The following is a 111,624-nucleotide window of genomic DNA, read 5'->3' on the forward strand; positions in this document are numbered from 1 at the left end:
AGAGCAGCAAGTAGGTTTTTCAGGGACAGAATCCCAGCTCAGGTAGACAGCACAAATGCCACTGAAGTCAGAAACATTGCTGTATTTAAGCCAGCTAAAATTCTGTCCCTAGTAAGTATTTCAAAATGCCTTATAATTCAATAAAAGCTTTACATTTCTCTTTCTGGAGTACTGACTGCTGGCTCAAGAATTTCCTTGTAAAAGTATTAAACTGAATTGCAGTTCACTACTTTATGACTCAGAGTAAACAATGAATGATGCTCCTTTCTTCCTTCCATTTGTTGTGACCCCTTAAAAATGGTTTATTCTGCTAAGAAGTAATTTTTCTAATAGTACCTAGAGTGGATGTTTGCTTCCTGTATTTTATAAACTTAAACCTTTGCATTTGGTTAGTCTTAGCTGAACATTTTTGTATCTATTTATAAAACTTTATTCTAAAACTTTCAAATGCTTTAAACCCAAGCAATTTCATAGTATTACCACAGAGTTCAGAGACTGCCAGTGAATGAAGTTGGGAAGAGCTGCAAAAGAGGCAGCCTTAGGCTTGGGGTGATGGACAATCCTGACACTCGGCTTCTCTGAGAGTTCAGCTCCCACTGAACACTGCACAGTGCCCAGGAGCACAGTGATCTGAAAAACTTGTAAATACCCTGAAGAAATACCAGTTGTCCTGTTTCACAGATTAGGAACTGAAGCCCACAGCTAAAGTAACACATTCAATATCCCAATATTCAAAAATGAAGTTAGTTAATTCTGTATTTCCCTGGCTAATGATCCAAGTAGTTGACATTCCTTTAGCTCTGCTCTCTCTCATACATAAAGAAAAAAAATTGTGTCTCTCACATAACTGAGTATCTTGGATCTGATGTAGTATATGATACTGGTAAGATTAACACACACGATTTTACCATTGCAGAAGCTGACAGTCCCATTCCTTACCCAGCTGGCAGAAGATGTGAACTGGGAAAGGGGATTTTCTTTGCAATTTTCTTGCATTGAGTATTGTTCCAGAGTAGTAAGAGATACTCTATTCTCTCCACAGAAATCTCACCCTGTTAAATTGATCTTGTGACAGACAAATCCACATTTCAGCTACATCAGTGGGAAGTGCTGTGAGCAGGGCAATGCCCTTGAGAGGAGAGCATTTCTTAGTTCATGGGATGATGAAACACACGTGAACTCGCCATGCTCCAGTCAGCTTCTGAGCAATTTCTCTGCCCCTCGGTCTGATGTTGCACTGCCTCAGTACCGCTTACTTCTCTCTTAGGAAAGAAATCACTGCTACTTCAAAAAAAAAAAAAAAAAAAAGCAGAAGGGTTTCAGTGGAGCAGACATAGAAGAGCAGGTGCTAACCCCAAAACTTCAGAGGCACCATTGACATATACTTCAACAATTACACTTTAAACTGTTTCTAAATCCACAAAAACTTTTGTGTACATCCATATAAAACAGTTTATGTTGCTCAAGCACCAGTTTCCATTTCGATTAATGAAGAAATAAAAACGAAAACTACCTCCAGACAACCAGAACACAAGTGAGCAAACCTCCCAAATGTGCCTTAATAAAGTTTCTTACTCTCCCCTCCTGCCTGCTCAAGTTCACTTGTTTTACATGAGTGCATGAAGTCACCAAAATGCAGATTAATTTCAAAGTTTCCTGGCTTTTTTTTTTTTTCTTTTTTTAATGCCTGTGAGGACGGAGAGTCAGACTAACAAACTCACCAGGAAAGGTTAAAGTGCCCAAAGCAAAAATTCCCAGAACTTTCTCCCCTCCCTTCCTTCTTCCCTCCGTCCCCGCCTCCCTCCCCTCCCACAGCCCTCCCGCCTCCCCCAAGCCAGCGTTACCCAATTTCTACACAAACACGCACTTTCTGTAAGCATCACCTTCGAGCACCTCTGGCCTTCTGTCCGATCACATCTTGGTTTAGGGGAGCAGAGGCGAAGAGCTACTACTGAGGGGTTCTGCAAGGTAATCAACTTGTTGGATTTTTGCTTTTTGCTTGTAATGCCTAACTAATGGTTAAGTAGATGGACCAAGAAAAACTCCTGGAAAACTGCCTTGCTGGAATTTGTTGAAGTAGAAAAGCTTACTTTTCTACAATACAAAAATACAAATTCAGAAATAGATATAAAAACACTTTGGCTTGCTTGCTTCCTGCAGGGAAACAGAAGTAGTTTTTGAGATCAAGATCTAATTTAAAAAATATAATCACTAGAATTTCTTTAAGTCATGGGTGCCAGTTGTATGTGCTTAAATACACGTATGCATTCTGATTTTCAGTTCATCACATTAGGCAGGTTTAGCAAGCAGCAGTCCCCCGGGACTGCTCCAGCTGTTTCACTCAGCTCCCCACCGGCTGTGTCTATCTTTTTCTCCAGCCATACTGCTGCAAAACGCCCTGAATTCTTTGTACCTTCCTGTATCTTTTGCAGGCTCGAAATTGCCAAGATGTTTCAGATTCTTTCTCTGGTCATCGGGCTCACCCTGTCTGCCTCTGGTGTCATGACAGACAAAGAAACTGACCCACGCCAGGAGTCATTGAATGAAATACAGAAACAAGTGAACGACCTCTGGCAGAATTTGCTCTACCCGGTAACACGTGGTAACGACACTGATGGAATGATTTACGCCACTTGTGAAATGAAGCCCAGCTCCAAAATAGATGCTGACAAGCCACAAGTGACTGGACATGTCTTATTCAGGCAGAGTTACTCATATGGAAGACTGGAAGCCTTATTTTACTTGGATGGGTTTCCACTGGATAACAATCAATCCAGCAGAGCTATTCACATCCACGAGCTTGGAGACCTCAGCAATGGCTGTGATTCTACAGGGGGACACTATAACCCTTTCAGAGTGAATCATCCTCGTCACCCAGGAGATTTTGGCAACTTTCTTCCTAAAGAAGGCAAAATCAGAAAATACAAAACAAACCTCTTTGCCACAATCTTTGGTCCATATTCCATCATGGGCAGATCTGTTGTAATCCACGAGCAGGAAGATGACATGGGCAAAGGCAATAATAAGGCCAGTTTGGAAAATGGAAATGCTGGGAAACGTCTGGCTTGCTGTGTGATTGGGATAAGCAACAAGACCTTGTGGGAAGAGAAACTGCCTGAGGTTACGGACAAGAAGAAGCGAGGGCTCAACAGAAGAACATACAGCCAGGCTTAGGTGAAGTCCAAAATGCCAGCTACAGCCTGGGCAGCACAAAGCAACTCAGGCTGTGCTGTTGCCCACTAAGATATATGGCTAAAGGATTCCTATTTGCTTGCTCCTCTATGAAATGTATATCACTTTTGCAGAGCTTCCTTTATGTAAGCCCATCAATAAAACCAGCATCAGCTCAACATTGTGAGTGTTTTCTTGAAGGAAAAAGATTCCCTTTTATGTAGTTTGGAAGTTGAATGCATGTAAGCAAGAGTGCAGATGGATAGGGTGTGTGGGCTAAAGAATCTGTGCACTGCAAGGGTCATTTAAGGGATTGTTAGATAGCAAAGGAAGAAAGTAAGAATTTGCCTCTCATTAGACACTCTTCTGTAGTTAGGTGCCAACTTGAAATCAGAAAGGTCTCTATGCTGTTAACAGTGTGGGTGTTGCGTTGCAAGACCTTGGTAGTGGACTTCCCCTAGAAATAAAGGAAAGTACAGAAATTTCTGTGTTGAACTTCAGATCCATTATGTTATTCTGCTTCTGTAAGTCTCCAGTCTGTGCCTGTTAGTAACAAAGTTATATACAAAAGTTATAATGCTGCTTAGACAATGATGATAAAGTTAGCAGATCAGGGAGAAATACTATTTTCAAAGCAAAAAAATACTGAGTGTGTTACTCCATACAAAACTGTAGGAACAAAGTTTGGGCTGGGAGAAGTGAAAGTGAAAGGATTTAAGTAAGGTAATTCTCAGACTTAAAACTTTCACTTAGTAAGGCTTTACTTTTTAAATTTAACGCAACTCAGAATATTAAAACATCACCCCATGGCTATCATTCATCTAATACTAAGAAGATAAAAGGAAACAAGCAGGTAGAACAAGTGTATCAGTGAATGTTTTTATTAAAGATGACAAAATTTATTAATATAGTTTAACCACGTTCTGCTGTTAATCCAGGCAGCAACAAAAGACTAGTTTGCAAATAAATTAAACTGCATAATTTAGAAAGTAAACTACAAAACAGAAGCTGGTAAACAAAGTGCTATCTTTTAGAAATGTAGCAGATTTTCAACTTAATCTCAGTTAAGATTTTGAAATACATTCCTGAGCTCATAGGGATTAAATAAATTCCACTGTCTTTATTATACAAATTCACATATGTTTAAAAATAGGCTCACTTAGAAAAGAAGCAGCATTCTAAAAGATGCTTCTTAATCTGTCATTTTCACACACTTATTTTACAAATTCAGTGAACATTATTTTTCTAATAACCACATTATCTAACTTTCAAATGAAATCCTTCCCACAGATAATGCATGACTTCACCTTTAGGTATGACAGCCTCCTTAAAATCAGTTTGTGAAATGCAGCTTCTCCATACTCCTGCCACAAAATTCCCTTCCTAGTTTGCTTCCCCAAAGCCCAACACCAAAAGGGCTTACATGTCTGGTTGTGATTTCTGCACTTTTAAAGTAGTACAAAAAGGGAACACAGGTCTTAAGAAACAAAAACCAAAACCAACCCCTCCAAATCTAAGGTACAGTTGAGTCCACAAAAAAACACTAGTTAATTTTGCTGGGGAAAAAAAATCATTGTTATATTAGCACAACAATATAAATTAAAGCAATATCTGAGGAAGATACTGATAAGAATATTTAATTATTTATCACTTACTGCAGCAACTATGTCTCACTTTTACATGTAGCCTTGCTTTGAAGTCTTGTGTTCCTGGGAGAAAGCTAAAAATGTAGCTAGAATACACATTTGCTAGAAAAGAAAGGAGAGGGCCAGTATTGCAGCAGTGGCATCACACTGGAAATGAGGTTTTCAGAGATCTATGTATCTTGCTGGAATTTAGTGATTGCAAAGACTTAAAAATTTCTTCTAGGAGGGAGAATGGTGTGAGGACAATTACCAAGTTTCCCTAATTGGTGGGTTGTACATCAATATGCTCTCATAGAAAAGACTACCAAAAAGAATCAGCAAATGAGGCACTAAAAAGCTGTTGATCCAGCACTGCTTCAGCCTTACACCAAGCTCTTAATTAACTAATAGCATTAACTGGCTGTAAGCAAAATGCTCATTCTCACATCTCTGGGTCAGGAAAGACACAGGGCAGGGAAATAGTAAGACTCTAAATGTTTCTGAGTTCAACACATGAAATCTTGACCTTCTTATTTGCTTGTCTCAGTTCTGACTGCATTGATATTTAGCTCTTGTGCAGGATCAGTCTGTGAAGGATGGAAAAAATATATCTCAAAATGCTACTTCATGTGACATTCAGGCATTAGAGGAAAAAATCTTGCAAATTCTCCTGGAGATTTTAGTTTCTACAGCTATTTTTCTTCTGACTATCACAAAAATGAGTCAGTTACAATTACTGGGAACATCTTAACACTCTTTCAAACACTTAAACTCTTGGGTTTTTTTCAGGTAATGAGGAATTTTAATGGTGAGCAAGATAACAAAATAAAGCCTTTTTACTGCTTCATGTCCCTAATATGCTTAACTATTTATATAATTTTTGTTCCTAAGGACTGCTACTTAACATCAATGGAATGTTGCAATGTCCAATTACCCTTAAAGACAAAGTACACATATTTGAGGTATGGCTTTGTATCCTGCAGACAGACACTGAAAGGGTTACACAAATGCACCTGCTAGGGAAAACACATGAGAACAGAGACAAGCCACATTTTTCACCTTCCAACTATCACTCCTTATATTTATACTTAATAATTTACATACAGCCTTTCTTCTGCTGAATACAAACCATTCATGGGCTCTGACACCTTGATTATGGCAGCACCTGCTACCTCATCTTACACATACAGAAGAGTTTGTCAGTACTGCTAATATAAACTCTCTTTATTCAGTAGCTGACAAGTGGGCTGTAAAAAACTTGCAGCTGGCAGTTATTTGTCAAAGAAGTACCCAGACTGGGAGGGATTTTCCTTTTTATTAGTAGTATTTTATTAAATTTGCTTTAATTCTTTCTGATTGGTTTCAAGTTTTAGGAATACGAAATGAACATTTACGGACAATTAGGTCCCAAGCCAGCAGAAAAATTGCCTTGATGGCTGCTGGCCCTCAGAAGTTCCACAGCTGCAGAGACTATTCCTTATGCTACAAACAGGAGAGGAAAGACCTGCCTCCCTTTCCTCAACAGCTGCTAACTTCAATGTTAAGCATTCCCTCGTTGCTGCCTTCCTAGAAGCAGAGTGGCATGGCTCCAGCATCAGGACCAAGCTAGGGAATGACACAGCAGCTCCCTTTCCCCCAGTTATTATAGGAACATTTTTCTATGATTAAACCTCTTCAAGAGAAGACGTTTAAAAAAAGTGGCAACAATGCAAATAATCCTTCTATCATACCATAGACTGGTGAAATGAGGAGGGAAGCAAGAGTGAGTTAGCCTTAATTTCAAGTAATAAGAAAATAAAAAAGACACAAAATTCCTTTAGAAAGGAGAGGACAGATGGAGTAGGCTGAAACCTATCACCCATTAACTAAGCCCAAGGGCCCGCTCCAGCTCCTGTAAGTAGAGGAATGCAATTCCAGAAACTGACAGCCAAGTAGCCGGACAGGACATCACTGGTTCTCCTCTTGCTGTTTTCTTTGCTTTAGAACAGCATTGCTGTTTCTTACAGTAAGACTTCTCTGACGCTGTTTCCTTTGGAGCTTCATTAAATTGGGCTCTCAGTATCTGGTGAAATAACTTGCTTCATTTTCATGAGATGATCTGGGAGAGGAAAGGAAAAATTGTGTACAGTTGACAAAATACAAAGGTATAAAGGTTTGTAATGAGAACTATATACATGCAGGGATGGTTTTCAGAAACTTCCTGTATGGCAGTAGTGATCTTATGCTGCAGATGTACTGACAGTCACTGTACGTAAAGAGAAGCAGAACACAGTCTGAGAAAGAAGCAAAAGCTCACAACCTTAAGATGCTTCTCAATTTATCACTCCAAGTTTTTCATCCTTGAGAGACATTCTCAACATTAAAATACAGTCCAGCACTAGGGACCATACATGTTTCAGGAGCCTAGTGATAACAAGATAAATCATTATCACTGGTCTCTTTCCTACACTAATATAAATTACATCAATCTATATAGAAACTTCAAATCATTACAAAAAACCAACATGACTAAACCTCATCACTAATTCTTTCCCTTAGGTAATTTACAGTTTTGGTACACTACAGCCAGAACTAACAGAAAAACATCTTTTTTAAAGAATTATTAACAGTTCAGTACAAAATAATCAACCCTACAGCATGATATTTTACTGATCATATCTACAACAGCACAGACACTGCACAAAGATTACAGTGAGATGCTTGAGGGCCTAGATTTCATACCTCAAGCCAAACTGTTATCCAAATATTCACGGTTTTCAGCAGCATTAGATGGTTGCTTGTTTTCAGAGTCAGAGAGCTCCTCAAAGCTGTTATTTGTGTCTGCAGTTTTAACACTGAGCTCTCCATGCCTTCCAGCATCCTCAGTATGCACCACATGCATGGTGCTGCTGTTTTGATCCTCTCTTTCATTTGGAATTTCACAATCTCTCTCTAAGGTTTTGCCATTGTCTTTCAGGGCCTCAGTTTCACCTGTTCGTTCATTCTCAGAGTTTGAGGGATCTGTGGGGTCAGATGGATCAGGGCTGGAAAGTGGGAACTCTGCCTCTGATGAATCATTAAGCTCTGCTTCAACTCCCACTTTCTCCTCCCCCACAGGAGCGCCTCCTCTTTTCCCTTCCAGTTCTGCAACTGTCAGTTTAATTATCTGGCTTCCAAGCTTGTTTATGTCTTCTTCTTCAGAAGGTAGCTGGGGTAATGAAGGGTAAAAATGTTTATTTTGGATTCTGTTATTTAAGTTTGTTCCCTCTGGAGCCAGAGACTCACTTGCAACAGCATCAGTTTCATCACGTTCTCCCTTCCTTTCTGCTGAAAGAGAAATGGAACAGCAAGATATTCATGTCATTTGGAGGAATTTGTTATATATCTGATCTGAAGAATATTACTACCAGTGCTGGACCACAGAGATGTTTATCTCAGTAAGGAATTTTTAACAGTGCTTCCCTATCCCTCCCAGGTCTATTTCTTAGACAATAAACAATCAACACTAAGTTTCTTGCTGGACCTGGCCCTGTTTTGGAACCTCTCTTTCCCTATACCAACAATTCTAAAAGTCAGACAGTACCATACTGTAGAACAGCAAGGTCAGAAAAACATTTTAGAGGAGTATCACCTGCAAGCAAGGCACTTAACTATGGAAATTTTTGGCACAGTTTACCATTAATCCCCCCATCACAATCAGTTTCAGGGGTTAACACAAGCTCAATTTATTTGGAACTTTTAATAGGTTTTCATCCAATAATGAAGTTTGTTATTGGTCCTGCAACATTTTTCCAAACATAAAAGATTATTTTGATTAGGGTAACAGCATAAAACAAAACAGCAGCAGAAGAATTTTAAGTATAACATTATACTAAAAGTCAACACTGAAAAAAGAGTCAAAATAGAGGAAAAAAAAATCAATGTGCAAACAAACAATCAATGGGCCCATTAAAGGACAGGAAGCCTCATTAAAAATAAGCTTGCGAAGTAAAGTAAGAAAAATTAGGAAATGCCAAAAATAAGTCTGCCTTGAGAGTTTAAAATTACTCTTGTTGTACAGATGCATTACATTTTAGTATTTAAGAATTTACTCCATTTCTCTCACAGGAATCCTGGTCCACACAAGAATGAGACTGCCTGGCTGCAGAGGACCAGCCTACTGTCTCTATCATACCTGCCTCATTTAGAATTTGGGAGCTACTGAGTGAATGAGTCCAGGCTTGGCATGAGGGGAACAGCCACTCTTAACTGCCATCAACAAAGCTAGGAATGCAACTCTTAAGAGCTGGAAATTAAGTCTGTGGAAAAGGCATGGATAAATTAACTTTCAAAAGGTGATCACCCACTGATCTAAGCCTCATTATCTGAGAAGTCAGCTGGAAAACTAGGAGCTTGATGTGCAGTACTGCTCTGCTTACACTCTACATCAAAGTGCTCCAAATGAGCCAAAATGTATGTAACTCAAACTAGCACTCAAAATTAGCAGGGACTTTACCTTCTTTGCATGCCTCAGTTTCCTCCCTCTTACAGTACAATAACACCAACCTATCACCTTGCTGCAATCTTCTGAAGATAAATTGTCTCAAAGCTGTATCACCAGAGGAAAAGTTCATAGAAAAACAGCACTGTTTCCTTCAGGGAATGCCTGAAATAGCATGCAGGCAGTACAGCAGGGACAAGGCATTCAACAATGGAGGGGAAAAACCCCAAGTAGCTGTTCATTAGCAGCTGTGATGCTCAGGTACAATCCATCCCATGACACTATCCATCCTGTGCATTGGATGAAGTGAGATTTCGTGGCACAAGACAGGCTTTAATTCATGTAACTGTCCTCTGTCATGTGTTAACACAGGAGCCGCACGGTAGATCCTACAGACAGCCACCTTAACTTCATCAGCTTAAATGAAACAATGATAGCAAGTGCAGATTAAAGAAGGCTTTGATGAGACCAGGGTAAGCAGACTGACTGGATAAAAAAAGCCTGCAAAAGCCCTCTGATTATCTACAGATCTAGCTAGAGCTACACTTGATGCATTATAAAAAGTTCTGACGAAGAATAAGTGTTCAAAAGCTAAGAAGATTTCTTGAGTCAAACAGCACCAAATATCCATGCTACTCTTTAAAAGACCATAACTGGCCAATGTGACGTGACATCTAATATATAACGAAAAGTAAGAATTTAATTGCTATTGTGATTATCACCTGTTTTCTCTCAACTGATCATTCAATGAATAGGAAAATAAGAGTGGTTTTGTTTTTATTTCAGTAATACTTTAACCAAGAGCACACTTGTTTGATGAATGATGGTGGATGAACACACTCCTGTGTTCTTCCCAGTTGTCAAGGTCCCCCAGATTTTGGAGGTACATGGTATAGATGAAAAATTGCAATATGCACCAAGTTCCTAAACTTCAAAGTAGAGTTGTACAAAACCTACCCAGGTATCATTCCCATAGAGATACTGACTGCAGAGGAGTTGTGTGACTCCAAACACGATGATATGCCCCACAGTGAAAACACACTGCTTCCTTTTTAGGCTTTGAAAGAAAAATGGCAGCCCCAAACATCCTTCAGAAAAAGCATCTGGAGCAGCAGAACAGGTTATTGTTGCATCACGTACTGTAGAAACTATGGTGTCCCCTGCACAGCTGGTTGTACATATATACTCATTTATGTCACCAAAAAAGTTGGCTCAGTTTAGTTATCACAGAGGTAACTTTTGTCTCAGTTCTCACTGCAGGTTATCAGCTATACTGGGACATAGGTAAGGGAAAACCCAAGCTGTTTGTGTAGGCAGAACAGTAATTTCTTAACCTGCTCCATTTAATGACAGAATTTCTATGATTAACCTTGGTTCTCATTATGATCATGGGATGGAGAGGAGAAAAGAAGGAGATGACCTACTGGGAGCTGATTCTTCATATGACTGCCACAGGTCTAATCCTGGTTTGTCCTTTCCTATCCAAAGCTGTTTACTTCTGCTCTTCTCTTCCCCTGCCTATCTTTCTGTTCCTGCTCCATATCCCCTTGTTTATCCAGTCCCTATACTCACTGTGCCCATTTCTCATCCACCTTTCAATATTTTTAATCACATCTTGCTTTCACTTCCAGCATTCTGATTCCTCACTCCTGTGCTCTGACTTCTGCTCAGCCACATGCAAGTCCCTCCTCACTCAGACTTCCATTGACTCTGTCAAACTCCATCTACTCCAGTCTTCCCACCACTCGAGAGTCCTGATCTCGGCCTTTCTTGACGCTCTGCTCCAGGTTTCTTTTCCTCTCTAAGTTTACTTTATTTCAAAGGAATGGTGCATACAGAATTTTACCAGCACTGGTGGCACAAAGTAAGCTCAACAGAATAACTTGTTTGTTTCTAGCAGATGAGATTTGTGAGTGAATCATGTAGAATGAGGTAGAAACTCCAGATTGCTTCCTCAGTCCTTTTCCCTAGATTTCAAATTCCTATAATTGTAGATACAGGAATATTTGCATATTGAAAAAGAACCAACCCAAATTCAAATATACAAAAGACAAAAAAAGCCCCTCAAAATTCCCACGTGGTCATCAGTATTTCGACAAATAATTTTTTTTTTTTGTGCTATCTTAAAAAAAATCAGCTGACGTAGAAAACACAACATGGAAAGCTTCAGCCCAGAGTTAAGGTTTGTCAGTGTTACAAAGCAACAGCAAGAGGGTCTGATGAGATGTGACAGGCAGATCAGACTTGCCTGTCTGATCAGCCTGTAATCACAAATGTAATATCAGCCTCACCTAGGACAAATATGGAAAGAAAAGAGCATAATGCCACCAAGTAAATATTTTCAGTAACTGCAGATTTAATTAAAAATCAACAATTAAGTAGGTAAAAGAATGAATATTGATGAGTTATTATTACTCACCAGAGAAACCATTCATTACAGTTTCACTTCTTATTTTTAGCAAAAATATCAGCTGATCAAGATTATAAAAAGAGATCAGCCTTGCTGTCACATTTTATCACATAATGACATGGGCTATAAAGTCAAAATTAAGCCACAATCCATTTAGTTTCAGGACTAAAAAATAAATTGTTTATGATGCTTCATGGTTAGCTGAGAAAGATCTGGGCACATCATAATGTTATGCCCATTAAAGACTTTATCCAAATGCCAATAAGCAAATATAATAATCCATCTCCCATCCATTATGAAAAACTAAGGAAAAACAAATCAAGGTTATCAGCAACTCTCAAATAAAGTGAAGCTTGACTTTGGAGAGAAGTTAAAGCTTGCTATTGGAGAAGGATTTTTAACAAAACACATGTAAGACTATGAAAAAAGCAGTCAATTTCTCTAGGAAAATAAGCTGGGTATTTCAATTTACCATGTGCAATCAGGAAGCCATTCATCTAGATATCATCTATAATGCAGGAAAGTGCTAAACCAGTTCCACAGACTGCTTCCTACTGTGCATTTTAACTGAGGGGAAAAGTGCAGGAATCAGTTAACTTCAACACAAATGGCATGAATAACTTTACACAGTGTCACATTATCTGACAGGAAAATTCTTTGAGGTGTAAGACCTGATCCCTAGCCTTAGCAATCCATTAAATAGTGACTTTTCAGTTGTTCCTTTGCTATTTGTACTGGGACAATCTGTCTGTTTTACTTGTGGATGATGTATTCAATCTCTTTGATCACTGAAACTTTGCCTTCTGCTATTCCAGCGTGAAAATTTACCACATTTTATTTGGAAAGACATGAGTGCTCAGCTCTCATCATGTTCTTCCGTCCCAGGTGCTCACCTTGTACTTCAGTTCTCTGAGGGTTATCAGCAAACGTTAACAACGGTGACCTGGACCGCTGTATCACAGGCAGGGCGGGGTCACTGAATGTTATCGTATCCTTCCCACCTGGAACAATCACAGTGTTAGAACTGCTGCTCCACCAATTACAACCACTGTGCTTCAATGATGTTTCCTATAAATTTTTAACACTGATATTGAAAAGTACAGAACAGGAAAAGCATCTCAAATTATTCTTTCACAGCATGGAAAAAAAATTCTCTGTAGTGGAGCCACAATATGCAAGGCAAAGGCAGAAAAGATGTATGTTTTTATCTGCAGTACTGAGTAAAGGCCGGATTTTGAAAGACCAGGTGCTGTATGCAGCAAATTGAATTACCAATTAGAATTCAATTAAAAATAGTAATAATCAGATCATACCAAAGTAATGGATCACTTGCATGCCATTACCAGCAAGTGTTCAGCACTGACTCTTTACACTCTATTATTCTGTTTTCATGTGATACAAGCAGGTTCATCATTATGTAGCTTTATGCTTCAGATTTAGATATTACCCTGCAATGCTTCCTTAAAAAAACCTAAAAACTTCCCATAATTAAGAACCAAGGAAGCAAACAAGTACACGTTACTGGGGAACAGGAGGGATTTTAATCTGAAAATTCCCAAAACATTTCTGAGCATTTTAGTTTTATCCAAATGGAAAAAGGCAATTTTCCAGCTCTTTTGCAGACAAAACAGTGCAAGAAACCCTTCATCTGAGGACTCTGCTGTAGATACTTAGTCTTTACATATTTTAGCAATGCAGAAAGCAACACCTGCAGATCCTTGAGGAAGTCCTCCACTATTCAGGATGCTCATGTTTTTAGTGACTGACACCACCTTAAACCTAGAGGGGAAACGGCAGGAAATGTGCAAGATCAGCTAAGCGTGGTGTTTGTGTGGCCTCCAGAACAAGTGCCAACTGATAAGTAATGGCTGGGGAGGCAGCAGGATACTGCTCTATTTATCTCCATGAGAACCGACATTTATGTAACAGCCACTTCGCCCCTCTAAATCTGTTAGTACGTTTCACCTTAAGGCAACATCCTAAATCTAATCACCCATCCAAGACAAAGACTTTCAAGAGAACACCAGGTGAGGAAATACCTGGAATAAATCCAGCGCTGAGAAAGTTCTGGTTCATACTAAGGAATAATGAAAGTCAAGCGGTTCCTGTGGAGTCTAACTGGACCACTCCAATCCCTAATTCCTTTTAAGGGCACTGGATGCAAACACCTTGATCCTGAAGGTAGTAATAATCTTCTTATACCCTTACCATGTCAGGCAATACACTATAGCAATATGAATGTAATTGATGCTTTTGAAGCATGGATCTTGTGGAAATTTGATCTCCCTGTTAAGTATGCATCAGAATTCTGCCTTCGCCAGACTCAGTAATAAAAACCAGCATTAACTAACAGCAAAGAGGACAACCCTCCCACTGTAAGACAAAATTAATTAAAACCATAAAAAATGCGAAACAAATCAAATCAATATTTCAAAATGCAAAAGCTCCTAGATGAATGTACTTTCCTGTAACAGTGAAGGAATTTTGTGTTGGAAGAACCAAATCATACAGGGAACTTGTGGTATGAAAATACCCAACAGATATTCACACAGTCAGAAGCAGCAACATATCCAAAAAGCTACAAAAGAATCCAATGGAAGAAGTAAAAAGATGATGAATAAAAAAATTGGTAGCGGTTTTAATATGAAAGTAGAAAGCAGAAGCTTTTAAATTTATTTAATAAAAAAGTAAAGCCTGAGCTGAAGTCCCTGAAGATTGCAAGACAAGCTTCACAAAAGATACTTCTTGACTTTCCAGCCAGCATTTATACAGTAAACACATTTACTTTCCCATTTTTCTCTGAAAACCAGCCTGGCTACAGAAAATAAAGCTAAGCTCAGTATACATACATCTTAACAATAGATGTGACCCAAAGAGTCTGATGAATATTTATTTATTAACAGCAATTCACATCCATCCATGAAGGAGGCACATAGGAGTACTGCCGCACTACATTCTGTGAATCATGATCTGAAGTTGGATTACACACAAAGAATTTCAACTGGCTGCTGTGTGAGCTCAATTTCATAACTTATATAGCTTCATGTTCCTCTAATGAATTTTTCAAGGACTATAGTGAAAAGTATACAGATCTCAAAATACATATAAGTTTTCAGTAATAGTAAATTTTTCATTTTCTGCTCCAGGGTTGGGTATTTTCTTATAACCTCTGCTGCACGCTATGCCACTGTAACTGGCTACAGCCACAGCAGCTGCAGGGCCCTTTAATTTTACCCTGCCTCTGCTCTGCACTGATTACTGCAGGGCAAGAGGCAGCATCAAAACTCTCTTATCATCCCACACAGAAGAAGGCTGAGTCATGGTTGGCTCTTTCTTAGACTTTTGTTCATTGGAAATCTGGAATTTTCAGGAAATGATTGATTTTAAAAGATACAGAATTACCTATCTGAATGTCTAGTGACATCAGATTGCCAAAAGAATAAAATGGTGTTTATTATGTACTGTTATTGAATACATTTAACTTATTTGTGTGTATATTTCAACCACTGTGCATATTTCAACCAATGTAGCCAGGACAAAGCAAATAATTAAATGCTTCCGTGAACATCACATTCTCTACTTCCTTCTTAAGGGAAGCAGGATTACGAAAAGAAAATTAAAGCCAAATCTATGCCCAAAGATGCTTTCTTCTGGGCAATGAAAAAAAAAACTCACACGAGATTCACCTAACTAGAGCCCATTATCTAAGCAGGGCAATATAAAGTCTGGTAGGCAGAACTTCCACAGGGAATGAAATTTTACCTTCTCAAAAATTACATATGTACTTCCTATGGATTAGCTTCCGCATAGTTCATTCATGGCTTTCTCAAAAAGCAGATGACAAATATGTCACCTAACAAAAAACCAGAGGTATTCAAGATCTTTCTTCAATAGGATTAAGTAGATGAACAGCATTTAGAAGACATTATTATCATGGTGATAGTGTATGTTATATAAACAATGATGACTAAGCAGGAACATTAACTTCAGATTAAAATCCTGCAATTTGTAATATGCATTTCTTTTAGTGCTAGAATGAACATCAGCTTCTATCTGCACTTTTTTTTTTCCAGTGACAAAAAATTCCACTCACAACCAAATAATATTCTTTCATTCTGAATTTAAGACTAAATGAGATACTCTCCATGTTCTGCTCCTCACCCAAGCCAACATTCAGCTGTGGAATCCATTGTGGTATTCCCACATTAATTGTTATACACTGCTGTTTCATGGAGCAGAAGCATTACATGCTCTGAAAACTGGTGACCCACCAGGTGTTGCAATGCTCTTTTTGACCACCTCAGGATTAGAGTGTACTTGGAAACAAAAGTGCACTCCTGATTTAAAAGGGAAGCAAAAAATCTACAAAGCCTCAGGGCTCAACACAACTCACAATCTAGTATAAAATTTCTTTAAAAGCATTTAAGATAATCCTTTCTTACTATTTTCCATAAGACAAATGAACTTTCATGTAGAGCAGCCTCTATTTCTCCTGTGGTCATCTAACTCAACTGACTGAACATCTTCATCTGCTGGATATAAAAATGTTCAGATAACATTTCCATTTATTTACATGCAATGACAATATTTAACTGCTAGGATCAGTTACTAAAAAAATATGTTAAGCAGAACCTACTCCCAAATCCCACTGAGACATTGTAGCTCAGGCCTTCAGGCAGCAAAAGAAAGGAAGGAAAGAGACAGTTGTTATTGTATAAACATAAATTTGATGCTTTACCTACATAGATCACTACCGTGCAAGAAGTTCCCACTTCCATTTTTTAAAATACATTTTACAAACATGCGAAGTGCTGCATTTATTAGTATAAAAATTTTATGGAACACTAGTTTTGAAAAACAAAACAATACAAACAAACCCCTACAGTACCTTGAACTGCTGAGTTTGAGAGATATGTTTGTAGTAATGTACTAAACTGCATTAGCAAGGTCTTAGACAAGCATTTCACCTTCACTTCTTGGAGAATGCAGGGAAGCACAAATGCACTAAGTACACTACATGTGTTAGGTGACTAACTGTGGAGAAATCCATGGAAACAGATTTGGACCTCCAGTTCTGGAAAGAGTCAAGCAGGACTGTGAAAGCCCAAATAGGCAAGCTGAAGCAGAAACACACCACATCAGCCCAAACACCTGAACAGCACAGGTTTGTTACAAGGGCTCTTCAGCTTTGTCAAATGTTTTCTTCTAGATGTATAGGTTAGACAGAAAAAACAGAGCCAAAAAAATGGAAGCCTAAACCACTCTTTCCCACTCTTACTAGCACTGATAGGAATCTGTAAACAACAAAGCCTAATGATGCAAATACCACCAACAAAGTAGCATAATTTACAGTGGTTACAGAAGACACAATTAGGTGCAATGGGAAGAAAAGAAGCAAGAAAGTAAATGTAAATTAAATATTGCACATTTTCCTAACAACAATGTCTATTAGGAAGCAGATTAATCTCCCATTACTTGAGTAATTTAAAACCAAATACAATACTTAAAGCACTATAGGGAATAAGCCTGTTCTGGAGAGATGGACTAGAAAATTTAGGACCATTTACATTTCCAATTTCTAGGAGTTTATGATACTACAGAAAAGCATTTAAAAACAGCAGAAAACAAAATCCATGGTTAAAAGAAGTACAAAATTAATACATAAAATTGGTTGAAAAACAATGACCAATGACTTGTGCATTATTTTATGCAATGTTTAAATAAAATAGTTCACTTTTTTTTTGCCCACTGTCTATGGAAATAATTTGATTATTTCAATATTTAAACCTTTTTTTAGCACTTTTTGTATTATTTTCAATACATATTTGACTTAAGAGTTTACAAAGTCTAGTGATTTTTGCTTTCCACTTAACATTTATTAGACATTTCTAATTTTGCAAACGTACTGAATAGAATATTCACAAGGTAACTGTCATTAAAAAAAATAATGGCCAAACTTCTCTTAAATGCAAACATACCATTGAAAATTAAATAATGCAAGCTATTTGCTTGAAATCTTACTAACCTGGAAGACTCCATAAGCCAGCGATTTCCAAAGTTCTTAATTTCTTTTCTAGTTCTGCCACTCGATTACCTAGAATTCTTTGGAAGAAGAATAGGTGTTTTACCAAGGTAACCTAAGCCCAATTACTTACATGACTACAGATGAATTTTTAAATTGCTGCTTAACTAGTGCAATGAACATGTATACAGTCATCTCTTTTCACCAACAGCAATGGACAATCTCTCCCAGAGTTAAAAGAAAATGAAATATATTTGTCTAATCGATACCAAGCTTTTAAAAAAGCAAAAGGCCAAGGATGTACAGGACATTCAATCTGCAGCAAAGAAAAAGAAAAGCAACTCACAATATTTCTATCTTCTTGCCGGCAAATATCACTTTATTTTCTTTATAGTTACAAAAGCTACATATTTTCCTTATAGCTATAACAAGAAGGTAAAAGCTACACAGACAAAATATGGAAAACTCAAGACAGCATCTAGATTGAAGTTCCAAGACACACATTTTTGTTAGTCTTTAATTCAGAGAATTTTCTCTATCACTAAGATTGCTTAAAATGGCAAGGAATATTTTTTCTATTACACCTTTTTTTTGTTTTGTTTTTTTTTTTTAGCATTGAACTGCTTTCTACTTTACTAAAAATCTTCAAGCTCTTTTGTGCCTTTATCACCCACTCAGTATTCACTGTATTTCTCGGGTGGTGTCTTCTTTTGTATCTGACTTCATACACAAATACTATTTGCAGTTAGCACTCCTGCAGGATTTAACTTTTAGTCTTAATTCTCTCCCCAGATCAAATGAGAGATTTCTATCTTGAAAAGAAGGCTCATTTCGTCAATGAATTTTTGCAAGTGTTTCTCAGGCACAGCAAGTCTGCTGGAGTCGAAATCTTTAAATAAATCCCAAACAATACTCACTAGACTGAGACAAGGCAGCAATCCTAAACATGACAGCAGAGATTATGGAGAGCAAGTTTTACTCATCAAATTACAGCAACAGGATAAATCAGTTAAATCTGAACTGAATGCTGAGAAGCAGCATATCCCACCCCAGTAAGGCAATAGTATCTTCCTGTGTATACCAGAGCTGTGTAGTACTGCACTGAGAGCTCCTCAGCAAGGGCTTTATGTGCAGACATTTGAGCACACTGGGAATGTCATTACTGACAAGATGGCAGATTCTGGGAAGGACATGAAGAATAGCACACCCAGCAAATATCAAAGGGGCTAGAAGAAAAATTGATTAACAATGACTAAGCATTTTTGAAATCTCTACTATGAGGGCTTTGCAGTGACACAATAAAACCTCTAAGTATTTTAAAGATTGCAAAAATATAATGAGAGACAATGTAAAACAGAAAGAGAAAGCTTATAACAAATATCAAAGAAAACACTGAGAGGTACAGGGGGGTGTGTCAATTAAAAAGAACAGTCCATCACATTCAAAAGCAGAGGAGAAAAGACAAAGCAGTTAAATTTATTTCCCCATTGAAACTCAGTATTTCAGTAGGTTAAAAAGATTATGATGGATTTTCTGCTGTCTTCTCCAATTAAAAGCAAAATTATTCAGGTTTAGACTTCACTTTCAGAATGCTTCCATCTGGTATGAGAAACTCAGCCTTAATAGCACTATTTTTATAACCCTGACATCCAGCAGTTGGGCTTTGCAATACCACACAACAGCTGACAGCAAAAGGCATGGAGCAGCTTTTAGGAAACTCAACCTTGCACACTTGGGAGCCCATTCCCACCTTCCTGCCTGAGGCCTCACCAAGGGTCAGCTAAAGAACGTGTCTGGGAGTTCCCCAGGCTTAGAGAGGAACAGAGACATGATCTAAGACTTCTTCCACATCATGTTAGTTCTGGCAGGGAACTGACAAAACAATGTTGATTTGGCTAAAGATTGTCACCATAAAGGAGTCAAAAGTTCAACACGTCTAATCCTTCTTATTTTCATAAGTAGTTCACCACTAGTTCCAGGGCAGAAAACCGGGAAAAGATGCTGCCCTCCCTGCCAATTAGCCATACCACATACATCTCAATCCTCTGTAAGAAGTTATTGCTACTGCTCTTGTTAGTCAGGTAACAACAGCAAAGTCACTTTTCTCTTGCTTCTCCTAAATTTTATAATTTATTTATCAGCTGTACCACACTAATTCTAATGGAAGACAATATATCTTGATAATACGTACTGAATCCTCTGAAGAGGCACTGAGGGTTTTTTTAACCTTTGTTGCAGGCTCTCATATAGAAAGGATCATTTTGTTTCTCAGAACAATGCTTGGCAACAGCAGAAGACAATAGTTAACCCCACTCCCTTCATTCAGGAAGAGACCAAAATACATTCAGTAATCAGTATCATTCTAGTTTGCTTAAAAAAACACATTATCCCAAGACAGGTATGGGAGAAATAAAACCTAAATAAAGCTGCAAGTTCTTATAGAAATAGATTTTTGAAAGATAAATGTGTAAGGTATTCTGAACTCAACGTGGTTTATCACATTTCTTCCTTTCCCCTGAGACCTCCAGATAATTTGCTGTGGGAAGACTGAGCTTGGTGGTCTGGGTAGGCCTACCTGAGTGAGTATTTTTAAAGAGGCTGCATGGGTTGGTAGCATCCAATTCCCTAATCTCTTTCTTTATCTCTAGACACAGTGAACCAGATCCTTCAACTAAAACAGAAGGATTATGTCACAGACACAGGTGATAGCTATTTCCACTGTTCCCTGGTCCTGCACCTAATGCAATAAGGGAGTTGGTATAAACTTCCCTCCAGGAAAACGTTTTACAGAAATCTGTTGTTTGTGCAACAAAAGCAATGCTCCCACCTGACTTCAGAAGCCTCCTTCTGGCTCTCTCATGCTTTCCAACATACATGGCCATGATCTGAAGGGAGCTGTGGTGATTTACAGCACCTGAGCTCCCTTCACCTGACTTCAATTTAGCTCTTGCTGCAGAAGACATACACCCTCATACAGATACCATCACCTAAATGCCTGTAAATAGGTTTGTCACAGTCCCGTATCTGGCTCTGCACCTCCCATGGAAACATGTGCTCAAGTTACAGGCTGACACAATCCTTTTTGTAATTTTGGACATGACTGAACTTGCCCAATTTAGAAATGTTATAATTAGTGCAATATATCTAACCACCACAGCAGCTTTTACGCTGATCCAGCTTGCACAAGTGCTGGCAATTTCAGGAACAAATTGCACTAAAAAGAGCATCTAATAAATAGTTTATTGCTGGTAGAATAAAAAAGGATGTTTATCCATTTGCTAAGTGGAGTTAGGACAATTTGGTTTTGCATTTATGGAACTGCTTAATCTTGCAACACACTACTGCATAGAGAATTAATTTACAACTGCCTTTTCAAATTAAGCTAATGGGCTTGTGAAGAAAAACACAGGACATTACTTGAACTTAGCATTAGTAGCTACCAACCACCTTGGAAAAACAATCTGGTTTTTTCCACAACAACTTCATTTTTTTCTGAAAACTGGGGATACAAAATAAAGGCTAGATTTAGCCTACTTGTCCCTAGGCACATACTCCCACAGTTCCTTCCATCATGCCACATCTTTAGAAGAGTGGCAATAATAGCAGCGTGTCTTCTCCGAGAACAAGTGGCAATGGATTTTTTTAAAAACAGTGTAAGAACAGAAAGTAAACTTCAACAGAACATCCACACTCCAATCTACACTAAAAAATCCACCATCTTGTTATTGCTTCAGTTATTCAGAAAGCAAATCTACCATTCTGCTATTGTAAACTTATACACCCAACTCTCAATAGGCAAGCTACCAAAGAGGTCTAGACCTTAGAGTAGGTCAACTGTGTGGGGGAAAGTTCATGTGGTCTGAAAAATCTCATTTACTGATAGTGAGAGAATCACTACTAGGTCATTCACCCATCAAATATCAAATGCAGAATTTCCTCCACATAATGAAAAAAACACCCCAAAATCTCATGTTCTTTATCCAATAAATCTCACTTTCTTCAAATGACAATCTTAAGGAGTAAATACGTCCTCCAAACATGCTCTTTGCACAGTCAAAGACTGCTACCTTGTAATTTATGTCAAACTTTTTTGTCACTACAATTCTCTCTAGCCTCACATCCTTCTCAACTTCCTATTTTGAACGAAGAAATGTCTTCAACAAAAGAATGCATCTTCTACTAGTACCAGTTTATGACCCTGTCTGTCTAACTTGTGCAGTGATCATACACTCACATCCAACCTTCCCCAACAGGTGGGCAGTTTCCTTCCCATTTTCACAAGTCAACAGACTTTTAACTTTTTACATGGCAAATAAGTGTCCTAATCCATTTTCATCTCAAATAAAGGATGTTTTTCCTAGGTGTCCTACCTGCATTTCCCTTCTTCACATTGAATTTTTATGTCTTAGGTGTTTCCACTTGTAGTGGTTCCCATTCCTCCTAGCTCCTTAATAGCTTCTTTAACCCACCTAAAGTCAAAAGTGACAAAAAGAATGAGAATACTACAAAGGAATGTTTTTGAGGCTCTTCACTTAACTTCATCAGGATTTATCTGTATTTTTTTTCCCCTGAACCATCCTGAACTGAATATAACACTACAGATCTGAGAACACTCCTGACCCTGGACTGATATAGACTGCCACTTCCCTCTAAGACCTGATCTTCTGTTGGCTATAGAATAGTAGTTTGCATTTATCCAATCTATACACTGATGGCTATATGTGGCCAGTGGGGCACACAGACATAAGGATCATATCTCCTCGTGTGTGTTATCTCAAGACAAACCATACTCAGTAGTTGAAAGCAGAAAGTGTAGTATCAGAAAGCAATCATTGCAATAATAATTGAGAGATGCAGGAGACTGCATATCACCAATGAGAAATACAAAACTAAGAAAGAACTTTGCAAAAGAAGAAAAATATGCAAAATAAAACACTGGGTAGTGATACAGTATCAGGATATTAAAGGCAAAGATCTGTTACACCTGGAACAACAAAAGTTGTTCTCTGGATGTTTTCCTTCTGTTGTTACATTAGCAGTAAGAAGGGGGTAAGCAGGTGTTAGCCCTTCCTTAGCACTGCTCTGTGCAGCAACTCCTCTTGCATCACAGGACAAGAACTGACTGAGCTGCCATCAGTTAGATCTGGGCTACATTTTCATCTCTTTAGTCTCCTTTTAGCTGATTACTCATTTGATGTCTCAAAAGTATTACAAGTGGCTATTAACTGCTCCTCCACTTTTGTTGCCACATCACTCAGAATTATGCAATGGAGTCTGCCTAGTATCTAAGTTATCAATTTTCAAAGTGAATCATCCATTCTAGTGTAATACAGTTTACTTCGGTACTACTTCTTTTCAGAAAAGATGTCTTGCTGTTGCTGGCATCTGGTCCTGATGTGCTTTTGAGAAGCCTGAATAACCTCTGATTACCAGCAGCAACTCAGGGTTAAAAAAAAAAAAACAACAAAACAAAAAACCCACCAACAAAAAAGAGAGGGGGTGAAATTGAGCACAAAATCAAGGAACACTTCCTAGCTCTGATTTTTATACACTGTATAAGGACAATAATATCAGAATGTCACAAAATGTGGCAAAAAAAATTTATATTCTGCCATGATCAGAACTGTACAAGCCACAAAGAATTCTCCTGATGAGCAGAACAGCTAAGAGTAAACAAATTCTCTTTTAAAGTTCAGTTCAGATTTTTTTAAAAAACCCATATAGTAGCAACTGAACTGTGTTTACCCCCTTCAACTTTTGGCAAAGTAACTATAGGAGCAACAGGTATCATCTGTATGACACTGGCCTCTGAGCAGTTGTCAAATGTTACAATAACCCTTTAAGATTCTTTTCTAGGAGCAACACTTACTAACACCATCAGAGCTTATTAAAATATTCCAACATTTACAAGCAATTACCACATATCTTCTCTCCAGTTCAAGGGTGTCCTTCCTCCCAGAAGCTTTTCTTTAGCTGATCCTACAGACTTCCTGCTAGAAGTCTGCTTTGAGTTATTACAGTTTGTAAAAACATGAGCAGCAAACCTAGCAGAGGCAGACAGGTCTCTATCAATCTCAGAATTTAAGATGAAAATATAATTTTTCTCAAATCACAAATATGGTCTTAAAACTAAAGAATGCACCACTCAACCATGATGATTAATTTTCTGTGAAAATGAATCTTCCTTCCCATTTCCCTTAATATTTCCCCAAACTAACTTTCCCATATATTGATATTTTACTTAAAAGTTACACCACCTACTTGTTAGTTTGTCTTTGGTGTTGTATGACCATGTTTTTTTCATGGATGGTTTCCAGTAATGCAGTGGCCAGTGATTTGAGATCTGAAATGGATTGTGGTGTGGCTGGTAGGCTACATCCATGATCCTCCGACAACAACTCTTGGACTATAATGTTAAAAACACAAATGAGTTTTGGCTTCTCATGCACAGAAAGTCAACACAAACATTTACTTAGCATTAAGGAACTATTCCAATTACTTCAATGAATACATATATTTTTCCTTCAATTAAAAAAAAAAAAGCCAAAAGATCAGAACTGTAATTTCTAGCTGGCATAAATATGGTGGCTTTCCAAGTTGATTGTTATTCACAGCAATAGCCAGAAGAAGTATATGCAGACACATCTTACATTAACCCGATTCTGCTTTTGGAAAATTCTTTGTGTTCAGAAGGATACAAAATAATTATTCTACAGGCATACGCCTCCAAGGAATATTTTATATTAATTTTTAGAACCATTATATCCTTCAGATTATTTAAGACTGGTGTGAAAATACAGTCACCCATGAACTCTTCCTCTGCAACACAGAGCCTGTACCTTCAAGCCAAATCAGGAAGTTCACTAGTATCATTAAAATCTGTAACTAGAATCTGGCTCTGCTTCTTTACATAAATACAAATATATATATATATATATATGTATGCAAGCATATGGAGAAGAGGAGAAAAGAGAATTCAAAACCAGAAAAATGAGTTTCAACTTTCCATGACACTACTGATCTCATGTGTGTGTACGAATATACCTACATTTAAACAATAGGGTGGCAAGGTATATTTTTTGCTTCAAAGAATTTTCTCGTTCCCTTTCTTTCCTATCTTGATATTTTCTTTGAAACAGGGAAAAGAGATTATTTTGCTCCCCATGAAGAAACATGGGACACAAAGCTTCCAACAACAGTAGCAGAAAACCTTAGTGCACCTCCCCAACCATCCAGTCTACTTTTCATTGGAATGTGAATTGTGACTGTCATTGTTAGCAGAGCAAAGAGATGAATAAAGAAGTGATTTTTCAGGGTCTAGAGAGTAAAGAAATATTTAATAAAACTAATGGGGGAGAGAATGAATGACAAAGGAATTAACAAAAGAAGAAGCAGTAATCCAGAGGCAAATTTTATATTGTAAAGTCAACTGAGAAGAGGACAGAATTAGCACATAGTAATAAACAGGGAATAGGAAGAGAGCTTTTGGCTTGGTTGGCAAGGAAAGGGTTACTGAAATTAAGAGGTTAGATGAAAGGAATTCAATGAGATATGCTATACCATGCTGCATTTATGCAATACCTTGCTTTGCAGAAAGGACTCCAGTGAGAGCACTGCTACTGGATCTACTATGAGTCTTTGAATTTTTTCGTCTCTCTAGTGCATTCTAGGGAAACAACAAATACCTTATTTAGAAAAACAGTAGCCAACAAATCCTGTCATTAGGAGGAAAGAATCTGGAACTTTGGATTTTGATCTCAGAGCAACTCTGCAAGGCCTAGACCTTACACCTATAATAAAGTATGGGGGTGTAACTCTCAAAGATTATTATTCTCCAGCCTAAAGTCTTTGGAATGTTACAAAGACTCATCTGTCTCACCGTAATCACTTTACTGCAGTCTCTCCCACCCACTCCCCCCAATGTATATTTAAGACTTGGCTATTTTTTAATAATCTACTGACTGCCAGTAAAGATACTGCAGTATCCTGTAGACAACATCAACTGGAAACAAAGGCAGACTTTTCCCAGCGTTTCTTTGGATAGGTTTCAAAGGGAAAGTTCCATTTCCTCTATCAGAGTTTCTATAAGCCCTTTTAGTACCAAATACTGACTTCCAGGAATTAGAAGCAGAATGGTCCTGCTACACAAGTCCAGATATTTCACTTATAGTTCTGTGAAACCGACTGGACCACCAAGATGCTCAGTTCTCACCAATAAACTCACACTCCAAGAGACTCAAGCTGCAAGCAGGAACAGACACTAAAATGAAGTTGGTACTTTGAGGAGCTTTGCTCAGGCACAAAAAACAATCAGGGCTGTGACTACTTTATAGTGAATGAAGAAGTATTATTGACAATCCCAAGATTACCCTTCTCATGATCTGACAAGCAGTCCTTCCCTCCCACTCCCTAAAATCACTTGCAGAAGGAAATAAGAGTGCACAACTTCTGGGAAGGGCAAAAATCAGTCCTGAAGATTTTATGTAAAACAGCATATACCTTAACTCAGGAAAAGAACAATGAAAGCTTAGTTACCATTAAGCTACATGAAGAAACAGCACAGCCACAAGAGAACAGGGAGACTAGATCTTTTTGTGACAGCAACACAGGTGAAGTTATTCACCACTGCATGATCTGCTACTAGCAGCTGGCTGGAAGGCTGATCATGTGCCCCCCAGCAGACTGATGGTTCCCCCACGGAACTTAAAAACAGTATTTCATTAATTTTTCAAAATACTCTTAACAGGTATCCCTTTGTACTACCCTCAGCAAAGAAGCCTACAAGGAAGAATGAGCATGTAATACTATACATACTAATATTGTCAGAATATCAATGGTGGATTTTTCTCACAAGAACAAATTTGTTATTCAAGCACATTTAGCATGAAAATAAAGAGTACCTTCCATGAACAAAGAAGCACAGTTTAGATGATACACTGAGAAGATCTTACCTTATATTTAGTAATACTAGACTTCAGAAGGTTGACTTCCTCTTGAAGTTGTTTTAATCTTTCTTGAAGATACCTGAAATAGAAATTTAATCCTTTACTTCACGGAACCTTCAAATACTGCCTCAAGCAGTGTTCTTTACTATTTGGCATGTCCTCTCTTTGAACTAGTGAGAGTTCTTTTCCCTCTGCAGTTCTCTGAGGGATGAAATAACAAAATCTTACTGTTCTTGACCCCATAAAACTTGAAGTAGGGAAACAAATTGCATCAGAACAGGAGGCTGCCCTCCTGTTAGATTTGTCAAGCATGCTGCACAACTATTTTGTATTGGTCATCAGGTTTCTTGGGAAGAAAGCTAAAAGAGTATATTTATGTCTAGAGGAAATAGTCAGGAAGCATTTATGTGTGCCCTCTTTACCTGAAGGTCTGTGAGATGGACACATGAAGATTTGTATATATGTCAACACAAGACTCAGCTATGCAGAACTTTTGCATTGCGATATCCATCACTTACTTGACACTTCTCATTAGCAATCACAAAGTAGAAAATTTAACAGTATAGTTGAAAAATGGTACACAGTTAAATGAAACAGTACAGTTCTTCCTATTAGAGTTTATGCACTTGGATGAAACAGTTATTTCCAAATATGAAAATACATTTTTTATGTATAAAGGGCTTATAAGAGATCTTCTTTCATGTAGTAAAACTGCAGCTGTATCAGGGTTTGTGACAATTTAATTATTTCACAGAAAAAACTCATATCACTGTCAGGGGAGCAGGGGTCTTAAATTGATACAAAACTCTGTAGGCCACACAAAACAGAAAAAAAAACCCCTGAAGTTGCATGGAAGAAGTAATGCCTTTGGTAGTACACTTTCTTGCTTAATGCATAGATTTTTGTAAATGCAAACTGTCTTACAACTTCTATTTCACTTTAAGCTTATTTTGACATTAAGGAACATACCTGCTATGGATCTGTCAGTGACTCCTGCCTATCATCCTTAGTAGAGACCACAAAACACATTATTTTCCCAAGAAACCAGCAAGAATATCTACATGGGTGATTTCACCAGCAACTTTTGTTGGCAAATCACTCCATGCTGACAACCACTCTGTGTGCAGAAAATTACGTTTTTAACTGTAACCCAGGGTACTCAAAGTCCCTGTTTCCAATTCAAGATTAGTCCACTACAGCTCATTGGTAGTTTCTGAATACACAAATTTTTAATATTCTTGCTTTTGGTGCCATGCAGTGATGGGAATAAAAAGGTCTTCTCTCCCTTTTCCTTGTTTAGCTTTATTTGGGAACATCACTGGCATCTCTGTAGCCAAATACAACATTGGTAATTTCCTGTAGCCTAGATTTCTCAATGTTATTTAATGCTTAGTTACAGTATAAATAAAACAGGCAAAAACAAATTTCCAAAACCTCTTAACTTTTATTTTTGAATATATTTTCTTTAAAGTTTTATTGTGACTGACTTCCTGATACTCCTATTACAACAACACACTGTTTTTCTAGGGAAACAGTAATGCACTCACCTGTTTTCCATACATAGAGCATCTATGTCAATGATACGGTTTTCATGCCCTCCTAAGACATGATTCAACTCTTGGTTTAGTCTGTCAGACTTATCTTGGTAAACAGAGCGTTCCTCTTTCACATCCTGTAACTCATCCAGTGCAGCCTGAAGATCATATCTCAGAGTCTCTATCTGAGAAGAAAGGAGAGCTTTATCAGTATAAATTTAAACAACAGCTAACATACGACCCAGCCTGAAAACAGCAACAAGCACATGTTTGAACAGTATTGATTTTGGACAGTCAACAGTCTTTTCAAAGCTCGTAACCCCAGGTATTTTTACTCAAATTCAGTAATATTTCATTAAGTTGGAGTTAAGTAACTTTACCAGTTAGATTCATTTGGAAAAAAATCTAGAAATTAATTAAAATGTAACAGCAAAAGAAATCTTAATCCCTACTGTAATTTTCTCTATAAACATATTAAGGTGGTTTTATTCATATAATTTCTAGGACTCCAAGAATTAAGTGAACAAGCTTTGTCAAAAAGCCTGTAAGTGGGAATTTGCACTAATCATGGGACATGAACAATGAGGTTCCACAGAATAAGAACTGAAAAAGTACAAAAAGCAAACATGGAGGCAACAGGATGAGCTGTGCTATTAAGCAAAAGAGTGAAGAAATCCAGTGTGAAAGATACTCATGGACAAAGAGCTTCAAACTTCCAAGGAGAATGAAACTGAGTGTCAGAAAAGTCTGCAGTGACAGAAGTCTCCACCTACACCCTAGAAAACATGGATAAGCCAGGAAGGACAACAGACCACCATTTAAAAGAGGCTGGGTGACAAGAAGAAAGAATACAAGCTTGATAACAGAGTAAGCATGGGAGGATCACACTGGAAGAAGACCAACAGCCTTTCCAGTAAGGGACAGTGGTGCTGCAATTGAGGGAAAACTGAAAAACTAGAAATTCCTGGATCACAGAATGGCTCATTCAAGAACTCACACTGGTAGGAATAAGTGTGGAAAAAGCTGAGAATGCAGACCTGCAAAACTGTGCAGATATGTATGTATCAGGGTTAGGGAAAAAGTCTGATGCTGCATGGTAAAGAGCATTCCTACAGACTTGAGGAAGGGAAATAGGTCTGATGTGAGAATTTTCCAGAAGAGAAGAAATAGCGTGGAGGCAGGGGGAAGATGACACTAACACTTCTACAGAAAAATTGATTCAGAGGGTATTGTTAGGAGGTACATCAGCCTCTGTACACTCTGTTGAATACTTGTAATTCACTAAAGGGTACCTGCTGTAGCTTAAGCTGTACTGATCTGGGTAATGATCAGCATTGACTCCATGATTCTCAGAAGGCTGATCAATCACTTTATTATACTATACTTATTAAGAAACCCATCGCCCTTACAGACAGTCTGATACAGTTTGACCTAATTGGTCCTTGATTCCAAATACAATCACCACTGGACAATTAAGAAATCACCCTTTGGTAAACAGATCTCCACAACACATTCCACATGTTCACAACAACAGGTGCAGCAAGCTAAGACAAGAATTTTTCATCATTCTTTTCTCTGATCTTCTCACAGCCTTCCCAGGACAATGCCTGGGAAAGTTGTGTCCTGTTGCTCTCTGTGGCCAGAGAGCTGCTGCCACAGATACCTTTTATAGACATTCATTGACAATATTCAATTGTCACAAGTTGTTGCTGGACACTAAAAAGAGGAGAATCAATAATCTAGAGAAAAAATTCATGAGATTAGGAACTCACTCTAACCACCACTTCCAACATCAATCAGCCCTTCAAACAGAACAGAAATTATTTACTTACTGCTACAATAGCTCCGTAAAACATGACACTGTATGCCCATTTAATTACTACCTGTTCTCGAGCCTTCTCTAACTGTTGAACAAGGTCCTCCCGTTCATGTGCTGCAAAGTGGCGAGCTCCAACTTCATCATCTCCCAGTCTTTGCTTTGCTATGGTCATTCGAAGGAGCTGCCACGACAAAAACACAATTTGGTAAGCAAGAAAACATAGGCTGTAGCGCAGAGTATATCTGTATTAGAAAGAGTAAAGCTGCCAAACAACTGGTATTATTTAAATCAGAGGGAAGCTTCTGAGCTGAGGGCCAAATCCAGTTTTTAGTGAAAAAACCCAGTTGAACAGTCAAAGCACCCACAGGAATTCAATCAGACCCTGCAACAACAGTCATCAAAGTATACAAATCATGAAAGACCAAGAAAACACAGACATGTGGTCAATGTTTTTTAGGAATAACAGAAACTAATTCCACTCAGACTAAAACTAGATAATTACAGAAAGCCTCTTCATAAATATGTAAATATTAAAATTATCTGCAGCAGAGAATTTTTTCTAGTTAATAAAAAGGGAACAAAGTGGCTTGTCCACCTTCATTTTAGTGACACAACTTAACCCCCCCTGTGCTACATCACTGCAGAATTTGTATTAACAGCTGCTAATACATTTGCTTATGCATTATTTTTTTAGTCTACTCACAAAAGCTAATTCATGTCAAAAGTAATACAATGGGCTAACAACAGACTCAACCAAAATGCTCAAGCAGCTAATGAACTTCTGAGCTTGTGACTGCTGAAAACAGTCTGACTTGAATTAATACACATTTACATTTAATATCCAAAGCAAAAAGCAACGACCTTTCAAGCATCATGGAATATTAAATACCAATCTATAAAGCATTCAGCATTTACAGTTTATGCTCAGTACAACTAGGCCTCATCTTTAGGAGCTCCACAGAGACCAGGGAAACCCACCACAATAACCAGCCTGACGTTCCATGTACCTTTGACTGCAACAAGGAATTAATGCACATCATTATATCGCAGAGTTAGGAAAAAAAAAAAAATCAATCTTCTGAAGTAGAAGATTGTACATTAAAATCTATCTTTGGTATTTATGGGATGCCAGTCACCATAGCTACAATGTGCCAATTAAAATCCTGCTGATGCAAGACAGACTACCAAAATCATCCTCCCCACTTATTTCAGCTCCAGTTCAGTGCAAGTCACTGAAGCTAGTACAATGTGTGCTGATAAGAAGTTCATTTGTTCAGGGGAAGCTGTGGCTGCAAAAGTAACTGGTTTTGGCAAACTATACTTCACTATCCCCACAGGTGAAGTGCAAACAACTGCACAGTTTGTAAGGCTGAGTGGATACTAAGAGATATAACTCCTATTAATTTCTTTATCAAAACAAGTCAAAAAGGCAACTAGCAAATCCTAGAATGGTTTCATAGCTATTGGATTTTTCAAAATGCTAAAGTGCTGATGAACAAAAGGTATGGTCAGGTCATGTCATTTAATTCAGATAAATGATAAATTTAGTTTCTAGAATCTTTCTCCAGTCACAAAGACCACACAAAACAAATGTAACAACATTCTGAGGTTTCAATCTTGTTCAAAAAAAACTGGAAATGGAAAGAGGAATCACACGTTATTAATGCCTCCAAAGTCTGCAGCAGAGCAAAACTTGTGCATAATGCTTGGCACCAGGCTGGGAACTGGACCAAAGCTGTCACTCATGCACTATGACCAACTCTACTCCAGCCCAGGAGGGGGTGAGGCATAAGGTGTAACTGCAAGCAATTAGAACTTGCAAGGTCAAACAGTCTGTCAATAAAAGAACTCTTTATTTTGAGGCAAAAAACCCAAAAAAAACATGAGGTCTTATGAAAACAATACTTCAAAAATCCAAATTCATCCAGCAAAAGCAGAATTATTAACATATACAAAATACAGTAAAATATCAATCCATAAAACAACAGAGTGCTTCTTCCAGACAGTTGGCCAATCAGAGAGTTGACAGGGCAGAACAGGCCAAGTCGTTTAATTCTGCATTGCGAATGTCTCATGAGGCAGCACCACCTGCTATAAAATTCTTCCCTGAAAATGCTGTGACCCAAAGAGACACTGTTATGCCAGAGGTTTAAGGGTTTGTTTTATATATTAGTGCTTTGTTATCAACTTTATACACTTGCCCTCTAGCTGCTGTATTTTTGTTTCTGTCATTCAGAAATCGCTGATGAAAAGACCACTCAACTTCATTTAGGTTAACACTACCCCTCAGGATTCAGTGAACAGCATTCACAGCTGAACAGATTTAAATTAATGGCACCTTCCCAGAGAAAACTCCTGTTTGTCAAGAACCTACAAACTGTTAACCAAAACAATTCACTGCTGCAAGCACCATCTTTTTATTTTAATATCACAGCTCTTTCTTACATCACTTTCAGCTAAGATAATTATGTACAAAGTAGCAACACTGTATCAGCCCCACAATGCCTAAAATCAGCATCACTGGGATAGGTGCTGTGCAGGCTAGGAGTCCATAGACAATGCCTGCACCAAAGCTGGACATTCCTGATCATCAATAACACACACAGAAGGAGAAAGGAATCAAGCACAACCGATTCTTCATGGAAGGCAGAAACCATCACGTTTAGCCATAGTCACAGCAACTGTCTTCACCCTGTTATCTTACAAAATCTTAAAATGTGGACCAGAACTTGCAAATACGCTACCTGAAATCCCAGTTCTGCCAAAACACACACACCCCATTTAACACTTCTCCCTGTGTATGGAGAGACTGCATGAATGACTGTCTGCCTGGCAATAAGGAGCTGACAGTAACACCGTAGCCATCGTTCCCCATGCACCTTCCACTCGCTCAGCACTGCTCTTGGCAGCTTACAAAAGCAATTCTTTGCGTGGGTAGGGGTTCAGGTAAAGGCAACTGAGTAATCTCAAATTTCTCTTAAGCTTTCAATTTTTTCCCTTTCACATGAGAGAATTAGATATTTTAACTATCTTCTTCTATGTTTTAGTAATTGTTTCCAAGGATTGCTGCCAAAACATTAGGAAGGAAAAATATTTAACATAAAGAGAGAAGAGTTTTCATGTGTCAGAACTTCTGAGATTGTGATCAATCATAAAAATAAATAGCCTTAGATATCTGTCATTGGAATGGTGCAGTCTAACTACTGCTGTATTTTTCAAACTGCAGCAACAAATCCTTCCAGAGACTGTCTGAACAAGTTTTATTATTTGTGCACACAAAATTCTACTTGAAATGAGAGGAAAAAATTACTCCACTTAAACCAAATGCAAGTAATTTGTTACTGCCTGATGACGTGTTTAACACAATTTCAACAAGTAAAATATCTCCAGTTCAAGGTTTTCTTGCTAATCCAAGTGACTGTATCCTACTTGTAGCAAACATTAAAGTGGTAAAAAGCAAGCCAAGCCATCAAAACATTTCTTTATCAATAGAACTAATGTGTGATATTTAAAGAGGTATTTTTTTTCTTTTTTAGTCCTGCAAAGCTCTTGCCACTCAGTGACAAAGCCTGCATGAGTCACTCCTGCTCAGACATAGGCAGAATTGTTCATCCATAAGCAGCTTCCCTTGCTGCAAAAGCAGCTGTTTGTTCATCTCTTGCCAGAAGTAAGGCTGACGTAGACCAGCTGGGCAGGATGCCCTCCCTCACTTTGAAAAAAGCACTGAGAAGAATGCAGGGGAAAAATGTAAGAACAAGCAAATTATTATGGTTTTTTTTGTTTTTGTATATACCATGCATTATCTGGATTACAGTGCCTCAGGTAGCCCAGCTGCCAGTACAGAACTGATGAGCAGAAGAGAATGGCTTTGTGAACAAGCCCAGAATTTTATCACTGAAGCTTGTAGGGAGAGAAATCTGACACAAGAAGAGAGTGTTAAATCCCTCAGAGAGATGGCAATGCTTTTTTAGGCATTTTGAAAACCAGCAACCTGACTCTAAAATAAGCTCTGTTTCTCATTTACTCGGAGAGTGAAGAATGTGTTCCAAAAATGAAAATCCTAGTCTAAATTAATCCGTGTCTGATGCAGCTCTTTCCTCCCACTCTGTATTTAGTGATGCACTATTTTGCACCTTTCAGAGAAAGGCACGCTGGGCAGAATAACTCCTTTTGTACTTTTCCACTAATTTTGAGGATCATGAATTTAAATTCAAGCTGAGAATACAGATATCATGAAGATAACTACCTAATACCAGGTTAGCCCACAAAGGTGAACCTAAACAGTGCCATTTCAGACACAAAGAAGCAGGTTCTGTGTTAATGAAGGTCATGTATTGTCATAAGGAACTACAATAGGTACATAACCTTGATATTTAAATGTGTTGTGGTTTTCCTACCTTTGTTTTCTGTTTGTACTTACAAACCCTTGCTATCTCTTCAGGACTGGCTTGGGAAAGGCTGTGTGGCATAATCTTGGTACTGGAAAACTGAAAGGCACTGACTTCTACACTGTAATACAGTTCAAGCAGTAACATGCAAATGAAAATAAACAGTGGGAAATCTGGTCTTTGAAGAGTTAGTTATATCTGCAAGTTATGCTGAATGCCACATATACTACAAATTCAGGTTTCACTTGACCCTTTCTCAGCTCTATGAACACCTTGAAGGGAGGTCTTTGTGACAACAGTGAAAAAACTTGCATTATCACAACATATTTATGTTTAAAAGAAAATAAATAAAATAAACTTAAATGGAGAAAGACAAACCCCATCTAAATAATTAAAAGCCATGCCATTTTTATTCAAATTTTAAAATGCTATAATTTAAAAACTGTAGTTGAGGGAGGGAAGTTATCATTATTTGTTTCAATTTTTTACTTTGTTAACCACCTCAGCTCTCCAATTCAATCTCTCAATAGTTTGATCTCTGAATGTACTTTTCCATAAAGCTCCAGCTGTGAATGTTACACACATTTGGCTTGAGTTTAAATATTTCAATTAATGGAGACAACAGGAGTTTGATTAATACCAAATGGCAGATTTTGAGTAATGTTCCATATAACTTGCTAAATTTAGCAATGAAATAAATTGGTTATGTAAGAATAATGGGATGAGGGTTTAATAGAAAGCTCACTATACATGTTTCTGATCAACCACTCCACATTTTTTTAAGGGAAAAATTACGCTCTTCCGGCATCTACTGAAATTTTTCTGTTCAGTACAAAACCCTGGAAATTATCACATGTAGAACACATGCTTATCTGTACCTATCTGTAAGAGGAAAGACCAATAATAAAATATATGATCTAAAAAAAAAAAAACAGAAAGGAACATAAGTCTGAGAGCATTAAAGAAAGGCTAAATACAAAATACATAGTTAAGGACAACAGAGAAAAAGCACCACGCAAAAATAATAAGATGCACTTAATGGTATCCTTTATAGCTTCTGTAGTTTCACTGTTCTATGTACTTTTGTAATTAAAGTATTTTAGAAGTTCTGTAATCCATTATTTTGTTTTCCTAAGAAGTAAATGCAAAACACTAGCCCAGTTTACACATTCCATGCCATTTACTGGCAGTTTGTAATACCTTATTGTCCCCTTGTACTTCTCCCAGTCTCTGTTGAAGCTCTCCAATCTCTTCTCCAAGATGTTTATTTCGATCTTGAGCCTCACTCAGTAGCTGAGCAAGATTTGCCTAGAAAATGAGTAAATATCAGTCAGAAGTCAGTGTCCGTGGAGAAAAGTGTAAGTAGTGCTTGAAAAGAAACCCTTGAATGTGCTTGAAATAAACCCTTATCTGCCAACAATCTTTATTTTTATTGTTGGTGGTACCTAGACTTCATGCTTCATTAGAGAGATAACAAGAAAAGTCACTTGGATTCCTTTATCTTTCTATATAGTAGAAAATACATACAGCCCAAGTGCATATGGACTCCCAGAACAGCATATAAACCCCAAATGAGACAAAGTGAGAACATCTACTCTAGTTTCAGTATCGTGGCTGGTGGCGAGAATTAAATTCAGAATACTTTGACAATATTTATACAAAACTGCCAAAAAAATAGTTTTAAACTTGCATATAATTAGACAAAAGGCACAGCTGAGAAAGAATTATGATACAATGAAAGTCCTTAATAGCATCTAAAGCAGATTTCCAGCCAGTAAAAAGGCTGTCAGCCAAAGTCCCTGTCCCTGTATGGAGCTATACCATGGATATCTACTACTGCAAAACTTCAAATATGACTTGATTTTTGTTGTTAGGTATCACCTAGATTCTGGAAAAACAGTGGTGAAAGCTGGAGTTTAAAACCCAAGCACTCCACTCCCCACCCAATAGTTCAAGTTAAAAGCAGTTATTCACATTAACCTAATAAGTTATCAGGGCAAGCAGTTTGGTTTATGATATTACAATTTAATTACATCAGTTTGATCACTAACCAAAAAATAAGTGCAATCTGCTCTTTTCCTATATATGCAATCTGAAAACGAGCAAATACTACAGGTAAATTTATTCCATCTTTACCCTAAAAATATCTCATGAATACACAAACATTGACTCAACACAGGAAAAACCTACCAATGATAGCTTTTCTAAGAAAGTTAGAATCATAGTGGCTAAGGTGCAACCCTGCAAGACATTGCCTATGGGCAGCTTGGAGTGTCATCCATTGCCATAAATCTCAAGATTATGAAAAGAAATCTTAAAAGAATTTTTGGATCTTCTAAGTATGACTTATTTAAGCCTCGTGAGTCAGTATCTCTGAGCCATGCTTACACTACTCCCTGGATTAGAGGCCAATGCATTAACTGACTGTAATTCATCAAGTGACTGTTGCTAGTTCTCTCTTGGTATTTTAGGTTTCATTTTAGATTCCCTACCTCCTATGCTTCTCATTCAACTCCCCCACTTCTCTATTCTGACAGCTCTCTTTTTCAATCTCTTTTATCCAGTGATTCTACTACCCCATGAGTCTAATAGGATGTTTAAATAAATTTTATCTTTACAATTCATACACTGTCAAGTCAACAAGGTATCTAATAGCCATTACTGCAATCTTGCTCCTTGTTCACTAACAACTACTATTTCTACATGTCCTGCTTTACATTTAAGAGAACTATTAAGAGGAATGTATGAATGTGAATAGTAACATGAACATAGCAGGATTAGACTATTAAGCTTCCATCAAGTAGAAATTTTGTACATTTCTATTGAAGAAGATAACTCCAAATTCCAATTGGCCTAAATTAGTAATAGCTTCAAACTTTTAAACAGGAAAAATAACTCAAGAAACTGACAACATCCTACTTGATGAACAAGAAGCCTAAGTCACTGCTACAGCTTCTGTATTTCTGATGCTTTGAGACCAAAAGTTCAGAAGAAAGTCAGGTAAAAAGTATGAAAGCATTTTTTAAACTACTGACAAACCTGAGGACTGCAATAAATAATTTGGGGGAAAAGTGTAATAGCAAAAGAACCCTATAAATAGCCAATTTATAACCAATACAGGACTAAAATTAGGCTGCTTCTAATTTTACTTTCAAGACAACAACCATTCAAGCAATGCAAAAGATTCCTCATGTATGCTTTGGTAGACTGATCTTTTTCCTATCTCTTAAACAAACAGTATAATAGTAATTCACAAGACAAATGAATCAAGGAGCTTCAGTACATATTCAATCAGTGGTTTAGAAAAGTACTTCTTAATGGCCGTTGAAAAGAAAGAAAACAAAGGACCCACATTTGCAGGAAATTGTATTTAAATTGAAGTATCTATGGCTACTGCTTAGATGCATTTTTAGTTTTTTTTAAACAAAGTTGACTTTCAATAAAGCCTACGCTAGTTAAAAGGAATATGATTTGCACAAACCTCTCTGAAACACCTCTATATATAAAGCTCCTTTTTATGATGAATTGGCAAAACTCTTAACACTGCAATAGCACATGTAATTTCAACACCTGGAAAGAACTCAATCTCACTAATCAGTGTTTACAACTGTAACACCAGGATTTCAGCAGTCTGTAGTTAAAACCTGGCTCACAGTAACGGCAGGAAAGGCATTACCATTCCTATACTAAATCTTCCTGCTCAGATTTATTTCCTTTAAAACCATTTCTCTGGGGTTGCAATTCTATGCTGAATTTTATTTGTCAGTCATATAAATGACTTAACGTGACAAAAAGCTTTATACTCATGACAGAGGTTTTGGAAGAAACTTGAAACAAAGACTTTTAGACACCAAAATAAACCAGCTTTGTTTGACCATGCCAAGAGCATTTCAATGAGCTAAGTATAGATTTGCTTCTTCCTGCAAGCCTTGTATTGTACTTGTATTAAACTGAAACAACCAAGCTATGTCACAGAAGTAGTCTTAAGCAATTACTCATTTCCCTGGCTTAGAGGTTCCATACAATGTATAATTCAGACTGTTAGGAGTTTCAAAGGTTTTGGCAAGACCTCATTAAAGCTCTTGGTTAAATATGGATAGGTGGAGAAATATTTGATTTTCCAAAGTGCTCTATCAGGCTTAAAGACAGACAGCCAAGAGGATATACTGATTGATACCTGGACTTGGTACCATTTCTTTGGCATATATAAGAAAACATACCATATGCTTGAAAGATGATAAAACTAACAATGGAGGAGTGCCTTAGTGAACCTGCAAGGACATATTTTTTGAGGAAAGGGGATAAATCTATGCAAAGGCAATTCATTTTTCCATTTGGCAACTTCTTTTCAGTATTCACAGAACAAACGCAGAATTCACTCAGAAATCCAAGATTAGTTACTTCAACAGACAATAACGCTTGTATCATTTACCCATGCAACATAGAACTCCCTGTAAATTAGACAAATTCAGCTTCTCTAAAGTCAATTTCTTTGAGAGTTTCTTTTGATTTTAGGTGAAGTCTTTAAAAGACTCCTGAAACTGTGAAAGACTTTACTTCTTTCACTCATACTACACAAAACTAACTGTAAAGTACTGATGAAGGGAGGTTTCTGAGCCATGAAAAAAGGAGGGAAAGATGCAGAGGTACCTTTCTGCTGCTTCATCTTGCCTTCCCTCTGCAACAACCCACAGCAGTGGTAACTGTTTCTCCTACCCTCTTCTCAATGCAGCTATTTCTAATACAAAATAACAAGTATTGCTTCAGTGCTGTCTCTGTAGCTGGCCAGTATCAGACAAGCTTCCAGAGCTCTAGCCACATTCCATTTCTGGCAGGTTCACTGGAGCCTCTGCAGCACAACAAACTATTTGTTTTAGATGCATCTGTTATGGGAAGCTTGCATGTATCACAGACTCAAAGAATAGCTGGAAGGGATTCATAAAGATCATCAAGTGCAACTGCCTCCGCCTCACAGGACTGCCCTGGAAGGAAGTCACATACTTAAGCGTTGGCCAGATGCAGCCTGAACTCTGGCAGGCTGGGTGCTGCAGCCACTTCCCAGGGAAGCCTGTTCAAGTGTCCAACCACCTTCCCAGTGCCCCATGATTTGAGCACTGTCTAAACTCCCACTGCAGAGCAGCCACAGCCAAAAATCCCATCAGAAGCTAAGAAGAAAGGAGAAAAAGATGGCTCTGAGAGTGCCAAGTGAAGTGCATACCTTTATTACATAAAGGAAAAAAAGCACGATAGATCAGAACAGACCAGAGAGTCAAAGATGCAATGGGATGGATCAGAGACCGCCTCCTTCTACACTTAGGCTTTGTTAAAATTTGCAAGAACATTTTTTTGGGACAAAAGGTGGAAAAGAAAGTCCCTTTTTAGCTACAGGTGAGCGTCAAAAATACTGACAAAAATATCCATAAATACTTATTGACATAAGCCAGTAAATATCTGTCAGGTGGCAACAGATCTTTGCTCACTAGTGACCAATGACCTGATGAGGAAAAACCAGTAACTCCAAATACTCATCCCTGGCATTATGCACTCCACTGGAGTTTGGCTCTTTTAATAATTTTGCAAATCTAGCTACACATACACAGAGCGTTACTTTTTTTCATAGCACTTAAAAATGATGGATAATAACAGTCTTTAATACAGCTCTCAATTCTTTGGCACATAAATCTTATCCAACACTTAAAAAAAGGGGGAAAAAAAAAGTAACTTTTTGCCTTTAGGGTACTCCCTGAAAAAGTAATATCACAAGGGGGAAGAGGGGAAACTTCCAACACATCTTTACAGTTTAGAAGTATTTTAAAATACAAACATTCCTATATTGCAATTTACAGTCTTTTGTGTTTGTTCTAGCCACACCTTCAAACAAAGGACATTTAATTATAGGTCTGACAGAAAAAGGTTTGATTAAACATTCAGCATACTTGACTGATCACAAATATAAGTGCAGTTTCTCCTCCAATGAATTAATTTGATTGCAATGGCTGAATTAATACAGAAAAACCTGTTTTACTTACCAAATACTACTGTTCACTCCAAGATATGGGAACTGATGACTGCCCTTATCACTAGCTTCCTTGCAATAAAATCCCAGAATTATTGTATTTTTCTCTTTAAGATGAAAAACCAGAGAAGACTTTTAAAATTACAGATCCTGGGTATACAAACAAAAATACACTTAATATGTGTTGCATTTTCACACTGAAAAACAACACCAAAAATCAAAGCTTTGTCAAGCAGTCAACTGATACAGAACAAGAGAAGAAAATCCTCTCCTAAATATTTTGAAATCCTGAAGATATCTTAAACTTTGAGATAATGCACAAAAATAATCAAAATCCCTTAAACATTTTGAGTGTTGTAATTAATTGACAGAATATTTATTGAGAGTACTCAGGTGCAGAGGTGTGCACAAGTGTCTCTCTATTCCATTAAGGTAAGACACATCCATCAGAGAAGAAGTTGTTGTACACATCAGGCCTGAGGGACTATCATATCTATTAGAATGAGCATTTCTTCTCTCCTAGACTTCACTGGTGGACTTGGCAGCATTAGGTTAATGGTTGGACTCGATTATCTTAGAGATCTTTTGCAATCTAAATGATTCTATGATTCTGTGTTAGTGCAAAACCTATTTGTTGAAGAAACAATGGTGTCACTTTACGAAGCATGACTCCTAGTGTGGCTAACAAGTTCTAGGTTTTACGTACTACCACCTGCTCTGACCAGTGGAATAGAATATTTCAGTGTCCAGAAACAAAAATCTCTACTGGCTATGTTTTTGGAGCCAGCACATTTTGAAATCCATGGGAATATTGCTTTCTATGTGTTGCAAGGACAAACAATGTCACTGTTTTCCAACTGCTACCTCATGCTATGGGAGTCAAACACATGCACCTATGAACCGAAGTGAAGTGCACTGGTCCACCTTCTGCACATGCATAATGTTTTTCATCTTCAAAGCCCTTGTAGAGAGGAGGAAATCACATTAATCTTCACAGCACCAATGTGAGATAAATACAAAATTATTCCTTACCCTGTAGTGTATTTTATCCACAGATTTTATCTCATAGGACACTGAATGCAGCTTTTGCACCTTAACACAAGGCTAGCAAAACTTAGTGAATTCATTAATTTACAAGAAATAGCCCCAGTAGTCATAATTTATGATCATGTCATGAGCAGTCATAAGGCAATCCCTCAAGTTTGTTTCAGAAGTGAAGTGTGATAGCCAAGTACAGAGCTAGAAGCCAGAAGTGAAATGGATCAAAATGGATCAATTTGTGGTATGTCACACCATAATCCTGCCTGGAACCTCTGGTCTTTCTGATGTTACGCCTGCCCAAAAAAGACATGTCCACAGACATATTCATTAGCAGGGGGACAAGCTGTCTGACCAACATCTCAGCGGGTGGGTACCATGCTACTGTGATACCAGTGGCCCTTGAAGCAGTCAGAATCTTGGTTTGAATGAATCACCTTGGGATAGCTACAGATAACTGTAACAGCATTAAGGGCCGTGACCTTCAGGTTCTCTGGTGGGCCTTTTTGGCTGGTAGGAAGATTAACCATCAAGCTGTGTTGTGTACTAGGAATACACGATCATTACATTATGGGACTCAGTACTGGGAGCCTCGAAGACGCTTCTATGACCATGGGATCCTCTCTAAGGCTCAACAGCTGCCTGGGAGACTCAGGACCCACATGAGGCAAAAGTATCTTTGGCAGTAGGCTGGAGAACTTCAAAAGGAGAGCTTTACTCTTGAAATTATGTGAGAGGGAATAAGGAAGCTTAGGATATGGAGTCCAGGGATGATGGGAAGAAAAAGGACTTAGCAATTCACAAAGCAACTGAGCTGAAGTATAATTCCTTTGACCACAGGCATGTACAGAAGGAGATTACCATAGAAGAGCCTTGTAGGAAAGCTCTAAGCCTGTACCACAGAGCCAGCACACTCAGATGCCTCTCAAAGGTCTCTTAACGCATGTAGCAGGCGGAATAAACAGAAGGAGTTTGAAGACTGTGTGCAGTTACAGGGTTACAAACTCTGGGATCATGGAGAATAGGTGGGATAGCTCATACAGCTGGAGGGCTGTGATGAAGGGATACGGGCTCCTTAGAAAGGACAGCAAGAAGGTGAGGAAGGTTCTTGCCCCCTCAACCTTTATTCTGTGAGAGCACTCAAACACTTGAACAGGCTGCCCAGAGAGGCTGTGGAGTCACACAGAATCGAAACCATACTGAAAATGGGCAGCCTGCTCTAGGTGGCTGTGTTTGAGCAGGAAGACTGGACTAGTTGACCTCAAGAGCTGTCTTCCCACCTCAACTCTTCTGTGATCTTGTGGTGTTCAGTTCCATTTAATTTGATTCCTTATACATTTAAAATACAAATCTAAGACCTCCCCAGTGACATATGCATTGCAGCTTTATTCTTGACACACAGCCCCACTGTAAACCCACTATCTCCAACTGAGTGGTCTCACTGAGATCAAATTAAGGAAAGCATATTTGGGACTGTGGCCCAGCATAGTTGTTTTCCTAACCATGCATTTTACTTCATTGTTGTTCATTCAAAGGATCTCATTTGTATTAAAAGAACAGCCATTTCATATAGAAGGTCAAAGGATTCACTGATCTGTTATTTTAATGGCAAAGCTTCTCCCAAACTGAAGCTCTACTGAAAATTTAAGCAACGTAGATGAAAATAACAGGTAGTATATATTTAGCTAGAAATCCAGTCTATGTTTTTTCTTTAAGCTTCCCAGTGCAGCAACACTCGCCAACAGATACCTAGTAAACTTCCATTAAAATGTCCTGTATCACAGTTAATGCATATAAATATGTATCATTGCAGAACTGTAGAATAGTAGAATTTCTATTTATATAGGATGCTCAGCAGAGGCTACGAATACAGAGAAATATTTTAACATGTCTTTCAAAAAGGGGAGTGTCTGTTATTTACCATTGTGCTGGTTTCAGCTGGGGTAGAGTTGATTTTCTACACAGTGGCTTATATGGGGCTATGCTTTAGATTTGAGCTGAACACAGGGCTGATAATATAGAGATGTTTTTGTTCTTGCTGAGCAGAATTTACACAGAGCCAGGGCCTTTTCTACTTTTTGTACTGCCGTGCTGGCAAAGAAGTTGGGGGTGCATGGGAGGCTGGGAGAAGACACAGCCAGACAGGTGACCCAAACTGACCAAAGATATTCTAGACCATGTGACATCATGGTCAGTATATAAAGTGGAAAGAAGAAAGAGGAAAGAGGGGGGGTGGTATTTGGAGTGATGGAATTTGTCTTCCCAAGTCACCATTATGCTTGAAAGGGCCCTGCTCTTCCAGGGGTGGGTGAACATTACACCTGCCCATGGAAGTCGTGAATTAATTCCTTGCTTTCTTCTGCTTTGCTTCTGTGAGCCACTTTTACTTTTCCTATAAAACTATCTTTATCTCAACCCACAAATTCTGTAGCTTTTGCCCTTCTGATTCTCTCTCCGATCGCCCTGGTGAGGCAGTGAGTGAGGAGCTGCGTTGGCCTTTGCTGCTGGCTGGTATTAAACAAACACGTCTGAATGAATTTTAACATAAAACATGCTCTTCCTAGTTCCTATTGTCCTGTAACATTTCGTCCCTCCATTACTTAACCAAGAATTACTCTACACCTGAGTCTATAAGACATTATAAATCTACCTTCAACCACATAGGCATGAAGAGCCAGGAAAGCACTGACAGCTCACAAGCTGTGAACACTAATGGTGAAACATCTATAGCAGAAATAGAAACTTCCGTGGCACCGTTTCTCATTTTCTGCTTCTGCTGGTTGGCAGAAGGCAAGACACACTGCATTCTTTGGATAGATTAATCATAGTATCATAGAATTGTTTAGTTTGGAAAAGATCTGAGATGTAAATGCAGCTTTGAGAGGGAACACATTACAGAGCACTGAATGTGAAGATACCTTTAAGTAACAATTTTACAAAACCAGATTTTGAGTTAGCTGCTTGCTGACAGAAAATGCCTGGTTACATGGTATTACCATACAAATTATGAAAATTTTGTGCTGAAAAACGGGATGAGAAGGCATGGTGGAAAACAAGACATTTTAAGCAGGCACCAAACATAATTGATTATAAAGGGGAAAAATTAAGATAAGAAGGAGAAGACAGTAGCAATTCCAATCCACCTATTACATTTAAGGTTCTAGACTGGAATTTCAATAATAAGCAGTAATTTCTCAGTTGTGGCAAAGCAATGCAACAGATAGCAAACTGTTATGCATATCGTGTTTTCATCTTATTTCTGACCATGAAAACAGTATGCACTTTTGTGTTGTAGAATTCATTGGAAGATCAGGGTCTCCTTTCAGGAAGTGACTGAGGTCACAAACTTCTCCCAGCACGCATCTAGGGTTTCAGGAAAAAAAGAGAATGGAAGAAGCACAAAGGGGAGAGAGAACTTCACTCTTTCTTAGGTGAGAAAATGCTAAGAAATGTAGATATGGTAATAATGGAAAAATATTCATAATTTTATTTTATTATTCTCTGATGCATTTCTCAAAGCAAAACTACACTCTTCTTCAGAAAGGTTGCACTAACTACTCTAGGTTATCCACCTCATATGCTACAGACACATTTCTCAGAAAAATAAAAACTCAAGAAGTACACTAACAATCTGCTACTGTACAACCTAACATATATATTGTTCTAGGGGGGAACCTATCAATGACCCCACTTTCTTTCTTTCCTGTTACTAGCATTAATACATAACTTCCTCAGGAAAAAAAAAAAATACTCCAAGGTAGATTATTAAAGGTTTTTGAAGCACTTGCCCTGGTAAGACAAATTGCTAAAATTTAATATAATCACATCTTCTGAATTTAGACTGAATTTGGCTAGTATTTTAGAAACAACTGCGAGTTTTATTTGTTTTGAAAGATTAAAGATTGATTAGAAGAGCTATGGGACGGCAAATCTCCCTTTCTACTCTGATCCTACAGATCATGCTCTGTAATGATCCATAGGTTGCTTTGGTTTTTTTCTTTCAACTGGATATTCCTCAGCAACACTCTGAATGCACAAACTTGTATCTGGTCACAAAGTTTTATTAGAATTCTGTTGAAATAACAGAACTGCAAATAAATTATGCTAAATAATGAGGAAGTGAAATTATTCTACACTGAGCCACTGACTTCTTGGCAGCTATTTGTTTAAGTGCCTGAAGGAGTGATTATATTGCCTCTGGAAGTTTAGTTTAAAGCAACCAAAACCCTAAGCCATAAAATTTTAAGCAAATAGCAAGAATTACATGCAAACTCTCAGGGAAAGGGTGATGAGTAAAAATTCTGATCCATTAACAGAATGTAATAACCACGTTTTAAACATAGTTAAAAGACTTCCAAAATTAGCAATTACAGCAACAATTTTGTTCTTTTAGGTTGTCCTCATCTACCTGCTCCACACATTGAGTTTTGGGTGTCATATTTCTCTTAAAATTAAGATAATTTTAAGATGTGACAGCCAACATTCTACAACAGGATACACTGTGAATATCCAGGAACAAAAATGCATGCGAGCAGGCAAAAAGTTTTTCAGGGAAACCATAAAATACAATTCTCATTGTTTTTACCATTTATAACTCATAGAGTCAAGTGGCCTGGGAGAAAATGGAAAACAGCTCTCATAACAATAAATTAACAATTATGGAAAGCAGACAATGCATTCCCAGCTTACTTTTAAGTATGAGAAGTTCTGTCACAAATCCATTTTAGGACTCAATATGGAAGAATGAACAAAAAAGAGAACAATGTCAAGTCTCTGTACACTGACCAATTTCAGTCTCAGGTGAACATAAAAGCAATAGCCATATATTCTATAGTTCAGGTATTTCACAGTGAGATGTGTAGACAAAAGCAGAATTTCACAATTTAAAGACTGATCTTCTTAACATTCAGAAATGCTTGCATTTTTACCAGATCTCTTAATTAATATTTTTATTCTTTTGCAAAGTACTTTTGTAACAGATAAGTAACATGAGTTGAAAAAAAATTCCTACCTGTTTCCTCTTTTCAGGTGGAAGTGATGGATCACCATCCTACAAATAAACAGATATATTTTATTGGCAGCTTATTTATGAAACCAGAAACTATATTGTGAATCTAATTGTAGAACATGTATTTTAACTAAAATGTTATCAATTTTTGTTTAAAATACTGCTGATTAATATCAGTAATACTAACTTTAACATAAAAAAAATTTCTAAGCTTGAAGATTTGTTTACATTTCTAGAACAGTAGTTCATTACAAACTTCTGTTGCATTAATTTTTACACTGGTACATTAAGTTGCTGTGGAATGCTAATACCACAGTCAGTTTTTAAATGGAATTATCACTGAAACTAATTGCCTCAGAGCATGCACTGCATTTCTGTGTCCCATATAACAAGCACTGCCTCATCACTGCAGAACAAATGAGTAATAATATGATCAGGATTGTGCAACTGCAGGACTACTGCAAAAAAGTACCTAAACATTTTTACAGTAGCCACTATGGACTTCTTTCGAACTTTTTTTGAGGTTCACCTTTGTCCCCCAGTTATACAGTCTTCATAAAGAACAACCTACAATCAGCTCCCGATACTTCTTTTTCAGAGACTGGTGTCGTTCCCGCAGCTGGTTGGCCATAAGTTTGTACTGGTCTCTTTCCTGTTGACAGGTGTCCAGCTCTTTGGAAAGGATGAGCAATGCCTCCTTTTTACTTTCAAGTTTCCTTTTGCACACCAGATACTGCAGAAGAGAAAAAACCCATACATGTAACAAGCCATTTCAACCCAAGCCAGTACTGAATACAAGAGACTCGAGTTCCTCTGTGAAAAGTTGGAAGACTGCACAACATCAAAGTCTGCCACAAGTTGTCTTAACTTATTAATGACAATTACAGGGAAGATATTTCATATAGAAAGCTTGAAATCCATCTGTAAAGCTACATGTTCACCCGACCACTGTGACTTAGAAAGATTTACCAATTTGAGTTTCTCATTCTTTTCTTTATATGCAACAGCATGAGGAACCTTGCTATTTGCCCAGCAGCACTGACAAGGCTGCTAGAAAGAAGAAGCACTAGCAAAATCCCTTTTCTACATGTGTTCACAATATCCAGTTCCCAGGTAGCAACCAATCGTTCCTGCTTCACTTCCCACTGCCATCCTTCTCCCCACTACCAGCAATGAACTATGGGCTCAGCTCCCAACTGGGCACTGAAGTGGGACTATGTTACAGCAGAAGGGGCTGCAGGAATGATAACAAAAATTTACCCTGACTATGAAAAAATTACAGTGTGATGTCCTAACGCCACACATAAAAGAAATTTAATTATGCTGCAATACTACAGGCATATGCTCATTTGAGGCAAAAAAATGGGAAATAATGCTGGAATGCTACACAACCCTAAAAGGGAAGAAAAGCAGGGATGATCCTTCCTCTGCAGCCATCACTTCTTATGCGAAGTAGTCATGCACTAAGCAAATCAGAACTTTCAAATCTTAGCTGTTCTGCATTAGTCTGATCTGCTTCATTGCCTTTCCACATTGAAAGAAGAGTAACATGTATGTTATCCTCAATGTTACCTACCAGAACTTTCAGGTAACTTTTACTTAACAAGATATTTAATCAGCAGATTCTTATTACCCATCACTTGACACTGCTCATGCTAAAGTATGTATTTCTATTCCTGATGTTACTGACATATGATGTGGCTCTAAATACTTTCTGAATGTGATCTGAAAGAGACCAAACACCATAGCAGTCATGAAAACAATTTACAGTTTCATTATATTCTCTGACAAGAATACTTTGTCGTTATGGGCTCTTGCATAAAGCAACAACATCAGCACTTCCATACTGTTCAAGTCAGCGCTGTTCTTTGGGACAAAAATCATTCTTTGTATGTACTACTTGCTTGGAATTAACTTTGTTAACCTCAATTCAAAGTCAATGAGAAAGGAAAAAGTGAGTTTGGTATATTAGTACAGACGACCTTTTCCAAAAATGGTAAATGTTTAGTTGCAAAAAAAGTGGGGAGGAAATGAGAAAAGCAGTTCCAAGAAGGATTTGAACCCTCAAAAAGGACACTTCCACCTTGGATTAATTTTATTTCTGGCAATACTGAAGTTGAAATCCTGCCATAAATTTTCTGGATTATGATGCCTTGGCATCAACAAAGGCAAGTATACCTATGTACTTATGTCCTTACTGATACCTTACACAAATGTCAAATTCCCTGATAAAGAACTGAAAGGTATGAGAAGCTAAACTTGAACATTGTCAGTAAGTGATTATAGTAAACTGCTTCAAACTTTATCAAGTAATTCCTTCCCTTATAGTGAAATATTTGTCAATCTTTCTTCTTTTTCCCCCGTTTCATCCCCTGACTAAGTAATTCTAAAGCAAGCCTTTGTTAAATTGTTTTTAAGTATTAGCAGTCTGATAGAGTAAATAAAAATGAGTAAAAGCAAGCCTCACAATCACTTAAAAAAAACCCCAACCCCTGAACCAAGTAGCCTGTTCTGTTCCTTCACCAGGAAAAATCCCATGAAGAATGAAGCTGGCCCATCCAAACAACACCTGTGTGGAATGGAGCACCCTATACCACACACACAGTGTGAGTGGAAAGAAACCAGGCATCTTACCTTATACACCCACAGTACTGCAGGTGCCTGCAAGCGCTGCTGGATGAAGCCATGTATGAGACTCAGGAGTGAACCAGAGCATGTGGATTAGGCTGTAAAACCCAGTACTTACCCAGCAGGAAATACAGACCTAGCAGCAAACAAATCTTGATTCTGCCATGAGTCACGGCCCTCTACAAAGGACAGACTCAGAGCATACGAGAAGGCTTCACCTTTTACAGCAGTACAGACAGGGACTGGGGAATTCTCCACTACCCATTAGCCTGAGGATAATGAACCATAAACAGATTGTGGGGACAGTAATATTCAGAGTCTGAATGAAAAGGAATAAAGATAGCCTCCTTGTTTAAAATCTGTTTTAACTAGATGAACTAAATACTGATGATATTGGCATATCTCCTCAATGTACTGTTTGGATTTTATTACAAAAATGACCACATAAAAGACTTTTTGAAGTAATTTTTACCTTTTGCACATATTGACTTTCCCAAATAAATAGAATAAAACCAGCAATAACATAATAATTTGTTTCAATGGGCTTATGGTACAAGAAAAAATAAAGCCAGAGCATTTCTGTAGAATCTGATTATTCAACAGGGCTGTGTTTGCAGTTGCCATTACCATTACTGAAGAAAAACCAAATTTCACAAAGACAGACCTCAAAGAGTTTATTAAATATATTTGTTTCTGAATGTTAAAAAACAATGTAATGCAAAGCAATAATGGCTATAAAATGACCTAACAGTTGTATACCAGAAATGGGTTCTAGTCAGGGAAATAACTGAGTCCCATCAGCAATTTCCCTTATATAGACAAATAAGTGCAACAGAATTGGTATGCTGTCAAAAAGAACACAGGAGTGTGACAAGCTGTTTTGGAGCAATGAAAGCAATAAGGCAAATTTTCTCAAACAGTCTGAAAAAAAGCATTCATTAGATGCTTCTGGCATTCACTCATGCAGGGACTTCTTCCCCTGCAACTGAAGGAAAGCCCACATCTCAGGTGTTGTTTATCAGTGAGACAAACAAGTGCATTCTATTATGCACTACAGTTACTGTGAATATTCATATTATCTTTTGTTTCTTTTTAATTATTGGTACAAAATAATCTATACATTCAAAAAACAAATAAGAACCAGCTGCTATACAGTCAATCTAAAAGTTACTATGTAAAACTTTTCATATCTGTCTAGTGGCTTTTATCTACCAATGTGCTGTTATCTGCAATAAAGTAAATTATAATTGCTACAAGGAAGAACATAATAATTAAAGGAATATATATGACATCCTACATTACTGCCTGAACTGCTTTACAGCCAGATGACTACTTTAGTGAAATTGAGTAAAAAGAGACTGACATTACAGGAGAGTGTAACTGCTCCAAGGTGACCCTCTACATTGAACACTTACTATTTGTCCATCGCTATTTTTAGTCACGAATCTGGGTAGATCTCATTAATGACGCTGTAGACATGGTCTAATAATCTGATGAAGCTGGGACACGGTCAAGGTTTTAGACTTTCTTTTTCTAAACCAACAAACACACTGAATTCCTATCAGATTTTTTTTCTTAATTTGTACAAATTACTGGCCTATATTTTGGTATTTAAAGACAATTAATATCATGGAAAACATCTAATTTTCTGAGAGTAGAAGCAGAGATACTATATCCAATCTGTACTTCAGAATCACTGTGGATCATATTCTGTCTTCTCTTGACACTTGAGGGCATTGTGTCTTCAAATATTTCAAATACATTACATTGGGCCTTGAAACCTATCACCTACCATGCTCTCTGGGAAACCTTGAAGTCTACTCACCATCTTTTAACAAGAGATCCAACTGCTACCAAACTGCCTTAAGTTTTATCAAATTTCTCCCGACTGTAGTCTTGGAGACAATTCTGTTGTAGAAACTGAAGGGTCCCAAAATGCATTGCAATCCCACTGGGATGTTTGTAGGCTGTTTCTATAATGTTGCTCCCCTTGACTTCAGATTAAACTGTTAACTTATCTGAAAGAGTCAAGCACTCAGACCTAGAAAAATACACAATTACTGGCCATTTGCTTGCCATCTCACTTCCTGATGTGATTTATCTCTGATAAAACCTGAAATAATGCAGTGACCTTGGTTTTATCCCACCATATCAACTCTGACTTTCTTGCTGCCCAGCTCTTGCTCCACTGGCTGCCTCCCAGCTGCTGAAAAGCAGGCTGGTATCATCCACTGATGATAGAAGTGATATAAGCAGTTCCTCTGAATACCATATCTTGTTTTGATGACAATACTACACCACACCATCTTCACCAGCCATTTAGGAATACCACACTTTAGTAGTTAATACTACTGTGTGATGTGGCCCAGCCCTCAGAAGTTTTGTATGCTGTGCATTAGATAACATTATTAAGTTTTCTGTTTGTTTAACAACATCCCTGCAGAGCTCTTACTCCAATCTGAAATATGGAAACATGAAAAGCAAACACTTGTTTAGCTGCCCAAAAGTCCAGCATGCACGTCTTCATAGCACTCTCCCACAGCTCCAGCAAATTTTGCAGTAAATCACAATGCTATCTCTTTAAACATTTTAATTTCATTTTCCAAATGTCAAAGTCATTAAAATGCCAACCCAACCAACCAGAGACCTCAGAGCATCCACTCCACTTTGTTCTTCCCTACAGTCCCTGCATTTGTGCACATTATGAAAAGCTGTTAAACTAGTGGCTCCAAAGCCTGTTGGTCCCCTCACAGAGGTTCGGCAAATTACATTTCACACTTTGTTTGAGAAAGAAACATGACAGAGATAATAGAAACATGAAAATCTCACCAGTTTTCCTTCCTCTTCTCTCTTGCCCACATAAAAAATTGTGCAACCAATGGGAAAGGTGTGCTCTGCCAATTACAAGCAGGCTATCTCTTCAGAACTCATGTCTGGAAATCGTGTTAAAATCTAGCTATTTCAACTAGAACTACTGCTCAACAGTTTGGTAAGTCCAAAATTACTAGGCAAGGGAGTTCAAGAGACAAGCGTATCACCTCCCTCTGTGCTGCTGAAGACCATTCACAGTCAATAACCAAGAAAGAGCCTCTTGTGAATGAAAAATTAAACAGAAATTACAACTGTTCAAACTAGCTGTAGGAGGCACAGTCACAAATGAGTAGCTGTAAACAGCATACACTAAACACTCTAATGTGTGAGAGATGACAAACAAAAGAAAAGCATTTTGACATTGGATTTAATTGTAGAGGCTGGCAAATCTGAGGGACTTTGAAGATCATCTAGTTTCAAGTATGCTGCCATGGGCAGGGAAACCTTGAACTAGATCAGGTTGCTCAGACTCCCATCCAAACTGGCCTTGAACAACTCCAGGGATGGGGATGAAGAATGGAATGTACTCTTGGAATAGTAATTTGAGATTTATGAAGATCACTGGTTTATGGAGGACTTGGGCCACCAGCAAGAAAGTTCTTGCTGCAGCTCAGTCTCTTGTGTCAAACCAGCAGTTACTGACCAGGTCTTCACCCTACAACTTTACACCAACTTTTAAATACTCTAAACATGGATCACTGGGTGACAGAAACGTCAGATGAAAACTACGAGTCCAAGCAGAAAAAGTAACATGGTAACTCAACAGAGTAATTAATCTTTCATATATGTATGTATATATATATATATATATCTCCATACATCCATCACCAATACATTAACTTACCTAAAGAACAGGTAAAATGTGGATTCCTGCTCCTGAAGTGAGTTTTTCTGCATCCAGTTTGTGAGATTGTCAATGGAAATAATGACTCTTTTATGCTCCTTCAATGTTTGCTAAGTTGGCTTTGTCCCAGTATTCCTACCTACGTCACCCTATTCAGTTAGTTTAAAGAATGCTCAAGGTACATGTGGCACTAAGATTGTTCAGAGTATCAGGTGCACACTAGGCCTGAAATATGTGTGGCTGTAAAGTAAGTGGAAAAATACATAAATATAGAGGCAAAAGAACAAGCAAGAAGTTAGTGGTGAGCATAATAAAAACAGAGAAAGATATGTGAAATGGTACAGAGCAAAAGGCACTGCAATTGAACCAAAGTCAAAAGGAAAGACAAGAGTAAATATAGAAAAAGACTGAAACAGACAAAAAATTTTCTTCTTTTCTAATGAAAAATGAAAAGGCAACCTACAAAAATAAATGCTGTGTGTACAAGTGTTTGTGAATAAGAACCAAACACACATCCTTACCACTTTTCTTAACACCTGTAGCACCATAGTTTTAAAATTTACAGTTGTTTTTGACAAGTATTTAAATTACTCCCACCTTTCAAACCTGGAGGATTTGGCTTATGCAAATGAAAACATATGTGACCACAGGTCTGAACTTATCAGTATCTGGTTGTTTATGCCAAGATTTTTAACCCCATTTTATGTTTTAACTGTCTACCACCTGCAATGGGAGACTGTTTGTTTAGAGGTACCATGTCTTTTCTTGCCTGTGTTACCTTGTATTTTGAAAGCATTTCAAGATTTTTTATGAAATGCACAGGGGAAAAAAATTACCCAGCAGACACTGAAGCTAGGAGGCCTTGAGAAAATCTGTACCACTGAGGGATATGGCAAATTCATAAAACTTATTACAAGTTACTTCAGACGTCTGAGCCACTTTCTCACAGACCCATTAGGATGTTGGAGTTAATGGGTAAAACACATGGAGTGAAGTACAACAGCCAAAGGAAGAGGAAGACAAAAGAGGAAAACCTGCATCTTGACAGCACACACTACAGACTTCATCCAGAACAGGCTGTAAGCCTGCTGTGGAAACACAGAGAAGGAAGGAAAGGTGGAATATAAGTCACTATGCCTCTAACTTTCCTGAAAAAAAGAAATTATATGTATGTTTAAGTATCAACGACAATGTAGCTTAGAACAGCCATTAAACTTTACTACAATCAAGAAGCCCCTAAAGTGAAGTAGGTGTTCAATTTTAGGATAGAGTTTTAGGCTTAACTATATTAAAAGTAAAAAAGTTCCAAAGTAATTCTAAATTACATTTTAAAGCAAGGAACAGCAACATTTCCTCTAAACACACCTCGTGATTTGCCTCCCATCTGAAATCACCTCCATCCCAAATAAAACTCCATTTGATAAATGAGATGTCAGATTCAACACTTCACAACTAAGATGCTACTAAAAGTGTACTTTTCACTTTCTCTTGGATCATTTTGTGTCTTTGGAAGCACTGTATTCACAGTCTCCAATTCTGGAAGTACTGTACTAGCACAGATCTGGGCCCATACAAACTCCCACTGAAATCACCAAGAACTGTGACAGGTTCAACACCCTAAACTCAAATATCTTTTTGATAGGTCAGGGCTTTAGGCCTTACACTCAATTAACATAATGGAGGCAAAGCCCTCCTGAAAACACGGAATTCACCAGTGTGGATCATACTGTAGGACAGTATCCAGGCCAATGCCATTTGCACAAAAGTTTTATCTGCTATCTGTAAGCATAAAATTACTATTTTTACAGTAATGCAATGTAAAAATAAGCATGCCAGCCTCCTTCATGAGTTTTATGAATAAACTGATTTGTCTTTAATAATACTCCTTTAAATTATACTGACCTAAAGTTGGTTTGAGTTTGCTACCTTACCCTACGTGAAAACGTGTACCTGTAAATGCTGTGGATGTTTTAATGGGATGCAGTGGGCAATAAAGTTTCTATTCATGTAACTGTAAAATCCTCCACCTGTTGAGGCTTATGGGCACGCTGCTATTACATTCTTTTTTCCTGTAGTATAAATGTCACCCTGGGTCTCAAAACCCGTAAATACGTGATTCAAGTGAAGTAAGAACACAAGGCACACGGCACAGGGGCAGCGCGGTCAGCCAGGCGGTGCCGCAGCCGGGCTGGGCTGCGCCGCGCTGCTCGCCGGGCCCGAGGCCTCGGCCATCCCCGCAGCTCAGGGAATCCTCGTCGGCTTCAAACCAGCCGCAGCAGCGCCGGGAAGGCGCTCTCCGCAGCCCCAGGCCGGTTAACACACGGAGAGGCTCGCAGCCCCTCCGCGGTGCCCCGGGCGGGCGGGGCCAGCGCGGCCGAGGCCGCAGCCGTACCCGGCTGGCTCGGGCCCCCGCCCGCCGCTGCAGCCGCCGCTGCCCGCTCGGCCGCGGGCCCGGTGCCCTGCCGGCGCCGTGCCCGTGTCCCGGCGCGTCCTGGAGGCGCGGGGAGCGGCCGGGCCCGCCCGCCGCTCTCCCTCGCCGCCCCGGCCCGCGGCCCCCCGCCGCCTCACCTCGCTCAGCAGCCCCTGCCAGTCGCTCTCGCTGCGCTGCGAGCCCATGGCTCCGGCGGGCCGCGGCGCCGGTGAGCGGCTCCTCCCGGCCGGCCTTCGCCGAGCAACCCGCGGGAGAGGCGGGGACTGCGGCCGCCTCTGGCCTGCCCTCCGAGCGCCGGCGGGAGCGGGCTGCCGGCGGGCCGGGCCGCGGGGCAGAGCGCGGGGCCCGAGCGGCGCTGCCGAGGGCCGTGCGGGAGCGCCGGGGCTGCGTGTCCCGGGAAGGGTCCTCCTCTCCTGACGTGCGCCTCCCGCTCACAGCTCGGCGCTGCTGCCATCCCAGGCCCTGGACAGCGCGACTTCGGTGAGCGCTGGTCCTTGAGCGGCGTCAAGGCTTTAGTATTACACATATGTGTAACAAAATTAGGTACACGCTTGTGTTGGGTATGTATTGTTAACCACAGCGGGAGGACAAGGCAACCACTTTCTCAAAACATGATAGTGGAATACTGCCCACTTTGGGCACAGATCTCCGTTGTTGCTCAGTTCACGGAGGTGTAAATAACCTGACCCAGGACTTAATCTGGCTTCTTTATTTCCCGGCTAGCACAGACGCTCGTCCGTCAGCACTGAAACCCAAGCGCGGCACCCGCGCGGCGCCCCTCACCCTTCCTGATGTCTGCTCCAGGCATGCCCTCCGCAGCTCCCGTGGCTACGACATCCCCATGGACCAGGTGTGCGATCTTTATTGTACTCCTAACGCGACGAGTACTCCCAGGACTTACATTTTCCAGGCAGAGTCCCAGCTTAATTACATGGGATATTTGAACAGTTTAACTCACAAGTACTCCTTGTTTTAAATAACACCACAAACAGCACAAGACAACATGATAAAATATGCATTTTATTTATACCTTACCACAATTTACCCATTGTTAAGATTTGTTTGTGGTTTGGTGTCTAGGCACAATGTCCTTCTGTTCTCTAAAATGGCTTAGAGAGCCTCATTTGACAACTTCACATCCCTTGGCCTTACCACTGAGAACATTTCTGTTCCAGGTTCTTAATTAATGGCTTATATAGAAAGAAACATAGGCCATATCTAAACTCAACAGGAACTCTCTTTGAATGGAAGATTATAAATTTTAATAAATGCCTGTGGTTATCTCCATATTAAAAAAAGAAGAAAAAAAAATCCAGGAGAGCAGCTAGTTTTGGTATGGAACTTTAGTTGGATAGTTACAAAGTTCATACATTTCACCTGCAAATTATTAACTTAGATATTTTCTCCAAATTATGAACCATATTCTCCTATATTAGCTGTTCCTCATCTCTAGGCATTCTGTAACTTTAATGCTGTAGAGGGTACATTTGTCTTTGCTATTTGTCCATATTTTTCTGTGGTTTACGTTGTCATGTGTGTGATATATTCCAATCCTGTATCTCCTTGCAGGCTTCTCAGCAAACTGTTTCTGAAAACAACACCTTATTTGCACAGGCAAGTAGCAAATAATGAAAATTAAATTAACAAGAACTATAATTTAAACCACTGCTTAAATGAATTGTTAATTATATTAGAAACTCAAACATTTTCTTGGTGTTGTGAATAGTTAGTTATACAACTGCTAGTGCAGATGAACCAAACAGAATCTTTTTCCCAGTTCTGGTTCTCATTTACATAATTTCTCTCCTTTCTTTTCTTGGTTGTGTAGCATGCTGGACTCAGAATACTCTTGCAGAAAAAGCACTGCTTTAAGAAACATAACCCTTCAAAAACCCTAATTTTTGAGGAATGTCACTCATTTTAATCCCAAATATGTTTGCACTACTCACAAACATAAGGTTTTAATTTTTATTGATGATAAGTATTCAAATGAGAAATAAATATTCAAAAAAGGTTATTAAAACAAAAGGAACTCTCAATGTTTTCAGCTCTTACGATTTTATCAAAGGGCTGATTAGAGCCAGTGTTTTTCAGAAAGCCCAAGCTCTTGTATAAGAATAACCACTTTCTTTTGAAATAAAAGTAAGATTCAAGGGAATAAATTAAAAATAAGCTGAAATGTGCCTTGAGTACATTTGATAGGATCAGAAAGAAAATAAAAGGACCCAAGTATGTATTTTTTAGTAGTCACTTTCAGTTTCTGGTATCAAAACTTTTGTCAGTTTCTTTCACTTTTCTGTTCCTCTCTGCCTTACTTACCCGTGGTTACTGCAAAACTGCAATGTAACAGTCCCAGTTGGAAGCAGGTTATTTTTCCAGCCTCTAGGCAGGAACAGATTGAGATATGGGTCCTGTCGTAACTCAGGAAACCAAGTTGAGAAGATGACAGAAAAGAAATACTACCACCCTAGTTTATAAATAGAAAACTGAAGAGAGTAGTGATTACCTTGTCCAAGAAAACTGAAGTTTCAAACAAAACCAGGAAGCAAAATTGCAGGTTTCAGGAGTACTAGTCTGCTGTTTTAATTGTAAAACTAACAGGCTGTCTTGGTTTTTTTCCTACCTGCTGCAGTAACTGCATATGCACTATGGCCTTGCTGATATTAGAATAAGTGAACACCTGAGACAAAAATCATCTCTCAACATTCCTCTTCAGCTACTATCCCATTGTCTTTGTCTCTAGATCTGTTATCTTCTCTGCTTTCTTCCTCTATACATTCACTAGATATACTTATCTGCTTCTAGTGTTTAATCTTCCTTCTCTGCAGTTCTGCTTTGTGATCAATCTTTCCCTTAGTATCTTGATTTCATCTGTCTTTTCACCAGATTACCCTCCACTTCTCTAAGCATTTTCTACATTTCATTAAGAAAGCTCTGAACTTTCTGAAAAACTTTTTTTTTGGCCTGGACAAATTACACATTCAGAATCAGATCTAAGCTACTGTGTCTCATTGATGCAAGTACTCAGGTAAACATATGTAAGAGATTTAAACAACAGTTTTAATTTGTAGGAGATTTAATCAACATTTCTAAAACACAGCTTTCAGAAATCAGCATATTTGTCATAATTAAGAAAGAAAATAGCCTGGATTTGTATCCATAGGTAAGCAAACCAAAGGGATTGCTTCAAATTTTGCTGCCTCTTTTTGTCAGCATTTGTCTGCTGCACTAATATCATCATTACATCTATGTCCAACTGTAAGGAAATATATGAGTAAAAACCCAGTGTAAATCCTTAAGATCTGGACAGGCTACATAATTGAAATGTAATGAAAACATGCAATGTTTGTCTCCTGAAGGATGATTCAATCTGACTCTCCATGGATGTTTCAGGGTTTCATTTAATCAGGGTTTAAATACCTCTGAATGAGAATAGAATCTATCAAAGATAAAACGTTCATTTTAGTACTCTTGGTAATTTATATTGGCATTATTCTATTTCATGTTCTTGCTAATCTGATGATAACCACATGCTCAAAACTTCATGCACACATTTTGGAGGAAGTATACTGTGTTGGGGTTATCATTACATTCAGGTTTTGTCAGTTCCCATATTTGTTTTCTTTCCTTTACTTTTGCCTTTCCTTTTTTAGAGGCTGCTTTTTGTCCATTTATATTCCAGCTGCACCTTCTCAATTTTCTCAGGTTCATTGCTGGTTTCACTATCCTGTATCAGCTCTTCTACTTCACCATGCATGATATGTCAGCAGGACAATATGATCTGCAGATCAGAAGCAGTTTAGCAGTTATTAATTTGTGTTGAATCCTTTTGGGGCCAGTCAATTTCATGAAGGACACATCTTAGGCAAACAACAAAGATCACTAAAATGATGGTGTTTCTCTTTTCCTTTTCAGTGGTTTCAGACCTTCAATATAATTCTTTCCTTTGTGAATTGGATGCTTCCTGTAGCATTAAAATTTGAGGCAGTCTTTATTTTCTTATTATTTTTTGCTTTTTTAAAGCTATTTTATGACAGCTGGAGCAACTGAATACTGGAATGCAGAGTAGAGTATCTCTCTCTTCTAGAGAGAGAATGGAAAAAAGAGAATTTTGGGGAAGAGACTGGAACAGACTATGATCTGCACAAACCAACTCTAGGATGAAACTTGGTGTTGAGGTCTGGCCAAAGAAGGGGGGAATACAAGGCAAAGCAAGCAGTTAAGATCAGAGAGTGCAGGTAGTGGGCAGGATGCTATGGAAAGAATTGAGGGGAAAGTTGTAAGATGGTGGGGCAGAGGAGAGACTGCAAGTTTGGAAACAAAATTATTTTGGAAATGAACAAACACAAGAGAACTGTCCTAACTTTAGCTTTTCTGAATGACTGAAAATCCAAAGTCAAGAGCATTCTGTTGTATAGATTTTCTAGTAATATTTTAGGCATATGTTCATATGCAAGTACTTTGAATAATTTTATTTTAAAGCCTGATTTCTCCAAAGCCTGGTGATGTTCCAGCATCTAACTCTTAGGCACACTTCTGTCTAGAGAAACCTCTGGGGTCCAAATACCAGTCTTCATTGGAAAACGTCTGATTGAGTTAGCTTGCCTAGGGTGGAAATGCTCAAAAAAAGAGAATGGGTTGGATGGTGGGCACAGGTGTTAAAGCAGGTAATCAGCCCCTAAAAATTGCTAGCAAACACTCATTACATGGAATTGTTAAGTTCAAACACTCTTTTGTGGACATACTTAGCCTGACACCAAGTATGGTCTTCAGTGGCGTCCCCTAGGAGCACCAGACTGTGGATGAGGCTCTGCAGGATGCTGGTGGCATCAAACCCAACTTGGACAAGAAGGCTCTAAGTTCTCTAAAAGCATCTATAAAATTAATAGGCTTGATCTAGACTGTATTGGAAAAGTTTGGCACTGTTGTCTGTCCTAGTAATAGCAAATAACCATGTAGGATTTAATTTATGTTTACCATCGGAATTTGTGGCCCTTCCCACACCATAATAAAGAAAACTCAGTAGGAACTACAAGATAAAGAAAACAAGTACAACATCTCAGAGCCTGTTTTAAGGCTTGTCATTACAGTTGAGTAGAGTTAGTGTAAATTAATTCTGTTTTCCCAGAGGCATCAAATTTCTCCTGTCAAGACAGTCTCTCAAGAGAGACTTGAAAGTCTCTCACTGCCCTCCTGCATTATTATTATTTTCCTTTAAATTTTCTTGCTATTGATGTAACTAAAAATTGAGTATAAGATCAGAGAAAATATTTTGTCAAGTGACTCAGACAGGCACAACTGATGGATACTAAGCAAACATGTACTACATTTTATTTTCCTCTGAATGCACTACGCAAATATAAAAAATAGTTCATTTTACTAAAAATCCAGGTGGTAAATTCATGCTACTTTCTGCTACTATGAAATTGAAGAGTGACCCAGTACTGCCATCAAATCTGGCATACGAGTGATTTTTCAGACTTGTAGGTTCAGTTTTCAACTGGTGGGGTATGTCAAATCCCTGAAAATTGTCAGACCATTGTAGTGATGTTTATTGCTGTGACTATACCAGACTCTTCAACACGAAGATTGTCACTTTACATATGTGGTCAATACTCACTAGACTGTAAGCAAAGAACAAGATTGAACACATAAAGTACAGCCAGCTTGATCCTGTTCTTTCTAGTCAATTTAGAGAGAATAAAGAAAGAAAGCCCACTGGCAAAGAGCAAAAAATGGGATTGAAACAAAACTTACTGAGAATATAATAGCAAAATAACTTTTCATTTGAAAATGTCTGTCTGGAAAAAAACCAAAATTTCTCAGCTTTGGTGTGAACTTTCTCTGGATTCTTGAGGAAATTTCCCATCAAATCCTGACTATATGCTTTAGAATGGCAATGGCACTGAGCTAAGTTGCCTGGTTTATGTTCAAATTACACAGACTTTTGTGACTTCAGCCTCAGCCTTTTTAAAGTGAAATTTGATGAGCAGTCTCTTCTCTACCTAGAAACTTGTCCAGTTAGTTGTTGTTGTGCGGCATGTGCTCCTCTCGCCGCGGCACTCCGAGCCGTGCCGTGCTGGGCGGTGAGGGAAGAGAAACGGGCGGCCGCTTCCCCCTGCAAGCTCTGCAGTTCAGTTCGTGGCGCGCGGGGACAGACGAGGGCAACACGGGACTGGGGGGTGAACGGGATGGTTTTATTCAGCGAACCCCAAGACCCCCTCGGGGGCGGGAACAGAGGTTTTATACAGAACTCAGGAGGACGGGTGTAGGAACAGTAACCAATAAGGGAATAGCAGGGGAGGAGTTTAGGGCAGAACTAACATATCACAAACTTATCAGGGGAAACAGGGGAGTGGAATAGTACAAATGGATCAATAGAGTGTTGAGCCTCACTAAATAGACAGGGAAAGGTCTGGAAGCTAAGGAGGGGGCTAGGATGAATGACAGGGAAGGTTCCAGGGAAAGGGGCAGGGAAAGGGAGGATTGGCAACTTGGAGATGAGGGCGTTAGGGATGGGGGGGTGAACAGATATTAAACAAATATCAAGTGAAAGAAAAACACACCACCGCAGTTAGTAAAAGCAGTTGAATAAAGGAACTGAAGCTTTATTTCTCATCCCAGAAAAGACTGTAATAGAAAAGATATAGCTTCTCTTTCTTCACATTAATACTTAGTTATAAAAGTACAACAGACTTACCAGAAGTAATTAAGGAGTCTGTTTATATGCTCCAGGTTTGAATCAAATAGAAAGAAACAGAACCTTCTAATTATCACAAGAACCATTGGAGTAGATGCTGTTCTAGAGTGATTGTCTTTTTTCTTTGCCCCTGATGCTCTCTTGTATGGGGGCCACCACCAGCTTCTTTTCCTGTGTGAATTCTAGTTGTTCAATGTAAGATAGTTGCTCTTATACCTAGTACTACCAGGTTGCTTAGGAGCATTTTGCAAGTATATGCTTCCCCTTTAACTGCTCTGGACAAGATGTAGATATGTAAAAGTTGTAATGTTACTCCATATTTTCACTTGACTTATCCATTTAACTGATTAGATTATGATCTTACTATGTTATTATTCCAGTGAATAATATTCCTGCTTGATCTACCTTTGAATTTCATACCTTTTTTCCTTTTTGTTCTTGGTTTGTTACTGTTTAACTTTCACTGAAAATTTTTTTTTTCCCTCATGCTTGTTAGTAACTGCATCAATTTAAAATATAATCTCCTGGTCCTAGTGAGAAGTCATATGTGGACGCTATGTTTACTTATTCACTCTGACAAATTGTGGAGGCATCAGTTGGTACCAAGAACTCCATAAAACTAGATAAGGTAGTGACTGAGGGCTCCAAGTTGCATTCAGCAGTGGGCAGAAATCACAGGCTGAAGTGTCTCTCTCTGACCCTTGCCTTGTTCTCCAGAGGCAACTTGTAGGGACAAATAAAAATTATGAAACATCTTCTGAATCACAATTTAAACCAAACATACTGAAATGAATGAAAAAATTGATTTCAATCAATTTGTACATGTCATGCTTATCTCTGGTACTTTCTTTAGCCATATGGTTTACATCTACTGTCTTTTAAAAGTGAGATTTCTGAAACCTGCCGGCAGAGCACTAGAAGTAGTTTTGTGGGTGTGTACTAGCAATTTGCTGTAGTATCCAAAAATAAGGAGAAAAAGACACTGAGATCTCAGCTGAATAGGTCAAACTCTACATGCTTTTGCCAAAAGTATTTCCTGCATGAAGAGTTTCCTTTGGCACAGACTTCAAGGTTTAAATCAGTATTCACATTAAGTAGAAGTGTCTTTGTTTTTAGAAATACATTTAAAGGGCAGAATAAATAAAATTAATTAACACTTTCATTGTTGGAGGTGTGGTCCAAAAGCATCACACTGTTAAGCAACTTAAAGGCTAGAAGCTAAGTTCCATGGTGGAACTTTAAATGCTATGAAGTGCCTAATTCCCATAAAAACTTTAAGATGTGTAGCTTTTCTCCTTTAAAAGAAGCAATAATGTATCATCTAACAGAGTGTATTGAGTTATGTGGTCCTACATTTCATGTTTGAGCCAATCTGTTTGCACAGAGAATGAGACTTTATTGGAACATTGCTGGTTTTTAGGACCCTCCTATGAGCTTGCTGTTCTCAGTCATATTTATACTCAATTCTAGGCTGTTCCTCAATCTATTCCTAAACAAGGAGAAAAAAATCCACTCAGTAAGAAGGCATCAAAGCTTGGTTGTTAAGGTACTTGCTTAGACATTTTGCTGATTGAGAGTGTGTTCTGTACTTTCAATTCTGCATTGTGCATGGGTTTCACTAATAGCACAATGTCATTTTTTTCAACTTTTGTGGTTGGGTAGATTCTGACACACCAGGAAAATGTATCTGTTTCAATTTGGTATTTAACAAGGTGCACAGATGGTGTTAAAAAGCAGGTAGAAGTGGTTAATCACCTGTGAATTTTAGGCATTTTTCTGCTGTCCGTAGAGGACTCGAGAAGTGCATTTACTGCATGGGTTTCTCCACCATGGTTTGCATTTTCATGGTTGTTTTCAATCAATCACCCCAGAGTGGTTTGCAAGTCTCTTCATTCCAAAGCAGTGAAGATCTGCCCATGTCCACATTCCTAGCACAACAAATGATCTGGGACCTGAATCGTGTGGTATTCGGTATTCATGTGCAGGCAAATCCATACCCCATCACACCCTGGATTGTTTCATTTTACTGACACCATCTGCTTCTTGTGCCTCAACCAATTTGTATTCCATTTCAAAAGCTGTCCCCTATGCTCTGCTTTCTGACCTTGTAAATTGATCTCCTGTATAGTCTGTAACAAATACTTTCCTGAAATCTGGATGAATTATGTCAATGATTTCAGTTTTATCAATTCAGCAGTGCTTTGAAATGACCCTAATACATTTGTCATACATGATCCTCTTTTAGCAGAACCAGGCAGCTTTCCCTTTACTAAATCACATTCCTAAATGAATTGTAATCTGCCTTATAAATGTTTCCATTATCTTGCTCACTATTATAGTCAGTCTTACAAGTCTGTATTTCATTGGGTCTTCCCAGTGTCTCTTTTTGACAGCTACTGAAGACACTAAACAATGAAGTGCCTTTCAGGTAAATATTAAATGCTCCTTAGAAGAAGAAAAAAATTAAAACCTAGTAAGATGTACTCCTGGTGTTCAATAGCAGTTTCAGAGATTCACTTAAATGAACGAAGAATAAAGGCGGATTTCTTTATTGCTGGCAGTTAGTGGCAGTGATGGAGCATGGCATAGACATTCTCAGTATGGCCAAACAATTTCAGTGTATAGAATTTTATATAGCTATAGCTAAAATTCAATGAACTGATTCAGAAGGTTCAGGATAAACTATAACAATAAGTTAAACCCTTAAATCGATTTGGTATTTTAAAAAGATAGGGAGCAGGAGATGTCATCTTCCTTCACAGATCTAACTTTAACTGGAACTGTAAATCCAGAGCAGAGTATTGGTGGATAAGAGTATATAATGTGTGATTTAAGACTCATCCTGGAAACCAGTGAGGATTTGAGTACACCAACTCTAAAACATTATCGAAGCATTATAAGGGTCCATCCAGAAAGTTAGGAGGATTTTTTTTTTTTTTTAAGAATAAAGATAAATTTCATATCTTGGAGGCTATTTTTGAAGAGTGCCAGGCAAGATGAGAAAAGAAAATTACTGTGAAAGAAGCAGAGTAGCAGAGGCATAGATAACCACTCATCCTACTATCCTCTCAAGATAGGAGCTGAGGATGATTTCTATCAATGACTTCCAAATATAACATTATTCAGCTTTCATTATGTTGTCAATCTAATTTGAATGTAAGTTATTTGGAGCACATGGCTGTTTTGCCTTTGTGTTTGTCTGTAAAGCGCTGCTCCCTCAAGCCAGGAAAAAAGAGAATTCTCGGATTAGAGGAGATAACATCCTTACTGAAAGTCTTGTGTACAAATGCTTGTTTTCTAATCACCTTTGTGAAACCTACCCCTGCTACACTCACAGAGAAATTATTCTTCAAAGTAAAAAGAATTGCAGCTTATTTTTTACTAACTCTGGAACAACCTCTCTGCTTTATGAGTAATGGGAGAAACTCCTGCCAATTTACATTAGATTCTAGGGGAAAAAACACCTGAATCCCAAGGTTTGGCTTTGGTGACCTGAAGTTCACAGAACTCTCAATATTGAACAACCTTCATGTCTGAGATGAAATCCTGAATTTGCACTGAAGTGAAATAGAGTTTTTTCATTGACCTTAGAAAAGCTAAGGTTCCAATTTTTCTTTTTGAGACTGGAGTTATTAAAGTTTTTGCATTCTGTGGCATGGTTACATGGAATTGAGTGCTATAGAGATAGCCCACAAGTAATACAGAAAATATTATCCCTAGATCTTCAAGATCTAAGAGAAAAGCCAAAAAAATAGCTTGTTATATGTACTGGCAAGTCCACGTTCCTTATCTTAACTCTAAATAAAAGCATGAGAGTTTAACTGAAGAACAAATAAAATCTGAGAACACGCTCTTTATTAGCCTACTGAGTAATTTTCTAGATTTCAGCTTCCCTTTCCCATCCTCTCCCTCTTTACAATGAATCTACTCTAAATCTCCCTGGGTTTTGTTGCATTGTATTTCTCTCCCCCTCTTTGTATTTCTTTTTCTTTCTGCTCTTTGACTCTAGATGGGCTCTTTTTCTATCTGACTTTATGTGTCTGCCTGCCTTTGAGCAGGGCCTGACTGAGGAACTAGTTCATAACTATAAAATTCCAGACTGGAGAGGCTTTCCCTGAATCCCCAGATCTGCCACTGGCCAACCCATGGTTCCAATCTCGCTCTCAAACGAGGGCAGTGAGCACCACTGTCTCTTGTTTAAGTCTGACAGTCACTTTTGGGCATGAGCTACATGTGCAGCTGGATCAGAAGCCATTGCAGAGCACTTGGGAGGCACTACAGCACATCCTACACAAGCCTCCAGTAACACAAGCCAAGGATAAAGTCAGACCACAAGAGTAACTGCTGGCAGCCCAGGGTGCTCACCCAGCATGCTCACCAGGGTGTAAGCACAGGCTGTGTGTGACAAACATGGGTCTGTCATGGTGCTGTTGGACCATCACCTTCCCAGGAGAGATACACAGGAGCTGGGTCCAGCAGTCTAATCCATGGCTCTCAAAGAGAATTCACTCTGCTCCCTGTGAGTGCGGGTCTGGTGTACGAGGCAAGACTTCAAAAAATGTCAACTAATGCCAGCATAAGAAATGACCAAACAAGAAGAATACCTACCATAAAAAGCCAGGGATGTAAAAGATATAGACTTGAGCTAAGCCAAGTGCATTGAACATCCATCTGAGAATACAATGGGAACAGTCGAACATATGAAGACAAATACTGGCTCCACCTCAACAGACAAAAAAAAAAAAAAAACCACCACAAAAAAACCCACAAAAAAAACACCAAACCAACAAAAAACAACAAAAAACAAACAAACAAACAACAACAACAAACTCAAAAAAACCCAAAAACACACACACAAAAAAAAAACCCCAAACAAATAAAAGAAAAAATAAAAAACACCACCAAAAACATCCAAGAAAATCAAAATTAAAGGGCTAAAAAGAAAAGGAAGGTATTACTTGGAGGAAAGCCAGGGGGTGTTTCTTGCCTTCATACATCAGGATGACCATATTAATGGTGTGTTATGTTCTGCTTGTGGGAGCTGGACTGCCCTCTTTTCACAGCAGCAAGAGGTGTGCTCAAGCATGTGGTGCAAAGCTGGATGTGGCTGGTGGTGGCACATGGAGCAGGTCAGGTAGAGGTGCTGGTGTGCAGCTGCAGAATGGCTCAGTGGGGAATGCCAGCTTGCCAAGCAGCACAAGGCATGAAGGACAGGCATGATGCATAGGAAGAGGTAGAATAATGGTGGTTTTACTCCTTTAGAGACTAAAACACAGCCTAGCAGAGGCTGGCAAGTAAAAAAATCAGTGCCTTAACAACTTACAAAGGGTGCAGAAACAACTTGTACAACACCAAGCAGACCTGAAAGAACATTCCTGCAGCAGAGTTAAATCACTAGGGCATTACCTGCAAGCAAGTCTGAGTGCAGGCACTAAACACCTCCCAAGCAACAGGAGAAAGCAGTACAGGAAAGCTGAGGAGAGGCAGACTCTCAAGAGAATGCTGGGCATTAGGCTACTCATATCCCAGCCCATGTGGAGTGGTCCTGGCATGGAAGAGCAAGCTGCACACTGTGCAAACTACACACAGACTCAAGGGTTTTATGTGATCCTACACGTAAGTGGAAAATGGCAGGATTTTTTGACTTTTCAAGAGTCTGATTCATTATTTTTGGGGTTCAAGAGAACAGCAGTAGTAGTTCCAGTTTTACTAAACATTCCCTGCCCAAGGATCCATTCCATATAATATATTTTAGGAATTTTACAAAAACGAAGAATGGTAGAAGACGATATGAGAAAAAGCAAATTATAATAAAAGGATGGAAAAACTTAATGAAGTTGAGCAGTCCACAGGATAGCATTTACCCAAAAATAAAATGCAAAGAGCTGTCCTGTCCTATGCAGGCTGTACCTGAGATGTTCTCCCACAGACATCTTGTGGGCAGCAGGGCTGTGTTGGTGTGTGTGACCTGGACCATGACTACCACACCAGCAAGAGGCCATGTGGGAGTGAACTCCCCTATTGCATCTCCTGTTGGGTTCATGCCTGCCAGTACAGCTACCACTTGTCTTCTTTTTAAAGTAGTGATTTAAATCAGCTCCCAAGTTTTATACTGGCATAAATGTTAGGGTGAGAGCAGTTAGTAACCAGTGGGGGGAAATACACTGCCACAAAAATAAATAAAAATGAGGTGTTCTGTTAGAGTATTGGGGCGTTTCAAGCCTCAGGGGTTATTAATGTAAATGAATCTTGTGCTTATTCTGTCAGGGAACACAAATCAATAGCACATGAAAAAATAAGAACCAACAGTCTTAAAATCCCAGATGAAAACCAGCCACACAAATCAGATCCCATGATAGATTTCAGGACCATTTTCTTGATCAGAGAGAATTTTTTTCCATAAATAAAGTTGTTAAAGGTGACCCCATGTTAGAGTGAGAGTTTTGAATTTACCTCCCAAAACATCTGAGGTGTTTGAAGCACTGTTTTTCTTTTGGCTCAAGCCCAGAAGGTCTGAAAATATGGTTTATTTGGACAGCATGTGAAGGTTTGATTGATCCCAGAGCTCTGTTGGCATAAAGATTTATTGAACTGTGCTTTCAGGAAAACACAGTTGACTGTCCAGTGCTATCACCATGAGCACCAGATTCCCCACAAAAACTAACAGCTTAGCTTTGACTCTAAATAACTAGTACAAAATTTTTAAAAAATTCTGTAAAAAGTGATTGCAGAAAGGAGAAATCATTCTTGATATCAACACCACTGGCAATCAAAATACCTGGTATTTCCCTTCTGCCCTGTCATCTGCTCACCAGAGTCACAACGTTGAGGAGTTTTCTGCCTCCTTGTCTCTGAATCCTGAGTTTCTAGTAGCTCACATTTTCCAAGTGTTTAGAGGCTTATGAAAGCAAGATGTTAAAACAGAGCAAGACATTTCCTTGGTCACTTGAACCTTGGATTTGGAGACCTGAATTACCTGAGACTAATGTAAATTACCTAACTTGCTTCTAATGAGAATGAGTTACAATGTTTAGTTTGAATCAGAATGGCTTTCAGTCTGTGAAAAGCATGCTTTGCATCTCACAGGGTATGTGTAGCTCCATAGCAGAGAAATGGAGATTCAGCCCCTATCTCCACTAGCCATATTCGTACCCAGGTATCTTACCTTGCTTATCTGTGTTTAGATGTCTTTTTTCAGAAAGAGACCATAATTTAGTCTTTCCACAGCTTGTTATGTTGTTTACAATCTTACTCAGACTGCTGTTGAAAATGCTTTTTTCGTTTTCCCAGTATGAAGTTACAACATGCTGTTACTGTTTACAGCAAATAGGCTGGCATGATTGTGCAAGCTGAGGAGGAACACACATGCAATGGTAGATTTGCTGTAACGCTTTCACAGAAACTTAAATATATATTATTTTTTAATAATTTTGCCACCAAAATAGCTCATTTTGTTAAGGAAAAGAAAAAACCCTCAAAATTATTTGTAGAAAATGTTATTGAAATAAATACTTTGGAAATGTTACCTGCTGCCAATTATCTCTTAGGAACTGGCCTGATTTTAGTGACCTCTTAGAGGAACATAATACTGCCTAGTCTGTTTGGAAGTAGTATATATTTTCCAGGGAGAAAAAAAAAGGAAAAAGCACTAAAAATTAGTGCAAGGAGAAAATATAATTCTGATTTAATTACTTCCAGTTTCACTTTTACCTATAGAACTTGGTCTATCAGATGCTCTGCAAAAGATGTGGTCTAACCTTTAGGGAACAGCCACACTCATGACCCAGAGCAGGAGGCTGTTATTTTAAGTTAAATTGCTTCTAGGTATTTGAAGCCTATATGGAATTTTTTGTTCTGCCTTTAGTCCTCCAGCATAGTGTGTGTATTCATGTACGTGAGCTAAAACGTTACTCCCTCCTGGTAATAAAAAAACCTTGTCAACTAATGCATCAAAAGCACTTTTGTGTCTATCATAAAATCATAGAACTATAAAAACGAACTCTGGAGCTCGTTTGGTCCAACACCTTGCTCAAAGCATGGGAAATGTCAAAGTTAGATCAGGTTAACAAGGCTTTGTGAAATCTAGTTCTGAGTGTCTCCAAGGACAGAGATCCTACAACTTCCTTGGGCAACACAGTGTTTCACCATAGTGAATGAATTTATTTCCCTCTATCTTATGATAGAAGAAAGTGATGACCCGATGGGATCCTTCCCAGCCTTACCTGTTCTGTGATTCTATCTAACCAGCAACTTGTGTCTATTGCCTCTTGTTCTTTTGCTGTGTAATACTTAACCTGAAGAAAAATGGTACTCTGTTCCATCTAACTCTACACAGACCTACCCATATTACAAGGCAGGGGGAATGAAGACATTTTCTGGCTATTACAGCTTCTTTTTGCAGGCTGCCTTAGATTAAATTACACTGTCAATTCTTCATCAACAAAAATAATGGCTGAATTCCATGGTTTTTATTGATGCATCACATTGGTGTTCAGATACAGGATTTCCCATGCCACAAGGCTGCCTTTATAAGGATTAACAAGTCTTCATCTCTATGGTAGAAACACACTGGATTTTTCATGTTTATGAGAAATATGAGGAACTAGTGATACTCACTCTATTTTACTTTTTCCTTAAAACATATGTGGCAAACCTGTAACCACTGAAATAGCTGTTATAAATGCATTTATACTATTACATATACGTAGAGTGTGTGGACGGGAGATTACTGTACAACCTTAATCTATACTGGCTTGCTTAACTTTTGTTCAGCTGAGTTACAAAGATAGTCTGAATTATAATATTTTCTTTAAAAATTAACAATTCCATTAATCATAATTATTTTTTATACCCATGGGAAATAATAAATTAGATGACTACATTGATAATGCTGGATGATTAGAAAATGTGACAAAGGTTGCCACAATTTCTCATCTATTCTGAGGTGCCTGCTTCTACCTAAGGGCAGTGGAAGAAGTCAGGGCAGCCCTCACTGTTAGCTGTATGCTCAAGGGACATATTGGCATCCTGCTGATATTCTCTCAGTCTAGCCCTAAGTGACTTGATCATGGATCTACGGACTTGGAGAAGAGTAGAAAATGCAACTCAGGTGTTCAGCATCCTGTCCTGAGGCCTAATCCTATGCCTAAACTGGAGAGCTCCAAGTATCCCTTTCAGCTCCAGTGCATTAGAATTACTCATGCACTTTCTCGAGGGACCTAGGTGGTCATAGCAGTGCTAAAGAAGAAAAAAAATTATTTAAAGTCAGAGACTAGTAGCATTGCTCCTTTTCCAGGTTGGTTGAAGTCACTAGTAATAATAGTTCCTTTTCTCTTTTCTAGATCTGGAATTTTTATACAACTACAATTGGAGAAGGGAACTTTCAGAGCACTTGCTTTCAGAATCTTGGTTTTTGTAATGACAAGACAATATATGAAGTACAACATTCTCAGCTGAGCTCTTGTTCAGACATTGTTGACTGAGGAGAAATAGCACAAATGTAGCAGCTGTCTAGATATTCCCTTAACCATCACCCTGATTGGTAGTACACTGCAATGCTGATGTGTTCAGACACCCTCCTATACCTTGAGACTGAGAGCCCAAATCCTATTAATGGAGTGGTGCAATAGGGAGACAATCTTCTCCCCTGGCTCCTGTGTCATGATGTATAGAAGGGAAGAGTTCAGCCCACTGATGGGGATATGGATCAACCATGCAAAGCAGTTAGGATAGACTTCAACCATTCAGTGAATATTTCAGTGAATTACTCAAGATGCGATGTGGCCTTGCTTTTCTTCTTTTTGTTCCACTGAGCACATGTGCTGTAATTTCTTCAGCATCTACGGGAGCAAACCCAGAGCTGCTGCAATGCAGGGAGCGGGGCATGACTTGGGAAACCGTGGAGTGAGGTATCATGTTAACTAGAAGGATGGGCAGGGCTTAGGTCATGGACCTTGGCATGGCCATGGACCATGGCAGAGGCAGCTTGAGCATCATGAGGTCCCAGAGGGGAGGATGTACCCCTGCTCCATGGGTCATGAAGAAAATTACAAATCACCAGTCCCTGAGGGCTCAGACTTGCCAGCACTGCATAAGCCTACCATTAGTGTCTTTAACTCTGAGTGTCACTTATGTGCTAGGGCTCTTTCATGCTTCCCTTTCCTGTTTGCAGAAGCTTGTTTAATTTTGCTAACAACTCTGAATGCAGATAAGGCCCGTGTGTGTAATAACAGACTAAAATTAAACTTCAAACAAATTATCTGTTAGGGTTTAGGGAAATCTTATCTGGGGAGGAATTAATCCTTGCAGCTTGTTTTGGGGCTTTAGCAGGCCACCAGGGATTTGAAAGAGAACAATTTTTCAGGCTGGAATATACACAGCAACTGGAACAATGTGCATAATTCCGTGAATATGATAAAAGAGAAAAATCCCAAAAAGGCACATAAATATCTGAAGTTCTGCTCCCCAGCCGGCATGAACTGACTGCAAACTAAATGCAGCTGCTGTAGATCATCAACTGTCACTGTCAAAGCCCTGGTCTCTTTGTGACTGATGTCCCTGCTTCCTTTGTCACTGTGTATGAGGACAATTCTGTAAGTCAGCTCTTATGCCCTAGTGCTCTCTGCTGCAGGGATTGGAAAGCAGCCATTGCACCCTCCCAGTGACATCAGCTTGCTCTGAGAAGATGATGTTGTGCAGTCCAGCTTATTAATCAAATCAACACAGAGGGGGCAAGAAGTGCCTGTGTGGGTTACTTTGCTGAAAAAATGCTCACATGGCTCAGCCTGCTGTTGGGAATGGGATGAGACATTCCCATTCAAAGAGGGCTGGCAGAGACTGGGAAAACAGCCCCATTTGAATGCTACCACCCCATAAAAGCTTGAGGGATGTAGTCCCAGGAATTATTTCAGTCTAACACTTTAGTTCTGTCTGACAGACAATAAAGACAAATACAGTAAGACTTCTCTAAACATCTTCTTACCCTCATACCACAGAGATACCTAAAATTTCCCTTTGCAAGAGGTTCCTGGTAGAGGTCTTTCATCTTTTTCCATTTGTTTTTTCTTTATTTCATCTTAGGTGTCTACACCAGTTGTAGGGTGAAAGAGCTGTAGGAAGAGGGAATAAGAGAGAAAAGAAACTTTAACAGCTAGGAAGAAATAAATGGGTGGTCTTTGGAAGCATAAACTAGACCAATAGTGAGGAAAATCACAGGGGAGAAAGTCCAATGTTTACTGGTTTTATTTTTGTTTGTTTTCTTAAGTATATTTTTCTTGCAGTTCTGGGGGCATATATTATGCAGTGTTCAGAGTGAAAATCCCTCTCACAACTGCACAGCAGTACTAGAAGAGAAACTGCTGGAAAACATTATCTTAAATTTTCATTATTCTCAACCACACCAGGAGGTAAGATGCAAGTCTTAGGTGGAAATATGTAGTGCCTGAACTCTGCAAAGGTTTTCACAACATATTCTGTGTATTCCACTACTGTTTTGGGAATATTTGACTACATTGCCATGCTGTCAGATTGTTATGGTTCAGGGTACTTAGAGCAATCAAAGGAGTAACAGAATGGGCTAAACCTGCATCCTGAAACCCCAGAAGACTGAATGCACCCATTTGTCCAAAACATCTGACTGTATTCCCTGAAGCTGTTTACGAAGAGGAGTATCTTGCTTGATGAAGGGAACGCACTCAGAAGCTCAGAACACAGCAGGAAAGCATGAACAAATAAAGAGTAAAACATCCATTCTCCCTCTTTGACAGGTGGTTTAGAGTCCTTCCCATCCATGTAGACAATATCTCTTTGGCCACTTTCCCTTCCCTCCTCACAATTTGCAGAAGTAGTCCCCTTTGGTATTTGCAGATCTGTTTCCCACCTGAAAAGCCCCAAGTCAATTCTTGACCTACCATAATTATGCAATTTATTTGGAAGTTAAACATCTGAGACCTCACTGAAGTCCAGCTGTGCTGTACTCCCCAGCCAGCACCATCTCAGTAGTGGTACACATCTGCATAGTTACTCCACCCTATCTCTAGACCTGGCTGCACCAAGAGAGGAGCAGAGATGGCTTAGCATAATGTGTGGTCTGCCTGGTCAGAAACCACCTCTGTCTGCAGAACAAGGCTCCCTCCACTACCTGAGCTGCTTGTGACCCTATCTTGCTTATCATAAATCTCAGGTGTCAACAGAGGAATTGAGAAATAGGGAAGGAAAGATCTTTGAAATAATATTTTCATTTCAAAGAGTCAGAAAGCAAAAAGGAGGACCTCTTCTTTACTTCTGAATTTTCTGCCAAAGACACCCAATTTCCAGTCACTGAAGCACAGTGGTACACCTGCATCAGTGCGCAGTGCAGTGATGCCCAGTCCAAAAAAATCATGTGCAGCCTGGAGACCTGAGGATCTAACAGTCCAGAAGTGCTGTATTGGTACAATACTTTGCCTCAGCCATGAACCCCTGTCAAGTGGGCAAATTTCCCTGGTCTCGCTTCCTCTTGGTCCCCAGCAATGCTGCAGTCACATGGATCAAGCATGTTGCTCATGGTGTTTGTCTCACCTACCTAACCATTGGCCTGGAAGAAAACCCACCACAGTGTGCACCAGTTGAAGTTGCTCTTTCATGCTATTTCTTGAAAGATATTTAACAACCTGTTAGTAATCAATACCTGCATGGTCTTTCTCTGCAGGATAAGGCAGAAATCCCTAGCAACATGCAGTCATTTTTTAATCCAGACTTTAACTGGGCACAGAGGTCACTACTGGGCAGCCTCTAGTCCATGCAAAAGAAGTATGCAGTCTTGGCCACATTTCAAATGTGTGCTGACCTGAAGAGTGAAAGACTAGAGACAAGAGGTTAAGTAGTTTGGTGTGCTGAACTCATGGTAAAATAAACCATCTCTTTTTTACCTTCAATTTCCAGCTATAACACCCATATAGGTCTTGACAACAAATGTCATATGTTTTATTGTGATTGATATTACTTGTAAAAGGGAAATATGTTTCCAAATGATTGAATTTGCTGCCATGGGAGACAACGTTAATAATTTGGGGTTAAATACAAAGAGACAAAAGAAAGCTCTCTTGTTAGAGTAAATACAATCTCACTGCTTTCCATTCAGTTTTAGAGGGTTCATGAATATCTTTGTTTTCTGTAACCGTGCACACTATTGAAAAAGACCTTTCATTTGCTTCTACTCTTTGCAATTTCTCCAGATATTCTATTTCCTTGCATCTGAAGAAGCTGAGCTGTTTTTTGTGTGCTTGACAAACCATCAACATCTGAACGTGAAAGATTTCAGAGAGAGAAGGAACAGTAAAAACCAGAAGATAGAATCCTTTCCTAATAGTTTTTCCTTTGATTTTCAGACACTTGTGTAATAGGATGTATCCAATGGTGAATTTTTCTGAAAATATATTTAAACTGAGCAAATTCAGATTTGATTTGTTGACACTAGAGAACAAACTCGGTGAATGAAGTAGTCTGTCTTGCTCAGAAGCTACCTCAGACTGAAGCTGTATTTTGATTTGAGAGCACAAACAAAAATATGGAATTATGCAGGATTGATTCCTGTTGGAGGTCATGCCTGTAAGTGGAGGGTTGCCTGGCATACTGAGGTGGCAATTTCAGTACCTACTCAAGATCATGCTGCAAAAAGCAGGGAATGTAGAAAGGCACTGTGATCATCTGGACATCTGCTTTCCCACACAAAATGGTTTGTCACTGCGCTGTGCCTTGGTTTCTCAGGGACAACAATTGCTAGTTTTTACTAAGTAAAGGAAGAGAAAGCCGAAATCCCATTCCTCGGGGTTTGCACTGACTGGAACAATCCTCCTCCCAGTTAATCTTGCTGAATGTTCATGTAAATTAGGTGTTTCTGACAGAAATTTGCTTTGTACATAATAAGCTAGAGGAGCAGTTGCCACATGCTGGTGCCCTCCGCAGATGGGAGGAGCTGCTCCCCAAGGAGCTCCAATTCCAATTTTCTGTTGCTTGGAAGAATTTAAATCCACTGCTTATAACATTCTGTCTTTTCCCTGAAGACCTGGGCACCCTCAGATGCTACCTGTGTCAAATAACACATCGATTCCAAGAAAGAAAGAGGGTTGCTTATCTATTCTCATTTCCAAGTGTGGGCTGTGGGGAGCACCAGTGTTAGAACTCAGAATGTCTCTCAGACATTTTTAGAGGTTCCAGGCCCTGGCCAGAAGCATTTTAGACCCTGGCAGGCAGCTGCAAACAGCTGTGATTTTGAATTTGGGCCATGGAATGAGTTACCAACTTTGGAGGTGGAACAAACAGTCACAAAGGGTTAGATAGTATAGTAGAAGTAGTTACAAAGTAGAGGGGAAAATTTTTTAGTATTGTACAGGGGGGTTTTAACACTTGTACGGGGGGGTTCTACTTTGTACATGGGGATCAGAAGTTCTTCCTCCTTCTTCTTCCTTGCCTCCATGTTCTTGGTGATGTTGGCACTCACAGATTGTTTAGAGTAGAAAAGCACTTTGTAATATAGGTAGTAGGTATTGGGTAAAAACTGTAAACATGTAACACATAATATATCATATAAAAGATAGCAGCAGCCCTGAGTGGGGAGAGAGAAGAAGAAGACAGCAGACAGAGAGGATGTCAGGGTGTGTGTGTGCCTCTGCCCAGGCCGCTGACCAAACAGCCGCAGCCTGCGCAGACAATCTTTTAGATAACTCACAATAAACTGCCTTGAGACCAAACAACAAGAGGCTGCAGAGTTTTTCTTTGGAAGCACGGGTTGGAGGAGAGACTTTACCACCACATGAGACCCCTGACCAAACCCGGGATTCTCACACACCAGGACTGGGATCCAGACCCTGCCTTCCCTTGGGACTGGGGAGGGTTGAGCTTTCCTATCACCCAAGCTATTATAAATAATAGAGGGCCTGATAAGAATTTTCCTTAGCCATCCATGGGAATGTCAACAACTGTCAACAACTCAAGAGTTACCTAAGATAAAACAGCTTGTGAAAGACCATTCTGTCACAGTTGTTATGACTCTAGATAATTTCTGCAGTGTTTACCTCAGTGTCAGTGTTCACGGATAACTACAGAAAGTTGGTGTTCTTCAGCTTAAAGGGTAAATCCTGAGCTAGCTGTCAGTGTGGACAAGTGAAGGTGAAGTACAGCAGGGTACCCATAGATGAGCCTGAGATGTTTTTAGTGAAGACAAACTTCATGCCTTGGGCTGCACTTGGGAGCAGAAGTGACTCACCCTCTTCACTAAATTATACACTATGTGGGGCATGCATCAGACTTTAGCAAGCTCCTAGTTATTGCAGAAGTTAGTGTGCTGTGCCAACTCATTACTTCCTAAATAGCTCCAGTGTCAGTGCTGAGTGGTGACTTAACTGACTGCTGACATTCACTAAGGTCACTAAGCTAGGTCTATACTTAGGAACACTTTGGTGCTGCAAATTACATGGAATTGATTTAATCTATACAATGCCTTGTTTCTGATGATCCTTCCAATCACAGGTCTGACCAACATGGACAATAAAGGTAGAAGACAAAATTAATATTCAGCTCACTAACTAAAACCTGGAGAAGCATCTCAGTACAACAAACATTTAAGACAGCATCCATAAGGAATTGAATAGCAGCTGAAAATGTGAACATTCTTGCATTTTTTCCTAAGGAATCTAGTGTGCCTCTACTGATGACTGCAGTAAATGTGCAGCATTTCTTACTGCGGAGAGCTCTTTTTGATTAGCACAGCTCTCTCTACAGTTCACATATTGCAAATGGATCCTTCCCTCTCAGCGCTCACTGAACTGGATCTCCCTGAAAAGGCTCAGTGCCCATGGCCAGATGACAAAGACGCGCAGATCCATTTGGCAACCTTGAGGTTTCAGCATCTTCATGAACTCCCAAATTCAAAAGGTAATTCTTACTCCTCCTACTCCTACAGCTGTTAGCACATCAGCAAGTAACTGGTGCCAAGGCACAAGAAACTCTTTGTTCTCCTCTGCCCACCACACCAAAAGGTCGTGACTGGCTCCAGCTGGCCCCTATTGATAGTATATCAAAAATATCAAAAGACAAATTATCCTCAGCTGACCTGCAGGTGTTGCTATCAGACACCCTACAACAATAAAGATGTCTCAGCTGTCATTTAAGGAGAAATGGCATATGGTTCTTCAAATCTGATGATTCAGACATGATAATCTCACAGCAATTATGAAGATACAGGCAAAGAAAGAAAATTGAATGAAGATAAACTCTATTACCTTTCATTTTACCCTCAAATCTCACTTCAGCTGTGTCTGAGAAAAGCAAAGGGACCAATCACTGCTCGTTACTAGCAAGGCACCACAGGATTGGCAAGTGTGCCTGCACATATGTGCATTCTGTTTTAAGCCAAGGGTGGCAGAAAGGTATTATAGTGTCAGTTTGTTCTGTATTTCACCTTATTCTCTTGGCTTAGGTCAGGTACATCCTTAATGCACATTGAAACAAGCCGTGTGAGAGCTATGTGTCTCCTGCAGTGCTGGAGTGGACTGGCTCAGCTGCCTGCACCTCTGTACCTGCTCTATCATATGGGGTGGGCCTGGAATTCAGCACAGGTGTGAGCACAGCCTGCTCCACACAGTTGTCAGCCAGGATTTCTTTATCATTTTCCAGCTCAAAAAGCAGTGAATGTTGTTGTTTTGGGGGGCTTTTTTAATTCTACCTGTGCCCATCTTCAGCCAGCAATATCCTTCAAATATTACAAATCATAAAAACTGGTGGTAGATATTCTTTTGATAGAGGTAGCTGCAGTAACTGTGGGAGTAACTGCAGAATTCTGTAGTTACTCACTTCATTAAGTCTTAATTGTAACACTTGCAAGGTGCAACCCAAGTACCATAATCAGATCCTGAGGTGACAGAGGCACAGATAATTGTTATAAGCCTGCAGTTTTCTCCCCAGATGCTAATGGCACAAAGAAGAGTCAGAAAATGCTGTCAGCAGGAACCAGGAGAATATGGGGATCCAAGGAGACCTCCGGGCTTCAGAGTTTGCAAACAAATAGTAGGCAGATACCATTAACCAGGGTTGCTGATTTAACTTCTGTTTCCTCTGCCTATTTCAAGTTTGCTTTCAGAAGAATCCCAAGTGAAAATACACCATCCTGCCCTCATTGTTTTCCATAGAACTCTGGAAAAAGTTTTTTCCATATTGCAAGACCAAAAAGAAAGAAACAGAAGAGAGAGATTATTCCACATGCAGCTCTCTCTGTCCATGTGCCAGCCCAGGCTCCATCCACATTGACCCTGCCAGCTTTGGGGGGTAAGTACTTTCTTGACCCCTTGGCCTTTCATTCATGGCACTAAAATGAAGAATTAACTGTCAGGGCCCACCTGCAACTGGAGGATGAGTCAGCCCCAAGGGGCTGCTGAGTCAGAAGAACTGAAACAGCCACTGAAGTTGGAAAATGAGTATTCTTGTACAATCCAGTGATAATGTCCAAGCAGGAAATAGAAATGAACTTTGGAATAGAAGTCAACAATTACAAATGAATAAAAATGGGAGGAATGCTACTAGAAGCCCTTCATTCTGGTGATGTCACGGTTCCCAAATGCCCTTCAGAAATGCAAATTGCCTACAATGTAATAAAAAGGGCATTTTCTAGAGTGTGCAGAGCTTGCATAGTTTAATTAAGCATAAACTAGGGTGACTCTTGAAAGGAAAATGATGTGGATTGCATTCTCTGAGTGACCTTGGAAAGGCATTTATAACTCTCTCTACATGGCAATTAAGCAAACTCACACTTCATATGCTATCACTCCTATCCTTTCCTTTATTTAGAAAGACGACATCTTTTATTCTCTCAAATTCCCATATCTCACATTGATTTATCTCTATGCTTAGAAAATATGATTTGTTTCCCTCAAGGTAACTAAACATTTGTCTACAGCCTCACAATGTCTAGTTTTCTAATCTATACTTCAATATTACTTATATTAAACTTCTGGCACCTGCTTTCCTTGTTTTCCACCAAATTCTACCTAGTCTACTTCACTGACAGGGCAAAACTGGAATAAGGAGATGCCTATAGAAATTTCTCATCCAATCTTTCCAAGACCAACCTAGCGGCCTTCTCTGATGGAGTGACTGTGTCAATGGACAAAGGAAGAACTACAGATGCCCTCTATCTGGACTTCTGTAAAGACTTTGATATAGTTCCCCACTACATCCTTCTCTCTAAATTGGAGGGAAATGGATTTCATGAGTAGACTGTTTGGTGGATGAGGAATTGGTTGTGTGATCACATCCAGAGGATTGTGGACAATGGGTCAATGTCTGGATGGAGATCAGTGAAAAGTGGTGTCCCTCAGGAGTCTATATTGGGACAAGTACAGTTTAATATCTTCATTAATGACATAGGCAAAGCAATTGAATGCACCCTCTGCAAATTTGCCAACAACACCAAGCTGAGTGGTGCTGTTGACACAACCGAAGGACAGGATGCTATGCAGAGGGACCTGGATGAGCTCAAGATGCAGGCTAAAGAAAATCCCATGATGTTCACCACCAAGTGCAAGGTGCTGTACCTGGGTCAAGGCAACCCCCAGAATCAATACAGGCTGAGGGATAAAGGGATTGAGACCAGCCCAACAGAGAACGACTTGGGGTCATTGGAGGTTGAAAAGCTGGACGCAAGCCAATAGTGTGTGCTTGAAGCCTAGAAAGCAAACTACATCCTGGGCTGCACCAAAGTAATGTGGCCAGCAGGCTGAGCGAGGTGATTCTCCACCTCCACTCTGCTCCAGTGAGACCCTACAGCTGTGTGGTTCCCAGCACGGGAAGGACATTGACCTATGGGAGCAAATCCAAAGGAGGGCTACAAAAATGGTCAGAGGGCTGGAGCATGTCTCCTATGGAGACAATGAGAGAATTGGTGTTGCTCAGCCTGGAGAAGGTTCTGGGGAAGGCTCATTGTGTCCTTTCAGTACTTAAAGGAAGCCTATAAAAGTGATGGGGAAGTTTTTGGTAGGGCCTGTAGCAACAGGGCAAGGGGTAATGGTCTTAAACTAAAAGCATAAATTCAGAGTAGGTAGAAAAAATTTTTTAAGATAAGGGTGGTGTAACACTGGAACAGGTTGCCCAGAGATGTGATGTGTTGCCACAGGCCCCCAGCTGAGTAATAATTAGCATTGACCCCATGATTGCAGAAGGGTGATCAATTGCTTTATTATATCATCCTATACTATATTATACTCTACTTATTAAGAAACTCAGTCACCCTTGCAGCCAGTCTCATACAGCTTTGCACTAATTGGTCAATCAATCCAATTGGACACCATCCAGTATCCAATTAAGAAATCACACTTTGGTAAACAAATCTCTATAACACATTCCACATGTACACAACAACTGATGCAGCAAGTGGAGATAAGAATTCTCATTCTTTTCTCTGATCTTCGCACAGCCTTCCCCAGGAAAATGCCTGGGAAATTCTGTGCTTGCTCTCTGTGGTCAGAGAGCTGCTGCCCCAGTGATGGATGCCCCAGTCTTGGAAGCATTCAAGGTCAGGTTGGACAGGGCTTTGAGCAATTTGATGTAGTTGAAGATGTCCCTGCTAATGATGGGCACATTGGACTCCTCATCACACAATTCTGGGGCAAGAATAGCAATGGCTTATGGGGTAATGTACTGTGGGATAGATTAGGTTTTTGTGGTTGCTATTTGAACTGCTTTCACAGTATCAGTCTCTTATTTTGTGGGGGATCTATCATCATGTGGCCAGCTGGTTTTGTCAATTCTGAAGGTCAGTTTTAAAGTCCATTAGATAATCAAGCCTGCAGTTTCTCATAAAGGAGGCTGACTATATGGGGAATGCAAGATTTGTCAAGTGCCTGGCTTGCTAGGAAGTAAAAAAAGAAACCCAACCAGTGTTAACAGCTCAGCTCCATTGCTACTGAGACAGGGAGTGAAAAAGAAATCTCAGTAATTCCTGGCTGTGAGCAGTGTTGCCAAGAGTAGTGGTAGCAGCTCATCTCTGTGGGCCAAGAGAGAGCGGGACCGAGGGGATGAATGGGACTCTTACAGCTGTTCTTGCACATCTGCCTTTAGCTTGACCTTTCAAAAACATCCTGCTCTGTCTTCCCCTAGAAATTTGCAGAGGAGTGACCATCCTGCATTGTTCTTTAGGAATGCTTTTCTCTTGGTATCGTGCCATGACTTTCAAGGAGTAATAGATACTTTCCAAGGAATATTTGACCAATATGGTAATAGGTGGAAAAAATACGTTCACCTAGCAAGGGCAAAGAAAGCAGGGGAAAGTAGATAGGGAAACAGTGCTGATTTGCAACTGATGTTTGAGCTATGATGGATTTCAGTGAACCACACCACAAGGGCTGCTGACTCATAAAAAGGTGGAATACCCAAAAGGAAAGCAATGATCCCAGCAATTGCATCCCATTATGGTATGTCAGACATGTCTTTGATTACACAAGCCTATAATTAGTTACACAGAGTTGTGCTATTTCTGAAGAACTAAGAGGAAACAAAAGAATTACCCCGTCTTAGTGACTAGCAAGATCAACAGACAACACTGCAGGATTTCTTTAAATAAGGTGTATTCATGGCTGATGGATTTACTTTTTTTTTTTTATTTCAGAGTAAATGTCAATGATTCAGTAAAATTTAACAAATCTTAAGATTTTGTTTTGCTCAGTGCAAAGATCTGAAAGTCTTGGAAGTAATTTTAGGGCTTGGTTCCTATTTACTCAGCATGTAAGAAATCCACTTAAATCTCCTAAGTATTTTTTTAAAATTATTTTTAAAATCAATATCTCTTTACTTTGTGGTAAGAACAGCTCATGAACGAAACTCGCAGCAATAGCTGCGTTACTTACTTGCTAACACTAGATGGGGTGTAAGGAAAGAGTGAAGGGGAAAATCAGGGAACAGCAAAACCTTGGAAATCCGAACTATCTCAAGCACAGAAGAAAAATTTAACTAATCTGAGCATGGCTTTCTCCACCTTGTCAAAAGCCAAACCTGATCATAAGGGACCCATTTGCATACCCTGACCATTCCTCTGACAGTGGATATTTCAACATGTCACACACCACTATTAGTCACATTGACTACATTTTATTCATATATTGAAAGAGTACATACACATGTCAGTAGCATAGATTGCATCAGCTCCTCTTTACTAAAAAAAGCTCAATGTATATACAACTTTAAAATGCTCCTGCTGTAGCTAGTGCATATTAAATCAATGCTTATATAAACTAGTGATCTTTACATAGATTTATGTATTTTATAATACATTAAAAATTATCAGTGGCATGTTCTGTTATCCTTTTTCACTGTCCCAATGGTGTAACATTTCAATGAATTATGGATATGCATATTTTATTTATTATTCAAAACAATTTCTAGTACAGAATATAGGCAATGAAGACAAACCCATGGTTGCATTTGGAAAGGCAGAAGGGATTTTCAATTATTAGCAATGTCTGTTTTTATGCCTGTATCCTGCAGCTTTTTCTTGGGAGCAGGAAGAGCAGAACAAGGCTCTTTTTGAGGTCTTGCTTTTTTTAATCCTGTGGAAAGTACCATAACATTTTCTTAATTCAACTGGTGCTTTTTGTCCTCTCTCTTAGCTGCTTTGACCTCCTTTTCATGAACTCAGCAGAACAGGCAGGCCAGTGTCTGGCTCCAGGCTCTTCCTGAGGCTGGGAGGGATGCTGAGCTGGGTTTTCTGACCAGCCAACACAGCTACTCAACAGAAGCGGCAGCCTGCCTGCAGAATTAATTTCCCTCACTCTCTTCTTCTGGTCCCATGTGAATGAGCTAGACTTCTGTGGATCACTTTATCCTCTTTATTAAGCCTGTCTCTGCAGATACTGTTTTAATTTAATCCAACTTGATAGCCACGTCTCAACATCCCCTTGGCTCTTGAAATAGCACAATCTCCTGTGCTGTTTCAAGTATTTTTCAATACACAAGCCTTTTTCCAGCATCCTCTTGCTTCCCTTCAAGGATCCTATTTCTCTAAACTAGCTTTTCACTCTGACTGATGCCCCTTCCTGAGTGACTAGAACTCACAGTTGAGCCCTAAAAGAAAGTGCTGGTGCACTGAGAAATGCCACCCTCATCAGGATATCTAACTCTAGTGAAACTTGCATGCTTGACAGAAAAGCAATACAAAATGCTTTCCCACAACACAGGCTAAATAAAAATACTCAGCCATACTCACTTTAAAAACTAAACTGGTAACAGAGTAAGAAGTTGCATTCACTGGCAGACAAGAATATCATTGTTTTGTCAGATTTGTTAGCTTAATCCTAGGAGAGGCATTGCTAAACCCTATTGCAGAGTGTTGGTTTGCATCTGCTGGTCATGATGGAACACTGGGACTGACACTGCATTGGGATTTGGAGGGCAGCACTCAGAGGGTGGGATGGGCCAGGTTGCCAGTGTAGTTAAAAACAAAACCAGGCTGAACAAAAAAAAAACCCTAACACATAATTGAAAATCAGAGTGAGTTATTTCTCTGACAGGCCAGTAATAACTTCATTTCATAGCAGAGAGGCAAAAGCTGGGGAAGCCTGTGACATGCCAGGTCACTGTAGGTTATGACTCCTCATGGGAGTTCTTATACATAATCCTCTTCTGCAGCAGACTTCACACCCTGGATATTGGGAAGCCTATGAGAACATCTCTGTGATCATAGGCCATGTTTCACATGTCCAGGGGAAAAATGTCAAACTCACTCTGCAAAAGGATGGTGAGATATGCATGCCTAAGTATGATGGAATAAAGTACAGTTTCCTTTGCTCCTCCTGCTTTATGCAAAACCTCCCTATTATCCAAGGCAGCAGTGCCACAGCAAGACATGATAAAACAACCTAGTAAACTAAGTGTTATGGAAACTTAAAGAAATACCTTGTGTAAGTGAACAAACAAGAGCTCTGATGCACAATTTTGTTGGGTAAGGGGGCCAAAGACCCTTTCCTGGAAAACAGTCCCTTGCTGTTGTCTTGAGAGAGGCTCGGTGTGCTAGGATTGCCCTGAGTCATCAGGATCACTGAATGGCTTGGTCTGTAACAACCCAAAACACCAATGAAGCACAGTGTGTCCACATACTCCTCTTTAATTTTCAATGGATTGGCAACCTGGCAACAGCCTGGACTCACCCAGTGGAAATCCTTCTTGGAGGCAGGATTAGCTCTGGTCTGAAACAGCTGCAACAGCTTGGTTTCAGATGACTTGGTGATACTGAAGTCACAGTTAGACTTTAGCCAGAAGGAGGATTTCCAAAATACAACTTGGATGTCCCAAACCTGAATTTATTGCTAATGAGCTGTGCTGTGGGGGGAAATGCTAGACAATAAATCACCTCACTGAGTACAGAGGAGCTACAATATGAAGTGCATCAATGTTGATATATGTTCAGGCAAAGCTTAAGCCCTGTCTTCTGGAATGAGAGTTCACAACATAAGAACATGTTAAACATCCAGAATCTACTAGAAATCATCAGGAAAAATATGAATTAGGGCAAAATGGAATGCATTTTTGGAATACCTATTAAAACAGAGGGTGTGTGCGACTTGTAGTTGATTTGTTCATGGCATCATGCAGACCTCTGGTAATTTCTGTCTGTATTAACTTGTTAAGACCTCACAGTCCTGAAGAGACACAGCTTCCTAGCTATCCATTTACTGTGGGCTGGGCTACTTGTTATGCACAATTTATTGCTGAAAAAAGTGAATAAGGGTAGAAAAATGGCAATAGGTTTTGACTCTCCCTTCAGTCTGGAGTGAATTATAAAGATGTCTTGGATTTACTGTGAACCAGAAAGAAAGATTTTGAAGAGAGAACTCAGTGTATTCTGGAATATTCCTATTTGCTTTTACAATTCATCAGCAACCATGAAGAACTGGCTCTAATATTAAAACTTACACTACTAAAATGTTACTTTAGGAGTCAAGATAATTTTTATGCTTTGTATGGCTCAATCTTCATTTTCTTTTTGAGATGTTCAACTCAAGGGAGTTTTCTGGATTGAATTTAGATCATTCTCTTAGATGTCAACATTAATTCTAATGCACTGAACTCCTCTTTGAATGACTGCAGATTGTGAAGTGTCTTTGAAAAAGGATAAAATGGACATGTCATGCAGTAACCAAGTAAATGCAGTCCCTGATTAATATGCAAGTTTGAAAAGTTCAGAAAATGTCATCATCCTCCATAGGTGCACCCTGTTTTTTGAAAGGTCTCTTTTTGTTTTGTTTGTGTATAAATATCATTCTACACAGATTTCACTCTAGCAGCTTTTCATAAACTCAAGTCAATGATGATATGTTCAAATATCTGAGTGTTTCCTTTAAAACTAGAGGCAAAGAAAAAATCTCTTCGATCTGTTGATACAGCTGTGAAAGACCGTGGTGCTTGCACGTAGATTTCTTTAAATAATCTGAATATCTTCTTTTCACCATCCCACTGGTAAATCTGGGAGAAGGTATAGTCACTTCCCAAGGCTAGGTAATAATTGTTCTTGAAGGAGAAAGGCTGCAGTGTCATGGCTCCTCGGGATGGAAGAGCCTGTATCTCCACAAACTGTTTGCTATTCCATTTCATAACTCTGGAGTCACCAATGAATCTCGTGAGTGTGATGTAAAGGTCATCTTGCATCCTGAAACTCTTCACAGCCAAGACATCTTCCATGTTGGGGATTTCACTGTGTGGGACAAACTTTTTGGAGGCTTTGTTCCACTGGAGTATAATGGGCACCTGGGAACGGCTAGAGAGGATTAAATATGATTTCCCGTCTATATCGAGAAACTCAGCATCAGTGTCCCTGAACCACTCGTGAAGAGACTGATATGAATAAAATCCTTTGTTGTTCCACTTATACACTGTTGACAAACCTGCTTTAGAGCTATCTGCTATGACAAAAAACATTTCACTGTCTATCTCAAAAAGCTCTATATCATTTGGCTTGGAAATGCGAGATACTTCAATATCCTGGAATTTGACAAACTTTGTCCAGCTTTCATCAAACTTGTAAATGTGTGAGCCACCAAAGAGCTGTGCCACCACCACAAAGACTTGGTCACCAACAAGAACGGCTTTACATCCCACTATAGACTGACCTATTGCCCAAAGAAAGAAAACAAAACAACACATATATTAGCACAGCTCAAACCATGCTTTACATTACAGACATTAGTAAATCACCCCTCCCCTTTTTTTAAACCTGCATCATCTCATAATTTTGTCTTCTGCTACATGCCATCAAAACATCTTTTCAAGCTTTTTGCTTCCCAGTAACTGGAGAGATGACTTGTCCTGCCCTGCAATGTATGCAAGTATGATGCACCATAAAATGCTGATTCCTTTTTATGCAAAATACTTTTTATTTCTCTGTTTGTTCAAACACATGGTCCTAGTATCCGAAACAATTTTTAAGCTAAATTTTATTATTGAAAAATGACAAGAGTTTTTATCTTGCCATTCATCAGATATTTGAAATTCTCTTATTCTTGTAATGTCTATCTTTCCATCTGAACTGGAAGAATGAAATATAGTTTATTTTTCTTGCTTCAGAAGGTTTAGAGTCAGCTTTTTGCTACTGTACATAGAAATATTGATGTATCTTGTGCATATATCACCTGAAAGCAGGATGAAAAAATAAATCTTACTCTGTAGTTTGCGTTAGGTAGTATTGAGATTTTGTTAAACTAGAAATATTTAGGAATATTGCAGTTGCCAGGTAGATCAGATCAGGTTATGGTCTGTCTTGAGAATGTCAAGCTACACTAAACAATAACCACATGAAAAAAGTAATGGCGAGACTATTACAATAGGTGTTGTTGGAAGCAGAGAGGAATACACAGAGGAATTCCTCTGTGAAGCACACGGTTTAAGTAGAACTATAGCTGAACAAGTTCCCCAACTCATCCTTGGTCAGTCACTACAGGAGATTTACCCTGGCTCCTCTGCTTGTCCCCTACCTGTGGCTTTCAGAGCTGGCCTGGGATGATCTGCCACCCTCGCAGTGTAGGAGAGCTGGGAGTACCTTCACCTCAAGTACAGCAAAGTATCTGCAGCACAAGCATGAATGCTCGAGCTCATCATCCAGGCTCCTTCTGATCTAACTTAGTCAAAATACAAACTCTAGAAGAGCTTTCACCTGTCTCCTTCTGCAGAGGACAGCAATGCTTTTCTCTTCATGTTCACTGTAAAGGCAACCTTGACAGCTAGCTCAGCTCCATAACCCCATGTTGTAAAAAGAGCTAAATTTAGATATCCAAATGCCAAGCATATGGTAAGTAGTGAAATCTCTGTGGAGCTGGCTCCAGAGCTCTACAAAACACTCTTCAGGCTCTGCAGGAGGCTCTTTATGTGCCTGTGTTCCCTGGCAAAAATCTCAGGTTCATGTACATTTCAGGTCCAGAGCTCAAGCTCAGACCTTCCAGGAGCAAACTCTGGGTGTGGAGCTAGGACACATTCCCTTGCAGAAATATCTCCGGATCAAATCATTCAGAGGAAGGTGAAATACACCTAGAAGTGTGTTTCTAGTGTTTGCTATCTTTGCAAATGAGTCAAACTCTCATTTTCATTTCCAGGGTTTTTCTAGGGCTCAGCTAGCTCTCTCTGGGCTGTTGACTTCTCAGTTTACATCCCTGGTATATATTTTACCCTAATCTACCAAAATACAATGAAGCCTAAAAAAGCAACATTTTTCATTTCTTAAATTTCCTGGCAGAGGGGTAGCTTCTTGTAAGATTTTGTTAGAGACACACACAGCTGATTTAAGGAGGTAAGTGCTTGCTGCCTTTGTAGTATTCCACACCAGAGGAGGACACAGCATACTTACTCTATGTCTCCCAATATATAAGGTAAAATATAATCGATCACACCCAACAAGGACAGGAGGGAAAGATGCTCCTTTGATAATTTAGCTCCTGAGTATTCAAAACCTCTGGCTTGGAGTATCTGGGAAATCAGGCAGCAGATAACAGCTTTGAAGACTGTCTCTGCTGTCATGGTGTGACTGAGCACCACAAATATTGGTTAGGGACAGAATGGTTGTTAGAAAATCAGCATTAGAACATCACCTGGCATCCACACAGGCTTTCTGTTTGATCAGTAATCTGGCCAAGATGTTAACTGAGCATATTTGTAAATTGAAAGTAAATGCTGAAGCTTTACAGCACATCTCTTCATGTAAAAATTACAGCCTAATTTTCAGCTGTCTTCCTGGTCAGCTCACCCTACAAGCATCCTGCAGTCCTGTTTCCTCCTACATGCAATAGATTCTTTTTATATTTTGTTTTGCAGGCATTTTGCCAAGGTCAAGTGCTCCTTCAACTTCTGCTTTAGCTTGCTGTGTGACTGAGGCAGTGAATGCTGAGGTGGGCCATGGTGTGACACTCATGGCAAGTATTTGTGGCTTCAGAAAAATGTACAAGATTGGACAAAAAAAGCCTAGTTTGTGTGCCATGGTAAGATTAAATGTGCATGGAGTCACTCATGTCCAAACATCACTTACTCCAATCAGCCAAATTCAGCGGAGATTTAGGACAAAACCCAATAGTTGATCCCATCTACAAATCTTATCCAGTTCATTGGTGACTGGAATCCCCGTGTTCATATACCTGTGATATTGTCGTAACTCCTGAAATTCATTTCAATGTGATCCCACTCCAGCACCATGCAGTTCTCCATGCTGGGCTGTGCAATAGCTACAAACACATCATTCTTTGAGTTGAACGTATCCACTGAAACAGACTGGTAGGGCAAAATCTGGTGGACAACAAAATCTAGAAACATACATTTATGACAGTTAGGATGCATCTTTGCTGGAAACACAGAGTAAGTGGTCATGATTAGAATGATGTACACTGAAAAATGAGTGAAATACTCTGGATTTTGTATAACACTATCATGGAAGTATCAGTAGTCATGCTAGGCACGCACCAACAGGGAAAGTGTCTCTTGCTTTAGGTATCATGAACTGTCCTCTGAAAATGTATTTGCAAGAAGATCAAATATGTAAACAATGAAATAATTCAGATTTTCCAGCCAGGCTGGCTACTATAAATGAAATAGAGAAGTCTCTTTCCCCATGGCTGGAAGTTGCTTTCCTGTCAAGTGAAATGGCCTTGCTAGAATCACATTCAAGCTGAGAGACAGCAACTACCAGCTGAAGTCCAATAACTTCTTAAGTCATGCAAATTTAATCACCAGCAATTTGTGTTATGCTAAACCAGGCAGAAAGTGAAATGATATCTGAAGTTTGCCTGGGGATAACCCCATTTTGCCTAGACCATAGACAAAATGGTGTAATCAAAAACTCAGTTAACATAATGTTTTATGGGGCATTATAATGTAGTTTAGGCATAAAATACAACCAACCTGAAAATTACTATCCAATGGGAAACTTATACTAGACAATGAGACTTAGAAATTGGAGCAACCTGTAAGGATTAGGAGTGTAACTCCAGAATTAAAGACCTTTTTTTTTTCTCAAAAATTAAGTGCCTTTGTAGGCTTAAATTGAAAATTCACCCTGGGGTATGTCAGCAGTCACTACAGAGCCAGTCTGGGGCAAAGTGGGGAGACTTGGGTCTGAATCTGACATTTGACCAGACAGCTGTGCAAGATCTCTATTATCAAGAAAATAAAAATGGTGTAGCAGAGCTGACAAAGCACTCAGATCTAAAATGTGGTTGGAGATTTGCATTGAAGTAAGGTATGGATATGCATACATAGAAAAGGAAAGGCATCTCTCCTGTGATGGCATTTCTGTGCAGAACCACGCACTGCTCTTTTTTAAGCTCCATTTGCTACATGCTTTCACCATGCACTCCTGTGTTGGAAGGGCCTGAGCATCCAGGGATTTTGGTGAAATAGTAATTAAGTCCTCACTCAAGTCCTTTATTTTGGTGCATTATGAAATAATTGCTTCTGAATGAAGAACCCTCTGTTTCTGCATGCTTGAAAGCCTTGCCCTTGAGGAGTTACACTTGTGGAGAATAAAGATAGATGACTACCATTAAACAAACAGAGCAGATTCCACAGCTGTGAAAGAAATGACAGTCTTCATTCTTTGAGGGACTATTATAAATAGAGCTTGGGCTTGGTTCATAAATGCTGGTAGGCAAACAAGAAACTTATCTTCATTCTCAGTGGGAAAGTAAAAGTGCTGGGGAAAGCTGACACTGAACTATGCAAAAAGTAAAAGCAACTGACCAGTTATAAAAGGATAGAGCAAGAGCAGATACAGTCACACAAAATAAAAAATTTTTTTTTAAATCTTGAGGGAAAAAAAAACCTCAGAAAACTAATCCTGAAAAGATATCTCTTGAAATCTGAACAGTTGTGAAACACTTTGGGGTAATCTGTGAATTGAAACAAACCAGTCTGTATGTGAAAATGGGTAGAGAAATTATTTGTAATCAGTAAAAAGCAATAAATGTTGGGTTTAGCACCAGCTGGGAATACCAGACTCTACTATAGAAGAGGGCTACACAGTGAAAGTTACTGCCACATCAGGCTTGCAAAAATGTAGGCCTTTGGGGCTTGATTTAGTTCTACATATCTTGCTGTAATGCTGGAAAGGGCTAATACATTAAATACAGGACTGGGGGAGGAGCCCTTTCCCAATACCTTTCTTTTTTAAGCTGCATCCCCTGGATGGGAGAGGGCAGAGGACACTCCCACACTTTCCCCCTGTGCTGCTGGCTGCATGAGCTGTCCTTCTCTCCCTCCCACCCAATACACAGTTTTGCTCTCCCTGTCTCAATACACGTGGTTTTCATGCTGTTTTCTGCTGGCTGGGAGTGGGCATGTCCCTCTGTCCTCCAGTCACTTATTCCACCTCTGCTCCCTCTCCTCTGTGGTTGAACTGGCATCATGGTGTCACAGGTGAGGGGCCCAACAATTTTAATGGGATGATTTTCCTTCTGGCAGCCCTTGCTTGGGCTCATCCCAGCACTGATGCCAGCACAGGAGAGCAGGAGAGCAAAGGGAACATTGGAGGACACTAAGGAAATGTAAGTGATGGTCTGTTTGGGCAGCTGCTCCAAAACTGTATCCTGTGATTCAGTCCCACTCTCCTCACATCCCTTCTTCCCTGCAGTGGATACTTCTGCTCCAGGTGAGGCTACTAGGGACCTGGGTGTGCCAGCAGGGAGTGTTAACCATCCTTTCCCTTCTCCCACCACAGAACATCTCCAGCACAGAGCAAGAATGGAGCAGTACCTATTAATATGCAAACTACCTCCCTTCCAGACAGCAGGGAAAGAGAAGACCACCTCCAGAAGACAATCTCAGCTAGGTAAAGAAAGGAGAAAACAAGCTTCCAAAGCTCAGTGAGATGATCCCTGCCTGCAGATCTGGGCAAAGCACATCCCAGGCATGCACATAGCTTGTTTCCAGTGGCTGTGGGAGCCCGAGGCCTGTTTTCCAGTCTCCTGAAAGTGAGTTACATGTTCCCCTCTGGTGCTCACAGCCACAGGACAGCCCCCTCACACACTGTTGAGGAAGACAAGAAATGAAGTGAAATGATACAAGCACTGAGAAATGGAAAAGACAGATGCTATCACAAAAAGAGTTAAAATGCAGGTCACCAATACTGTCAATCACTTTCTCTGTGAAGAAGCAATAGAACCATTTTGTTCTTTGCCTTTTTATTTTAAATTTGGCAGCACCTCTTTCCATGTCTCCTGTTACCATTGTAGCAGTCCAGTCGATGCAATGAGCTGACTGGTCCAACAAGACACATTTTACCAAGCAAGCTGCTTTGTTACTACATCCTGCATCCAGTCACGCTCGACACAGAGCACTGGAGACCAGAAATGATACAAAGTCTGATCCCAGCTGGCAAAGGGGGGAAATACTATACTAAAGACTAATATGAATGAAGGAGGTTTGCAGAGCCCTTCCCACCACTGACTGGGAAAGGAGAATACACCTACATTATGTATTTCTAAGCCTGTAACTAATCAATCCTCAAGGAAGGAATATGGGCATATTTACACTCCCTTTGGATCTGGGGGAGGCAATAGCAGAGAAGGAGAAAACAGCAGGGGCCTGACACCACAGATCACCAAGGTCATACAGAACAGAGTCTGACAGCTACATGCTGTGCTGTGGGAGCTTCTCTGAGAGCATTTGAGCAAATATTCAGCTGGGAAATCCTTGCCTCATGGAACACCTTCAGTTCCCAAAAACTCTGCAGCATTTGAAATTAATTTATGCTTTGTGTAATTTCACTTACAGCAGACAAAGGGACCATGTTAAGGGTTAATTTTGCCTGGAGCAACTTTACAGTGTCTAGGTACAAAGAAGTGACAGAGGCCTGGTAGGTCGGATAGGTTTGAGGACCAGGTAAAGCTTTGTGCACTGTTCATGCTACACAATTGCTTAAACCAGATTGCAATGAAATAAAGCCTGCATTTACTTTGCATTGCTGTGTCTTGGTGATTCAGCAGGCTTAGGAATGTAACTTTGGTGCTGTTCTAAACTTCATTGCTCTCCTGTGTTTGACATCCTTTTATGCAGCAGGTTATTGCACTTTACCTCTGCTGCTTTTCTGACATAATTTTGAATTCTGAGTTCATTCTCTTTTCCTTTCACATATTGCCATCAAAGCACCTTTCATACCTTTTCCTGAAATTTCATTTTACATTACTAGTAATCACCTTTTCTCTTGTCTTTTAATAATAATGACTGACTTGATGACAGATGAGAACTTGCACACCTTTGATATACTGTCTAGAAAAAAGGCAGAGCGCTGACATCCTATTCAAAAAAGATGAAAAACAATACCCACAGCTGATATTTTCAGTTATATGATGTGACTACACTTAAAGATAGGTAACTGCAGCAGTTTGGGCATAAAATATAAGCATAACCACATGCAAATTTCCCTTCACTCCCTTCAGCATGCTTTACATTACCTTAAAAAATAAAAGATCAAGATCATAGGCAAAATAGTAGTCAGAATATTATTGGACTTTTCAACTTAATGGAGCTCCATGAAGAACTTCTGGCACTACTGCAACCATCTTTGATGCTAATAAATCATTATTTATAAAATAAAGATAACAGCTATCACCACATTTTTTAACTTATTTTCATTGCTTCCTGTGAAATACAGAGATTTTGGGAAGCTCATCTGCCATAACTATATGGCTTTATTCCAGATAATAGAAAGCATTCTGTGATGAAAATTAAGCCACAAATTGAGTCATAATCAAGTCTTTTGGAATATGAATAGGCAGAGCTCTTCTCCCATTATCACTTAATCCAAGTAAAAACTCAGCACATACTTTGGCTTCTAAATGTAATTTTTCTCATTTTGCACTTGTTCTAGTACTTGGAAGTGCTTTGTATGTAACCCTTTCCTCCCCCCACGTCATGCTCATAGAAGCAAAAGGGTATAATCTAAACTTCTGATATTTAACCATTTGTAGTGTGCTTAGAAATATACATTCTGAATACCTGTAGTGGTGCATTCATAATCAAAACTTGTCACATCATTTAACTTCTTATCCTGATATTCTGCTGGACCAATACACAGGACATCAGAAACAGTGGAATTTGTCATCTTTAACCACAAAAACAACCACTTGGCTTTGCAGTCACACTCAAATTTATTTCCCCTTAAATCTCTAAAAAAACACACAGAAATAAACATATTTGAAAAGGTTGATAGCAATATGAGTACTATAGAACTGTCATCACCTTGACATGCTGAATTTCAAAATATCTGAGTATCCTTGAATTGTTCTGAATTGAAAACAGGGAAGTTTCTTAAGTTTTATCTGGACTCCTTTATCATGAGTTCTCTTTCACTGAGTTTTTGGAAAACTGTTGCATTCTATGGTGATATATAATCACAGTAATGGAGCACTATGATTCATGTGTAAAGTTACTTTTTGGTAAGCTTTAATAGGATGAGGACTGTAATGTAATACATCCTGACATTCAGGTTGTCTGGTGCAGGCCTCCTTTGCACCATTTACCATTGACACAGATAATTCCCATTCCTTCACTAAACTGTTCCAGTACCACTGGTTGACAGAGCAGCCTTGCAGATGTAAAATACAGATGTAAGACTTGTGTTCTTTGAGTTGCTGTTGATGTAGAGTCAATTTAACTTCTTCCTGCTAATGTATGTTCAATTTGATTCTTTAGCAATTTTGGTGGCTTATGATTTTACTTTGCTTGTTTGGAAGAGCCAGGCCAAAAATAGGGGAATCCTAGTTACACAAGGAAATACTGACAGAATGTCAGCAATGTGCTACAACTGCACAGAAACAAGGAAAAGAAGTTGTTGGTGTTTTTTTTTTTTATTTTTTTTTAACTAATCCCTTGTACTAAAATAATCTCAGGGAATATGCAACAATAATAGGGAAACATGTTCAGAGAAACTGTAGTTTTAAAATTCATTGTCTTCCTTTCTCTAAAACACAATTTACATGAGACATCAGAAAGAAGTACAACCACATAAGCTATGTACAGCATCATGAGAAGCAACAGTGATTTAAGAAATAGCAGTTGCTTTAGAAGAGTCTATCAAGCAAACAATTACATAATGAAAAACAGCTAGAATAAAAAAACACACTTTTTTTTTCTGTGTAGATACCAGATACAGCACTACACACCCAGAACTTAAAACTGAGAGCAAGAGTGACAGAAGCAGCAGAAAGATTCTCATTACTTACAGTTCAATTAAAGAATCTAAATCGCTGAAGACATCCCTTGGCAAAGCTTTGAGATGGTTATTTGCCAACGAACTAGAAAAGAAAGTCGAGCTTAGTATTATTGCTTTCTCTTACCTTGCAATTCTTACCAAGTCTGAGCTCACTTACAGCTTAATTATCCGGTACTGTCCAGCCACTGGCACTGTTAGAAGTTACCAGGAACAGGCATTAATTATTCTCATTCAAGAATGGAAATTGCTTGAAGTTCAGATGAAAGTAAAATATTTAAAGCTTTTTTTTTTTTTTGCCCATGTGCAAATGTAACCCACAGAGCAATCACTGAGCACACTAGAAAGAAGCAGGAATGTTAATCATGAGTAGGCAGTGTGGTGGTGGTACCAGCACGGCACTGGGGGTGCCAGGGGCATCCCAGACCCAGCTGTGCCTGCACATAGGCAGCCCAACATGTGGCAGTGCTGCCCAGCCAAGAATTGCTCTAAGGCTGGTTCTTAATTTATGGAAGGCATGTTGTTGACAGCAGGAGGAAGCTGACACAGAGGGAAGAGAAGTTTCTGTGTGGCAGGAAAACCAGTGGTCTTCCAGGAGAGTTTTGTTCAAGTAGAAATTACTCTATCAAGTGTTAAATAACTTACAGGTGAGTCAGGTCACGAAGGCCACGAAATGCATTTCTTGAAATGGTTTCAATTTTGTTTCCTTCAATAAATCTAGGCCAAAAAAGAAAGTATTTTAAAATACTTTAAGTAACATTATTATTAGCATCACCATGGTTTAAGCTATGGTTGCCAGATGCAGCATATTTTTGAGCAGCTTCTTCAGACTTAAAGGGGGGAAGTCTCAGTGGAGCTGAGACTTCGTGCTCATGTTCCCTTTTCCCCTTTCCTTGGGCAGGCTGCAAGGAACAATGCAAGTACCTGTCATCACAAGGGATGGCACATGACACAAATGTCCAGTAGAAATGGAACAAAGTGAACAAGGCAAAAAAGAATTATTCCTCTCTTAGTAATCCTCTCAGGATGTGTTGTGTGAGGCAAGAGACCTGCATAGGCGAGCCTCCTGAGTCAGACTTTAGAAGCTAAAGTCCTACCTTCCCCTCTCACAAATCAGCATTTTCAAACCAGCAGGCAGCAGAGAGGTGCCAGGGCTGCCCAGGCTGCAGACCTGCTCTGATGGGGAGCTCCTGGAGCTGCACACACACACAGTGCCACCTCCGTGCCCACACAGCCCTGACTTCAACTGCACGATTGACATCTGCACTGAGGGCAAGACCACTGCCTTGGTTCAGGTCCGGCTGCCACAGCTCAGCTCTGTCCAGCTGGGACATCTCCTCTGCAGGGTGCCCGCTGCACACAAGCCACGGCCCCGTGCACTGGGGGAATAATGACAGGCACGTATTGATTCCAGCAGCAGGCTGCTCCTCCTGACTGAACGTCAGCATTTAAAGAAAGAGCTGATATTTGAGCATCTTGACCCCTGAACACTTGAGGACACATCCCTAAATACACCATGATCCCTGCAAAGTGATTGTAGCCAGGTGGCCATCAAGATATTGCATGCTACAGCTATACCTGGATGAAGACAACTGTATGCTGACTTTATGAAAGGCTCATGAGATAAAAGTGCCTCCCTTATTCCTTGGCAGCTCTGTTTGCCCTCCAGAAAAGTTAGAAGCAAAATGCTATGATACAAGGCATCTTCTCAAGAAAGTGATAATGGGAATGCAGGATATGACAAGTGCTCTTGGTTCTGCAGTTTAGGTGTAGGAAATGTCCTTCCTGAAGTGCCCGGGACCCTGACTGCAGGCAAAGGGGGCAGATGAGGAAGTGCTGTGTCTGTGTGGGAGATGTCGGAGGCAGGTCAGCCCTTTCAGGGCTGTGCAGAGCCACAAATTCAATCCACAAGGGCAGAGAGCCGACCTGCCTCCTGACACTGGCTGCTGGCATCCCTACAGAGCACCAGCTCCATGCAAATAAACAAGGCTCCACTGCTACAAGCTGGGACTCAGGAATTTGCCAGATTCTTGACTTACCAAGCCTGGCCTCCAAGAGGTGCTACTCTGGGAATTCCAGTCTGCTCACCAGCAAAGCTCCCATCTTTATCAGACGTGTCTTACCCAGACTCGGCACACAAGCCAGTGTAGAGTCAATTTAAGGGTGCACTGAATGCCATTATAAGTGCTTCAAGTGCAGCAGGACACAGCTGGAGATGTATTATCTGCCTATAGGCATCAGCTGTGGGTGCTCCCCAGCTGCTCTTCGGCCAGAGACTTTGGCTTTGTACACACAGACACTTGTCATTCCTGTTTGTCAGTGAAGTTTCCTTCTTGTCTACAAAGTCTGATCCCCGGTAACTAACAGACATGAGTTATGGAAGCTCCACTGGTTTTACTGGCTGCATGGCCAAAGAAACAAATCACAGAGAAAGGCCACTCACAGCCAGCTCCTAAAAGGTGGAGAGGGGATTTGCTGGGAAGAGAAAAAGCTCTACGGAATTAGCAGAAAAGGCAACCACAACCATTAACTGAGACCACTTGTTCAGCTGCTAAAAAATTTGAAACGGTAAGGCTTTACTGGTCGTCATCCTGCTCTCTGGTGGTCAGGGACAGAGATTTGCTCTTTGACCAGCTGGGAAGGGCAGGGTGTTTCACTCAGACAGGAATCTGGTTTCAGTGACCAGTACAACTACCACGGTGTATGCTCTGCTGCTGGCACAAGCCCATCAGCACATGAAAGCAGGCTGCTAATGGTACAACATAAAATGTTTTTCTTCCTTTTTACAAACTACTGCAAATAATTTTTTCCCTGTAGACACAAGGAAAAGAGAATGCTTAGATAACTTGCTATCTCTGAAAAATACAGATGTAGCTGAATCATGGATTTTAGCATATACCATTTACCATTAGCTGCAAATTCCATTGTTGGCTACTCCACACGTACCAGACTATTAACCCTGAATATACCCCATCATAATATCTATTTGCCTTCAAGATTTTAGCAAGAGTCAGTTTTATGATCATTGGTCTTTCTGTAAAAAGGACAAATGTTTTCCACAGCTACATTTCAGCTTGGAAAGGTGGGTGGAATGAGGATTTTTTTCGGGTGATATTCATAGTTTCAAACACATCAGCTTATACTGAGAAACACAGAGAAATGCCATCCTTTGGAGTGTGAAGGGAGGAAGCCTTGTACCAGGGCTAATACTTTTTTTTTTTAAAAAAAAAGGTTGAACTAAAAATAAAAAAAATAAGGACCAGAAAAAGAAAGGAATGTAAAAATCAACTAAGTGAATGATATAAACAAAAGGAGAGTTAAATAATTTTAAATAATAATATAAATAATTACAATAATTTATATTATATGAAATGTATGTTTGTATTTTTATGTATTTATAATTAATTAGATAAAGATAAATTATATGGACATTAAATAGGGTATCGGAAAAAAGGCAAAGTAGGAGACAAAAGCTGGGAGAAGAGAAGCAGAATCAGCATTGTTCAGGGCAGTACACCAATATTCCTCAATTCCTGCTCAGGCTGCCCATAGGTCAGAACGGGCTGCTCCACATCTTGCCTGAGATTCAAGTTACCTTAACAGGGGTTCCACTGTTCTGGAAAGCCCAGGCAAGCTCCTGCTAAGCAATGCCTTTTTGGTGTGCTGTAATTGCACAGAGATACCTTGTGTTCAAGGCATCTTTTAAAAATGCACTGTAACATCTGAAAAATCGTCAGCCACCATAAAGAATATGTGCACAGAAGTGGAACATAAATCCTTCAGCTCCCCTGCTCTTGGGAATAACAGTAAAAACCAAGATTCTGCAGCAGGAGAGTCTTGGCAACTTATCAAAACATCTTTATTTATAAAGGACATAAAATACCAAACTTACAGGTATTCTAGATGGAAGAGACCAGCAAAGGCATCATCTCGTATAACAGTGAAGGAGTTGGAGTTCAGCAAGCTGAAAATGGAGAACAGGCATTAGGAAAGCACATTAAAACTTGACACACTGGATTATGCCTGTTGTGTTTATGGCCCATGACCAAACTAATCTTACCGACTTGAGCTCATATCACCCCACCAATGCAGCACACATAAAATACTGTGGAATGGTCTATTGAAAAAAAAAAAAAAGTAAAGGCATTACAGGATGGTAGTTAATGTCCACTACTCCCCAGGGAAAATGTGCCATTGACCTTGGCTAAATATAACCTGGTCCTCAACTCAATGGTCCACTGAGCAGAACAAGCCATCATTAGATGGCAGGTCTGCTGAGTGTGGCCCCATCCACTCACCACCCCTCCAGCCCCACTGACAACTTTTAAGAGTCCACCTGAGCACCAATCCTAAGCTCCCAAGCACCAGCTCTCATTTATGCACTCACAGTGGGCCAATGCTCACTCATTCCACACTGCCAGGGGATGCTCCAAGCCTGACCTGCAGACAGGGTACAGCCTGCAGCATGGGAGGACAGCAGCCAGTTTGCCTGCTGGAAACACAGACATATCCAAACTACCGAGACAGAGAATCCTGCTGTCTTTATAACAAAGCTCTGTGTCCACAGGCGGCGAGGAAGAGCCGCAGTGCTGCCTCCTCCAGGCACTGCCTTGCCCTGCTGCTGTGTGAACTTCAGGGACATGGAGCTGCATGTCAGAGCCGCACCAGAGAGGCTGTCACCTGAGCCAGCACAAGACAGCCAGGGTGAAGGAGGTTATGGAGGCTTTGCCAGCAAACTTCATTCCTTGCTGTATTAAAGCACAACACTGGACAATCTCCAAACGTTGATGTTCGTTCAAAGGCAGAGAGGGCAATCTCCTTTCAAGAAAACAGCAACATTTCTAATTTGGTCTAAAATATTAACGCTACTCAAAAGAAATAATTTTTGGAAAATATCGGAATTTCCCCAATAAATGAATATGTCTGCGCTAATTGCTTTATTAGAGCAACTGATTAGTCTTCCTTTTGTATGGTTTTAGGCATTTTACTAAAATTAATTTAGAAGACTAATGAATATGAAATGCAAACTTTCCCTGTGATCCCTGGATATTATGCTAATACTAGACAAATGCTCCTTAAATTATCCCAAAGAAATCTGACAAAGATGAAGACCACCATCAAAAATAAATCCTTGCATTACTATTTTACCATGATTACTGCCACAGAAGACATTGTCCTGAGGTGCTCATTTGCTCAATTATGCATGTAGCTCTTTGTTATTTAATTGTTATTTTTTCTCATGCTTTAAGGAAAAAGTTACAAATTACACTAAACAGAATTTGTGAGTGTCCAAGGTGGTGGTGGTGGTGACCACCTCTTGCTCCCACATCTGACTTACCACGTAAAGTGACATGAGCAACTTCTGCCTTCCTCAACAACCCACCTCTGCCCCACCACCCTACACACCCCAACATCTACAGAAAATCTACTGCAGCTAAAGAAAAGGGACAATCTTTATCTGCTCTTCCTCCCTCTTCCTAGTACCACCGTCCAAACCAAGTCAGATTCCCCCCAGCTCTAATTTTCCACCCACAGCTTCTCACCCATGTATTTCTCCCTTTCCTTCCCAGCTGGCATAGGTCACTGTTTGCCACCATTTATTGGTGGGCAAGGTCCTCGTGCCCTCTGCTGGGGGCTTGGTGCTGACCCCTAACTCACAGAAACTTGGTTTTGGGACAGTTTCACACTAAAGGAGGTGAAGGCTTCCATCGCTTGCTTTGCCGACTACCCCCAGCATTTTGCATGGAGTGCTGTTCCTCCCAGTGGGAAGACAGGCCTTTGTGTCAAAGGAGATGGGGTGCCCAAGGAGAGGAGCCTCACCATCAGCTACCAGACACCTTCAGAGAATACCTCTTGCTAAGACTCGTTTTAACATCTAGTTATGTGGCAAACACTCAGCCTGGGTTTCTGGCAGGTTTTGGATCTTTTTGCTGAATTTTCCTTTGCAGTGTGTCTTTGCCTGGAGGGGCCAGTCAGTCCTGATGGGGTGGAGGTGTGGAGGGCCTGCTTGGTATCAGGCGTTCCGGACAGGCTGCGCTGCGCTAGACAGGATGCAGGCTGGTGCTCAGCCTGGCTGCAGACTGCCAGAGAAGTGAGCATCCAGGCTCCCCAGGGGGGGTGTGCTGCAGTCTCTCTGTCTTCCCTGCTGCCTCCCAGGACAGCTAAATTAAGCAAGTTGCTCAAGCTCCTGGAGCAGGAGGCACACACCTAACTGCAAGGTGGGCACGACCAAGCAGCTTGCCTGGGGCCAGGAAGGAGGGATGGCTGCTAAGTGCTGGGAGCTAGAGCACTGTCTCCTGGGACAGAGGAGCGCTGGGCCAGAAAGTGTCTGAGGGGCCACCCTGCAAGTGGCACATTGAAGGACGGAGTCATGCTGCAGACAACAGCAGCACTTCACACACAGAGGATTTCCTCTTAAGTGTGTCCTGGCAGCCTCTGCTCACCCCACTGTGCCCACTATGTCACAAAGCCAGTGCAAGGCTCCTGGGCACAAAGTGAGCAGCAGTGAAAGCCACCACCACAGAACTCTGGGGGACAAAACTCAGCCCTAAACTTACTAAAGCTGACGTTAAAAAAAAAAAAAAAAAAGAAAAAAAAAAGAAACGTAGGGCATCATAAAACATTTCCTCCGCCTTTAGTAACTAAATACACATTTTACGAAGTAGTTTCTAAGCAGAAAATGCATCCCTGAGCAGAAATGTTATGAAACAGCAGCTACACCGGGGGACTGTGCAGGCTGTCTTCTCCTGTTTTCTCCCTTTCTACAAGAGAAAGGGAACTCTATTTAGGAGAAGCTGAGGGGCTCTATGCTTAAAGGCGTTCCGCTCAGGAGGAAGGGCTGAAGTGCTACTTGACCGTGCTCCTTCCCAGTGCCATACTTACAGCAGCTGCAGGGAGGGCAGGTGGGAAAACATCCTGTCCTTGACTTCGGAGAAGGTCCCGTTCACCAGGCTCCTGGAAAAAGAGATGCCCCCCGTCAGCGGGACCGCCCCGCGTCCGTTCGCCACCCGGCGCCGTCCCGGCGCGCAGCCCCGCACTCACAGGGAGCCCAGGCCGGCGGGCAGGCTGCGCGGCGCCGCCGCCGCCCCCACGCAGAGCGCCGAGTCCCGCCAGCAGCTGCAGGGCGGCCCGCAGCGCGGCGGGCGGCGCGGGGCGGCGGGCGGCGGCAGCGCCAGCAGGGCGGCGGCGGCGCAGAGCGCGGGCAGCAGCCGCAGCGCCGCCATCCCGGCCCCGCGCCCGCCGGCCGCGCCCGCCGCCCCGCGCCCTGACATCAGCGCGGCGCCGCCTCCGCTGCGGCGCCGGGACGCGCAGGGGGGGTCCCGCGGGCGGGGCGAGGCGAGGCGAGGCGGGGCGGGGGCGCCTCGCCCTCCGCGTCCCCGCGGGACCAGAGCCAACAGCCCCGCGGGCGGCCGAGGGCGCGGGTGGCCCCCGCTGGTAGCTCCAGAGTGATGCTACCCCAGAAAATCGGGGGGAGCACTGAGGTGCTGGAGCGTGTCCAGAGAAGGACAACGAGGCTGGTGAAGGGTTTGGAGCACAAGTCCTACGAGGAGCGGCTGAGGGAGCTGAGGGTGTTTAGCCCGGAGAAACAGAGAGTCGGGGGAGGATTTAATGCTCTTTACAATTAACGGAAAGGAGATTGCAGTGGGATGGATGTAGTCTCTTCCCCCGGGTAATATGTGATAGGATAAGAGGAAACCAGAGGAGGTTTAGATTGGTATTAGGCAAAGTTTCTTCACTGAAAGGGTTTTCAGGCATTGTAAGAGGCTGTCTGGGGAAGTGGTAGAATCACCATCCCTGGATGTATTCAGGAAATCACAGAATCATGGAATGCTCTAGGCTGGAAAAGATCTTAAACATCTTCTATTGCCAAAACCTCTACCATGGACAGCTTTCACTAGACTAGGCTTCTCAGAGGCCTAGCCAACCTGACCGTAGACACTTCCAGGGATGGGGCACCCAGAACTTCTCTGGGCAACCTATTGTGTAGGTGTGTCCTTAAACCATGCTTGAGGACATGGTTTAGTGGTGGACCTGGCAGTACTGGTGATTGGACTTGATGATCTTTGAAGTCTTGTCTAACCTTAATGATTCTATAGTTCTAAGACCAGCTTGAGGGATGTCTAGATCATGAAAGAAGCAAATAGATGATGACACCACACTGTCCCAGTTGCTTTCCAGTAGTATGTGTGTGTTAAGTATGCATTAATTGAATCATATTGTATCTGAAACTTGAAAGGTTTCAAAATTGCATGTAAAACCACATTTGTTGCACCCTGATTTGAGTGAGATGCGTCATTCACATCAATAAAAGAATTATTCTTGTAACTTTGTGTTACAAGTTACTTGTCTTGCAACATCAAAGAATTACTTTTTGTAACTCTTGTAACCTTCACTAGCCTTTGTATCCAAGCCTCTCTTGTTGATTTGCCTGGGCCAGTTCCAAAATTCCCGCATCCATTTCCACTTGTGCTGCTTGTGCTTGCTGCTGCTCCCCATTGCCCACACAGTCCAGCAGAGCCTCCTGTTGGGTGGCTGGACACAGCAGTGAGACTCCTCTTCCTTGTCCCAGGTCTCCATCTCCACCCAATCCCTGCAGCAGGCAAAAATTCAGAAAGCGTGAGCAACACCTGAGCCAGTGGTTTAATTAATTTATCATCTGATTAGGCAGAAACAAGAAGAGAAATTGTTTGAGGTCAGTGTTAGTCCCAGTTTTCTCTGCCTCGTTTAATCTTTTCAGTGATTTTAATGATTTGTGTAATACATCTCTTTGCAGGAGTTGTTATGCACCACATCTGCATCTTAATTCTACAGCCACAATAAACTAAGGATGTTTATTTCATTGGCAAGAACACAGAAATTATTGTGAACCATTAAAACTGCTGGATTTCCTGTCATTCTCTTTCAGCTGGGCCACTGGTGCTTTATCCTGGTGTCATTGAAAGTGCCAGAAAAAAGAATAATAAAAATTACAAGAGTGCTATCAGAAATCAAAAGGTGTTTTGCTGCCTTTCACAGTGTCCATCTGGACAAAATATCCCGCATGCAGCTAGAAAAGTCCATAATAAACTGGGTGAGCAGCTGACTGACAGGTTAGGCTTGAAGTGTTACAGTAAATGGGGTTACATCATAATGTAAGCCATACCTGTGGGTTCCACAGGGCTCCATTTTAGGCCACAGCTCTGTAAGGTTTAAGAAATTATCTGAACACAGGAAATGAATGTACATTAAGTAAGTTTGATAATGATATTAAACTAGGAGGAGCTGTGGACTCTCTCCAGGGTAAAGAAGCCCTGAAGAGAGATGTGGGTGAGACTAGAGGGCCAGGCACTCAACAAGCATATGAAATTTGATCAGAGCAAGTGACAGATTCTTTACCTGGGACAGGTGATCCTGCTTATACATACAAATCAGAGGATGAGGCCTGGAGAACAGCCTGTGGGAACAGATCTGAGGATCCAGGTCAGTGACAAGCTGGATATGAGTCAGCAGTGCCCTGAAGCCAGGAAGGCCAGCTGTGTCCTGGGGGGCATCAGGCACACATGGCCAGCTGGGCAAGGGAGGGGATTGTCCTGCTCTGCTCTGAGCTGGGGCAGCCTCACCTCCAGTGCTGGGGCAGAGTTGGGCACCACAAGGTAAGAAAGGATATAAAGCTATGAGGCTGTGTCCAGAGGAGGGCAGGCAGGGTGGTGAAAGATCTTGAGGCCAAGACTTAATGAGGAGTGGCTGTGGTTGCTGGGTTTGTTTGGCTTGCAGAAGAGAAGGCTGAGGGGTGACCTGAGTGGGGCTATGACTTCCTGCAAGTGTCAGCAAAGGGGCAGATGCTGACCTCTGGTGTCAGTGACAGGACAAGGAAATGGAAGGAAGCTGCATCACGGGAAGTTCAGGTTGGTCATTAGGAAAAGGTATTAACTGGGAGGCTGGACAATCACTTCACCCCAAGAAAGCTGTCATGCCTCCAAGCTTGACAGAGTTCAAGGAACCCATATGGATCTGGATGCCACTTAGTTCTATGGTTTTGTTTTAGGTAATCCTATGAGAAGCAGGGACTTGGACGTGGTGATCCGTATTGGTTCCTTCCAACTTGAGTTATTTTATAATTCTATGAAAAAGATAAAGCAATAAATTCCCAAAACAGCAACAAAGCTGTTCCCATGAACCAGACAAGACATTTCTCCATGAAGTGTGACTGCTGTGACCATCCAGGGATGCCACTTTGGAAAATCTTTGATACATTCACCCTTTCCAATTGGCATTTAGTTTCTGTCAGGAAACATGGTTTCAGGGTTAAGTATTGCTACAGGATTAAAAGTGTTTACAAATGGAATACTGGTGTGTAAAGCACCTTTTCTAAAAGACACATAGCTAGGAACCCAATTCCACAACTCAGTTCTTCAACTTTCATTCTTGCTAAGCTGTTTCCTGCAGACATCTAAAAATCCCAGGACAGTTCAAAATAGAAAACTATTTACCTGTTAGCACTGCCCACAATTAATTTTGCAGACAAGGTGTCTTCTGATTTGACTGATTTAAGTGCAATTTACTTGGTGAACCTCTCTATCTCCCTGTGTAAGAGGAAGAAGGATTTTCTCCTGCTGTCCCCATCTGGGGTGTTCTGTGCAGCCTCATCTGCAGCATCCCTGCTGCTCTCAGTGAGGGGCTGCCAGGCACAGACCACCCTTGCTGGTGCTCTTGAAAGTATCAAGGGGGGTTCCTCATGACTGGGAGGAGGATGAGGTGGAAGGAGAGGCAGGTGTAGCAGGGCCAGGGTACTGCAAAGGAAAGGCTTTATCAGAGTCTGAGGAGAGAGCCTGGAGCACCAGCAGGACAGAGCAGATGGTCCTGTACTGCTGAAATTAAAAATGAGTGATTGTTTTGGAAAATTCACATGACAAAAAGCAGATATTTGAGGGGGTTAAAACTACAAATATGCATATAGATAAATACATAAATTTCCTTAAAATAATATTTTTTAATTGCTTGGTTTAATAAGTGATGTTTATTTTATCCATACAGAAGTATAAAAATGCAGTAGTATAAAAATGAAATCTTCTCTCTTTATTGAGAATAAAATAGAAAATTGAATTTGATGTTGAAGTAGAACATCAAAGAATGAGAAATAATACTTATATGTGCATTTTGCTGCTTTCCTTCAAATTCCAGCTCACAGACTCAGGTGATTTTTATGTAGACTTGCAGGAGCATCCATTTAAGTCATAACACAAAAAAAATGCACTTGACTGCATATGAAAGATTGTGCTATTCAATACCCATAGATAAAATGGCATTTCAGAAGGGCAAAGAAGAACTCAGACAGCATGTCAGCAGGCATGATATAAAAAACTGAACAGATAGAAGAGTTGCAAAGGCTGTGCCATGCCTTTAAAAGAATCACTGTAACTGAGAGTGTAGGGGAACTTGGGGGTCCCCTGGGACTCAGCGTGTACCCCAGTGCAGACCTGTACAATGGTATATGGGATCTTCTAACTGGATGCTAAGTGGAAAATACTGATAAGTAAAATACAGATAATGGAAAATGCAGATGAGTGTAACTGAGACATCTTGACACTTCGATGTATGACATTATAACTGTCAATTCTTCTAACACAACAGCTCTTTTTCTTTTCCGAAATTTTGGACATTTATCTTCAATTGCAAAGAGAAAATAAATCAGAAGAACATTTAGGATCACATAAATATTAAAATAAATATCTTTATGTGAAAGTTGTCAGCTTTGTTTCTTCAGAATCAGGAAGGCATTTCTCACGTGTTCTCATTTTCACTTTTCAATCCCTTTTTCATAAACCCTGACTTTATTGAGTAAGTATTAACATAGAGGCTTTGACTGTCTTTCTTTCTGCAACTTGACAGAAGTGGACAGTTATAGACATAAGGCTGATGATCAGGTCACTCCATAGGAAATGAGAGCATGGGAGGGAAAAACACATCAACATTTTGTCTGAAAAAATTTAATTTCTAGGGCAGTTTGAAAATAAAAACAAGTTTTGTTAGATCACTACACACCACCTCTCCAAAGTAAGAAATTGGAAAAAAAATGTGGATGAGAGTAAAGTATGTCAGTGGAAGTGCTCCCACTATGAGGACCCTTAATTGCTTGTGACCCTGCTGTGGAGAAGGTATGGAAAAATTAATGCTCTGAGCAATATTCATCTTGCTGAGTGTTTTCCTTTCTTCACTCATGGTTGATGTGACCTTTTTGGACTCCAACTGCTAGAGGAGATGTACTGCAACATGCAGAGCACGTTATTATTACCTTGAATTTTCTCCAGCTTTCAGACCAAATGTTTAGTCTGCTTGGTCAGGATTAAATGTCCTTTGCTCTTGACTTCTGAAGCTTTCTGGTCCAGATTGTACACCTGGTATGTTACTGCAGTTTTCCTTTAAAGAAGCACAGAAGCAATTTACTTTGTTAAATTGTAGCACTATAGGATAGGCTTTTAAGAAAAGTTTTTTAAAAAATATTCTCAGAAAAAAAGAAAATGCAGGTTTCCAAATTCTGCTTTTGGAGAGTTAGCATGTTGTCTGCATTGACACTGTGCTCCCCAGCCCCAGTCTCTTACACCAGTAGCATGCTGCAGGCCCTGTATGGTGAAGGTGGTTATTCACATTACACCAGAAAAACAAGACTTGCTCACACGTGCTGCCCTTGTGTTCATGTTTCTTAAAAGTTCCCTAAGCTAAGATTCACAATGGCTCCAAACCCCTAGATCTGGAAAGGAATTGCTGTGGAAAGAGGAAGAGGCAGAACAATCTGGGGTACCCCAGAGATTTTCACACATAGCCTCACCTACAGCCCTACCCTGCAATGAGAGTTTTTGAAATGAGGTATTAATAATATATTAGCACCATAGGAATAAAAGGAATAAAAACTTAATAAACATAACAATCCACACGCCTTTGTTTTTCCTTCACTTTTGAATCCCTGAGAGACTAAGGGAGTCACAAATTGTTTCTTGAGGAGCAAAATTAGTGGAGTCTGAACTAAGGCTGTGTACCCACATTTCCATGCACCTTCCCTCCCTACATCCTCATCCACTCGGGGTCTGCTCTTCCTCACTATGCCAGTTCCAGTGGCCTCTTGCAATGGTTGCCCTCCTTCAAACTGTGCCCCATCCCTGTGCCTGTCAGGTGAGCGAGGCACTGGAAGCAGCTCTGGCTGGCACAGTACTGTGGGCAAGCCAAGCCCAGATGCTGCCAAGTGCTGGTACTGCACAGGCTGAGCAGAAGGAGGGGCAGCTGAATGCTCCTTGCCCTCCCCTCCTCTCTTCTTCCCACCAGCTCCCTGGGTGGGAGCTCAGGATATCTGTGTCCTGCACCCTTCTCTCCAAACTGGTTTGAACTCAGTGAGTCCAAAGTTGCCAAAGGGTCCTGACAAACAGGTATAAATGCAAATAGAGGCAGTTAGAGAAATCTCATTTCTTTAGCACACGAGGGAAAAGAAAAACCCCATTGAGAGGATGACAATTCTTTGAGAAAAAGAGATTTTGTTATTTGTGGGATGGCTGCATTTCACTGTTTTGCTATATGAAATTTGACATGAAATTTGACCACTTCCTAGAAAATCAACAAGGGATTTTAATTTTTCTCTTTCCACTTTAAACTAAACAAGAAAATATTTTTAATTTACACCTGTAAATGAAAGAAAAATGCATCCTTTATATTTTTTGAGGGCAGGAGGACTATGGCATTGGCTACAGAAAAAGTGGTCTACTTCTGGGTGAATTATGTCCTTTGAATGAAACAGAATTACTGTATTTTTTCCATGTTTGGACAAAGCTCGGATAATCTGCAGCCCCTCAAAAACATAGGCACACGAAAATAAATCCTTAGATAGCCCATAATTTCAGATAACCCACAGAGACAGGGAGGCCATGGAAGAAGGAAAGCAGGCTTTGTGGGAATCATGGCAAAGGACTATTAAACAAAGGCTAGATTTTGCCTTGTATATATCTGTTTATGGACAAATTGTTCAGTCAGGTAATAAATTCTATCAATTGCCATTTGATCAACTGCAGTTCCTTGACCATTTCACCCCAATTCCACTTATTGATTTCATGTGCACTGAACTACTTCCAACCTTGCCACTCAAACCAGGATTGCTGGGTACAGCACCCTTACAGAACAGACAGTCACTACATTCTGGAAGAGGACAAACCCTCTGCAGTCCCAATTTCCCTGAAAATGGCCCCATATTGGCTCCTGTACATTTGAGATGAACCTTAAGATAATGTCCATCAAATGACAGATATTGGGGGTTTTAAACACCAATCAGACTTAATCTGGCACAGCTTTAGTGATGCTAAAAAGTGTTATGATATTTTTCTGCCTTTCAGGAAAGTCAAATCTCATTTCAGCAAATGAGGACAGGCAGAACAGTCTAGGATCACCCAAAGAGATTCAGAGCAGCTTGGGTATATTGACAACATAGCATTTGGTGACATCTTTGCTAGATTTTTCTCTTCTTCCTCTTAATTTCTATGTGGTTTCAGTCTGTTGTGCAGCCTGGGCATGCTGAATGCTGCTGGAAGTGTGAAGGGGCAGTCCTGATGAAAGGGCTTGGGGGCTTGGCCAAGCTCTGTCTGGTCCTTTCTCTTCCATGTCCTACTCCATTTCCACCAGAGTATTTATACTCTGAAATACTTATAGAGGTTTCTGCTCCTTTGTCAGCTCTTTCCTTGTAAAGCAACTACCTGAATGTGGGTTGATCCTTTCTGGATGCTTTTCCACTTGTCTTGCCAGCATAGAGAGCATTGGGATAGAAGGTGGCCCTCTCTCACTGCTTATACTTACTTCCATGTGAGAATCCCTCCCTTCATTTTCTCTTATGCCAATCCTATGAAAATAATGTGTGGTAACCTCTGTGCTACAGGAAGAAGTAGTGTTTTCACTAATTATGTTCTGGTTTTAATGATGTTACATTATATTAGAATATTTTATATTTATAAAATAAATTTCTACTTTACTACAACATGCAACCTAAGTGCCCTGAAAAGCCTATGCCAATGTACCAGGGCAAAGAATGCAGATTTAAAACCCAGGTATTAAGTAGATAATGTAGAATCATGACATGTAGACCTTTAACTTACAGAATCATAACATCATTGCCCACCTTGGCAAACTACGTCACTGACTACAGTTTAATCAAAAATTGCCAAGTGCATCTGTATTATATTTGTCAATCAGTTCAACAAGACTAATTTAAATTGTTTTGAGACACTACAAACACTCCTATATAACAAGATCTGGCATATTAATATGTGTATTTTAGCAATTAAAGATGTGGCACACTCATGGGAAGCACTGAGGACCTCAGCACTTACACTGACATTCATTTCTCAAGGCAACACAAAGTCCTTGCTCAAGCTCTTGAGTGACAAAAATATCAGGCTGACCTGGATGTTAACTTCAGGTGTGTAATTCTGAATGCATTTTTCTAACCTTTCTCTACCCATGGCTGATTACCCAACTTGGGGAAAGTTTCCTGATGTTTCCCAATATCTTGTAAAACAGTTCATGTTTTTCACCCAAAATGTTCTTGACAAAATTTGAATCTTTCCTCTTGGTTCTACTAGGAGGTTCCCTTCCCAGCAAAGCAAACTTGTCATCCTGGTTCACCCCACTGCCAAAATGCATCAGGAGTGCAGAGGGTGAGAGGAGGAGGAGACCAGTGGAGGATGAGGACTCAGTCAGGAATCTCGAGAGGACTTGGACCTTAGGTGTCCATGGGACTTGGTGGGCTACATCCAATGTTGCTTACTGTATTGGCTGCTGCCAATAGAGATCACCCTCTGTTACCTTTGAGAGGTCTCGAGGAGAAGGAGAGGTCCCTAAGACATGGAGGAGAGCAAATTTTGCACCTGTTTTCAGAAAAGACCAAAAGCATAACCTGGAGAATACAAGCCAGTTAGCCTAAATTTGGTCACTGACAAAGCCATTGAGTTCTCCAGAAACACTTTCTTCAATGGATGGTATTTACCTGAACATTGCAAGGCTTTT

General features: G+C 40.0%; 3 protein-coding genes and 1 long non-coding RNA gene across 8 annotated transcripts; 2 read left to right on the forward strand and 2 right to left on the reverse strand.

The window, feature by feature from the left end:
- Window positions 1-1,853: 1,853 nt before the first annotated feature.
- On the forward strand, window positions 1,854-3,350 carry SOD3 (superoxide dismutase 3). The gene is made up of 2 exons (XM_021554420.3): window positions 1,854-1,968; window positions 2,433-3,350. Exon 2 carries the CDS (start codon window positions 2,449-2,451, stop codon window positions 3,172-3,174), a length of 726 nt encoding a protein of 241 aa, XP_021410095.2. The 5' UTR covers window positions 1,854-1,968; window positions 2,433-2,448; the 3' UTR covers window positions 3,175-3,350.
- Window positions 3,351-4,034: 684 nt separating this feature from the next.
- CCDC149 (coiled-coil domain containing 149) lies at window positions 4,035-55,513 on the reverse strand. 4 transcript variants are annotated; one of them, XM_021554422.2, is made up of 14 exons: window positions 55,348-55,513; window positions 47,008-47,169; window positions 46,440-46,478; window positions 35,575-35,682; window positions 30,051-30,167; window positions 28,180-28,352; window positions 26,639-26,711; window positions 25,269-25,353; window positions 23,949-24,093; window positions 17,691-17,767; window positions 16,302-16,334; window positions 12,559-12,666; window positions 7,518-8,099; window positions 4,035-6,894 (listed from the first exon to the last, which is right to left on the reverse strand). In XM_021554422.2, the coding sequence occupies exons 1-13, from the start codon at window positions 55,393-55,395 to the stop codon at window positions 7,519-7,521; spliced, it is 1,749 nt and encodes a 582-aa protein (XP_021410097.1). In that variant the 5' UTR covers window positions 55,396-55,513; the 3' UTR covers window positions 4,035-6,894; window position 7,518. The 4 variants fall into 4 exon arrangements, with proteins under 4 accessions (XP_021410097.1, XP_021410096.1, XP_021410098.1 ...); XM_021554421.2 differs by having other exon boundaries at window positions 7,518-8,102; XM_021554423.2 differs by lacking the exon at window positions 16,302-16,334 and having other exon boundaries at window positions 7,518-8,102; window positions 55,348-55,512.
- A 92-nt stretch (window positions 55,514-55,605) lies between these two features.
- On the forward strand, window positions 55,606-77,433 carry LOC116183533 (uncharacterized). 2 transcript variants are annotated; one of them, XR_004148169.2, is made up of 4 exons: window positions 55,606-55,690; window positions 55,939-56,060; window positions 56,780-56,824; window positions 77,418-77,433. It is a non-coding gene; the product is annotated as an uncharacterized LOC116183533 (long non-coding RNA). The 2 variants fall into 2 exon arrangements; XR_013339798.1 differs by lacking the exon at window positions 55,606-55,690 and having other exon boundaries at window positions 55,834-56,060.
- Window positions 77,434-83,008: 5,575 nt separating this feature from the next.
- On the reverse strand, window positions 83,009-102,833 carry LGI2 (leucine rich repeat LGI family member 2). The gene is made up of 8 exons (XM_021554313.3): window positions 102,652-102,833; window positions 102,493-102,564; window positions 99,503-99,574; window positions 96,256-96,327; window positions 95,624-95,695; window positions 94,398-94,567; window positions 89,546-89,710; window positions 83,009-87,037 (listed from the first exon to the last, which is right to left on the reverse strand). Exons 1-8 carry the CDS (start codon window positions 102,831-102,833, stop codon window positions 86,220-86,222), a joined length of 1,623 nt encoding a protein of 540 aa, XP_021409988.3. The 3' UTR covers window positions 83,009-86,219.
- Between the last annotated feature and the right edge of the window lie 8,791 nt (window positions 102,834-111,624).

This window comes from Lonchura striata, chromosome 4 (assembly GCF_046129695.1).
Source record: "Lonchura striata isolate bLonStr1 chromosome 4, bLonStr1.mat, whole genome shotgun sequence".
Classification (NCBI taxonomy): domain Eukaryota; kingdom Metazoa; phylum Chordata; class Aves; order Passeriformes; family Estrildidae; genus Lonchura; species Lonchura striata.

Coding starts and splice junctions, on each gene's coding strand:
- LGI2 (XM_021554313.3), bottom strand. CDS start 102,833: ATGGCGGCGCTGCGGCTGCTGCCCGCGCTCTGCGCCGCCGCCGCCCTG. Junction 96,328..99,502: donor CTCTTCCATCTAGAATACCT/GTAAGTTTGGTA, acceptor TTTTTGGCCTAG/ATTTATTGAAGGAAACAAAA. Junction 95,696..96,255: donor CTTCGTGACCTGACTCACCT/GTAAGTTATTTA, acceptor TTTCTTTTCTAG/TTCGTTGGCAAATAACCATC.
- SOD3 (XM_021554420.3), top strand. CDS start 2,449: ATGTTTCAGATTCTTTCTCTGGTCATCGGGCTCACCCTGTCTGCCTCT.
- CCDC149 (XM_021554421.2), bottom strand. CDS start 55,395: ATGGGCTCGCAGCGCAGCGAGAGCGACTGGCAGGGGCTGCTGAGCGAG. Junction 17,768..23,948: donor CACCAAAGACAAACTAACAA/GTAGGTGGTGTA, acceptor CTTCTTCCAAAG/AATTCTAGGTAATCGAGTGG. Junction 12,667..16,301: donor TGTCTCAGTGGGATTTGGGA/GTAGGTTCTGCT, acceptor TGATTGTTCCAG/GTGGGAAGGATACGATAACA.